A 130228-nucleotide genomic window follows, 5' to 3' on the forward strand; every position below is an offset into this window, starting at 1 on the left:
GCCAGGTATGAAGCCAGGAGGCAGCGAGTGTCGGCAGGGCTGGAGGGTGGGTCACAAGTATGCACAGGATAGGCCATGCTGCCCATCCTGTTCCTGGTCACGTGTGCGCTCATCTTCAGGGGCATGGAGGGACTAGTGGACCAAGCTCGACAGTGGGAGCAGGCTGGAGAGTACAGCCGTGCAGTCGACTGCTACCTCAAGGTGCGGGACTCAGGCAGCAGCAGCCTGGTGGAAAAGTGCTGGATGAAGGTGAGGCCTACTACACCCTTCCTGGCCCTCCACTTCCCGGACCGCCCTCACACCCAGCATTCCTCCTCAGACATTCCTTTTTCCTCCTGTGCCTCTCGTTTTCACTCAGGCAGCAGGTATCTGCTGAGTGCTTGCTAGATGCTAGAGCCAGAATCTCTGAAGGCTTTGATAAAAGGGGATCTAAGGCAGAACCCTAACAGCCAGAAATTGGAAGTTAGGCCAGTGTGGCTCAACTAATTGTGTATCTCAGTGAAAACTAAAGGATGTGATTTGAGGTGGAGTTCAGAGAAGGGTGAGATCTCTGTGGGCTGGAGGGGTCAGGGAGGCTTTGTGAAGGAGGAGGTAGACTTGGGACCAGAGCTGGATGGACAAATCCAGAGCCCACAGCTGGGGCCACATGGAGCCCATGAAGAAAGCAGAGGCTCCTCCTCTACGCAGGAGCTCCTAAAAAGAAGCATCTAGCAGATTAGCCAAGCCAGTGTTTCATCAGTTCCTTAACATACATATAATCACATTTTAGTATCTTAGAAATTGGGTTGCATGTAAAGTTTTAAATGATGTATCTGGGGCACCTGGGTGATGACGCAGTCGGTTAAACGTCTGACTCTTGATTTCGGCTCGGGTCCTGATCTCAAGGTCGTGAGATCAAGTTCCGCATTAGGCTCCGTGCTCGGCATGGAATCTGCTTGGGATTCTCTCCCCTTCTCCCTCTGCCCCTCCCAACTCGCGCTCTCTCTCTCTTTGAAAAAAATAATAATAATAAATAAATAAGGCATCTTTGATTCAGAGAAATACGGTATTAGGAGTTGTGAGGGGGAGGGAGATTGATCAGCTCCCTAAATAAAATGTTGGTGCAGTGATGCCCCTGCAGAATTCCCCTCGGGTTTCAGAGGCCTTGTAATTCAGTAGAGCCCTAGTAGCTGGGGGAAGGAAGCAGAAAGAAGGACTGATGGTTATGCAAATTTAGCAAATTTAATCAGCAAGTGTTTATGACGCATCTGCTGTGTTTTACTCTGGAGCATGGTTTATTGAGTCTGTCCAGGACTATACCTTCTTCAGATTAGTCAACTTCCCAGATGGGGCACTTTAAGCTGTGAAGGGTTTGGCAGGTCAAGAAAGTGAGGCAAGAATAGGTGGGGGAGAGACCAGGAGGATTTAGCATAGACTGTAGCTAAAATGGACCATGTATGTGGAAATTAAAATCCAGTGAGGATGTCAACATCACAGTGGAAAGAGTAAATTTGTAGAATGCTCAGGTTTGTAGAATTACTGAGTTTTAGGGTTGGAAGGTGTCTCCGAGGTCATCTAGACCAGCACTGTACAATAGAAATAGACTGCAAATCACAAAGTTAGGTCACACATGTAAGTTTAAAAATTTCCTGGTAACTGCATTCAAATAAGTAGAAAGAAACACAAGAAAATAATTATATTTTACCTAATCAAATATATCAAAACTCATTTCAACATGTAATCAACATTTTATTGGTTGATTTTTTTTAAAGATTTTATCTGAGCAAGAGTGAGAGAGCACACACATGCACTCACAAGTGGAGGGAGGGGAAGCACAGAGGAAGAGGGAGGAGCAGACTCCCCACTGAGCACTGACTGGGGAGGGGGGCTCAGGGCTGGATCCCAGGATCCTACGATCAGGACCTGAGCCAAAGGCAGATGCTTAACTGACTGAGCCACCCAGATGCCCCTTATTGATTGATTGTTATTGATACTACTTATTTCTCAATTTATTGAGATATTTTACATTCCTTCTTTTGTACTAAGTCTGTGAAACCCAGTGTGTATTTAAGCTGAGAGCACATCTCAGCTGGGACTAGCTGCATGTGATTGGTGGCTTCTGTTCTGGATGGTACAAATCTAGACCAAACGTCACTCTTACAGGTGAAGAAACAGGTGCAGAAACGCCCAACACAAATAGCTGCAGAATGCCTTCTTTCTCTACATCACACTACCAAGATTCTGTCTGTGACAAAGAACTTGAGCAACCAGTTTGTCCGAGGGGGGCAGGACCAAACACAATGACCTCAGACAGCAGAGCAAGTGTCTGACAGAAGAGCTGAGAGGAATGGATAGGCCCACCGATGGTCATTTCAAGGCTCTGAGGGACCACGAGGCAGGCCTTGCCCAGGAGGGTAGAAAGTGAAGGAGAGTGCAAGAGAGAAAGTTGGCAACTGAAGGGAAAAAACAGACAAGGCTGAGGACGTGCAGTGGTATGTGTGTCTCCTACCCATTGTCATCTTCTGTTCCGCCACTCAGGCAGCTGAACTCGCCATCAAGTTTCTGCCTCCCCAACGCAGTCTGGAAGTAGTTCGGGCTGTGGGACCCCAGCTGATTGGAATTGGAAAGCACAATGCAGTAAGTAGAGTGCTGGGACTGCAAAGAAATAGATTCCATGGAGAGGGGTGGAACAGTGCCATCTACACCCAGGAGGGCATGTGAGGTGGGCTTCCTGGCAGGTGTGACCAGGAGTTAGTTCTTTGGTAATAGGGGAGAGATGGTCTCCAGGCTCTGATTTCCCGCTGTGCAGGCTGCAGAGCTCTACCTGAACCTGGATCTAGTCAAGGAAGCCATCGATGCTTTCATTGAGGGTGAGGAGTGGAACAAGGCTAAGCGTGTGGCCAAGGAATTAGATCCCCGGTAAGCTCCTGACCCCTTCTCTCCAGGAAATTCTCTTACTTCCTTCTATAAAGAGAAGGAGGAAGTTCTCAGGAGAAAGTTGTGCATCCCGGGACAGTGCAGTGCTAAATCTCTGCACATCTTCACAGGTATGAAGACTACGTGGACCAGCATTATAAAGAGTTCCTCAAGAACCAGGGCAAAGTGGACTCGGTGAGACTTGCAGAGTTAGCAAGAGGCAGAACGCATGGAGCCTCAAGGGATTCTCCCTCCTCTCCCCGCTCATATCATCTCTGTCCTAACTCTGTCTTTTCCACTGACCCATAGCTGGTGGGTGTGGATGTGGTGGCTGCTTTGGACCTGTATGTGGAGCAGGGCCAGTGGGACAAGTGCATTGAAACGGCTACCAAGCAGGTACTGACTGCTCTCTTCCTCCCATCCTAGCTCCTTTGGACATTTTCCCTTGGCTCCCCTTTGCCCCAGAGCTGTATCTCTCTTACTTCCTCCAAAGCCCAATCCCAGAGATCCCTCACCAGCATAAGAGATCAGTTTTCCACCCTTTTGAAACTGGAGTCAGAGGCCTAGCTGGGCCTGACTTGCATTGGCCTTTGCCTCCTAAACAAATCCATGGCCTCAAGTTACCACCCCACCCTCACTGCCTGGTCTTACTGATCCCAACCTCCCCATGCTTTTCCTCCATCCCTGGGACAGAACTACAAGATTCTGCACAAGTATGTGGCTTTGTATGCGACTCACCTGATCCGAGAGGGTGGCTACGGCCAAGCACTAGCCCTGTATGTGCAGCACGGAGCCCCTGCTAACCCACAGGTACCCGCTTGCTCCTTGGGGTGACTGTTTCCCAAGGAAATTCTTACCTTCTACTCAAGAACCACCCATCCCCTCAGCAACTGTCTTCTCAAAAGATCCTTTTAGAGAGCGTCATGCCCAGAGACCCCCACCAGCGTCTTCTGAAATGTACAGCCTCTCAAGATTTACCATTTGAGGAAACATGCAGCAACCTCCCCCTGCTCTTAGCTAACACAGGGCACGGTCTTTCAGAGATGAATCCTGCTCACACTTCTAGGGCCTTACTAACCTTCTTCAGAGACTAAACACTATCTGAGCACCCCAGCTCCCTGGAGATCACCCATTAATGCTGTGACTGCATTTGCATTCGCACAGCTGTCCACACGCAGACCACCAACTGTAAGAAAGTTATTTTCTTACTCTTCTTTCTCTTCCTGAAAATGATCAACACTTTCTCCATCATTGTCCCCTAGCTCCTCCACACTCATGCTTACAGCCTGTTTCCTCTTTGGCCCCACATACACTCTCTCTTCTAGTTACCTCTTCTCACTCAGCTCTCCTTTCCCCACTACCCCTAGAACTTCAACATCTACAAAAGGATCTTCACGGACATGGTGAGCTCACCCGGGACCAATAGTGCTGAGGCCTATCACAACTGGGCTGATCTTCGGGACGTGCTCTTTAACTTGGTGAGGAAGTCGGGTCCATGACAGAGTGACAGGGCTACCCCACCTGTCCCTGTCCTCCTGTCTTCAGGCACATAAACATTTACCTTCAGACAGGTTGCACCTTTGTCCAGATGGCCATGAGCTCTCGGGCACTCCTCCAATCCCTGACCCACGCTGTGCTCTTTTCCTGCTCTAGTGTGAAAACCTGGTGAGGTCCAGTGAGGCAAACTCTCCAGCCCATGAGGAGTTTGAGACGATGCTGCTGATTGCTCATTACTATGCCACTCGCTCGGCCGCCCAGAGTGTCAAACAGCTGGTGAGATGTGGGGGAGGAGCATTCAGCCTTAGGACACGTCTTCCAATGTATGAAGTTGAATGAATTCAAGTTCGATTCTCAAGCTTGATCCACTTCTTTCCTAGCCTCTCTTCTATTAGACAAATCTTTAACCCTCCCTGAGGTGGTTTTCTTCCTGGACTCCTCCACTGACCTTCTTAGGGCCCTCTGCCCACATAGCTCCAGCCTCATTATACTTAAACATTCAAATCCCACAACTTCTGTATTCATCTCTTACAATATACACACCCCTTTGGCTTATTTGTGATTGCATATTGTAACTTTACTGTGTGTACTTGAATGATAGAAATAATCTAGGCCTCGTTCTCTTGTGCAAATGAAAAAGATTAGCTAAGACCTACAGCTGCTTGAGATCCAGAGTGACGTAATACGGATTACTGGTTTTCTGGTTCTGTGGCTGCCTGAGTTATAAAATCACTGGTCTGGTAGCTCAGTCGCTAGTGCCAGGATCATAATGCTTTGACTTTAACCTATAGGAAACTGTGGCTGCCAGGCTTTCTGTTTCGCTCTTACGCCACACCCAGCTCCTGCCTGCAGACAAGGCCTTCTATGAAGCAGGCACTGCTGCCAAGGTGAGCTGGGACAAGGAAGGGTGTGGCCAAGGACACAGGGAAATCAAAAGTTGGAAGGCAGAATATCCTGTCTGCTCAGGTGGAGCAAAGCCGAGTGGGGCTGATGTCATAGATACCGTTTCCACTGTCTTCCGGGGCTGATATTATGGAGGACACCATTTTCATGTGTCTTCCTGGATTCTTCCCCCTGCATCCTGGAAAAGCAGCATCCAAGCCCAGCTGCTCACTCCCACTTGCAACTTTTCTCTGTTGCAGGCAGTTGGCTGGGAGAACATGGCATTCATCTTCCTCAACCGCTTTTTGGATCTGACTGATGTAAGTAGAGAAGTTGTGCCCAGAGGGTGGGAGTTTTGCCTGTCACGAGCTGTGTCTATCTCATGGCTGCCCACTCTGCCGCAGGCAATTGAAGAAGGGACTCTGGATGCCCTTGACCACTCTGACTTTCAGGATACAGACATTCCCTTTGAGGTGCCACTCCCAGCCAAGCAGCACGTACCGGTAAGAGCACAAGATTGGAGAAGGGGGAAGGCCTCACCAGTGTGAGGGCGTTGTGAATGGAGAACACTTTATCACGGTCCTCCTAACCTTTGTAATGGGAATCAGCTGGCAACATCTTTGGAAGGGCCTCAGCCCTCACTATTCCTTCAGTGAAAGTAGAAGCAGAGAAAAAAGAAAACTAAGCTGGTGACCATGAACCCCACCCAAGGAAGATCACGTATGGGTAAAAGACGATGCACAGGATGACAGTTTAGTAAGCCTCCCAACTCACCACCTTCCACTCGCCCTGCCCTGCGTGAAGCTGTTGCTCCTTCTGTCCTTCCCAGGAGGCTCAGAGGGAAGAGGTTCGAGACTGGGTACTCACAGTCTCAATGGACCAGCGGCTGGAGCAAGTTCTGCCTCGGGATGAGCGCGGTGCCTACGAAGCTTCCCTGGTGGCAGCGAGCACTGGAGTTCGGGCACTGCCCTGCCTCATTACAGGTGCAGAACCCTACAGCACCCCACATTCTGTGGTGGGTGGAAAGGAAGGGAAAACAGCAGGATCAAGGGAGTATTTTACTCCGAAATTGCTCTCGGTTTTTCCCCTTCAAATGTTCATCTTTTTTTCTTCCCCCACAGGATACCCCATTCTGAGGAACAAAATTGAATTTAAGCGGCCAGGGAAGGCAGCTAATAAGGACAACTGGAATAAGTTCCTTATGGCTATCAAGGTTAGAGAGGGAGACTTGGAGGGTGGGGGCAGGGAGAGCAGCACTGAAGGGAAATAAGAAACCACTAGAAAGGTGGGTGGGATGTCAAGAAGGCAGGTGCAGGCCCTGAACTCTGCTCTCCCTACTAGGATGGGGTTGATTTTCTTTAGAGAAGGAATGCTTTTCCTTAGCACTGACTTCCTCTCTTGTTCTTCTGTTTGTCCACAGACTTCCCACAGTCCAGTGTGCCAGGATGTGCTGAAATTCATTAGTCAGTGGTGTGGAGGGCTACCTAGCACCAGCTTTTCCTTTCAGTAACTGGCAGGGCTCAGGGAAGAGTTACTGGATTCCCTCCCTCATTAAAGTCTTATAGGTAATGGAGACCAGTGTTCTTTTGATCAAAGTCATCCCCAACATCAGCCTAGTGCCCTTTTCCCCCCCAAAAGGAATCCTCATCAAGAAGAAGAAAGGAATTCTTTTATTACAACTGTTTATGTCATCTTGGGGTTTATGTCACCGCTGTGGACTGAGCCTCTGGATCAGCACCTGCTCCACAGAAGGGAGAACGTGGGTCAGAGGGCAAGCAGCACAGCAAACGACTTGACGCAGTCCTAAGAGTGGTTCCCTGCCTCCACCCTTTCCCAGGCCCCAGTCCTCACAGATTACCTGTCCTCAGCCCAGCTTTTCTGTGATGCGTGCATTTCTTGATTCTGATCCAGTAGCTGCTCGTTTTCCTGTCTTTTACACTTAGGAAGTTCAACCTCTGTCAGTTCCTCTAGCTGTAGGGGAGGATGGAGTTAGTACTCCTGCCCTGAATTATACAGTTCAGCCCCCTCTTCAACACAGCCAGCCCGTGCTGAATGAGCCCTTCCTATTCATCTTCCTTACCTGCTCCTGAAGCCCTTCCTTCCTGCAGGGCCCAACCCCACGCAGGCTGAGTGCAGCCACACAGCAGTAACCAGACAGAGCAGCCTCCGCTGCAGACATGAGCAAGGAAGGGATCCAGAGAGCCAAGGCTGTATCCTAAAAGGTGAAGAGGGAAGGTGGGGTAATGAGAGGGAGCAGGACAGGAGTGGCAAGTAGGGGTGGCTGAAAGGGCAGGGCCAAGGCCCTGTAGACTGCAAAAAGGCCGAGAAGTGCGCACACTCACATAGATTCTTGTGGGGTCAAACGGGCAGTCAACCCGTCCAGGCCCCTGGTCCAGCGGTAGTAAAGGATCTAGCAGTCCTGGATGGCAGTCAGCAATAAGGCGGCGGCCACCGTTGGCCACAGTGAGTGACACAGCAAGGAGGAGGCCCAGGGAGCAGGCGGCAGACAAGAGCAAGTTCACCAAAGCTACTGCCAGCAGGGCCCAGTGCTGGCGGGGACAGAAAGTCAGGGTGAGCAGCTGCGCGCGCGCGGCTGACTATCCCACTGATGAGACACCTTGGTTTCTCTAGTTGAGGCTCCTCNATTGGCCACGTGTCGCAAGACTGTGCCGTGCAGCACGGCCCCCAAGAGCAGGTTCACGTGGCCCACCAGGATCAGCGCGAGGCCCACACGCATAAGCCGCCGGGGGCCGCGGGCCGCGTCTGCAAAGCACGGGGGGGAGGGGCAGGCCTGAGCCGGGAAAGGAAGCCCAGGGCCCCTCGCGGCCGCCCCTGGTGAACCAGTGGCGGTGGGGCGGGCCACCTGAAGGCCCAGCCCCGCGCGCGTCCCGGGCGGGGCTCCGAGCCCGCGCCCCCTAGCGGGTAAGGCGGCCTTCCGCGCGCCCCGCCGCAGGGCAGCTCTACCTGGCCCCGACGCCGCCCGCGCTCTCTCGGCCGGTTCCGCCCGCCCGCCCGCTCGCCACCTGAAGGCCCAGCCCCGCGCGCGTCCCGGGCGGGGCTCCGAGCCCGCGCCCCCTAGCGGGTAAGGCGCACACACACACGACGCTTTTAGCAAAAAGTAGACTTTTATTACAGCAGCAACTGAGGCAAATCGAATGGCCCCCCAGGGCCACCACTGCAGCACCACCCTTCTCTCCCGCCCCGTCCGCCCCAGCGGGATTGTAGAATTCAGCTCCCCCAGTGCCCGTGGGCCTCCTTTCCACACAGGCTGGGCGGGAGCCGGCTGATCAGCTACTAGCCCCCAACTAGAAGGCGGCTGCTGAGAAGGCCCAGGCCCACGTCTGTGCAAAACAAGTAAACAAAGTGCAGAGGGGAGGAAGAGAAGGGGGAGGGTGATGCTCAGAACCAGGGAGCCCCAAAGCCCTCCTGAATAATAAAGGAGAGAAGGGGCTTCACAGGGTAATACTGACTGGGGGGAGAGGGCAGGAAGACTGTCGCGCGTCTAGTGACGGCCACAGCTCTGATTAGGGGCCTGGCCCAAGTGAGCTCTAAGAGGAAACGGTGACAGCGGCTGAGTTGAGGGTGCTGTTCCTGGCAAAATTGAACTTGTTCAGGGTCTCCTCTAGCAGAGAAGTCAGTCGGCTCTGGTCAGCCTGGGGGAGAAGAGCTGGGTGAGACAGGGCCAGAGCAGAACAGAGCGGCCAGGGCGGCTGAAGGCAGAAAGCTCACCTCGCTAATGAAGCCCAGCTGCACCAGCTCGGCTGCCAACTCGGGGATGTTCTCATCTAACAGAGAAAAGGGAGATGGTGAGCACAGTGTGGGAGGAAGGGGCCCAGAGCCCTTCCAACAGCCCCAGTCCAGTCGGCCCAGTTGGCAAAGAACGATACGAACAAAACTGTCAGGTCTACCCTCCAGTTTTAGGAACTAAGACATTTGTTCTGTGTGTGTCAATGTGTTGACGCCTTGTAACCTTCTTCCCCACCCCTAAGAATGTCCCTCACAGATAAGACTCAGACTCTCCTCCTCTGAGGGGAAGGAGAGACTCACTTGGCATCAGGTCACAGCTCAGGTGCCGGTTGAGTTTGTCCTCCAGCTTCAGAAGAAGCGTCAGCTGGAGAAGAGGACGGTCAGAAAATGAGGCGCCTCTTCTCCACCCCTACCACCCAGCCCTGTGCAGTCCTGGCCCCGAGCCTTACATGGTGTTTGACTCCCTCCTCCACTGACTCGATGTTGCACTGCATCAGCACCACCTAGGGAGAGGGCACGCAGAGGGTCACCACAGAGGGTCACCACAGTAGTACTGCCAGGCAACAAAAAGCCCCCAACAGCTGGAAGACTTTCCAGCCCACAGGACAAGCTTGTAGAAAGCAGAAACACATTCTTTTCTCTAAAGGACAAAGCCTTATTTGACGTGTCCTCCTTTTCCTTCCACCATGACCAGAGAGACCTCCACACGCACATAGCCCCACCTTGCGGGTCTCCACCTCAGCTGGTTCAGGTGTTGGAGTCTTGACAGAGGGGGGCACAACAGGTGACGTCACCTCCTCCTGCTGCGGCTGCTGGGGCCGAGGTAGCCCAAAGGCTGTCAAGGGGTAGATGCCATTCCTAGAGCAAGATCAAACAGGTCACATGGGCTCTGTGAATGCCTCAGGACACCCACCCCACTTCCTCAAGCAAGCCTTTCCTCTCACCCTTCTCTCACCTGACATCTTCAAGGAATTTATCCAATTCGAGAGCTGGTGACTGAGAGTACCTGCAAGAGAAAAGAAAGAAAGTGAAAGGAAGGAAATAAGCAAAACAGCAGATTCAACAATTCCCAAAGAATGGACAGTTGATAGAACCCTCGGTGGTAGTAACAAATCTGTCCTTTTCAGACCCTCTCAGTTACTCACAAAGTCTGAACTGGTTCCCTTCCTGGTCCTGCAGGGATTTCAGCCAGGACAGCACTGGTATCCATGTTTTTGGTGATCTCTTCCAGAGCATTCTCTGGGATCATGTCTGGAGGACATGATGGAATGGAAAGTTACAGAGGGATAGTCAGATTAATGTCATGGAAAGCCCAGGGGTTCTGGGGGGTAAAGAATTCTATGGAAGTGGAAAAGGAAAGAGAGCATTGTTAGTGACGCTCCAGAGAGGAAGATAATTCCTAGCAGGGCCAAGGGGACTCACGTTGGTGTCCCACAATGCAGTGGGCAGCAAGGAGTTTGAGCGAGGGCACTTCAAACAGTGCTGGGTGGAACAGAAGTTCTCTGGCTGTTGGTCTGCGAGCAGGCTCAGAATGCAGGCACTTTTGAATGAACTCCTAGAAAAGGGAATGAGGAAGTAGAGCGGGCATCTGGCAACCAGGCCACTGTGTTCATCATGATACTTCATCACTCATTATACTTAGCACAGGCTTCGTAAATACTAGGCAGTCTTCACTGGTTGACGGAGTAAACTGTCACATGTATTTGAAAGGGCTTTGAAGACTCTAAGGTATATAGAGAAGACTCTAAAGTATATGAAAGGTATACTTCACTGTTTTTCCGGTTTTAATTGTTTTTCTACTCACTCTTCAACCACGAGCTCTTTTTTTTTTTTTTTTTTTTACTATTCAAACTTCTGAATTTTTTTCCCCAATTTTCTACTTCTGTGCTTTAACAGCCCACCTTCACTGCCTACCTTCCTCTCTGACCCTCATCAAAGTTACCTTCTCTGTTCCCAAACCTACCTGTTGTGGTCAACAGTATAAGCCATCTTTTTATTTCCCAAGCCTACTACCACAATTTCCTTTGTCTCCTACAATCATTTATGAAGTTCACTGGCTTTCCCCAAGCTTCCTCCACACACACCCCCGCCCTTTCCCACCTCCCATAGGTCCCATGACAATTAACCTGCTTTTCTTTTAAAGCATTTTATTTATTTGACAGAGAGAGAGACAGCCAGCGAGAGAGGGAACATAAGCAGAGGGAGTGGGAGAGGAAGAAGCAGGCTCATAGCGAAGGAGCCTGATGTGGGGCTCGATCCCACAACGCCGGGATCACTCCCTGAGCCGAAGGCAGATGCTTAACGAATGCGCCACCCAGGCGCTCCTAACCTGCTTTTCTTTTCCTCCTTACAAACGTGAAGGCCAAGAACGTGATAAACCTAATCTGTCAGTTGAATGCCCCAACCTAACGGTGAACTAGAAATTTACTCCACACTAGCCTCAGGACATTGTCTAATGAGTTACAAACTATCCTTGTTGGACCTTCCTATAGTCTATTTACTATAATCTACTGATTCATAACCTTATACCCTTTAAATCCTAGCTCGTTATTTCAGGGCACTTTCCCTACTTAAAACTATATAAATATAAAACCCCAAATGACGGATTTAATTCCAACTGATCAATTTGTTAAAAATATCAAGATGGTTGTCTGAGAGCATATACCAGTTACCTGAGGTAACCATTAAATTAGTTTACCTCCAGGTAGACACACCTAAATTAACACACAACCTTTACCCCCAACCTGTGTGTGTATACAAAAAACAAGGTAGATGCCACCTAGGGAAATATTCAGGTATTCACTGCTTTTGCCTGTCCTTTCTGCTTTCTGTTTTCTTGCTCTTAGAAGAGAGCATATTCCAAGTAAAAAGGAAGAAAAACCCAAAGACATTTCAAAGTCTGTTGAGGGAGTGATCCAGAAGATTCTTACCCTCTGTAATGGGTCTTCTAGAAGCTGGATGGCACTGCTGATAGCTTCCTGTGGCACATATGAGGACTCTCCATTGCCTTGAATCTCCAGCACTGCCATCTGCAGGGGAACAGAAAAGACCAATAGAAACTTCAGAACTCAGTGCTCCAGAATCACCCCCTCAAGACCTTACTTGTCCTTCCTCCATTTCCCCCTTCCATCTTCTAACTTGACCCCTTTCCATCACCACAGCTTGTGGTTTCCTCACCTCCAGTGCACACATGCCAAAGGAGTAGATGTCCACTGCTGTTGTCACATTAGTGACTTCTAGGGAAAACAGAGGAGGCTTTGGTGAATCAGAGGATGGGGGCAGGGAGTGGCAGAAATGCCTTTTAAAAACTTTTTGTATGCCAGCAGAGAACTAGAAGTTTCAGTTCTATTATCTCTGGGCGTCAGGTTATAAGGTGGAAACCCGGGAACACGGAGAGGGCAGAGAAACTGGCGCCTCACCTCCATACTCTGGTGCAAAGAAGTGTAGATTCTTCTGCTCTTCCCGACAAGTCTTCACATGATTGTTGATAGTGTCAGGAGCCACTGGGAGTAGGGGAGATACCCACAATCTGACCACCATCAACAAAGCATAGTCTCACTCCAGAGAGAGGTCCCCAAAAGCCAAATTCTCTCCTAAAGACTCTAACCCTCAAGGCGCAAACCCGTCCTTTTCCCATCTTGAGCCACAACTAAACATGAACACCACCTACTTCCCCTTTCTTGGGTCTACTGCTTCTCATTTAAGGTCCCTAATTCAGTAGCAACAAACACTCCACACTCAACTAATAGGTATATAAGGGTCCTTGAGCTGGCCAAGAAGCAGTGGAGGCTAAGGAAAAACTTTTGCTTGTGATCTGCTCACCTTCCCCAAAGCTCAGGAATATCTAAATGTTTGGTCTAGTTCTTTCAGCCACCCTGCAAATAGCATAAAAACTTAGGCAGCTCTTCCTAATCTGGGACAATTAAAGATCTCAGAAACTTGGATAAAAAAAGGGTAAGAAGGATTAACAATACAACCAACTAGATAGCCTCCTTCTTACCCACCTTTGCCGACTGAAACTGAAAAACAACTCAAAGTTGAACCAATACCCTTGAATCAGTCTCACATTTAATCCATCAAAATTTTAGACTCCTGCTCTACTCCCTTATTCCTCACCATTGCTGCCACAGGCCTGAACGAGGAACCAGGGCCGGGCCCAGTTTGGACTCACTCAGATCGTAAACAATGACTACAAATCACAGAGAGTCTGGGAGCACAGTATGATTTAAGGAACCAGCCTGACGATGAAGGGAAATAAGAATCCAGGACATAAATGGCCAGCCAGGCAGAATCCATAGGAAACAAGCAAGTTATGGAAGGGCAAGCAGGTGGAGGGTTGTTAGGGAGAAGCCAAGCAGGGATAAGTAGGCAGGGGAGGTAGGGTAACAGGGCTCGCTCCCACGACTGCATGCACTGCGCAGCCGCAAAGGGGAGCAGAGGGAGCACAAACAGAGCCCCAAGTGGGGCAACAGGGAGCTCTCACCATTAGCAAAAATCCTATGAAAGACTGTTGGGAACAGAGCAGCCCGTAAGCGGGAGGGAGGAAAACAGAGAAAAGTTGTGAGCGATGGAGCAGCCAAGCCCCAGACAAATGGACACACAAACCACACACAGACACGGCACACAGAAATGTTATACACTGCACACAGATACACGGCAAATGAAAGCACTCACAGCAGGCACAGCCTGGAACCTCCTTTGATAGGGTCTGGCCCCAGGGGCTCAAGTCAGACCTTAGACCCATCTCTTGCCCTTTCCCAACCTCCTACCAAGATCTCTGGATTAACCTGCTTCCCTCCAAAAAAGGTATAAGATTAGACCCTACTCCTTAATTGACTGGCTTCTCCCTATGAATGACTGCTAGCAAAGTCCTATCTCTTACCACCAGCCCACACCTCAGAATTTTGCTCTACTCTCCCCACTCCTTTCATCTTACCCCCATGGTTCCCAAATTCCCGAGGCTCCCAGGCCCAGAACCTCTCCCTCCCCTCACCAGAGCCAATCTTGATGAGTCCGTTGTGCTGGATGAAGATGGTGTCACAGGTCAGGTTCCCATGGATGATGGGGGGGTCACAGGAGTGCAGGTAGCTGTGGGGGCACTGGGCTGTTAGAGGGGCCACTGGGAAATTAAGGGCAGGGGGAACCCAAGGGTTAAGAGGAGCAAGGGCCTGGTCTCCTGCTGGTCACCACAAAGATAATCCCCACACTCTGAATCTCCATTATGCCTGATGAGTTAAATAGCTGGATAAGCACTAGGAGAAAGAGGTGGGAGATAGTACCGTGGTTAGGGCATTAGAATGGACCCTTTAAAAGACCAAAATTAGGGACCTAATTTTGACAGTATAGGACTCAAAAAAAAGTGGGCAGTGGCAGAAAAGAACAGCAGCGAAGTACTCTAAAATCTGTTTGGGGAAAAACACTAACCAGATCCTACTTACCTAAGGGCAGACAGGATTTGCGTGCACCAGCGCTTCCAAGCCTGGAACAGTTTGATCAAAGGGTCAGCAATAATCCCCTCTCTTAACCCTCTAACTAGTTCCCCTCCATCCCTTCCTGATTAGCTTCCTGATTAATATAATTTTTTTAAAACCCCCAAACCAGCCTAAAGCCTCATCTGTTCTCCCTCCATACCTTTTCATTCATAGTCTTGTGGTTCTTTTTGGTCTTCTTCAGAAATTGCTTAAGACTCCCAGATGACATGTATTCTGTGATAAAAATGACCTGGAGAGGCAAAGCGCTCAAATAAGGCCTTAGAGTAGAAATGATCCCCTACCTGATGACATGCATACCAGATATATATTATATTTGGAAGGCTGGTGGTGATGGTTGTTTTAAGTTTCCCTCCTTTTGTTGTTAGCACCACTTCCTCAGATTTAAAAGGATGAAAAAAAAAAAAACTACTGAAGAATAAGAGCTATGGGAAGGAAACAGAAGTTTGCTCATTTCTGCCCTGTCCATCACCAGACAAAAGGCATAGGTCATAGGCAAAGCCCTACTCTCTTCTCTCCACAACAGCTGATTCCAGTTTTGTTTCAAAAGTACCTTATTTTCATCTCTGAATGTAAAAAGAACAATAAATGTAGCTAGTCTGTTTGGGGTAAGCTCAAGAAAAACTTCTTACCCTGGCCTTGTTCTCTTTAATGTCAGCCCAATACTTGTGAAACTTAACAATGTTGAGATGTTCCAACTGAATCAGATTATCAAACACAGCACGGACTTTTTCCTGAGAGCAGGGGAGAGAGTGGGATAACAGGGTTCAGAAATCACTGTAATCCTGAAAAGCCATTCCTTATCCCTCCCCAGAAATGATCTAACCCCAACACACTCTCCTCCTAATCAGCTTCTCAACACCAATTCCTCTTTAACACCTGCATGCTTTTTTTAAATATACATTCAATTAATTAACTTACAACGTATTATTTGTTTCAGGGGAACAGGTCTGTGATTCACCAATCTTACATAACACCCAGCGCTCACAACATATATCCTCCCCAATGTCCATCACCCAACCACCCCATCCCCCAACCCCCCTCCCCTCCAGCAACCCTCAGTTTGTTTCCTAAGATTAAGAGTCTCTTATGGTCTGTCTCCTTCTCTGGTTTCACCTTGTTTCATAACACCTGCAGTCTAACACCCCACAGGCTATATCCTTTCACCATTACCTACCTCCTGCAGCTTGTAGTTCTTGCGCTCAGAGAACTGGACCTCATTCCACACAACCTCTACACCCTCCTCTGTATCCATGGCCAGGTATGCACTGTCAATACCTGGTACATTCCGTTGATTCACCTAAAATGGAAAGGAATTATTAAAGCTACCTTATAAACCCTCCATTTTAATACTCCATATGTTCATTCTCTCCTAGGCTCTGATCTATCTGTTAAAGTTTGGTCTGCCCCTTTGAGACTTTCCCCTTCCACTCCGCACTTAGAATTCACTCCCCCAAGAGTGACACTACCACCACCTTACCTCTTCTCGCCTCTTCTGCCACCGCCCACATGGTGACTCTTCCAAGATCTCAGACTCATCTTCACTCTCTTCCTCTTCCTCTGGGGAAGCAGCTGAGGTCGTGGAGGTCACAGGAGGTGACACTGATGTCAGGCCAGGAGCTGAGGATGAGGATTCTACCTTTGGGTCTGAGCCACTGCTGACTACTGTCTGGGACTCCCCCTCCGACATGCTGGAATGAACACTCAGGCCTGCATTGGTGGAGAAAGGATGGAGGAAGAAGGCAGAAAGGGTCAGGATAGACCTATAAAGATTTAATTCTGGGGCACCTGGGTGGCTCGTCAGTTAAACATCCAGCTCTTGATCTCAACTGAGGTCTTGATCTCAGGGTCGTAAGTTCAAGCCCCACACTGGGCTTCACCATTAATCCTAATAACCTCATCTGGGGGCACCTGGGTGGCTCAGTCGTTAAGCGTCTGCCTTCGGCTCAGGGTGTGATCCTGGCATGCTGGGATCAAGCCCCACATCAGGCTCCTCCGCTGGGAGCCTGCTTCTTTCTCTCCCACTCCCCCTGCTTGTGTTCCCTCTCTCGCTGCCTCTCTCTCTCTCTCCCCGTCAAATAAATAAATAATCTTTAAAAAAAAAAAAAAAGGAAAGCAAGAAGATATTTGATTAAAAAAATATAACCTCATCTGCAGTTAAAAAGAAAAAAAAATACACCTCCCTTAATTCCTTTAAATTCAAAATCAAATTAGTCCAGTCTGAAAACTGAAACATTAACTACTTAGTCTACAGAAGGGAATTTATCTTGGTTGAAGATAACCCACCAGGAGTGGCAAACCTCCTAAGATTTATGACAATACAACCCCCATTAGTAAGGTCCAAATGAACAGCCAAATCAGGGACAGATATCACTCCTTCTCAGCAATACTCACCCAACAGCCTTCCCTTTGAATCCTCGCCTGCCTCTATTTTCACTGTGCTCAAGAACTAAGCTACATGGGCCCTGTTCAGAACAGATGACTCCAGACCCCAAAATGTTCCACTGATTCAGCCCTAAGGCTGGACCTATAGCACTCTCAGCAAATTTATCCGGCTGAAACCCTCAGCTAATTTATTCCACTAGAATTCTGGCATTCCCTAGCCAGCCCTCCTATACAGAGATCAAGTCTGTCAGCCCATGCTGAGGCTACCCTTGGGCCAGGTGACTGGCAGTGGTTAGTGACTTCATCCCTGATAACCTCACCTTGCCCGTGATGTGAGTGTGCAAGGGTATTGGTTAGCAACATTTTTTTTCATTCACTCATTCAACAAATGTTTATTAAGCACTCACTGTAGGCCAAGCACTGGGCTAGGTACTTGAGATACAATAGTGAATAAAATAAATGAGATGCCCACATTCGTGGAGCCACAAATTTAAACAGATCTACGACTTTCAGCTTCCAGCTCTCATTTCATTCACATAGCTCAAAGCTCCACCCTCTGGGATACTAGATCTGACAGAGATATTCCCTTAAACAAATAACTCAAGGGGCACCTGGGTGGCTCAGTCAGTTAAGCGTCCGTCTTGGATCAGGTCATGATCCTGGGGTCCTGGGATGAACCTGGAATCAGCTTCTCCCTCTGCCCCTCCACCCCCTCATGCACACAAGCTTGCTCTCCCTCTCTCAAATAAATGGATAAAATCTTAAAAAGAAAAAAAATTTTTAAAAAGAACAAATAACTCAAGACATAGCAGTTACAGGAAATAGTAGAATATTTTTTTCAAGGCACATGGCTACTTGGAAGAAAAAATTCTCAAAAGCTAAATGTCGCTAACTTGTCCAGTCTCAGGACAACCGCTGAATGGTATTCCAAATCTCTAAGAACAAAGGCTGTGAAGGAGTTAAAACCTGTTGTGTGCTGGGCTTGAAGGAGTGCTCCAGTATGAAAGTGACATTCTGGAAAGTAGATTTCCTCCTCTAAATTCAGAATACAGAAGCCTCTGATCAACACCAATCTTTCCAAAAGCCCTCATTTTAGCAGTCTTGGATACCCCTTCTGCCCATCTCCATCCTCAGCCCACACTGTGTTTAACCCAAATCAGGAGATTCTTACTAGATGACATTCTAGTAAATACCAGAGAACCACAACGCACTACAGAGAAAATCTGGCAAGATATTCTTCCCCTGTTTATTCGTAAAGTTTATTCAACCAGCCAAGAAAGCTACTACCTGTCTTAGTAATCTACCAGAAAACGAGTTGGAAATCATTTTCCTTTTTTCTTCCCCTGAAAAGTAACTAAGAAAATGGTAAGAAAGTTCAAATGATTACTTCCTAGAACAGCTATATTTATAGAATGCATCTTGAATCTGAACAGCTAAGTAAAATTTCCAGCGAGATTACAATAGGAAATACCAGTGGAGTTCTAATACAGGAAGCCTATAACCAATGGGCTCTAAGGAAACCTCTGGACTCAGGGCACAGACAATTAATCCACAAAACGCTACAAAAGCAGCCAAGCCTTTTCCAGTCGCAGACACATCCTTGGAATGTGCTCGTCTTCTCCCTCCCCAACCTTTCCCCTGCAGGCAAATGAAGGTACCGCCCAAGATCCCCCAGCACTTCCCCTCCTGATGAAGAAACCTTTGTAACGCTGGGATTTTCATCTCAGGGTCGTTCAGAGGTTTAAAAGATCACATACGGAAAAGATCATTTACGCCCCTACAAGGGATTCTCCTCGCCGCCTCCAGCAACCCCGAGAAAACTGTGTTCACTTCTGAGCACTGTAGGTAGATCGTCGCGCAAAGTTTTTCTCGGAGACTTTTATTTTTTGGGCTGCAGCCCCTCTGCATTTCAACTCCTCGGCAACAGCTCGCAGGCCCCGGGCCTCTGAGCTACCCTCACCCCGACCAGACCAAAGGGCCTCCGGGACCGACAGGACTGTCCGGTCAGACGCCAAGCAAGCGCAGGGGACCAATTCACGCTCCAACAGGTCGCTCTGCCCGCAGTCTGCAAGGGAGCGCCGGCAACCCCACAGGCCCGAGAGCCACCGGCCGCCACCTCATCAAAGGCCTGCCCCGCGGCGCCGTCAGGGGCGCAGGCCACGCCCCCGCGCAGTCGGGCGCGCCGGCCTCCGCCAGCAGGCGCGGCCCGACGCTACGCTTCCGCAGGCCGGGGCCCGCCACCACCGCCCCCGCCGCCGGCCCCGCCTCTCGTCAGCCCCAGTTCGACACGAACGCCAGGGCCTCGCGCCCCACACCGGCAGAATTCCGGGTCGCCGCCACTCAGGGAAGGCCGGGCGGGCCCGGCAGAGACTGTGGGGCCGGGGCTGCCCCTCGGCTCCGGCGGGCGGGGCCGGGCCTGAGCCGCCGAGCGAGCAGAGCCGCCACCAGACACCCGCCTGCCCGGGTCCCAGCGCCCCGGGCAGCGAAGACCGACCCTTACGTCCTCTCGCCGAACCCCTTCCTCCCGCTCTTTCCCCTCGGCGCTCACCTCCCGACTCCGCTCCCCGCAGCCTGCGCTTCAGCTCCAGCTCGGGTTCGGGGCCGCGGACCAGAGAGACTCCCTCACAGCTGCGCTCCGCAGCGCAACCGAACTGCGGGCCCCGCCCTCGCGGCGTCCCGACCAACAGATGGGCGGTGCCGCACTGCCGTTGGGTTTCCATTGGATAAGGCGGCCAAGATGGGCGGTGCCCTGGGAAGACGGTAGCTCGCTGGCATAGTCTTCAACCCGGTCTCCTCCCCTTGAGCCTGTCCGGCTGACACCTCTCGGAGGCTTCGGTGTCTTCGATCTCAACTGCGGCTGGTCTCTCTGTCCACCCCTCCGTCCAGCCCAGGTGCTCCCGATGATTCTGCTGGGTGAAAGGAAGGCCTTCCCTCTCTCTTGAAGGCGCCATGACAGTTCTGGTCCGACTAAAAGACAAAAGGAGCGAAAGACGTAGCCTCAATCCGGGAGGAGCGCCCACCCACTTTCATTATTGGGGGGGCGGGGGGTGAGACTGCGCAGGACACCAGTTCTTCAGAAAGCTTAAAGATTTTCCTGAATATATTCTGAAAATTGCATAGCACCGGTATTTGCCAAAACTTTGCAAGAGGTTTTCACAGATAACTCGTTTGATCCTCATGAGACATTGAAATTATCCTTCAGTGCTAATTGGCAAATGCAAAAAACTGAATCAGAGGCGTTAAGCTATTCACCAAAAGTTGATAGGAGCCAGATCTGACATCCAAACAGTAAGATTTATCAAAGTCTTCCTTGAGAAGATGTTTGGAAAGAATTTGGATTGACTTCGAAGAAGTAGAAAGAAAGGATTTTGGGTGAGCCCATTGATCTGTGAAAACTAAACGCGGAGCCCCATAGGTATAAATTCGTTCTGCCATTAGACGTATATTATATATGGAGGGAGGAAGATGAATCAACTGTCACAACTTGGGAATGTCATAATCACTAAATTTCACTGTCCTTAAAGGAAATCTCTAATCCTTCTTACCTAATACAAAGAAGGATACTGTATCTGGCAAAAGCCCTCCCATTTTCTCATCTCTTCGCCTCAAAATAGTTATTTTTTGCAACCCATCTTTCATCCTTTGATTCTTGACCTTTGAAAGAGAGGGCTTACACTTTTAGAAATCTGCTGGAAGTTATGGATCTTGTTTTGAATATTTAAAAAATGAATTTGTCCACCAAATTTAGCATATAATTTCAGAAGAGTTGAGGTTAAAAATCTTTGTTCTAATCTTCAAAGAAAGGTTGTACCTCCTCCTCTCCAGGTTAACTTTTTTTCCTTGGGGGCTCCAAAGCAATTGGAGCACCAGGTCCACTATAAACATTCCTTAAATATCAGTTGAATTATCATCATAGTTTCTCATTCTCTTCTGTCAGGTCCTTATCATTATCAACCTTTCCTTTTCAATTAGCTCCTTCTTTCAAATATGCGTAGAGAACCCATTGGCATCCTCCAGCTCTCATTTTATTTTTAACTTTTCATGTTTAAAAATATCAAACACTGGGGGCGCCTGGGTGGCACAGCGGTTAAGCGTCTGCCTTCGGCTCAGGGCGTGATCCCGGCGTTATGGGATCGAGCCCCACATCAGGCTCCTCCGCTATGAGCCTGCTTCTTCCTCTCCCACTCCACCTGCTTGTGTTCCCTCTCTCGCTGGCTGTTTCTATCTCTGTCGAATAAATAAATAAAATCTTTTAAAAAAATAAAAAAAAATATCAAACACTGCATTTTTGCCACCTCATTATTTTTCCTGCTTTAAAAAATAGTACCGGCACCTGGGTGGCGCGGTCGTTAAGCGTCTGCCTTCAGCTCAGGGCGTGATCCTGGCGTTCTGGGATCGAGCCCCACGTCAGGCTCCTCTCCTAGGAGCCTGCTTCTTCCTCTCCCACTCCCCCCGCTTGTGTTCCCTGTCTCACAGGCTTTCTCTCTGTCAAGTAAATAAATAAAATCTTTTAAAAAAATAAAAAATAATACATATCTGTTGTAAAAAAAATCAAAGTGTTTTTAAAATATTTAACATAGTGACAATATTTATATAATAGCTTCCATGTGCTGTGGTCCACTGTTTTAATTGCCTTATGACATATTAATTAATTTAATACAAGAATCCTATGGAATATTGTGAATTAACAATTGCTATTAGAATGTGAAAATCTCTTGTAATCCTACTTCACCAAAATAATTAAGACTTTGATGTATGTATCTCCATTTTTTCTGTGTATATTAATATATGTGTATATATTTTAAAATGAAAGCAAGCTGATACTACATAATCTCTTTCAATTTACTCTATTACTTTTTTCCATGGCAGCTCATATAGCATTACTTTAATTTTTAACCACTGTAGAGTATTCCGTTGTCCAACGTTTAATTAGTAACTACTGGGGGGCATCAGGGTTATTTCCAACATTTATTATTATAAAGCTGTAATAAAATCCTGCTGCACACATCTTTGTGAAAATTATTTTTATACATTCTTAAAAATGGAATTGCTAAGTCAAGAGCTAAGAACATTTTAACTTGAATGTATATTGCCAAGTTACTCTTTAAAAGGATATCAAATAATATAAAGAGTATATGCTAGGGTTTAGAGGTGCTCAGGTGGCTCAGTACGTTAAGCATCCAACTTTTGGTTCAGGTCATGATCTCAGGGTCATGGGATTGAGCTCTGTGTCAGGTTCCTTGCTGAGCACAGTATGTGCTTGGGAGTCTCTCCCTCTCCCTCTGCCCCTGCCCCCACCACCCCCCGCGCATGCACTCTCTTTCTCTCTCTCTCAAAAAAACAAAATCATTTAAAAAAAAAAAAGTAGTTTTAGGTTTACAACAAAATTGAGAAGATTCAGAGATTTCCCATGTATTTACTATACCCCAAATGCATAGCCTCTCCCCCATTATCAACATTGCTCACCAAAATGGTATACATTTTACTGAGGATGAATTTACATTGACCTATCATAATCACCCAAAATCCATAGTTTACCCTAATGTTCACTCTTGGTATTGTACATTCCATAGGTTTGGACAAACATATAGTGGCATATATCCATCATTATATTGTACAGAGCATTGTTACTGCCCTAAAAATCCTCTTGTGCTCTGCCTTCCTATCCCCAGCAACCACTAATACTAATATCTCCACAGTTTTGTCTTTTCCAGAACATTATGTAGTTGGAATCCTATAGTATGCAGCCTTTTCAAATTGGCATCTTTTGCTTAATGATATGCATTTAAGGATCCTTCATGTGTTTTCATGGCTTGATAGCTCATTTCTTTTTAGCACTGAATAATATGCAATGGTCTAGATGTACCACAGTTTATCCATTCACCTACTAAAGTACATCTTGGTTGCTTTTAACTTTTGGCAATTATGAATAAAGCTCCCATAAATATCTGTGTGCGGGTTTTTGTGCGAATATAAGTTCTCAATTCCTTTGGGTAAATACCAAGGAGTGAGATTTCTTTTTTTTTAATAGGTAATTTATGAAGTTTATTTAAATTCAATTAATTAAGTATAGTGTATAATTAGTTTCAGAGGTAGAGTTCAGTGATTCATCAGTTGTATATAACGCCCAGTGCTTATTATATCATGTGCCCTCCTCAGTGCCCATCACCCAGTTAACCCCCCCCCAGCAACCCTCAGTTTGTTTCCTATGATTAAGAGTCTCTTATGGTTTATCTCCCTCTCTGATTTCATCTTATTTTTCCCTCCCTTCTCCTATGCTCCTCTGTTTTGTTTCTTAAATTCCACATGAGTGAAATCATCTGATAATTGTCTTTCTCTGATTGAGTTATTTCACTTAGCATAATACCCTCTAGTTCCATCCACGTTGTTGTAAATGGCAAGATTTCATTTTTGATTGGTGAGTGATATTACGTTGTATATATACCACATCATATATATATATAATCTTATATATTAAATATATATTTATATTCTTATAATTCTTATAATCTTATATATACATATGTGTGTATGTATGTGTGTGTGTATATATACACACACACACATATATATATACATATATATATAATCTTGGAAAAAAAACCAAAACCACCCGGCTGTCTTTGAAATTGGTTGTACCGTTTTGCATTACCACCAGCAATGTATGAGAGTTTGTGTTGCTCCACACCCTCACCAGTATTTGGTGTTAGTGTTCTGGATTTGGGCCATTCTCATAGATGTATTATGGTATCTCTTTTTTTTTTTAAGATTTTATTTATTTGAGAGAGAGTGAGAGAGCACACAAGCAAGGAGAGGGGCAGAGGGAGAAGCAAGTTCCCTGTCAAGCAGAGAACCAATGTGGGGCTGGATCCCAGGACCCTGGGATCATGACCTGAACTGAAAGCGGACGCCTAATTGATTGAGCCACCCAGGTGCCCCGGTATCTCATTTTTTAAGTTTTCTTTTCCATGATGACAAATGATGTGGAGCACCTTTTCATATGCTTATTTACCACCTGTATATGTTCTTTGGTGGTGTCTGTTGGGGTCTTTGGCCCATTTTTTAATAGGGTTGTTTTCTTCTTGCTGAGTTTTAAGTGTTCTTTGTATATTCTGGATAACAGTCTTTTATCATGAGCCTTTTGCAAGTATTTTCTCTCAGTTTGTGGCTTGTCTTCTAATTCTCTCGACATTGTCTTTAGAGCAGAAGTTTTTAATTTTATTCAAGTCCAGCTTATCAGTTATTTCCTTCATGGATCGTGCCTTTGGTGTTTTATCTAAAAAGGCATCAGCATACCCAAGATCATCATGGTTTTTTCCTGTGTTCTCTTCTAGGAGTAGTAGAGGTTTGCATTTCATATTTAGGTCTATGATCCATATTGGGTTAATTTTTATGAGGTATGTAAGGTCTATGTCTAGGTTCATTTTTTTCCCAGTTGTTTCAGTACCATTGTTTTCATATGTTTATTGCTTGATTATATTTCCTCCTCAGTTTTTTGCCTGCTCATGTTCTTTGTGAATTTTTTTACTGGGTTGGTCATCTTTTTCTTATTGGCTTCTAAGAGCTCTTTGTATGTTAGAAAAAACCATTATCGGGGCGCCTGGGTGGCACAGCGGTTAAGCGTCTGCCTTCGGCTCAGGGCGTGATTCCGGCGTTGTGGGATCGAGCCCCCACATCAGGCTCCTCTGCTATGAGCCTGCTTCTTCCTCTCCCACTCCCCCTGCTTGTGCCCTCTCTCGCTGGCTGTCTCTCTCTGTCAAATGAAGAAATAAAATCTTTAAAAAAAAAAAAAAAAAGAAAAAACCATTATCTTCCTAATCTCTTACATGTGAATCCCATCCTATCTCTTTTCTCTGCTGAAGATTTCTCTCAGTTTATTATAAACTTCCACTCCCAAAGCCCTTTTTCATTCTTCATTCTTCATGACCTCTTCAGTATTTGGGATCACTGAACAGCTCTCTTACTTTTTTATAATACTGATTCATTTTATTTTTCTTTCAACTTCTTATCCTAATTTTTCTCTTACCTTTTTCTATCCTTCCGTCCTATTAAGGTGCTTGTTAACGTGCTCAAAGTTATATTCTTTGTTCTCTCTATACCATACTTTAGAAAATACATCATTGAGTGTATCACCTGAATAATATTTATATTTATCTCTAGGACTCTTTCTTCCCAAACTCCAACACAGTATTGGGTACTCTGTCACTTGAATGTAATTTACCTAAATATTCCTACTGAAGGTCAGTAATCCACATCAAGAATCAATTTATTGGGAATAGAAACCAGATGACTGGGTGACAGGGTGGGAGGCAAACTTCTTAAATACCCATTTATGCCTTTGAACTTTGTGCCTTACATAAGTAGCACATGTTTTTTCTTCAAAAAAGAAATAATATTTAACAAAGAAACAATTTATTAAATAATTATAGAATAAAGAAAAGCAGGGGCTCCTGGGTGGCTTAGTCGGTTCAGCGTCTGACTCTTGATTTTGACTCAGGACATGATCTCGGGGTCAGGGGACTAGTCCTGCACTGGGCTCTGCACTGGGCGTGGTGCCTGGTTGGGATTCTTTCTCTCCTCTCTCTCTGCCTTTCCCCACCTCTCATGTGTGCTCTCTATCTAAAAATAAAAAAATAAATTAAAAAAAAAAGAATAAAGAAAGGCGATGCTTTGAGACTACCCACATCTATTTGTCTAATTCTGAACTTGCCAAGTGACCTGCTGACCTCATCTTCCAGGTGCACTACAGCTTGCATTTTGACATGCTGGTTGCACAACTCTATAAATTTACTAAAAATCTTTGAATTCACAGTGAGTGAATCTTATGATACGAAAATCATACCTCAAAACTGTCCAGACTCTTTCAAGATCTTGGTTTCCATAGATCAGGGCAATTGGAAAATCTACTGGATTTCTGCTCCAAGCTTTTCTTCTTCAGTGTGAGACTCACTAGTCATGCCTCCAATCTCATCATTCCTCTAGGCACAAAATGTGGATCCTTTTTTCCAAAAGAGCCTCTTTTAAACTGAAGACAATCAAAAGAACAAAAATGTTCCTTTGCCTCAAGCTTGGCATTTACATTTCTTTAGGTCCTCAAATTAAGAGAAGCCTAGACTTCTTAATAATTATGAATTACCTGAGGCACTTTAAAACATACACATTTCCAGGACTTCCCAGGATCAGCTGGATCCAAATGGGGGGGGCGGACTTGGGTATCTGTATGTCTACTAATCTACCCGGGTGATTCTGATGCAAGTAGCCTGGCCTGTTATTAGGCTGAAGGGTAAAAACTATCACCCTAGCACACACCTTATCCCTGTCTAGGAATGATTCCTTGGGTCATTGACTCATAACTAAGGCCCCTGAGCTTCACTGTTTAATAGGAACATTTAATTCTATACCTCTATGTCATGTCATAAGAAATTGAATCATTCTAAGATAAACATAATGGATAAAAAATAGGGGCACTGGGGAATAAAAAACCAGACACCCCATGTAAATTAATAATTAACCTGAGATTATTTGATTTCCACAACTATATTCAATTATGCTTAAGTCAAATTCATCTATAATTTATTTTGCTCTATGTTTTACTGGCATAAAGTTTATTTCTGTCTTATCTCCCAGGAATGTTGTGAGTTTAAAATAATTATCAGGTCATTCCATAGCTTTTTCTGGGCCAAAACCGTGTATGTAAACCTTTTCTGTTTGTTTTCACCTTTGTTGTAATAATAAAGACAACTTTCCTAAATCTAAAATTATGTCCTGATAAAACATAGATTCAGACTATAAGGAAAGGCCTTTGGAGATTCCTTTAGCATGGGTAGTCTAAGACTCCATTATTTTACAGCTTACAGTTGTACTTCCAGGCTTGAATCAGAGAGCAAAATTCAATTTAATTAAACAAATATTTATTTAGTGGTTACTATGTGCCAGGCACCACACTAGGCAGTAGGGTAACCAATGAATAAGACAAAGTTTCTGTCTTCAAAGAGCTCCTATTTATTTGAGAAGATAGCAGTGTAAACAAAAAAGTTACAATACTTGGGGTGCCTGGATGATTCAGTCGGTTAGGCATCTGACTCTATTTCAGCTTGGGACATGATCTTGGGGTCCTGGAATTAACACTCAGAGGGGAATCGGCTTGAGGATTCTCTCTCTCCCTCTGCCCCTCTCCCCCACCCCCACTCCCCACTTGTGCACGCATTCTCTCTAATGGATAAATATTTTTAAAAATTTATTTATTTGACAGAGTGAGAGAGCACACAAGTCGGGGCAGCAGGAGAGGGAGAAGCAGGCTTCCTGCTGACCAGGGAGCCCAGTGCAGAGCTCCATCCCAGGACCCTGGGATGATGACCTGACCTGAAGGGGGACACCTAATCAACTGAGCCACCCGTGCGCCTAATAGATAAATAAATCTTAAAAAAAAAAAAAAGAAGAAGAAGAAGAAGAAGTTACAACACTTAACAGGAGCAACAACAGAAGTATGTATATAGTTCCATAGGCTGAATAAAGAAGGACAGGACTGACTTCATGGAAGAAAGATACCTGGGAAGATGTGGCAGGCTGAATAATGGCCCCCAAAGGTATCCACATTCTAATCCTTAGAATTTGCGAATGTTACCTCATAGAACAAAAGGGACTTTGCAGATATGATTATGGATTTTGAGACAGGGAGATGATCCTGGATTACCAGGATAGGCACTATCATGAGTGCTCATAAAAGAGGGAGGCAGAGGGAGTTGACTATGGAACTGAAAGAAATGGAACTACAGAAGCAAGAGGTTGGAATGATATCAAGGAATGCAGGCAGCCTCCTGAAGCTAGAAAAGGCAAGGAAATGGATTCTTCCCTAGAGTTCTCAGAAGGAACCAGGATTCCTTAACTTTACATCAGTGAAATTGATTTCAGATATCTGGTCTCCAGAACTGTAAGAAAATTAATTTGTGGTGTTTTAAGTCACCAAGTTTGCAGTAATTTGTTACAGCAGACATAGGAAACTAATACATACCATTTCCCAGAGAATAAGACTGACACCTGTCTAGCCTGGGTTTAAAAGAATGAATAGGAGTTCAACTGGCAAAGGAGGGAAGAACAGTCCAGAAAAGACTAAACTCTCCTTTTTTTTTTTTTTTAAGATTTTATTTATTTATTTGAAAGAGACAGAGTGAGTGAGAGAGAGAGCATGAGCAGGGGGAGGGGGAGAGGCAGACTCCCTTGCTGAGCAGGGAGCCTGATGTGGGGCTCGATCCCAGGACCCTGGGATCATGATCTGAGCCAAAGGCAGTCCCTTAACCAACTGAGCCACCCAGGCATCCCTGAACTCTCCCTTTCTCTGAGTCTCCAGACTCAGAAGATAGGAATTAGACCATAAAACATATGATTGTCCACTCCAACTTTTGGGACATATGCCTCAATTTCTAGCAGTAAGAGTTGAAGATTTCAAACGTAGGCATTATTTTTTTTTCCCCGTTTGCCTCACCTCTGGCTTTTCACTTTGAAATTTAACCTTTGTTGTTACAAAGTTTCTTACATCTGGGAAAGAAGAAAAACTCTCCAGGGAGAACATTCTTAAGAAAGTAAATGAGAAAACTACAGAGAGAATCTGATAAGGATACTTGTTTATTATTGGATCAAGCTTGGAACAGAGGGTGACAAAGCCCTCTCCAAAAGCAAGTAAAGGAACTCCTTGTTTTGGGGGACTGAGAGAAATAAAACAGTGAAAATAAAAAGTAAGAGCTCTAAACTAGGTATAATTGAAGAGAGAATAAGTTAATTCATACAGAACACCGTACAGACACACACACACACACACACACACACACACACACACACACGACAGAGGGAGGCTATATTGAAAGCCCTAACATGTATAATGAGAATTCTAGAAAAATATAGAAAGATATAAAGACAGTGATAGTGAAAGTGTCTGACAACATTAAGAATTTTAAAGACACATGCTGAGGCATATCATACGGATGTTTACAAAATATAGAGGATAAAGAGAAAATTGTAAAAGCTACCAGAGATGTGAGAAAGAAACGGATTACCTATGGAATGACAGTAAGACTGATAAAACACTTCCCTGTAAATGTAGAATTTTATCTCCAGACCTAATGTCATTAAAGAGTGAAGGCAAAATACATTTTGATATGCCAGAAACAATGAAGGGCTTAAAAAAACAAAAAAACACCCACACCCAATCTCACTGAAAGACCTATTTAAAACAAGAATTGATAAAACTGCTTGGGAAAAACTTCCACTTCTGGCCATGATTGTCTAACAGGATCCAAATTTACCCTCCTGCCTTTGCCATGTAGAACACTGGGTAAAATACATAAAGCAACAGTTTTCAGTTATTGGATAACAGGCAGCACACACAGGATATTGGCCCCTGAGAGAAGGGAAACAAATGAAGTAAATCCTCTGAGCACTCCAGCTTACTGCCTTGAGTTTTCAGGCCACTTTGTGGAGAGAGGAAACCCAAACAGAGCCTGACAATGTCACTGCATTGAGAATACAGAGTTGAGAGTTCAGAGAGACCAAAGTGGCTAACATTTCCAGGGCAGCGAGCCAGAAAGGATGGAGTGACACAGAGAAAGAACTATGGAACTTTGTAGAAGGATCTTCTCAAGATTTTGTCTGTGAACTGAGCTAAACATACACATGAGAAAATTATCAAGGTTGAGGAAAGAACCATTTGAGAGCAGTAGACAGAACAGTGGAAAGAAAACCATTTGGGTGGACAGAAGGATTCCAGCTGGCAGGTTTCCTACTACTGCTGTTTGTCCCTAGCAAACTGTAGGGTCGAGAGATTACAAATGTGAGGTCATTCATTGCCTTGTTTTATGGTGTTTTTTTTTTAAGATTTTTAAAAATTTATTTTGTTTGACAGAGAAAAAGAGCACAAGCTGGGGGAGCAGCAGGCAGACATGGGGCTGGATACCAGGACTCTGGGATCTTAACCTGAGCCGAGGGCAGACGCTTCACTGACTGAGCCACCCGGGAGCCTAGTCATTCATTACTTTGAATGTGCACCTCAGTTGAGAACGTTTGTCCTCATGACGAGCACAAGAAGCAGCAGGGTTTTTCTAAGTAACCTTGTGGTTTTCATGGGTCAATCTGTCAGACTCAACTTGTGCGTCCTCAATCCTCAACAGCCAATAGAGCGAAGGAGTTCTCTTACTAAAGGATTTTGAGGAATCCCTAAGGAATGGGTAAGTATGCCACAGATCCTCCCTGAAAATGACCGTTGCTTTTGCCAGCAGTCCCTGCTCCCAAACACTGCTGCTCTTGAACTTTGCCATCACCTCCTTTGAGCTCTCCACAGGGTCCCACCCACTGGACCTAAATCTCTTTACTTTATTCCCCAAAGCTTTAACTTTTTAACAAGACACCGAGGCACAGACATTAAAAACGAAGAGGAGCCCACAGCTGCCACTAGAAGTGGCTGTTCTTCGAATTCCTGATAAGGCAGAGCCAGCTCAGCGGGCCCACTTCTGCCCGCAGGAGCTCCAGGCTGGGCCACTTCTCGGAATCCTAACGCCAGCATTAGGCATGGGGCCAGAGAGCATCTTCCTTTTCCAGCTCAAGGGCTGTTTATTCCCACTCTAGAATATTTGACTGAGGAACTATCCTTTTCCTTAGGGGGAAAAACTCACCTCCACATTGGCCTACTTATTCACACAATCCCTGGAGTCACTGACGTTTTCCAGACTTTGGACAATTTGGCTGTGTGTAGCTGGTCTGTTCTCTCATATGAGATGCGGAGGTAAGATTCACACACTCTTCAGCGGGGCTCCAGTTTTGTGATCACCTGTGAACAAACACTCCAATAAAAACATGCATAGGTCTCCTAAGAACAAGTAAGGATTTTTTTGAGACATTCCAGTCTATATTCTTATTTGGGGGGGGGGGAATCTCTTTTTCTCTGCAAGGGCACAGTCCTGCAAAACATTTTATGTTACTAATAAATAAATAAACTCCAGAGGTGTCTGGGTGGCTCAGTCGATTAAACGGCTGCCTTCTGCTTGGGTCATGATCCCAGGGTTCTGCAGATTAAACCTGTGTCGGGCTCCCCGCTGAGCAGGGAGTCGGCTTCTCCCTCTGGCTCTCCTGCTCATGCCTGCTTACTCTCTCTTGCTCTCTCTCTCTCTCAATACATAAAATCTTAAAAAAAAAAAAAATTAAAAAAAAAAACCGCTCCAGCATCTCAGTGTGAAACATCTGAATTTTGGTTAATGTCATTTCAAAATTTTCTTTAGGATAAAGGTGGGATATTTCCTTTATGTATGTATAGAGGCTCATTCTGGTGATTTCCAGGAGTGAAGATGTATGGCTGTAAGATGAATTTATATCTGGCCTTCCAGAAATAGAAGACTGCAACTTTAATATTTTTTTCAAAGATTTATTTATTTTAGAGAAAGAGAGAGAGCACAGGGAGGGAGAGAGGGAAAGAATCCTCGAGCCAACTCTCTGCCTGAGCACAGAGCCAACCAGGGGCTTGATCGCACAACCCTGAGATCATTACCTGAGCCGAAACCAAGAATCGGACACTCACCAACTGAGTGCCCCAAAAGACTGCGACTTTAAAAAATAACACTTCTTGGGGCGCCTGGGTGGCACAGCGGTTAAGCGTCTGCCTTCGGCTCAGGGCGTGATCCCGGCGCTATGGGATCGAGCCCCACATCAGGCTCCTCCGCTATGAGCCTGCTTCTTCCTCTCCCACTCCCCCAGCTTGTGTTCCCTCTCTCGCTGGCTGTCTCTATCTCTGTCAAATAAATAAATAAATCTTTAAAAAAATAAAAATAAAAAAATAACACTTCTTCAACATTAAAAAAAAAGTTGCTTCTATTGGGGACCTTTTAAAACTTAGGAGTACAAAGAGGAGTATGGGTTGGCCCAGAACCTCAGAAATGGACTCTTTCCTCTCTTTTTCCTAATAACGTCAAAATATCGGCTTTCTTTCCTAGCTCTAAATCTTACCCAAGGTTTTTTTCCCTTCCCTGGGTCAATCTTTCACCTTTCATCACACACAGGAAAGAATATAGTATCAAAATTACTGAGCTTCTGGGGTGCCTGACTGGCTCAGTCGGTACAGCGTGCAACTCCTGATCTCAGGGTTTCGAGTCTCACATTGGGTGTAGAGATTACTTAAAAACAAAATCTTAAAAACACATACACAACTGCTGAGCTCCCAAAGATAATATCTTATGAATAGTATAATATCATCAGAAACAGGAAGTGAAGGAAGTCCATAAAGAGTCAAAAATAGAGTTAGGAGCTCTAGGGAAAGCCTGAGGAGGGCAGGGAAGCCTGGGAGGACGGACTTCCCAACTTCTGACCCTCCTCTCATTCTCTAACTTAACGTCTTTCGTCTTTCGTAAGCAGGTTGAGTTTCTCAATCCTGGCTGGCCACCCTCTGGGGGTCTTGTATTTTCAAGGCACTATGAATTTTTTATGAGCATTTTAAAACTTTGTGCTTTAAGTTTTATAAGTATGTTAGCTGGTTTTGGATCATCTGTGTTAACTATTTATATTTTGAGTGACCTTGAATTGAACTGGTGTCACATTACACTCTGAAGTTAACCTTTTAATTTCAAGGCAATGTTGCCTGGCCTGGGGGGGTGGTCCCTTGAATCCCTTGGGACCTGCAGAAAAATATATCTCAGAGGTTCACAGTTTCTAATGTTTGAAAAACACTGGCTTGAACTACCTTCTGCTGTTTTCTCCTTTCTCTCATGAGTGGTAACTGGAAAAGAGGCTTGTGAGAGACTAAGAGAAACAAAACTGTTTTAAAAATGACTAGCATTTGGGGGCGCCTGGGTGGCTCAGTCAGTTAAGCGTCTGCCTTCTGCTCAGGTCATGATCCAGGATCCTGCTGGGATCAAACCCCTTGTTGGGCTCCCTGCTGAGCAGGGAGTCTGCTTCCCCCTCTCCTTCTGCCTGACGCTCCCCTCGTTTGTGCTCTCCCTCTCTCTATCAAATAAATGAATAAATAAAATATTTTTTAAAAATGACTAGTATTTATCTTCAATGCTTGACCAATTTGGGAGCTAAGAAAATTCAAGCAATCTAGTGATTTTTTAAAATAAAGCAAAGGTGATACTGGGATACAGAATTGTGAATATATGTAGGGATTGCCAAATGCTTAGAGTCATTTTCTATGTACAACAAACCAATTCCATGCCTTTATCTCTTGTTGTTGAATAAACTTGGTACATATTTTTAAGGTTTTATCTATCTATCTATCTATCTATCTATCTATCTATCTATCTATCATCTATCTATCTATCTAGAGAGTAGGGCAAGCGCATCTATGTGAGCAGGGGAGAGGGGCCAAGGGAGAGAGAGAATTTCAAGCAAGCTTCCCACTGAGTAAGGAGCCTTACTCAGGCTCTCACGACCCTGAAATAATGACCCTGAGATCATGACCTGAGCCAAAGTCAAGAGGCAGACGCTTAACCTACTGAGCCACCCAGGCACCCCAGCTTGCAATATATTTTAGAGACCTTTTTATCATTGGGCCAGCCCCTAAAGCACATCTTCAGGAGCTGCTTCTGTGACTGTTTGATTAGTCACATTTTTGAAGGTCATAGCTTAAAGACTCAGGAAAATCAGTCTACTAATATAATGTTTTGGGTTTTTTTTTTTTTTAGTTAAAAAAATTTTTTTTGCTTCCTATCAAAGCATGAAATCTTTGTGTCCTTGGAAGCATATTTTATTGGTTTGGGGGAAATGGGAATGGATAAGGAGAGGGTAATCTTAATATTCTTTGTCTCTTTTCCCATGTCTTTCCATGAGCCCCCTTACAATCTCCATCTCCCCTCTCTGAGACATCGCCACCTTCCCCGTACCTTGCTTTTTCTTTCTTTCTCTTTCTTTCTTTCTTTCTTTCTTTCTTTCTTTCTTTCTTTCTTTCTTTCTTTCTCTTTCTTTTATATTTTAAGTATTTATTTAACTGCGAGAGAGCACACACAGGGGAGCAGCAGAGGGAGAGGCAGAAGCAGCAGGCTCCTTGATCCCAGGACCTCATTATCTGAGCCGAAGGCAGATGCTTAACTGACTGAGCCACCCAGGTGCCTCAACCTTGTTTTCTCTTGAGTCATATTTTTTCCACTTTTTTCCTTGTCTATTATTCATTTTGTTTCAGATCATCTATTTTTTGTAAAAATAATTTCAAAGAATTTAATGTCATTTGCATCCCATATTTAGCATGTGTACATAGATAATAAATGGTAGTATATTGTTGAATAATACAGCATTCATGCAAACTCAGCATTTTGTATTGAGCTCCTTTTATCCTTAAAGCAATTGGAAAAAGTAGATATTGTATGTCTATTTTCCATGAAGAACTGAGCCTGAGAGAGAATAACAACTTGTGAAAGACCACATTGGTTAATATATGTCAAAACTCATGTTTTTTCCACAATGTCACATTCCATTGTTAGGGGGAAATAAAAGAGGCTGAGTTATTTCATGTTCCTGTTACACTGCCCTAGAGATCTCATCTAGATTCATTAAGACGTACATCTCCTACAGCCTAATATCTTCTACCATCATAGCCTAACTTCAATCCGATGTTTTCAATGTTTAGATATCTGTCACCTTAAACGGAACCCACCATTTTCTACCCAAACTAGCAAATACACACCCACCCAGGCCACACCATTTTCTGTTAATTGCTCCACTAATTTTTGTCATTCAGGGTCAAAACCTCGGTGTTATTTTATTCATTAAATGAAGATATATATATATATTTTTTAAAGATTTTATTTATTTATTTGACAGAGATAGAGACAGCCAGTGAGAGAGGGAACACAAGCAGGGGGAGTTGAGAGGAAGAAGCAGGCTCATAGCGGAGGAGCCTGATGTGGGGCTCGATCCCAGAATGCCGGGATCACGCCCTGAGCTGAAGGCAGATCACGCCCTGAGCTGAAGGCAGATGCTTAACCGCTGTGCCACCCAGGCGCCCCCCTCATTAAATGAAGATATTGAGCACATACAAAGATTGTGCTAAGGATGCTGGTGTATACAATAGTTACGTTTGATAGAGTTTTTGCTTTGTAAAGGCTTTGGGAAAGACAAACAAATAGGGAAACCAAACTAGTATATGGATATTAGAGACTTCTTGGAAGATGACGAAGGTGGGTGGGTGTGGAGGTGTGTTTCATAGTAAAAGGCATAGGAGGAGAAACCATGGCTTTGGAGGAAACAAAGATGTACTGTTGAAGCATTGAGTTGTAGTGGAAATGGATAAAAAGTGGGAAAGGTATGTTAGAATTAGTCAAGGATGAAGGGTCTGGTAAACTACATTAAGGAATTTGGATTATCTGAATAGCAGGAGGAAGCATAATTAGTTTTGACTTTTAAAAGAATCAATCTGCTCATAGTTTGATTTCTCTTTTCTCTTCCATTCCCTGAATCCAATCTGTCACTAAATCCTGTTGATTTCTTATTGTCTCATTTGTTCATCTCTATTCCCACTGCCAGCACCTTAGTTCCAGCTCTTCCCGTCTCATGCTTAGATTAAAAGCCCTTTAGCCAGTTAGTCTCCACTTTCTTCCTCCAATATAAAGTACACACAAAGACTAGACCAACAGTCCTAAAATGCTACGCGGGGATAACAGTGAAGTCCAAGTCACCCACCTAGGCGCTTATGACAGCTCAACCCTATCTAATATTACTACTTAAAATCACTTTCCAACGATTTTGAGGAAGCCAGCCAGCTTCCTCAAAAATCTTCCCAAATGCAGTTTACATTCTTTTCTCACCCCTGCAACCTCGTAACATTATTCTCCTCTCCCAGGCATAATGCACTTCTAGGGCATACTGAGGACGTCCAGCAACAGCTTGTCCTTCTCTCCTTTGATTTCTTCTCACCCAGCAGAGACTGTGCCAAACATATCTGCATTGTATTAACTCGAATGATGTTACAGATTGAGGTTTTCATTTTCTTTTGTCAGAAAAGACTCTCATAAGGCCAGGCCAGGGACTTCGAGCGCTCCGAACAAATACTTGTTAACTTTAAGCCGAATCGGGCGGGTTTGCGGAGCCTGAGCGCGCAGTGGGGAGAGGGGGCTGATACACTGGAGGATGGATCGGGAGCGCCGGGTCCCACACAAAAGAGCTTCGACAAACACACGAGAGGCCGGAGAGAAGACCGAAGGCAGGGAGGGGTAGCGAGGGACAGCCGGGAGACAGATACGGGAGGCGATCCTCTCGCGGAACCGCGGGAGGCCAGCTGCGGCGGTTGATAGGCGTGACCGCGCCATTCTCGCGGGAGCGGCGGTTGGGCGGGCCGTTGTCCCCGCGGGCGGGGCGAGTTGCTAAGGAAATGACTCCCCACAGCGCCGCGCCGTGCCGCGCCGCGCCGGCCGGGCGGGGTCTGGAGCGGCGCCGTTTCCGCTTCCGCTCCCTCTCTGCTCCCGTCCCGTTACCGCCTCCTGGCCGGCCTCGCGCCTTTCACCGGCACCTTGTGTCGGCAGTGCAGCCGGGCCCGCTCCTGCCACGCGCGCGCCCCCGGGGCTCCGGCTCCGGCACGGGTCGCGCCCCGCTCGCCTGCCCCTGAGGCCGCCGGCCAGCCGCCGCCATGGGTGCCTACCTCTCCCAGCCCAACACGGTGAAGTGCTCCGGGGACGGGGTCGGCGCCTCGCGCCTGACGCTGCCCTACGGCTTCTCCGCCATGCAGGGTTGGCGCGTCTCCATGGAGGTGAGGCGGGAGAGGCCCAGAGGCGGGCCGCTGCAGGGCGGGAACCTGACGGAGAAAGGGAGCGGGGGGATGGGGTCATCCCCGGGGAAGGGTCCGTATCGGGAGCCTGCAGCTGCAGCTGCGGCGGCAGTTTGACGGGCGGCAGCGAGAGTGGGCCGGGCCCGAGAGGGAACTGCTGGTGGTTGGGGACCGTGTGCCGGTGGCCAGTTTGGCGGCGAGAGCTCGGCCATGTGGGGAGAGGCACCTTCCGCCCACTGACCGCCCTCTCCCCGTGTCTTCGCGCCATCCTCTCCTGCCAGCCCAGCCCTCCAGGCTCATAAACGGTGTGAGGTGTAGTGTGGGAGTGAAGATGAAAAGAGAGACTATTTATTCATTTACTTTTGCGAGGACGAGGAGAATAGACGGGCATGACTACTTTTTTTTTTTTTTTTCTTAAATATGTGCTGTGAGAGGCCTCTTTGTGGACGAGGAGTTTGACAGTGATAGGAAGCCTGGGCAAGTAGTCTGTTCAAATTCATAAACACCTAGTTGCTTGGCTCTGGGCACCGAATGTGAATTTCAGAGGCTCGACCTGACCTCCAGGAATTGTCAGTCGTTTGTATTCTCTCCAGGGCCTTTTACGACCTTTGGAAAACTTCAATTGTGTCGATCGGTATCATTCCTTTTTTATTATGCTTGATATTTTTTCCTCGGGATTTTTCTAAAACTTAATCCCTAATTGTCATTTGCCTGTGCTTGTTGTGGTTTATAGTTTCATTGATTTGTAGTCTATTCCATCATAACCTATAAAGAACCGATGTTTCTAGAAAATTTCTTCTGGATAAAAGGGAAAGATGGAAATTTTCTGGATAAAAAGAAGTAGAATTGGCCAAAATGGATGTTAAACTACAAGGGAGAACGGGAAAAACCATGCAGGAAGGAAAGGGAGAAAGACGTTTGTAAGACATGTCTTTGTGAAGTGTGAGATCTAGGCAGAAGGGCCAAGGAAATGCTCTAATTATTTATGGGATTAAGGATTTATCTACTTACTAGGTGGGCTTCAGGTAACATTCTAATACTGTCTCCCTTGGGAATTTCTTCAAATCCCTCGCTCCTCCCTGTGGTTAGCTCTGGAATGACAGTAAAAACTTAAATGGTTTGTTCTCAGACCCAAATTTTATCCCCACAGCTGATTTTAAACAGTTCTGTCATTAGGTATAACATTTCAAGAATGAGGGGAATCCTATAGTTCATCTCATCTAGTTTGGTTCCTGCATTTTATAGCTGGAAAATTGAGGCCCAGAAAGGTTAGGACACTTGTGCCTGGGTGGAAAGAGTCTGTGAGATGAAGTTGTTCGAGACACTTACTGAACACTATTATCATAGTGCGTCAACCTGAAGTATAGCATTCATATTTCAGTGGGCTGCTCAGTACTGAGCTTACTGGGTGCTTGGTAAATGTAATTGTCTGAGTGTTAGAAATATCTGGATTTAGCTTCAAAAGAAAAACCTTAATGTAAGGCTGGGGTTTGGGTTAGTTGCTAGTTTGGAGAGTCCATTTCTGTGGCATTTTCCATTAATATTGTAAGATTTGAGGTGACTCTTTCATCTCACAGTAAGTCTTTTCCTTCAGGTTTCTCATTCCTTATTTTCTATTTTCTCCTCTGCTGTGGTTTTTCCTAGGGTGTTTTTTGTTTTTGTTTTCGGGGTTTTTTTTTTGTTTGTTTGGTGTTTTTTGTTTTTTTTTTTTTTTTTTTTTGTACTCTTCTTTCTAGTTTTCTTTACTGAGTTGCTTGGATATTTAGTTTTCCAAGTTGTTTGCCCAGTGATTCTGTTCTGTTTGTTTCTCTGCAGGGTATTTCCCTTTATTTTTGGTTTCTTCTTTGGTAATTAGAAAATGACTTTTTTTCATCAGCAGCTGTTTAGTTTGTAGAGATCTTGTTAGACTATTCCTTAGATCCTAATCTTCCTCCTGAGAGAGTTTGGGTTTTAATATCTTCCTGTTATGCTGTTTCTCAATTTATCTTTGTTTGAATGGTTATCTTTAATCCTCTTGAAATCCTTCTTGGATTTTCTGCTGCATCAGTACTTTTCCTTCTGGCTTTGTTTACTTTCTCTCCGAAGTATAACAGAGTTTCTTTGCTATGGCAAGAAAATAACTGTGACCTGTAGGCTCTTGAGTGAATCTTACCTTTTCAGAAAGTGTACTCATCTGTTCCTCTTAACCTTTAGGGCTCAATCCCATGTATTTATTAATTCTGTTGACCTTATTTGCTTGGTCCTAATGGTTCCTCTGAGGTAAGTTTATGCCAATACACATTACAGAGGTTGCTAAAATCCTAATTGATGCATTCATTGATTCAGCCTTAGAGAGTACTATTTTACCCCTTCTCATGAGGCAAGGATGGCAACTATCAATAGCTGGCATTTTATACTTTCTGCCTCTCTCCAGCCCCTCTTGCTGTGGAACCAGGGTGTTATGAGGAGGGGTAAACAAAATACCACAGTTGATGTTCCCTTCCCTTCTTCCTTCTCCATGGTTTGGAGGGACCCTCAAGCTGGTTGAGGTATGTATTTTGTGGGTTAACAGGTAGGTTGTGGAAGGGTGCCTGAGAAATATATATGGAAAGGCTCTGAGTTTTTGGTGGCTAATGAGAAGTCCAATCTGAAAGTGGTTTTAGTTGATGTAGTCTTAAAGGGACACGGGTACTTTTAGTTTTGGGTTATGAGGTTCTCTGGAAGTGACAAAACTGCTTTCTTTGGGGAGTTAGGTTTTTTTTTTAATTATATGAATTATATTTGCCGCCTTTAAAAGGCAATATCAATACCAAGAATATACTTTTGAGTAGGCTAGCTGTTTACTGCTGTATAGAAGCTGGCTTATTAGTGGTCACAGAGGGTCATCTAGAATTGAATGTAGATAATGTTAAGCACAAAATTCTTAAGCTACCTACATGACAATTTTAATCATTATATTAATGGAGCAAAATATAAAATGGGATACTACAAGCATTGTGTGGGGTTCCACTTAAGAGAGGGTATCTGAAGGCTGAAGAGCATTTATTGTCCAATCCTCAGATTAATGCCGCATCTCTACATCTTAAAGCACTTTTTACTTACTGAACCAGATCAGAATTCCTTTGTCTAGGATGCAGTTAAGCAACTTCTATAAAAGGTCATTTTTCTCATTTGATTAGCATGCAGTACCTATTCCCAATTCAGAGATAGTATGAAATGATATCAAATGTATATACATGAATATGGAGAAGTTGTTTTCTATTATACTGTTCCTTTATAAGTTCTTTTTTTTTTTTTAAAGATTTTATTTATTTATTCAACAGAGATAGAGACAGCCAGCGAGAGAGGGAACACAAGCAGGGGGAGTGGGAGAGGAAGAAGCAGGCTCATAGCGGAGGAGCCTGACGTGGGGCTCGATCCCATAACGCTGGGATCACGCCCTGAGCTGAAGGCAGACGCTTAACCGCTGTGCCACCCAGGCGCCCCCCTTTATAAGTTCTTAAGCAACTGGAAGTTAGAATCAAAATTTATTCCTTAAGATTTCAAGACTATTTTGCATAAATTATTTCTATTGCCCAATCCTATAGCAGATGTTACTACTACTTCTCCACCCCGACCCTCTATTGGGTTATCATCTTCGAATTGTACTTTGAGAGGTAAGGTAAGGAACTGTACTTTGAATTTGAGTATAGAAGTTCAACAGATCTTATTAGTAATTCTTGCCATTGTAAGCTGTTTTTTAAAATTATGCTGTCTGAAAGCATAAATCTTTAGAACTGATCTTAGAGAGTCACTGATAAGTAATGACATGCTTTAAACTGAGTACTGATTTCAGTGGAATTGTTTTCTGTTTCCCTTTAGATCCTGTTCAAAGATGGAGTCTATCAACTTTTAATCATATATAGTACCTAAAAATGTATATACAGATTTCTTATTAAACAATTTTCTTGAGATATAGTTCGTATACTGTATCCATTTAAATCATACATTTTAGTGGGTAGTATATTGACAGAATTGTACAACGATCACCACTATTAATTTTAGAACAGTTTTATCACTCAAGAAGAAAACTTGTAACCATTACTGGTCACTTCCTATCTCCCCTCCCTTAACCCCCTGCAACCACTAATTTATATTATATCTCTGTGGATTTACCTACTTTTAACATTTAGTAAAAATGGAATTATAAAAATGTCACCTTTTTTTTTTTTTAAGATTTTATTTATTTATTTGACAGAGATAGAGACAGCCAGCGAGAGAGGGAACACAAGCAGGGGGAGCAGGAGAGGAAGAAGCAGACTCATAGCAGAGGAGCCTGATGTGGGGCTCGATCCCAGAACACAGGGATCACGCCCTGAGCCGAAGGCAGACGCTTAACCGCTGTGCACCCAGGCGCCCCTAAAAATGTCACCTTTTATGTCTGCCTTCTTTTTTTTTTTTTTTTAAAGATTTTATTTATTTATTGATAGAGATAGAGACAGCCAGCGAGAGAGGGAACACAAGCAGGGGGAGTGGGAGAGGAAGAAGCAGGCTTACAGCGGAGGAGCCTGATGTGGGGCTCAATCCCACAACGCCGGGACCACGCCCTGAGCCAAAGGCAGACGCTTAACCGCTGTGCCACCCAGGCGCCCCTGCCTTCTTTTACTAAACAATATTTCTTTTTTTAAGATTTTATTTATTTATTTGCGAGAGAGAGAGCGAGAGAGAGCGCGCGCGCAAGCACGACAGAAGGGGAGGGTAGGAGGAGAAGCAGATTCCCTGCTGAGCAGGGAGCCCAACATGAGGTTCAGTCCCAGGACCCCAAGATCATGACCTGTGCCAAAGGCAGAGGCTTAACTGACTGAGCCACCCAGGTGCCCCTCTAAATAATATTTCTAAGAGTCATTCATGTTGTATCATGAATTCTTTTTTATGGCTGAATAATACTCCGTTTTATGGATGTTTTGTTTATCCAAATGGATATTTAGGTTTCCACATTTTGGCCATGATGAATAATGGTGTTAAACATAACATTTATAAATTTTTATGTGGAAATAAGTTTTTATTTCTCTTGACTATATCATGGGAGTGGAATTGCTGGGTCATATAGTAACTCCATGTTTAACATTTTGAGGAGCTGCCTGTTTTCCAAAGTGGTCACACCATTTTGCATTCTTACCAGAAGTATATGAGGGTGTCAGTTTCTCTACAGCCTCCCTACACTTGTTATCTTTTTATTATAGCCATTTTAGTGGGTATGAAATGGTATCTAATTGTGGTTTTGATTGTATTTCCCTGGTAGCTTACGATGTTTGAGCATCTTTTCTTGTGTTAGTTGCCTCTTACAGATCTTTGGGGAAATGTCTGTTTAGATCTTTTGTCTGTTCGTATTGGGTTGTCTTTTTTCTTGTCTTTTTATTGAGATGTAAGAGTTCTTTATATATTTTGGCTACAAGTCCTTTATTAGATATGATTTGCAAATATTCCCCTATTCTGTGGGGTGCCTTTTTGCTTTCTTGTTAGTGTCCTTTGAAGCACAAAAATTTTTAATTTTGATGAAGTCCAGTTTCTCTATTAAAGAGTTTTATAGTTTTAGCTCTTATATCCATTGTGGGTTAATTTTTGTGAATGGTGTAAGGAAGAGATCCAATTTCATACTTTTGCATGTGGATATCTACTAGTCCCAGCACCACTTGTTATATCTACTAGTCCCAGCACCACTGAATTATCTTGGCATCCTTGTTAAGATCATTTGACTATAAATAATGAGGGTTTATTTCTGGACTCATTCCATTCCATTGATCTGTATACTTACGGCTATGCCAGTACCGCAGTGTCTTGGTTACCATTAACTTTGTGGTAAGTTTTGAAGTTAGGAAGTGCGAGTTTTCCAACTTTGTTCTTTTTCTTATTTCTTCTTTTCTGGGTCCCTTGCATTTCCATATGAATTTAGGATCAGCTTCTCAATTTCTGTGCAAAAGGCACTTGGAATTTTGGTAGGGATTGTGCTGAATCTGTGGATCCAGTTGAGTGTTGTGTTGCTATCTTTAACAATATTGAGTCTGTAGTTTTCTTGTGATGTCTGTGGTTTTGGTATCAGGGTAATATTGTTCTCAGAATCAGTTGGGAAATGTTACTTCCTCTTCTATACATTGGAAGGGTTTGTGAAGAATTGGTATTATTCTTTTAAAAATATTTGATAAAATTTACTAGTGAAACCCATCTGAGACTAGGCTTTCTTTGTGGGAGGTTTTGTGTGTGTGTGTGTGTGTGTGTATGTTTTAATTATTTTATGTTATGGTAAAATATATGTAACAATGTACAGTTCAGTACTGTTAAGTACATTCACACTGTTGGGTGACCAATTGCCAGAACTATTTTCATCTTGCAAAACTGAAATTCTATACCAGTTAAACAGCTCCGCATTCCGCCTGCCCCCTGTCCCCTGCCCCCAGCCCCTGGTAACCATTCTACTTCCTGTTTCTATGAATTTGTTTACCCTAGGTACCTCATAGAAAGACACATTTGTCATTTTGTGACTGGCTTCTTTCACTTAGCATAATATCCTTAAGGTTCATCCGTGTTATAGCATGTGTCAGAATGTCCTTCCTTTTTAAGGCTGAATAGTATCCATTGTATGAATATACCACATTTTGTTTACCCATTCATCTGTTGATGGACACTTAGGTTGTTTCTTCTTGTTGTGTATTGTAGATAAAGTTGCTGTGAAACTTGCAACTATGCAACATATAAAAATATATCTTCAAGACTCTACTGCTAACTCCGAGACTAAGGTGTCTGCTGAGGTCCCACTTTCTGGTTCATACATGTCTGCCTTCTTGCTCTATCTTCAAGGCAAGGGAGCTCTTTGGGGTCTCTTTTATAAGGGCATGATCTCATTCACGAGGGCTCCTCCTTCATGACCTAATTGCCTCCCAAACACCCACCTCCAAATAATATCATGTTGGGGATTACATTTCAACATATGAATTTTGGGAGACACAAAATATTCTGTAGCATTGAAATAATATATGCATATAATTTTAAAAGTCAGATAGTAATACATGACTTTTTAAAACCAAAAATATAGTTCCTTTCCCAACCACCTTTGAACTTGTTGTCTTGGTTTGTAAAAATTTGGATAAATTTATTTATGTAAATGTAAATGGTTGATCATCCGGTAACACAGGAACATTTGTGGATGTATTTATAACCTTAGGAGATGGACATCAGGCAGGATAACCAGGATTTTGTTAATACAGATCTGCTGGTTGCCTAGAAGATCAGAAGGTTCTGTATGATACGTGATTTTATGATACATAAGGCAAGGCCTTAGGGAGGGCCCTGACTCAGGTGACTTGTGTATTCTGAGTCATCTTCTTCAGACTATCAGCTGTTAGTGTGTTATGATACATCTCTAGGTTTAGGGTAGGAAATGACGGAGGAGGCATCCATAAGGTATTTGTCCTGAGGCAGCTGGGAACTCACCATCTTGAACAAACATGGAAGTCCTACTATGTTGCAGAACATAGTTTTAGGCCCCAAAGCTGTAAAGAAATTTAAGACAGTCTTGGCTTTTGAGCTGGTTTACAATGTAGTTTTGGACCTAAGACTCTCTCTTCCCCCATGGAATGCTGTATAGCAATACAAAATAGTATATGCTGAGTAAAGTATATGCTGAGTAACCATATTATTGAGAGACAGTAAATGTTAAAAGAGTTTAGAGAGAGGAATGATCATAGAGTATTGGTGTGATTGAGAAAGATCTCTTGGAGGTGGACCTTAAGGAGAGAGTATAAATGGGGACAAAAGGAGAGGAGGAAAGTGGAAGGAGAAGAACGAGAAGGAAAAGAAGAAGAATATTGGAGGGAGGGATAGGAGGAAAGACTCTGAGGCATGCTTACTACTTTGGGGTGGTCACTGTCAAGAGTGGAGTCGTTTCTTTTGGGGAATGATATGAAAATTAAGAGATTAGGTTATAGAGATGGGTAGGAATGACGATTGAGTGCCTATAAGTTGTACGGAATTAATCTTATAACCAGTAGAATCCATTGAAGCTTTTAGCAATAAAGTGTTATATTGGGAAGGATGATCTGGCATCTGAATGTATGTAGACTGGATTACAGGGGCACAGAGTAGAAGCAGGAAGGAGATAAAATGCTGTTAAGAGTAAAGTAATCCAGGAACAAAGTAATCAAGGAAAATTTAGTAGGACTTGGTGATTGGATGGTGGAAGAGAGCCAGGAAGTCAAGGTGGAGTGGTATTAAGTGTTGCCTGGGAAAGTTAAGATTCCATGAACAGAAATAAGACCTACAGGGGAAGTTCTGATTTTTTGAAGACTGCTGAGTTTCTATTTACATATTTTAAGTTTGAAGTGAAGGGACATCCTATAGAAACAGGCAATTGGAACTTCACAGAACCCAAGAGAACTTTCAAGAAAGCTGACATGGTTTTCACTATTTAATTATGTGTAGTATTTGGGAAAAAACGAAGCCTGCAAAAATGGCTATTTGGGTTGCCATTTGCTTATTGCCTACTCTGTGAAGTAAGATCTTGAAGGAAAAGGTTTTGAGATTAAAAGTTTAAGAGGAAATATAAATCTAAAAAGAGAGGAGATAATTTTAACCAGTTTCCAATAAATGGTTTAATACAGGCTTTGTTGAATGAAAAGAAGAAAAGAGGCGAAACAGTGCTTTGGAAGCAGAAGTGAAGGAGAGGTTAGGTAAAGCTGTAGAGAAATTTTGAGGTAGAATAGAGATGATGAGGTAGTTCTTGAAATCTGACCTTGATGTAAGTAAAGCAAGAGGTTAGCTCATCTGCTAAGAGTGAAAGAAGAGCATTGAGAACTTGAACAGTATGGGAAAGGTTTGTGACTGACTGTGGTTAATATATTTAAGCATCAATGCAGAACACGTGAAAAAAATGCTGAATGGAATTAGGGTGTACAATCAACACGATTTCATGACATTTTATGACTAGCAGTGCTTATTGGCTCTGATTCAGGGGTAAAGAAAGCAGTTGGTCGGGTTATACAAGGTTGGATGAGTTTTTCTAGATTGCTAAGAGACAGTGTTGAAATACTTGGCTCTGGCTCAGAAAGGTCAGAGAGAAAGAAAAGCAAGGGTAAAGGTAGGGAGGCTCTGAACAAAGATGCAAAGGGGGAAACTAAAGTGCTTAGAGAAGGTAGAACAGTTCCAAGTGATAAAATAGATCCAGAGCCTTACCAGGAAGTGGAAGAGAAGGTATGTGGAGTAGTTCTAGGAACTGAGGCCTCGAGATGTAAGGTGAATCTTTATGTTAGGCCTTCCTCTTTGAGAATAAGAATAGAGAAGAAAAGTGTGAGGTAGGTGCTGAATTTCAGAACAGAATATATATTTATTTGTTAAATTCCAGCTTAAAAGGAATTTTACAGTTTTTGCAGTTTGTTTAGTTCTGTAATGATAAGGTAAGTAAGGTAGCTATTCTTATTCCATATTATAGGAGAGAAAATGGAGGCACACCAAGAGATAGGTGGCCAGAAATCCTGCAGGATATCATAGCATGGCCACTTGAGGACAGTTCATAGATTTGTTTTGTCATCATTATCGTTCAAACTGGAACAGTATGGCATATTGTACAAAAATTTTTAAAGTAATAAAATAGAAAATAATTCTTACCCAAGTCTTAACTCTCCAGCCAGTTTGATATGTGTTGTGGTCTTCCAGACTTCTAGCATATACATATAGGTGCTTTTATTTTTTTCTTCTTTTATCACTTAATATATTATGAACCCATTTCCAAACGAACACATTCATTTAAAAAAATTTTTTTTTTTTAAAGATTTTGTTTTATTTATTTGACAGAGACAGCGAGAGAGGGAACACAAGCAGGGGGAGTGGGAGAGGAAGAAGCAGGTTCCTAGCACAGGAGCCTGATGTGGGGCTTGATCCCAGAACGCTGGGATCATGCCCTGAGCCAAAGGCAGACACTTAACGACTGTGCCACCCAGGCGCCCCTAAAAATATTTTTTTAAAGATTTTATTTATTTATTTGAGGGGGTGGAGCATGAACAGGGGGAGAGGGAGAAACAAATTCCCCACTGAGCAGGGAGCCTCGATCCCAGGACCCTGAGATCATGACCTGAGCTGAAGGCAGATGCTTAACTGACTGAGCCATCCAGGCACCCCCCACGTATTCATTTCTGATAGCTACATGCTATTGGAGGGACGTACCACTTGTAATCTAATTTCTTCATGGAAATGTGGATGTTCATAATTGTTTTTTATTATAAATAATGGTATAGTGAACATTCTTATACGTATCCTTGTACCCTTGTCTTAACTACTTCCATAAAATAAACTTTTGAAAGTCTAATACTAGATCAGAGGGCATGCACATTTGAAATTTTGATACATATTATCAAATTGTGCTCCAGGAAGGCTATACTAATTTATATTCTTGTTGGTCAGGATATGAGAATGTGTTTTTACTTCACTCTTACTACCATTGGTTACTGTTCATCTTTTTCATTATTCCACAAAAGCATATTTCCTTGTTTTTAATGTTCGTTCCTTTGCTATTTTTTCATATGTTCGTATGAAGCTAGATCTGCTTCAGCTTCACATGCTTTTGTGAGGACAGATGAGGAAGTCAAAAAAGATGATTTGAATAGAGGTGTGGGTTCAAAAGAGCTGGTACAGCTGTGATTTAGAGTGGCATTGCAGGACAGAGAATGATGGTCTTGTTCCACTGGGAAGGAGCGAACAAGAAGACTGCTCTTCCCTCCCCTATCAAGAAGTGGAATTAGTTGGACCGATTTCTCAAATTTTAGTGATACATTGAGTCTTTTAAAAATATTTAATTTACTTTTGAAATAACTAAACATTCCCATGGCTCATCTCTCTCCCATCCATCTGTACCCTCCTGCTCTCCACACAGTTAACTGCTTTTCTTTAGTTTTCTGTGTATCCATGTAGTATTTCAGTATGAAAAGACAAATATCTATTCCTATGCTCCCTCTTCTTACACAAAAGCAGCTTACTAAATATATCATTCTGTACTTTGCTTTCCTTCTGCACTTTGCTTTCCTTATTTAACAGAATATCTTGGAGCTCTTCCACGGATTTTCTTTTTTTTTTCAAGGAAAACAATACTTGTGGAACTCCAGAATTCACTAAAACAATTTTAATTTAATGTTACTTAAATGAGTACAAACATAGAATTGGGCATAAATTCCATGCCAACAAACCACGCTACAAAATCAACAGAATTAAAGTCAACATTAATATGACACAACTGTTTTGCTGATACTAATTAGATACAGCAAGACTTAGGTAGTGACTGCTGAGGTATAGTTTCTTAATGGCTTTAGCAAGCTTGTACCACACTGTATCCCAAGCCGATTCAGTTCTCCCACCACTTTTCTGTAATCCAGTTCAGTCCTCTGTTCTACCTTTCCTTTATTCCATAGCACTGTCATTTTTCTATAGGAGTTACATCATCATGCTATATGATTTAACTATTTACTGTGTTTATTGTGTATATCCCTCATGAGGATGTAAGTTTTTTATGAAGTGCAGGTCTTCATTTTATTCACTGATACATCCCAAACACCCAGAACTGATCCTGGAACATAATGGATACTCAGATATTTGGTGAAGGAATAACAAATGAATTCTTAGGCACATTAGAGTCTGAGAACCACTGGTGGAGGATGCTGAGGCAATAGATAGTCATAAAAGCAGGCATTTTGGTGCAGAGAGAGGAGAGGTAGGTCCGGTAGGGTCTAACTGACCCTGGCTTAGAGGGAAGGGAAGCCAGTGTGGCTGGTCGTGGAGTGATTGGAAGAGGAAGAAGATGACTTTTGGTCTGTGGTGGTGCTCTCCAGGTCCTGGGGATGAGGCTCAGAGGCGATTGTTGACAACTTTATTACATAGGCCATTGAGGGCCCTCCATAACAGCCCATTAGATTCTGGGACACTTTCTCCTGGAATCAACCAGAGGGAAATACAAAATAGTTATTTTTCCATTCTCTCATTCACTACCTTAAAATAGCTTTTATTTTCTAGATTGTATAATGAAGGCATAGTCTTACTACAGGGACAACAGAAGGACCACTGCACTGATTTCCTAAGTATTGATACAGCTAGACAAGTTTAAATGCCTGAAAGAGGAAGGAGAACCATTAACTTACACAAGGATAATCTATCAAAGTAAATAGCTGATCATATTCTTTTTGTTTGTAGAAAGTATCTGAAAGGGAGGTGGGGTTGTGTTCCAAGATGGGGCAGAGTAAGCTGCAGCACACTGTCACCTAGGTTCAGCACCGGAATAATGGCATAGCCTGGAATATTTGTTTGGGGTGGAAAAGTTTTATTATTAGAAGAATTGGATCAAGCCCAGCCTTCCAACCACAATGTTGCTGCAGCAGGACCATTGCAGACTTCTCTTCAGGTGTGCTAATGCCATGATCGGTGAATGATATCTTATTTCCAGCTGGGAGTAGGAGGTGGGAAGGCTGATTACATGGGGCATTGTAAATTCCAGTTAACAAATACTAAACACAGTGTAGCTTAATAACATTATTTGTTGGGAAGATTCTTTTGTAAATATATCCTCTCCCTACCTGAGGGTAACTTATTGAGTGAGTTAAACTTTGAGAGAAGAGGGGAATAATTTGTTTAGATGGTGCTTTGGGGAAGTGGCGGTATAAGGGTATATAGTTCTGCAAATTTTAGTGCTTTCACTTAGGCTGTTTTAGGACAGCCTAGTTTAGTTTCTCCTAGAAACTTGTCAGGTTGATAATGCCCTCAGGTCTCTTTTTGCTATCTTCCCTAACATTTTCTTCCTTGAAGTTCACTGATTTATAGAATGGGTCTGGAAGTGACTTTAAAGATCCTTTATTCTGGTTCTTCCCATAGTTGCCACAAATCCAAAAGGTCAGGTCTAGAGTTCCAACAGCTAAACATTCTGCCATCTGGACTGAGATCTCCTAGGCTGAGGCTGCTAGACTGCAGAGGTAGTGACCTGATTCATCTCTCTCCCTTCCACCCTCCCCCCTTCCTTTCCTCCCCTACTTCCCTCCCTTGGCCCCTTTCCTTTCTCCCTCCCCTGTACTTCTTTTCTTATTTTATCATCCCATTTTCCTTTCTTATTTCTAGGCCATATAGGTCAGCCAGGGAAGGGTTAGTGAGTTTAAGGCGTGAAGGCGGTCCTCACGACCTGAAGTGCACAAGGAGGAACATCCTTTGACATTGAGAAATGCTAATTATGCTTTCTTTTTCCTAGGATGCTCACAACTGTATTCCTGAGTTGGACAGTGAGACAGCCATGTTTTCTGTCTATGATGGACATGGAGGTAACTTTAGCAGATCATATTGGTGACATTCTTGAACTCCAGTTCCAGACTTTAGGGGGCAAGAACAGGTCCTTTGTACTTTTCCTTTCCAAGGTTCTGGTCCTAAGATATCATTTCCTTCCCAGTGCTGTTTTTCTCTATTTTGCCATTCTACCTTCCTAACAGGATATTGTATTGGTTTATAATCTCACCAGGCCTTGTTTTAATCCAAAAAGCCTCTTCCTATATTAGAATTTATTTTTTTTCCATTGAGAACTATGTATAAGGTGAGAAAAGACAAAAGGTATATTAATATAGCCCTGAGAGAGTTGATGGTGAAATCCATTTTCTGGATCAGAACTTCCTAAACAATTATCTTTCAGATAGGTTTTGGTTGTATAAGATAGTCATTTCCTCGACCCTTGGGGTTCACTCCAGTATGGCATGTAAATGTTATATCGCTTTATATGTGGGAAGCAGTGCTCTGGATGACCTTACCTTTCTTCTAGGGGAGGAAGTTGCCTTGTACTGTGCCAAATATCTTCCTGATATCATCAAAGATCAGAAGGCCTACAAAGAAGGCAAGCTACAAAAGGTCTGTCTTTTCGTAGTGCTCCTTCTCTACTTCTGTAGGCTTTCCCTTGTTTTCCAGTCCTTGGCTTTTCCTTTCTTGTTGCCAGTAAGCTGCAGCATATTGTATTTCTTCGAGAATTCTATTCCCACTTGGACCTTTTTAGAGCTGCTTCATTGTTCTCAGGTCTCTGAACTGTTTTTTATTTATATGTGAGCGTCTCCTTGTATGGTGGGTCACACTGTAATTTGCATGCCATCTTTGTACCCAGGTTGCATATAGGCAATTCACTTTGTACCCACTGTACTTTTTCCTACACTTGCCTCATACTACTTGGCTTATATACAGGCATTAGAAGATGCCTTCTTGGCTATCGATGCCAAACTGACCACTGAGGAAGTCATCAAGGAGCTGGCACAGATTGCAGGGCGACCCACTGAGGATGAGGATGAAAAAGAAAAAGTAGCTGATGAAGATGATGGTGAGTGTGGCATCCCTTGTTTGAGAGGAAATCAGCATTTTAAAGAATTCTTCTTTAATATTGTGTCAATTCTTAGGATGACTTTTTAGGGACTTGGGGAGTCCTCACATTAAAGAACCCTATGTCCTCCTATACTACATTTTGAGGTTATGAAAGGAGAAAGCATTAACCTTTGTACCTAATGTCCATAGTTGTAAGCATTTTTATATACCTTATCTTTTGTCATTGTGATGGGGTCTCTCTGGTTCCTGTTAATGTTTATGTGACCTTTTTTTAAAGACTTGGAACTGTCATTAGTGTCAGCAGCCAGACATTAAGCCTGGGCTATAGGCCTAAAACTAGCACTGTGGGCTTCCGTGGTCCTCAGCCATAATGAGGTTTCCAACTTATCAATCAAAAATGAGAGGTGATAAAAGAACTACAGTAACTAGTGTTCCTTTGACTAAGAATAGGGTGAAAGACAAAGACCAAAGGAAGTCTATGCAGGCAGATATTTCTTGAGAAGGAAGCAAAGGGGTGTTCTGAGACTTGATAGGAAACTTGATAGGAGCCTTCGGAGTGGGCGGTGGTGGGGAAGTTGAAACTCAGCCTGCAAGCATTGTGGAAGTGGGAATGGGGGCTGATCCCATGAAGAGTCTGGGGTGGGGGTGCTGATTCAGCCTCTTCCCTGCAGTGGACAATGAGGAGGCTGCACTGCTGCATGAAGAGGCCACCATGACTATTGAAGAGCTGCTGACACGCTACGGGCAGAACTGTCACAAGGGTGCTCCCCACAGCAAATCTGGAGCTGGGACAGGCGAGGAACCAGGGTCCCAGGGCCTCAACGGGGAGGCAGGACCTGAGGACCCATCTCGGGAAACTTCTTCAGAGGAAAATGGCCCCACAGCCAAGGCCCACACAGGCCTTTCCTCCAACTCAGAACGTGGGACTGAGGCAGGCCAAGGTGGTGAGCCTGGCACTCCCACTGGTGAGGCTGGGCCTTCCTGCTCTTCAGCCTCTGACAAGCTGCCTCGAGTTGCTAAGTCGAAGTTCTTTGAGGACAGTGAGGATGAGTCAGATGAGGCAGAGGAGGAAGAGGAAGACAGTGAGGTAAGGGCCTGTGGGAGCAGACAGCTGCTGAATCTACAGAGGGCTTGTTTGGTCATCACGCATAGCTGTTGGCTCTTTTCCTTCTATTTTTTTATTTTGAATTTTAAGTAATTTCTACACCCAACGTGGGGCTTAAACTCATGACTCTGAGATCAAGAGTCGCATGCTGAGGTGCCTGGGTGGCACAGCGGTTAAGCGTCTACCTTCGGCTCAGGGCGTGATCCCGGCATTATGGGATCGAGCCCCACATCAGGCTCTTCCGCTAGGAGCCTGCTTCTTCCTCTCCCACTCCCTCTGCTTGTGTTCCCTCTCTCGCTGGCTGTCTCTATTTCTGTCGAATAAATAAATAAATAAAATCTCAAAAAAAGAAAAAAAAAGAGTCGCATGCTGTCCCGACTGAGCCGGCCAGCTACCCCACCTTCTCCTATTCTTAGATCAGCCCCCAAGACTACTACATTCCAAGATTTTCTTGAATTCATTGTTTCCATCAACATAGGAACCATTACCTTTGAACCTCTTCCTTTGTTGGTATGAAAACAAATAGATCTAGTTCTGGCCTTTCAGAGTTTGTCTCCCAGAGAGAGAACAAGAAGGTGGTGGTTATTATTTTGGATATTTGGGTATTTCCTTCCCTGGCCCACTTATTTTCTGGCTGTGTTACCTGGAAGGTGCTTTTGGCTGAGAGCCCTGGCCTTTTGTAGGACTTCCTACTCATGTCTGTTGACCCCAACTCAGGATATTAGTTACACCCATCTAACCCTCTTCCCTCCCTAGATTTTTCTATCATGATCATATAGTTGTATCTTTCATTGCTCTCAGAATCTGTGTTCAGTCAGGACCTCTTGGTTCTGAGTATGAGTTGGGGGGAGGGGGGCAGGGGGTCATCCCAGTCTCAGCAGCCTGGGATCATCCCTCTGGCAGGAATGCAGTGAGGAAGAGGATGGCTACAGCAGCGAAGAGGCAGAGAATGAGGAAGACGAGGATGACACTGAGGAGGCTGAAGAGGATGAGGAAGAAGAAGAGATGATGGTGCCAGGCATGGAAGGCAAGGAGGAGGTATGTAGGGAAGGGGAGCAGCGAGTCTGGAAAAGCCAAGAGGCAGATGGGATTCCCTGACTGTGATTTGGGGATGGGGAATCTCCTTACTGCCTTAGTACTAAAGTCCTGGTTATGGGGGCATTTATGCTACAAGGGGAACTGGGTCTTTAGGGTACAGTTAGCTCAGAATAGAGAGCATGCTCTAGTCTTTGGAAAGATTAAATCCATGCCCCTCCTGTTTGTTAAAGCTCTCTTGGTGGTCCCAGCGAGAGGAGAAAACATAAGCAAATGGTCAGGGGAGCACCAGTGAGGAGCTTGTGTCCAGAAGCTCCCATGATGCTCCCTTTCTTCCTCTTAAGCCTGGCTCTGACAGCGGTACAACTGCGGTGGTGGCTCTGATACGAGGGAAGCAGTTGATTGTAGCCAATGCAGGAGACTCTCGTTGTGTGGTGTCCGAGGCTGGCAAAGCTTTGGACATGTCCTATGACCACAAACCGGAGGATGAAGTGGAGCTAGCACGCATCAAGAATGCTGGTGGCAAGGTCACCATGGATGGGCGAGTCAACGGGGGCCTCAACCTCTCCAGAGCCATTGGTAAGAGCCAGGAAAATGTGGGAAGACTTCTGGGGTCTTATCTTCTCTTCCAGACTACCTGGTAGCAGACTTTAATCTTAGTAGGGCCTCGTACCTTTTTCCAAGTCCTTTGGTATCTATGACCTTTGTTTGTAAAATGTCTCCATGAGATAGGTAAGATAGCTTTCATTTTTGGGTGATTAAAAAAGACAGGTTAGTGACCTACCTAAGGTTTAGCAACCTGAAAATAGGGCTGAAACAAGAAAAACTAGAACTCAGTTTTCCATTCACTTAGACTATGGAACTTTGTAAGGAAGCGAAATGAATGGCAAGGCTTGACCAGCCTCGAGCACAAGTCTTCGGGGAGTGCTTAAACTACTCATCAACGAACCATTCCTTTACTTCAGGAGACCACTTCTACAAGAGAAATAAGAACTTGCCACCTGAGGAACAGATGATTTCAGCCCTTCCTGACATCAAGGTGCTGACTCTCACTGACGACCACGAATTCATGGTTATTGCCTGTGATGGCATATGGTGAGCACCAGCAGAATTCCCTCTTTTATGCAGCATTACTTTTCTTGTAGGGCTTTGAGCTGGTTTGACTGTTGCGTCCCTCTAATGGCTGCATTTAGCACTTTCCTCAAACTGCTGTAGGATTAGAGCCTAGGCAGACATCTTGGAGTCAAAACCCCCAAGTCTAAGGCAGAGTGAAGGACAATCTCTGTAGGTGTTTACGTTGGCCCTGGGGGCTATCACCTCTCTCTACACTCCTCTGTTCTGCCTTGGTGGGACTAAAGAAGAGTGTATTGTTTTTGATCCCAGGAATGTGATGAGCAGCCAGGAAGTTATAGACTTTATTCAATCAAAAATCAGCCAGCGTGATGAAAATGGGGAGCTTCGGTTATTGTCATCCATTGTGGAAGAGGTGAGTGCCTGGGTAGAGGAGAGAGGGAGTCTGGTTTGCATAGCCAAGGTTTTGTCTTTTGACCTGAGCTAAGACCAGAGCTGGGAAGTATCATTAATTACTGACAGATGCCAAACCTGACTAGAAAGTTCCATCTTCCTTCATTTCCCTGACTTATTCTCATGCCTTATGCATTAGCAAGTGGCCTGTTCTGTGACGTCTGTTGCCTGTTCCCCTTCTTCTACCACCCTGGCTCAGCAGGGTCAGCCCTCTACCGGGAGTTTAGGTTCCTAAGGAGGTGTTCAAACCCTGAAGCTGAGCTACCTGCCTTGTCCCTTTTGTAGCTGCTGGATCAGTGCCTGGCACCAGACACTTCTGGGGACGGTACAGGGTGTGACAACATGACCTGCATCATCATTTGCTTCAAGCCCCGAAACACAGCAGAGCTTCAGCCAGAGAGTGGCAAGCGGAAACTGGAGGAGGTGCTCTCTTCTGAAGGGGCTGAAGAAAATGGCAACAGTGACAATAAGAAGAAGGCCAAGCGGGACTAATGGTTGTCCAGACCCCTGCTCACCTAGACTGTTTTCTGAGCCCTCTGGACCTGAGACTGAGTTTTGTCTTTTTCCTTTAGCCTTAGCAGTGGTTATGAGGTGTGCGGGGGGAGCTGGGTGGCTTTACTCAGCTCATTCCAAAGAGGGCTCTCCCTCCACACAGCAGCCTGGGAGCCTCTGCTGTCTTCCCCAGCCTCCTCCTTGCTCCTTGGGGCTCATCACCGGTTCTGTGCCTGTGCTCTGTTGTGTTGGAGGGAAGACTGGTGGTTCTGGTTTTTACTCTGTGAACTTTATTTAAGGACATTCTTTTTTATTGGCGGCTCCATGGCCCCCGGCCGCTTGCACCCGCTCTCTGTTGTACACTTTCAATCAACACTTTTTCAGACTAAAGGCCAAAACCTAATTGTGCCAATGGTGTCCTTTTTTCAATAATGCTATCCTGTCCGGCCCACCCAGAATTCCCCGGCCCCAGACTCGACCTCCTTGGTGGCGTCCGCCAAGCCCCTCAGCGCGCTTGAGTGCCTGTGGGGGGGGTCAGAGGGGGCAGAGGTATTGCAGTTCTCTGAGCTGCTGGGCAGGCTGGCCTAGCGTCGTGGCTCATCCTCACCCCCTTCTGGAATCAGGAATAGTTTCCTAGTTCTCCAGGTAGGGTAAGGACCAGCTGGGCGGCTCCTAAGACTGAAAGTGGGGCCACGGCTTCTCTGCCCTCCTTACCCACCTGGTTTTTACCTGATCTGTGATTGGCTCGCCCGCTTCCTTTCGTCATAATCACTTCCTGGTCACGCTGTGGACGTTTTCGCCGCTCTGCTTTCCACGGACTACGCGTCCCGTGTGGCTCTGCGGCAGCGGAAGCGGAAGCGAGGACGGAGGTACCAGCTGGTCTCCGTGGGGGGGGGAATAGGGGGCTCCATGAATGGACGCGGCGGCGGCGGCGGCGGGAGCGGCCTGAGCTGGGCGCCGGGGCCAGGGCCGGGGGCTGCCCGGGGCCCGCGCCGCTGCATGGAGGCGGCCCGCGGGCCCTGAGAGGAAGGGCGGGCGGGCAGGCCGGATTGGGAGGGGCGGGGCCGGGCGGCCGCAGGCCGGAGGCGCGTCGGGCTGGAGCCGGTCACGATGCCCCGAAGGAAGCAGCCACCCGCAGCCCGTGAAATGCGAGGGGGTCAAAGGTCAGGGGTCAGGGGCCGCGAGGGGGGAGGAGCGGGGGTGGGGTCAGAGGAGTGGGTTCAGGTCGGGGTGGAGGGGGACTCCTGAGGGATGGGGTGGGCGATCTGGACTCCTAGCTTCCTACCGAGGTACTAAGGGAACTCGAGAGGGTCTGTGAGTTCGGGAAGTACGGGCTGCGAGGGCTAGCTCCCGGCGTGCGGATGATGGGTACGGTTCCTGAGTTCGAATCTACAAGCCCCCTCCCCTCTTCAGTGGATACCGAAGACTCCCTCGACGAAGGACCCGGGGCCCTGGTTTTGGAGAGTGATTTGCTACTAGGCCAGGATCTGGAGTTTGAGGAGGAAGAGGAAGAGGAAGAGGAGGAAGGTGACGGCAACAGCGACCAGCTCATGGCCTTCGAGAGAGACTCTGAAGGTGGGTTTGAGGGACTTGACCTTATCAAGGATTAGTGGCCGCTGGAACCTTAGCCCTTCAGGAGGCGGGTTAGGCTTTAGTGCCAGTGAGCAAAACACAAAACAGTGCCACAACCTGGGGATGATTTAATTTAGATTTGAGCTAGATTTTTTCACTTGCCTAATGGTTCAATGAGCTCCATCACTTTGTTGAGATGAAGTTCTGGGTCCTGGTCCAGAGGTGGTATGAATAGGACAGTGGATGAATCACATGGAGCAACCGGTTAAAAGTTAATGCCCTTTCAGTAACCTTGTCCTCCTGCCTAGCATATTCCTTATGTGAAGTTTTGGGTTTGGGGAAACAGCTTCTTGTTCAAATTAAGTTATGCCTAATCTAACTCCCTTTCACCTGCAGCATAAACCCTTTCCTGTTGAGGTTTTGGTCTCTACCCCCAGGTATTCTTGCACATTCCTTTTCCCTGTCAATCTTAACATCACCCCATCCTAATCTGCTGCACCACCTACCCACTTATGCCACCTATGCGAAGAATGCTTTTGAAAATCATTGAAGGAATTCATGTAAAAGAAAATCCATCTTTTAGGCACATTGTTTCCACTTTAGTCCAGATTTTGCCTCACTCTTGACATAGTTTTTATTTTATAATCAGCTCTGTACAAAAAAGGACCTTACTAATATAGAGCTTAGAATAAGGTCTCAGGCCTTTGCCTTGTGTATTTTTACTTTACTTTCTTATCCCAAGAATCAGCAAATTATATTATTGATTCATTTCAGCCTGTGGTCCACTGTGAGCCTTTGATCTTTTTTTGTGCAGTGGAATTAGGTACAGCTGTCGTCACTAGATTAGTACAGGCTCAGAAGCAGGTAATTCATAATGAATTTTTTAGGATCACTGAAGTGAAGGGTGGGGCCAAACAAGGGGCCGGGAGTTTGGAGCCTGGTCCTACCCCATGCTGATGTCTCTTCTCATGTCTGTCTTACCAGGAGACTCTCTGGGGGCCAGGCCTGGGCTTCCCTACGGGCTGAGTGATGACGAGTCTGGGGGCGGCCGGCCACTAAGTGCCGAGAGTGAAGTTGAGGAACCAGCCAGGGGTCCAGGGGAGGCCAGGGGTGAGAGGCCAGGCCCAGCCTGCCAGCTTTGTGGGGGGCCGACAGGTGAGGGGCCGTGTTGTGGGGCAGGAGGGCCGGGTGGGGGGCCCCCGCTGCCCCCACGGCTACTATACTCATGCCGCCTCTGCGCCTTCGTGTCCCACTACTCGAGCCACCTGAAGCGGCACATGCAGACACACAGCGGGGAGAAGCCGTTCCGCTGTGGCCGCTGCCCCTACGCCTCAGCCCAGCTCGTCAACCTGACGCGACATACCCGCACCCACACTGGCGAGAAGCCCTACCGCTGTCCCCACTGCCCCTTTGCCTGCAGCAGCCTGGGCAACCTGAGGCGGCATCAGCGCACCCACACGGGGCCCCCCACTCCTCCCTGCCCGACCTGTGGCTTCCGCTGCTGTGCTCCACGTCCCACCCGGCCTCCCAGTCCCACAGAGCAGGAGGGGGCAGTGCCCCGGCGACCTGAAGGTAAAAAGCCAGAAACCAAAAGAACCTGGGACATGGGTGGGTGGCCCTAGGGATACTTGGATTCATAGCTCAGGTCTCATTGTCCCCACAGATGCTCTGCTGCTTCCAGATCTGAGCCTCCATGTGCCACCAGGTGGTGCCAGTTTCCTGCCAGACTGTGGGCAGCTGCGGGGTGAAGGGGAGGGCCTCTGTGGGACTGGATCAGAACCACTGCCAGAGCTGCTGTTCCCTTGGACCTGCCGGAACTGTGGACAAGAGCTGGAGGAGGGGGAGGGTAGTCGGCTGGGAGCTGCCATGTGTGGGCGCTGCATGCGAGGAGAGGCTGGAGGGGGTGCCAGTGGGGGGCCGCAGGGCCCCAGTGACAAAGGCTTTGCCTGTAGCCTCTGCCCCTTTGCCACGCACTATCCCAACCACCTGGCCCGGCATATGAAGACGCACAGTGGCGAGAAGCCCTTTCGTTGTGCCCGCTGTCCCTATGCCTCTGCTCATCTGGATAACCTGAAACGGCACCAGCGCGTCCACACAGGAGAGAAGCCCTACAAGTGCCCCCTCTGCCCCTATGCCTGTGGCAACCTGGCCAACCTCAAGCGTCACGGTCGCATCCACTCTGGGGACAAACCTTTTCGGTGTAGCCTTTGCAACTACAGCTGCAATCAGAGCATGAACCTCAAACGCCACATGCTGCGGCACACAGGCGAGAAGCCCTTCCGCTGTGCCACCTGCGCCTACACCACAGGCCACTGGGACAACTACAAACGCCACCAGAAGGTGCATGGCCATGGTGGGGCAGGAGGGCCTGGCCTTTCTGCCTCCGAGGGCTGGGCCCCACCTCACAGCCCCTCCTCTGTGTTGAGCTCTCGGGGTCCGACAGCTTTGAGTGCCGCTGGCAGCCGGGCTCTCCATACGGACTTGCCCTGAACTAGGTCCTCCTCCCTCAGGGCCCTATGGATTAGCCCTGCCTCTCCTGTACGTTTTATACAGATGGACCAGAAGCCACCTTCTACTTTCTCCCCCGCTGGCCAGGGGCTCCACAGACTAACCTAGGCACTATATGGACCAGCCCAAACCCCATGGGCGAGGGGCCCATATGGACCAGGGGCCTTGCCTTGACTGATGCACTTCATGAGCTCAGTGAAAAGGGCCCTGTATTCACCTCCACTGCTCCCGGGGGCAGTAGAGGAATCAGCTGGGGGACTGCCCAGCCTCCCACCTGTTTATTTAACTTATTTCAGTGCTTTATAATAAAGGAAACACTAACAAAGCCATGTTTGTGCTGAGTTGGCAGTGGCAAGCCCAGCTCCACCTCACCCTTAGCACAGCAGGCTGTGCCATGTTGGGGGGGGGGCAGCGGCAGTGAAAGGGAACCAGAGGTAGGCAGCAATCAGGCTGAGTTTAATGATGGGGAGCTGGGCCAGACCATACACAGACCTCTGCCCATCCCCTTGGCCCATGGCCCCGAAGAAGCCAGAAGCAGCCCCAGGGGAAGCTGTGGTTCCTCCCCAAGGCAGGTAGCCATGGTCCCTTGGACTTTGTGCAAAATACTAAATGCTAATTTGGCATTGAGGGCCAGCTCTGAAAAGAGAAAACAATCCTTTGTGCAGCCAGCCCAGGGGGTGGAAGGGAAGGCGGGTTAGGAAGCCCCTGGCCAAGAGAAGAAAAGGGGAAGGAAGGAAAGAAAAGACCCCCCTGGCTTGGGGGACACAGGCACAGGGCAAGTTTCTGAACATTCCTCCGGGGTAGAGGGCAGACATCTGAGCACTGGAGATCACAGATCCTCATCTCCAATGCCCTCGAAGGCAAAATTGCCGTGGACATCACTGGCACTGGCATCTGTGCTGGGACTGCCAATCCCCCGCAAGCTCACGGCGCTCAGCTTGCTCTGTAACAAAGGCAGGGTTGGGGTCAGAGGGCTCAAGCCTCCCTGAGATCCCCTACCAACACCAACCTCACCAACCCTCATCGGAAACTCACTGAGAGTTTGACCATGGACTCCCGGCTGGCATCGGGTGACTCCTGGGGCAGAGGAGGCAGAGGTGTCAGCTCACTGGGGGAGATAAGGCAAGGCTGGCGGGTGGGGTACTGATCAGAAAGTGATACTTACAAGCAGGGGTGGGGACTTCACTGCTTGCTGGCTGTCTGAGCGTCTCAGGGTGCCCCCCACTCGCCGGCGCAGCATCTAGGGATGGAGACATGAAGTGCTGATACGGGCAGAATCCCTCTGGAGTCCCCATCACTTCTCCTCCCTCTTGGGAGAAGCCTCACACCTAGGACAAGAGGCACGGAGAGCACAACCACTCAGCTGCTTGGTCCAGACCTGTCACTTACCTTCCTGATGCTGCCACCAGATTTCTTCACCATCAGTTCATCTACCATGGACTGCAAACAGATACTCATCATGATAGCCTGAGGGCAAGAAGAGAGCTCAGCCTGACTAGAGTGGTCATCCTGAGCCCAGCACCCCTAAGACAAGGGCTCCCACTCACATGGAGTCCTGGAAGCCCTAGACTTGGGTATCTAAGAGACGGTGCAATGGGCTCCAGAGGAGGCCTGAGGGTGGGCTCACACCTGTGGGCTGGTGATGGTGACCCACTGTAGCCGGTCCTTGCTCATGAGGTATTCAAAAGCCAGTTCCAGGCGCACCTCACCCCGGCCCCGGCCTGGGCCTGGGCTGCTTGTGCCTCCACTGGGCAGTGGCACCTGGGAGAGAAAGGAGAGTTAGGCTGAGATCGTTCTGGCCAATCTCCCTCCATCCTTGATCCATTGCAGCCCACTCCCGAAGCTCAACGCTTGCCAGGCAACCATCCCAAAGGCCTACCCCAACTCACAGAGGAGGTGACCCGCCAGCACCGCATGCGGGTGACCCGGAAGGAGCCTTCGCGGAGTTGCTGGCCAGGCAGGCGGAGCTGGAGGCTGAGCTCACTGTTGCCTGCGCTCACCACCACGGGACAGTCCTTCTCTGGGAAGTCAGCCACACAGGCATCAAAGCGCAAGTAGCCATAGTGCCGCAGTGTCTGCGCCAGCCGCAGGAACTGAAACCCAGTCACCATGCAGGGCGGGTCAGGAGGGGAAGTGGGGTGAGTCAGAAAACAACCCTTGGAAGGAGACAGGAAAGCAGGCTCACCTCCTTCTTGGAGACCTTCTCTTGCAGAGATTTGAGCTGTCGGTGCTGCTCCTTGGTGACCAGAATCCACCCACGCTCAATGTCTGATACCGTCTACAGTAGAGACAAGGGGTGGGTGGGGTTGGGGGTTCCAATCAGAGGTCCAAGGTAAGTGTCCAGTTATCTCTGTCCAGCCTGACCCTTAGCCCCACACTTGAGCGACCTCTTTGCAGTCAGTCCTTGACTATATCAGCTTACAAAGTAGGGAGAACAGACTGTGCCAGGTGCCCTGATAATACTCTAGGAACTTCATGTAAAGACATGAAGAATTCCCTTGGCAGAGCGGGACACCAGTATCTATTTCAGGGGAAGGGTTCTGAGGCAGCTCCAAGCTCACCTGAGCATAAAGCAGGTTCAGGCCAACCCGGTTCTCCATGACATCGTCATCATAGGCAGAGTCCCAATAACTGTGAGGCCAAGGGGTGGAAAGGGGTAATGGGGCTAAGCTGGGGTAAGGCAAGAGAGGTGGAATAGAAAATAGGAGCAATCTGGAACTACTGGACAAATATGATGGTATAGTGGGAGGAAGCTTGGGAGGCCTGGTAGAAACACCCAGCGCTACCCCCTTGTCCAGGTTATTCTGTCTCAGTACATGGCCCAGTAATCCAATCCAGCACCCTCCCCCTCCTCCAAGCCCAGCCCTGACCTCTTCCTTAGCACAATCTTATACTCTTGACTCCGAAGACTGGTAACAGACACATAAGGCAGCTCAAACTCTTGCAACTTCCGTACAACTATGGGTTTAAAAAAAAAAAAAGGAAATGTCATGAGACTCAAGGGAAGAAACATCAAGAGAGGAGCCCTGAGGAAATGTCAGATTTGGGATTTCACTACTAGAAGCACAGGGAAGCACTTAAGTCCATAGAAACTCACAAGAAAAGGTTCCATCGTCTTTCTCTCGAACCAGAAAGAGACTAAAGTATCCGATCAAGTCATCTGGAAGATCCAGCTTTGCAGCCACAGCCTGGGGATAGGGAAGCAAGTACGGCTCATCATACTGGCTGTTCCAATCACCCCCAAACCTGGGACCCTGGGGTGCAGGGGAGGTACAAGTGCCTCACCTCTAGAACATCTTCAGTCTGATCTGAAGTTAGCACATTGACCAGAACCTTCTGCCCATTGCTGAGCAGCACTTCCAAGGAAACCTCCTCAGTGGGGACCTGCTGTGTCTCCTGGTGTGAAAATAAACGAGAATGGAGGCACCGCCTTGTTAACACCTGCCCAATGTCTAGCTCTAACCCATCCCCAACTCTCTTATTTCTAGGTCCTTCTAGTGTCTTTATTCTCAGTTCCTTGATTTCGCTGGTACAGCAGAAGGCCCCTCCCATAAAAAAGGTACCAGGATGACTCTTCTGTAGCCACTGCCTTAAAAATGACATGGCCCTACAGGAAAGTCCTTCCTTTAAATCTCATTCCCACTCAGAGCCTTACCTGTTGTGCCCGACGCAGGAAGCTATTGAAGGTCTCACTGCTCCCAAGCAGCGGGTCTTGCCGAACTGTGGGGACAAGATAACACTATTCCAGTAACTTAGGACTCCCTCTTGACTCCCCCCCCCGTTATTTTCTTGGTAGGTTCCCCCCCATCCCATTTCCTGGGCTGTTGATGTCCTGTCATTTCACCCAGCTGGCCTCACCTCACTCACTATTTGCATATATTCTTCACCTGCCCCACCCCTGGTTGCCATCTAGTTGAGTCCAGTCTATAGAACTAGGGAAATAACACTGATGTTAATCTAAAGCACATCAGATGCAAATTAAGTTCTCCCCACCAATCTAAATTGCTTTAAGACTATATAGCGGTACCTTAGTATTTCCAAACTGTTATTAGTATATTGACCAAATTGCTTTGCTAATACCTAAAGCATTCTTGCATACTATTTACTTTTCCTAATTAAATAGATCAAACAAGAGGCTCCAAAGATGTAGAAATTAATTCAGGCCAGTCTATAGAACCAGCTGTTTTGAGTCTCTTCCCATAGCTCTCAACACAGTTAGCCTAAAGTTCCCTCCAACCACTCACCAGCTTGCATGTACTTCTCTAACTGCTCTCTCCTCTGTTCTACCTCAGCAGGTGTCAGAGAGAAAAGCTTTTTTGGGGGAAACGCAGGAAGAACATTGGCCCCATACTCCTTCCGAAGCTGTTTGGGAGAAAGATACAACTCTTCACACAAAACAGCTAATGAGAAGAGGCAATCCACACTCACAATGTTCTCTTGGGTTCCCCTTCCCTTCCCTCAGCCCACCCCCTCCACCCCCATCTACCCTGGTCATCCAAGGAATCATTCCTTTGGCAGAGGTAGCATCCCAGGGGAGCAGTTCCTCTGTCCTAAATATACATTCTTTCCTATCTTACTATGTACAAGTCAGCCCCTTCACAGTGTGGGTAGGGTTTGCATAGGGCCAGGGCCTAGGGAACCCTTTGATTATTTAGCAAGACTGTGTTCATCGAACCCTCACCAGAGGCAAAGAACTTTATAAGGAAAATTTATGTTCCCAGTTAAGTACAGCTAAATACATCCACAAAATGTGTTAAGACTTAAAGGGACTTTGCAGATCAACAAATACATTTTTTTGGTCTTAGGAACTAAGGCCCAAATAAATTAGGCAACTGCTCAGGGTTGCACAGCTAGTTGTCAGTAGAACCAGGACTCTGTACTGAGTTGGATAGAGCTTGCAATCTGCTGAGGAGAACTTAGAAACATTGCATCGGAGATACATAAGGATAACTGAACAGGTAGGCCCACTGAAATGAGCTAAAGAGCACAGAAGAATTGGTGAATGATTTCTATGAGAAGGGAAAAGAATTTCAAGTTGCAGCTCAGAGGACAAAGAAATGTGTTTGGTAGCAGAGGGGGTGGTCGGTTTTTCCATGCACAGGCAAAGGCTGAAATTAAGACTGGGGACAGGAAAGCAGAAAGGTGGATGTGAGTATAAAAAGGAGCAGTTAGAGCAGCAAGACAGTAAGCTTCTTAGGGAGTTCCCCGGAAATGTCAATCGTTAAGATAAAGCACCAGATCCTCCCCGGTGGCAGTGATTTAAGGGAAACTACACAATCTACGAGAGAGCCAAGAGGGGGAAAATGGAGACACTAATGCCCAGGTGTAGGAAAGGGCTTGAAAGCTGCCTCAAGGCAGGGGTGCTGGTCCCACCTGCTCATGCAGCCCCAGGAGCTGGCTGTAGCGCACCCGGCAATGCAGGACTCCATTCACGTGAATGTTATAGGCCTGAAGACACAAAAGCAGGCGGGCATTTTAGGGTCGCGGTCTGGGCGACCCCCTTGAAAACCCTGGCCAGAAGTCGTCTGGCACAAGCTCCGCCTGAGTAACGCACCGAGATCGTCCGAGGGTTTATTACTCTGTTTTCCCCAGGGCCAGCTCCTAAAGCAGAAGGACCAGCCTGGGGGCAACTCGGGTGCTCTTGCCGCAGTCTCCCTCCCCAAGAGGCCAGTGACGCCCACCAGAGCGGCCGCGGCCCAGCCAGAGGGAGACGACGCGGGCGAACAAAGGACCTGCGGGAGCTTGAGCGACCTTTGGACGAATCTGAGACGGGATATAAGCTCCCAGCAAGGCCGTCGGGAGTCAGCGTCCTGGGACCAGGCCCCAACAGTGGCGGCCAGGCCTCGGAGGCCGCTCGGAGAGGGCTCCGGCCCGTTATCCCCGCCCCTGCCCGGCCCGGCTCCGGCCGCTCCTCACCACGTAGGCGGAGCCGCCGCTGTCCCCGCTGCGGGACTCGGTTTCTGGAATGGAAAAGTGCATGTTCCCTGCGGCAGGGCCCAGCTGGGCTTCGGACTGACAGGGCCACAGCGGCTTTACACGCTCGCCTCCGCCGCTCAGCGCGTCCCCGCTGCCTCACTCGCCATTTTGGGGGGGCCTGGGATCGGAGGTGGGAAGGGTGGTGGGACGTCCGCTCTGGGCGCAGCTCCCCGGGCATGCTGGGAACTGTAGTCTAAAGGGCAAGAGCCGACTGCCACGCCTGGGAGCTCAAAGCTGAGAGGGCCCTCCTCGGTGCCCGTAGCCCGGGGCGGAGCCCCAGTGCACGTCGGTGATTGTAGTCCGCGGAGGGCTGCGCGCCGCAGGTGTCGGCCTAGGTGGCGCTGTAGGCCCAGGGAGTGCGGCGGGCGGAGCTTAGGACCGAGGGTGATGGCCGCCGTGGCTGTGGCTGTTCGCGAGGGTGAGTGAAGGGCGGGGGCGCACTAACAGGTACGCGGGGCGCCATACGGCTGTGGCCGAGCCCTGAGTCCCTCTGGGTCCTGTCGTTCCGTTCTGGCACCTCTCCGGACTCTGGGGTGCACTGCCTGGGACGCAACCCTGCGCCGCGTACCGGCTGGCTCCGGCCAGAAGGGTGGGGGCCCTGACCGGCTGCCTCCCCCGCCTTCCTTTTGATCCTGCCGCGCATTGCGTCCCCACGCGGATCCCTGGCTTGCGCTTGGCGGCGGAGCTGTGGTCATGCCGACCCAGCGGCCAGCCGCGCCGGGTACTAGCCCCTCCAAACCCTCCCGGAGCCTCTCTGGCTCACTTTGTGACCTGTTTTCTGGTGCAGACTCGGGGTCTGGAATGAAGGCGGAGCTTTCTACTCGGCCTGGGGTAAGTGAGGGTACCCTCCCAAAACGCCTGTCAAGCTCTACGCAGGAGGTTGTGTCAGCTTCGTTCCGCCCCAGCCTCCATCCCCGTTTCACTTTATTTATCAGGAAAGCCAGATTTTACAGAATTCTTTCAGTCCTAACAGTATGTGACTCTGATCCTGGAGGAGAAGCTTCGATCCCTATGGGATGTAAGCTTTTAACAGCTTGCAGGTTAGTTAGAGAGCATTAGAGGCTTTACCTTATAGGAATCTTGGAAGGCACCAGTAGTGTTTTTTTCCTCTGTGGAATTGTTGGGGAAGAGCAGTATTCTATGTCTGTGTCTCAGGCAGCAGGGAGGGAGATGACCCAAGAAGAGAAGCTGCAGCTTCGGAAGGAAAAGAAACAGCAGAAGAAGAAACGGAAGGAGGAAAAGGGAGCAGAACCAGAAACTGGCTCTATTGTACCTGCAGCCCAGTGTCAAGGTGTGGAGGCTTTTTTAAAGGGCTGGGGTGTGGATCTGGTAGAGGGATGTGTGGGAGAGAAGAGGAGGAGACAGGACAAACAGAGTTGGTTTGAACAAGTGAAAAGCGAAAAAGTTTGTTTATTTTAAGATTTTATGTATTTATTTGTCAGAGAGAGAGCGTGCACAAGCAGGGAAAGCTGCAGGCAGAGAGAGAAGCAGGCTCCCTGCTGAGCAAGAAACCAGATGCGGCTCTTAATCCCAGAACCCTAGATCGTGACCTGAGACGAAGTCAGGCGCCTAAGGGACTGAACCACCCAGGCGTCCTGCGAGGAAATTTAGAAAAGCAGAGAAGCTTTGGTTGGGGCAGAGGTAGATATTACCTGCCTGGGACTTGGGCACCTCTTCCTTCTACCTTTAGTTGGCCCAGCCAAAGAACTGCCAGGACCAGGCAGTCAGCTGGCTACTGCTGGGGAGAAAGCTCCAACTGGTCGAAGTAAAGCTGAACTTCGTGCTGAACGGCGAGCTAAGCAGGAGGCAGAGCGGGCCCTGAAACAGGCAAGGAAAGGGGAACAAGGAGGGCCACCTCCTCGGCCCTGCCCCAGCACAGCTGGAGAAACCCCTACAGGTACCTTCCCTTCATTTCAAGACCTCTGTTTTGATTTTAGTTCTTGTGTTAGCTCAGGCTCCCCATAGTAAAACAGCTCTCCCTTCCCATTCTTTGCCTTGGGACCAAGAGCTCAAAATTCTCCTCTCAATCTCATCCTGTCTCTATTTCTTCTACTCTTTTCTCCCCTGTTTTTCCCCTCCCCCTGTCCAGTTTTTCTTGATGTCCCTTATGCCTTAAAAGCAGATTTCTCATTAGTATCCACAGTGTCTTGAAAACACGGTCATTATCTTTTAGGAGTGAAGCGTCTTCCTGAGCACACTCAGGTTGATGACCTCACACTTTTGAGAAGGCTTGCTAAAAAACCGGAGCAACAACAGGTAGGAAGTGGTTTCAGTGTGTGGCCAGAAATTGCCTAAGGGAGATGGGATAGATGTGGTAGGAGTTGGGGGGAGGTGATCGAGGCAAAGTGAGATCCTGGAGAAGATTGGGTATTTGGGGCAAAGTAGCCTCACTGTTTACTTGCTTTCCATTGTTTCTCTTCCCCTGTTTTGTCAAGGTTCCTACACGAAACGATTATGGATCCAAAGTTAGTCTTTTCTCCCACCTGCCCCAGTACAGCAGACAAAACTCTCTGACTCAGTATATGAGGTAGGATCTTATGAAACTGTCATGATTTTTAATTTAAGTTCTAGGAGTTTCGGTGACTCAGTATTGAAAGTGACTGGAAATTTGAGATGGGGTCTGTGGGGAGATGCCTGCACGTAAGGCAAAACTCTAGAGGAAATGGGGGTGTCTGTGCTAGTGAAGGAAGTTCCTTTTCATCAGGGGCAGGTGGGCAGTAGGTGCTCAAGCTCCCTTGCAAAGTGTGTGACACCGCCATCCCATCAGCATCCCATCCTCTGTGATCCACCCAGCCATGGTGCGACTCGGCCTGCAGTACTCCCAGGGCCTGGTCAGTGGCTCCAACGCCCGGTGTATTGCCCTGCTTCGTGCCTTGCAGCAGGTATGCCCCGTCCTGTTCTCTCTATGACCCAATCCCACCTTCCACAACACTACCCCAGCTTCCTCTCAGAGTAATCTCTGGGGGACAAAGGGAATGACTACCCTCAGAACACTTTGCTCAGTAAAACTTGCCCTACCTTTCAGAGACCTTTATTAGGGACCGTTTTGCTGATCACTGTGTGTACCCTGTAGGTGATTCAGGATTACACAACACCTCCCAATGAAGAACTCTCACGGGACCTAGTGAATAAACTAAAGCCCTACTTCAGGTAAGGACAACCACTGCAAAGTCCGCTCCCACCTCCCCTCGTTCTCTTCTTAAACCCTTTCTCTTGCTTTTTTATCTCTTGTTTCATTTTTCTGTTCTCTGTCTTCTTTTTAAAGAAAACATTTTTAAGCACAATCGTAAGTTGTAGAGTTGCACAAACGCGAGGTATTGTCTTTGTAGCTTCCTGGCTCAGTGCCGTCCCCTGTCAGCAAGCATGTACAACGCCATCAAGTTCCTCAACAAGGAGATCACGGGTGTGAGCAGCTCCAAGCGGGAAGAGGAGGTGATGAATTTGAGGAATGAGCAAGGCATGCACCTGAGGGTACAGCCGAGAAACACATTCAGGACTCCCAGAAGAGACAGTGAGGCCGTTCTGACCTGGTCCAGGGTTAAGCTGTCTTGACTTGTGCCACCTTTGGGCCCCCATTAGGCCCCCTTTGAGCCTATCATTGTATACATACTCAAGCATCTGGCACGATAATCAGAGGAAGAAATGTGTCTATTTCTTGTTCCCTAAGCATTTTAATCCATTTAGGCCAAGTCAGAACTTGGAGCAGCCATTGATCGGTATGTGCAAGAGAAGATTGTGCTTGCAGCTCAGGCAATTTCCTGCTTTGCTTGTAAGAAGATCAATGATGGAGATGTGATCCTAGTATATGGATGGTATGGTCCAGACCCTATGACTGAGGAAATGGGGGGGGTGTGTGAAACAATGTGAAGAAGGGACTGCCCCTTTGCCCTTTAGTAATGAGCTGCCTGGCTATCAATGACATCTATAACTGAATCCTCCTCTCCATTCACTCCAGCTCATCTCTGGTATCACGAATTCTTCAGGAGGCTTGGGCTGAGGATCGGCGGTTTCGGGTGGTAGTGGTAGACAGCCGGCCACGGCTGGAGGGAAGGCACACACTACGTTCTCTGGTCCGTGCTGGGGTCCCTGCCTCCTACCTGCTGATTCCTGCAGCCTCCTATGTGCTCCCAGAGGTGAGGGCAGAGGAAGGGGTCTCCAAAGTTGGAGGTAAAAGGGTGTAGTGGTATAGACATAATCTCATCTTCCCAAGGGTATGATTATTTAAAAATACTAGAATCTTATAGCCTTGTTTGTATTAAATAGGAAAAAAACACCTATAGTATGTTCTAGCAGTGTCATTATTGTAAGGACAGTAAACTAGCAGCCACCAAGAGGAAACAGGACAAAAGTAACTTTGGAGTTTCATTTGTGGGAGGTGCAGTGGGTCAACAGGTGTTTTCCGAGAAGAACCATCATTAAGCTCTGTTATTGTCTTAATATTGCTATCTTGGGCGGGAGTGGGGAACCTTTATGTGCATTAATCACATGTCACATTTTCTCCCCCTCTCCACTGTTCAAAACAAATAGGTTTCTAAGGTGCTATTGGGAGCCCATGCACTCCTGGCCAACGGGTCCGTGATGTCACGGGTAGGGACAGCACAGCTGGCCCTGGTGGCACGAGCCCATAATGTGCCGGTGCTGGTCTGCTGTGAAACATACAAGTTCTGTGAGCGTGTGCAGACTGATGCCTTTGTCTCTAATGAGCTAGGTAAGGAGTCTAGGAGGGCAGAAGAGAAGTTTCCAAAGATCTGAGATTTGGGAGGGAGTGGGAAAGTTGAACTACAACTTGTTTTCTCAAAGGACATAAGTGGGTACATCTCCCGTTGCAGGTGACCCTGATGATCTGCTGTGTGAGCGAGGAGAACATGTGGCCCTGGCTAATTGGCAGAACCACCTGTCCCTACGGTTGTTGAATCTAGTCTATGACGTGACCCCTCCGGAACTGGTGGATCTGGTGATCACGGAGCTGGGGATGATTCCTTGCAGTTCTGTACCTGTTGTTCTACGAGTCAAGAGTAGCGACCAGTGAGTGGGGGAACACAGGGTCAATAAATGACATACTCCCTGCATTCAGCAACTCTGCTGCCTTTGTATCTCTTTCAGTATCGCCATCACGTAGGTTGCAAACACTGAGCTAGATATGAGGAGGAATATAGGGACAAATAAGAGAGATCTCTTAAATATTTTAGGATCGTTAACCTAAATATTTATATTGATACATTAAATTATTCCATATTAATAAGTAATATTTTTAGTGTTGAGTACTTATTGTGTGTCCGAAACTGCTATAATCCCTTTCTGTTTAGGAAGGTTAAGATAGCTTTATAAAAGGAAATTTTACAAATAAGAAAACAGACACTGAGGTTAAGTCACTTGCCAAAGCAACACAGCTAAGGCACAGAGAGGCTGAGTTACTTGTCCAGGGTAGTACAGTAACAAAAGCAGCTTGTGATCTCAGGCATTCTGGATTGAGAGACTGTGCCCCTAACTTTTATGCCATCTGCCATTGAGGAACACTCATCATGGTGGAAGTAGACAGTATCTGCAGTATGAGAGCAGTTCCACTAGTTGTATGAACAGAGTTCCTAGGAGGCAACCACAGATGATGCCGGGAAACCTAATAAGGTCGGAGAAGACTTCAAAGGCAGCATGTGACCTGGGAGGCTAGGGAGTTTCCCATTTGGAAAAGAATTGGAAGGTAGATCAGCAGTGGGAACAGCTTAAATGGGAAAACAGAGTGGCCAGTCCAAAGTGTCGAGTGGTGTGGTGAGGCTAGACCCGAGACTTATGTGGAGAGTGAGTGATAAAGAGGCAAAAGTAGGTTGGGCTGGAGCCAGATCGTGAGTCTTAAACATGTGGTTAGCCTAAAAAAATGGGGGACTCATCTGTGTGTATATGTGTGTGTGTGTTTTATTGAAAAGTTTCATGGGGCGCCTGGGTGGCTCAGTCGTTAAGTGTCTGCTTTCTGCTCAGGTCATGATCCCAGTGTCCTGGGATCGAGCCCTGCATAGGGCTCCCTGCTCGGCAGGAAGCCTGCTTCTCCCTCTCCCACTCCCCCTGCTTGTGTTCCCTCTCTCGTTGTCTCTCTCTCTGTCAAATAAATAAATAAAATCTTACAAGAAAGAAAAGAAAACTTTCAAACAGAAGTAGAGTGAACTATGCTAAGAATCCCCGTCCCAGATACAATAATTATCAAGATTGGCCACATTTGCTTCCTTTTTCCTTTTTTTTCCTTGTTGAAGTTACTTTAGATCAAATCCCAGATATTGTATCATTTCACTTCTACAAACCTCAGTATGTGTCTCCAAAAAATACAGAAGTTTACCCTGTTGTTACACCTATTAAATTCTTCGTATTCTCCAATCCATAATCCAATTTCCTTGATTGTCTCAAAAACTGGCTTTCTTGGAGTTGGTATTTTTGAATCAGGACCCAGGCAAATCTGTGCATTACATTTGGTTGGTAGGTCTTCAGTTTATCAGAAGCAGTCTCCTCAACCTCCCTTCTTTTCTCAGGACACTGACTTGTTCTAGAAGTCAGGTGATTTTATAAAATGTTCCCCACTCTGGATTTAACTATTGGCTTCCATGTGGTGTCATTTAACTCATTCCTCTAACTCCTCTGTTTCCATTCAACTTTTTGGGCAAGAATGCTTAGTAAGTAGTGCAGTGTTTCATATCGCCTCACATCAGGAGGCAAATAATAGCTGGTTGTCCCATGTTCAGTGATGAGTGCCTCCAGTTTTAAAGTTTGAAATTTTAAAGTTTCTCAAGTTTTCATTTAGTGGTTTCATAACCACTGGTGGTTATTGCCTGAGTTATTTCATTAGGGAATGCAAAATGATTTTTCCCCCTAATTCTGTGATTCTTTCCATATTTACTACCTGGTAATCTAAAAAGAATTCCTTCTCACTGTATATTCTGAATTAGAGTTCATACCGGAAAGACAGGATAAATGTTTCTTTCCTTTTATTTGCTAGTTTCCAGGAATTGATCATTACTTACTTCCAGTGGCGTACAATGAGTAGTTATGGATTAGTCGGCTTTCTTTTTTTTTTTTTTTAAAGGATTTTCAACTCATGGGTTTTTTTATGTATTGAGCATATTACTCAATTATTAAAATTAAGCAGAGGATCCACAGGGTCAGCTCTATGTTTTAGAAAGGTAACTGGTAGAGATTAGAGGCAGGGAAATAGAGCAGTTGAAAGATTGCCTGTCAATCAAAATTACAAATGCACCAAAACTTGGTCCAGCAATTCCGCCTCTAGGAATTTATGTTACCTACTCATAAGTTGCACATGTTTCAAGTAACAAGGTTATTTATAGCAGCATTGTTTATAATTGCAAAAGACTGGAAACCACCTAAATATCCATTAAAAACAAGGGACTAATTCAAATTACAGTTGACCCTTGAACAACATAGGTTTTAACTGTGGGTCCATTTATATATGGATTTTTTTTGTTACAATATAGTACTGTAAATGTATTTTCTCATGATTTTCTTAGCATTTTCCTTTCTCTAGCTTACTTTATTGTAAGACTATAGTATATAATACATATTGACATACAAAATATGTGTTGACAGTTTATACACAACAGCAGGCTACTTAGTACTAAGTTTTTGGGGACAAAAAGTTAACATGCAGATTTTCCACTGCACGGGGGTCGGCACCTCTAACCCTTGTGTTCAAGAGTCAACTATATCCTACATTTATATTATTACTAAGCAGTCATAATAAAGAATGAGGAAGGTTTTTATGTACCGAAATGGAATGATCTAAAGGGGAAAGATATATATGCATTTGCTTATGTGTATAAATATATAAAATATCTTGGATTTGTAACAAGGAACTGATCGTGTGGATGTGGAGACAGGTGGAAGGGAGTCTTCACTTTACACCCTATATATCCTTTGAATTTTGAGCCATGTGATTATCTTATTCCAAAAATGAACGCAATTAATATAAAAAATGTTTGCAGTTAAGTCAAAGATAGCCTAATGAGGCAACAGGAGTGGGAAGACATGTCCTCCTTACACAAGTGTTGAAGCTGAGAGCTGTCCATCACACAAGCACTTAAGATAGTACTGTTACAGCAACTGCAGCCTGAGTTGCACCCAATTCTGCGTTCTCACAAAGTTCGTCCTAAGCTACAGCACAGCCTTACTCTTGACTTCAGGCCTCTGAGAGAGTTGGGGATGGAGTCCCTTTACTCCCACTTTTAAGTCTTAGCTAGCTCCTCCCGCGTTTTTCTCAAATGTGTAACCAAGGGAATTTAATAGGTGAAATTCTTTGGGCAAAGACTGGTTTACTCCACCCCTTCCTGTCCCTATTTATATATCCTGAACTCTCCCAGTTAATATGCGGAGACCTGTAAAGTTTATATGGCTTTAAATGTCTCAGGAAAGGGCAGAAATTTGTTACGTTCTTTCTTTGTCCACCCGCATCCCATCTCCCAGGGAGGGAAGCAAGGCCTATGCCCACCAAGACCGGGGCCAAGCCTGAGGCTCATTACAGTGTAGTGTCCCCACGCCAGGCTTTTCTACTGGTTTCTCTTCCGTGTCCTTTTCCCAACCCCCTTTGTGTTTTTGTAGCGCCCATCCCTGGGTTCATGAGTGGCTGCCCATGGTGGAGGCCCGAGCCATCCTCTGGCAGCCGGCGGCAAGGCTTCCTCTGTCTCTCAGTCCGTTTCCTCAGCTCAGACCGCCGGAGTGCTTACTCCCACTCCAGCCTGGCCCTGCCCGCCACACGGCCGGTAGTCTTGACGGTTAGGCAGGCTCCAGGGCTCGGGAGCGGCGGCGAAGCCTGGGCGCGCCGTACACTCGAGGATCAATTACAGGCCCTGTGGGAACCCGCGGGGCGCGACGACCATCACCGCGCAGGCGTCAATCTTCCTTTCTTGACACTGCAATTCCCAGAAGGCCACGCAGCGTCCCTGGCGCGGCTAAAGCCCTGGAACCTCGCCGGCTCCGAAAGGGCGCGGGGCTCTCGCCGCACTGCATTATGGAATACATAGTCTGAGAAAACGTCCTCGGGCACAAAGTCCCCACCAAGCTCACGTGTTTACCTTGTGCATTGGCGGCCGGGGGTGGGGTGGGGGGAGGGGATCAATAAAGAGTAGCTACCAGATTTCGTCATAAAACCGCGACCAGACAGGCGGCGCCATCTTCGAACTTGGACTTCCGGAAGGACTTGGTGAGGGTAAGTGTACCGCAGCGGGGTGTGCGGGGGCCCCGCGATTACTCCTCCTCCTCCTTTTCCCATAGCACTAAGGTATTGGGAACCAACTCCCGAGTCGGCTGTTCCCTCTCTGCATAGCATCGCGACCTCCAGCCCCCGCGCTGCTACAGAAACTATCACACTCCCCACCTCCTTCCCCGTAGTACAACCGGACATCCCTCATCCCTGCTAATCACGGCTTTTGCCTTCTTCCCCGACGCGGTGCGGTAACACGACATCCTGTGTCCCGGCCGCGGCAATGCTGACATTGCATCCCGCGGGCTCAGCAAACCTACAGTAGTTCTGAACCTCAGAAAACTCAAGGCTCGCTCCCAGCGCAGGCTAGTGGTGGAAGCTGCCCCCACACGCATGACTGAAGAAGGGCAGGCGATCACTCCTCGAGTGGTCCCGGGTTAGTCTCCTCATTCAGCTGTGTCTCAGCTTCTGCCTTCATGAGGCTCTTCTAACCCCGGGGTTGTGCCCGGCGCGCTCCAACCCCATTGGCGCAGCCAAGGGCCAGTTATGTTTCCCTTCTGGTGCTTTTATCCCGCGGCAAGTAGGTTGTCTGCTGGGGAAGGCGGAGGAGGCGACTTCAGCCCCACCCGGTAACTCACTTTGTTAGAGAGGTGTAGTGTGTATGGCGAAGCCTCTTCGGCCTAGCGGCATATTGTTAGACAAACTTCAGCCATTCCTGTTCTTTGGTTATTTTTTGGCATCCTTTATCTAATGTACTATTATTTTCTTAATAGTTTTCTTTAAATTGGTTTGTTTTTCAGGTTTAAGTGCTTTCGTGTCAGTCTAAGCAAGACAGATGAAACCATGGGTTTCATGGGCTAGAGTTTTTTTGTTTTTGTTTTTGAGAGAGCGCGCGGGCGGGGGGGAGGGGCAGAGAGAGCAAGGAATCTTAAACTGGCTGCAAGCCCAGCGGGGAGCTGGATTCCAGAGCTAGGTCTCACGACCCTGACTGAGATCAGGACCTGAGCAGAAATCAAGAGTTCTTGGCTTAACCGACTGAGCCACCCAGGCGCCCCCGCGGGCCGGAGTTTTTCATACAAGTTAAAATAAATATAGTTAAGTAAAGTTCATTTTTGTGTGACTAAAATCATCTTGCATACCACCAGCTGCACCATAGGAACACTTTGGGAAACAGTGTATTAGACTAGTGTGTTTAAAGTAATTCCATACTTGAGGAACTGTGTTAACTAATTATTTTCCTTGGCTGGGAAAATCCTGGCAGCCTTGAAGCAGTATTCCAAACAAGTTGAGGTGCAAATGTAAACTTCTATAAACTCTAGCACAGATTTATTAAACATCCCTTCCTTTGCTTGTGTCTAGAAAATTTATTGTGAAATCATAAATGGAAATTAACCACCGTACCCTGCTGCTGCCTTCTACAGGAGCGAATCCTTAAAGGGATTTTTTTGCAGTTTGACAAGTTAGTCATTAAATCAACAAAGTTTAATTATTGCACTTACCATGTACCAGGTTCTGGATTCAATAGTCAGTGAAGCAAGATCCTAATGAAACTTTCAAGTGAGATAGATCTGAAGTAAATACCCATTTCCCTTATAAGAGAATTCCACATGGACTAAAGAGCTACATTTAAGGGCGCCTGAGTGGCTGAGTCAGTTAAGTGTCTGTCTTGGGTTCAAGTTATGATCCTTGGATCCTGGGATTGAGTCCCACGTCGGGCTCCCTGCTCAACAGGGAGCCTGCTGCTCCCCCTGCTTGTGCTTGCTTGCTCTCTCTCAAATGAATAAAATCTTTTTTAAAAAGCTACATTTAAGGGGCGCCTGGGTGGCACAGCGGTTAAGCGTCTGCCTTCGGCTCAGGGCATGATCCCGGCGTTGTGGGATGGAGCCCCCCACATCAGGCTCCTCTGCTATGAGCCTGCTTCTTCCTCTCCCAGTCCCCCTGCTTGTGTTCCCTCTCTCGCTGGCTGTCTCTATCTCCGTCGAATAAATAAATAAAATCTTTAAAAAAAAAACAAAACTACATTTAAGATTCAAACCAGAAAAAGCATTAGAAGAAAATAAAATAGGATATGTTTATATTACCAGGGTAGGAAATGGCCTTTTTAAGACACAAAGCAACTCATAAAGGAAAAGATTGAGAAATTTAACTCAGAAAATAGAACATCAGTTTAGAAGAAACATTAGAAACAGAGTTTTTTAAAAAGTAGAAATAGTGGGGCATCTGGGTGGCTCAGTCAGTTAAGCATCTGACTCTTGATTTCAGCTCAGGTGATGATCTCAGGGTATGGGATGGAGCCCCAGGTATGGCTCCAAGCTCAGTGAAGAGTCAGCTTGAGATTCTTTCTCTCCCCACCCCTTTTTCCGCCCCTCTAAAATAATAAATCTTTTTTAAAAGTAGAAAGTATTTGCAACATAAATAACAGCTCCACAGATCAATAAAAGATTGATTTGTTCTGTAGAGGTATGGGCAAATTATATGTTCAGGCAATTCATAAAAAAATATAGATGTCCCCTCTCTCTCTCTCTCTCTGACAAGTAAATAAAATATTTTTTAAAAATGGGGGTCCCTGGTGGCTCAGTAGGTTAAACATTTGCCTTCAACTCAGGTTATGATCAGAGTCCTGGGATCTAGTCTCACATGGGCTCCTTGCTCAGCGGGGAGCCTGCTTCTCCTTTTGCCTGCTTGAGCTCTCTCTCTCTCTCTCTGACAAATAAAATCTTTTTAAAATATATATATAGATAGATGTTCCAGGTGCCTGGGTGGCACAGTCAGTTAAGTGACTGATGTTTGGTTTCAGCTCAGGTCCTGATCTCAGTGTTGTGAGATCGAGCCCTGTGTGGGGCTCCATCTCAGTGCTGTGAGCTCGAGTGCCATGTGGGGCTCCGCACTGATCGAGGAGTCTGCTTGAGATTCTCTCTCCCTCTCCCCCTCACGATTGTGTGCTTGCTTGCACGTGCTCTCTCTTTCAAATAAACCAATCTTTTAAAAAAATTCATCTATATATAGATGTCCAACAGATAAAAAGTTGCTAACCTCAATCATTATCATTATCAGGACAACACAAATAAATACAATAGGGCGGAATTCTTTCATGCATCAGATTGGCAAAAATTAAAGATTGGCAAGGGCATGCTAAAATGGGTACAACTATAATTCTGTGGAACACTGGATAATAACTAAGAAGAATGAGATATATGTACGTGTGTACTGATGTGGAAAATCTTTAAGACATACATAGAAGTTCTCTTAACTGGTACCTAGGTAACTAGCTCCCTGTGTTAACTGACATCCCCCGTTTCTTCTGTAAAGTACAGATGCTCATGGCACACTGAATGCTTGAAGCCTATCAGCTTTTCTCCTATAGGCCTGGTCATTCTACTTATTTGAGAGAGAAAGAGAGAGCAAGCACAAGGAGGGAGTGTAGGGGCAGAAGGAGAGGGAGAAGCAGATAGCAGGGAGCCCAACATGGGGCTTGATCCTAGGACCTGAGATCAAGACCGGAATGGAAGGCAGATGCTTAACCAACTGAGCCACCCAGGTGCCCCAGGCCTGGTCATTCTATTCCCACTGATTGAGTTGAATGCTTGCCAAGGGTCATTGTGATGGTTCTCAACATTTTTTATGTCAGTTAATTTGTCATTATATTTATATAATTGTGAGATACGTTTAAATTTTAAAGAAATTTGAGTATAAAAGTTATTGTTGCTATTAAAACTAAGTTGAAATGTGACAGATAAATAGGTGCTTTATTGTTATTCTTTACATTCTGCACGTAATTACCAATATTTTGTGTCAATTAAAAGTTTCATAAAAATGATTCTAAATGAGAAAAGAGGAGCACCTGGGTGGTGCAGTCATTAAGCGTCTGCCTTCGGCTCAGGGCATGATCCCGGCATTATGGGATTGAGCCCCACATCAGGCTCCTCCACTATGAGCCTGCTTCTTCCTCTCCCACTCCCCCTGTTTGTGTTCCCTCTCTCGCTGGCTGTCTCTTCTCTGTCGAATAAATAAATAAAATCTTAAAAAAAAAAAAAAGTAAACTAAGTTGAATGCTTTAGAAAGAAAAAAGAGGTAATTTGTAAAGAAACAAAAGAGGCTGCCAGATAGGTGTGAGTGAGGCAGCTGTAAAAGATTGAGGAAAATTTGTAAAAATCTGAAACTTTATTGCGCTTGAATTGCTTCTTAAGAAAAGAGAATGTTTCAAGAAAGGTGTGGTCAGTAGCATCAGTGCTGCTGAGAGATCAAGTTAAACGAGACTGAGAAGTGTCCATTGCATTAGTTGACACAGCAGTTATTGATGACTTTAGCTTCAGTGATGAGTTGGAGGGCAATATCCTAGTCAGAATGAAGCAGGGTAATTAAAACATCAAGGGCAGACAACTTCAAAGTTTGACTGTGAGGGGCACCTGGGTGGCTCAGTCGCTAAGCGTCTGCCTTTGGCTCAGGGCCTGGTCCCAGGGTCCTGGGATCGAGCCACGCATCGGGCTCCCTGCTCTGCTGGGAGCCTGCTTCTTCCTCTCCCACTCCCCCTGCTTGTGTTCCCTCTCACTGGCTGTCTCTCTCTCTCTGTCAAATAAATAAATAAAATCTTTAAAAAAAAAAGTTTGTGAGAGGGAGGAGGAATATGGATTGAAGGATTGTTATATGTGTGTTAAGATGAAAATTAGAGACACTTAAATGCAGTTGGGAAACAGCCAGCGTAAAGGAAAAGGCTCAACCATTCCAGTATCCTTAGGAGGTAGGGGAATAGAGCTAGAACACGAGTGGAAGTTGGGTAGATGGGTAGATGAGGGATTCAGATTCAGGGAATGTTAGGCTACTTGACCAGACATTGAAATATGTCCCACATAATGGCTTTGGGTTTTGTTTTGGAAATCAGAGGCAAAATCACCTGCTGAGAACCAGGGGATCAGGTGTTGGGGGAGAGGGAGTGTGGGGGCTGAGTAGAGAGAAAGTGTGATTGCTAGCATCCTGGCAGCTTAGATGTGCACGTGGAGAAAAAGGATGGTTGGTTCATCCAGGGCTTAAATTTTGCCAGTCCTGTGGAACAAAAAGACAAGAAGCGAACTTTATACTATCAGCAAAAGTCTGATTAAAATAAAGGAATATAAGCTAGATAGGATGTGGCCAGCACAGGGAGGAATTGGAGAGATCAATGATGGGGACTTGATACAGTTGGAGAATAGATACAATGATAGTAGTTGAGCAATCTAGCTATAATGATGGGAGGTTGTGATCAGAGAGTGGGATGTCTGTGATTTTGGAGGTTAAAAGGTTTTGTGAGATGACAAGGTCCAGTGTATTACAGCAAGTGAGTAGCAATGGTTTACCTGAATGTTATGAGCTTCAAAGGAACAGTTTTTACAAGACAGGGAGGACTGTTGGTCTGCAAGTGGCATCAGAGAGGATCTGACAAGACACTGATCCCATTTTCTACCGTGGGGTCATTGGGATATGAGAGAAGGAAAAACCTCCACTTGAGAGCCTAGAAAGCTAGAAATTTCAATTCCTGGAATTTTTTTCTATCCAAGATTCTGAATATGATTTAGGTCTTGCCAATCAAATGTGCTTTTGAAGAACTCAAATCTGGACCCGAGTTTAGAGGGAGGAGAGAGGCAGGCCGGGAGGCCATACATTTTGCTGGTTCAGAGTGTGGCAGGGGTATGATTCTGGACCTGGGAGCCGAAGGAGGGTCTTCCCTGTTGAGTCAGGTCACTTTCTGATTAGTGCAGAGGCAGTTCATGGGCATCAGCTGTGGCAGGGGCTTCTTGGTTGCAGGTGCCTCCTCTTTGTGGTGTAGGAGAGGTCCTGTGGTTCTAGAACCAGCAGCTGCCAGACAACTTCCCATTTTGACAAGCACTTGTCCCCCACCCCCACCCCTCCCAATGATCCTGCATGCAGGTGGTTCTCAAGCTTGCACGTGCATCCAAATAATCTGAAGGGCTTTATGGAGACACAAAGTGCTGGCCCCATCCCAGAGTTTCTGATGCAGGAGGTCTGGGATGGGACTGGAAATTTGCATTTTAACAAATTTCCAAGTGATGCTGATGCTGCCAGGACCACGCTTTAGGAGCCACTGATGTGAACCATGTAATACCCTGTAATAAATCCCTTTTAGCTTAACTGGCTGGAGAGGATTCTGTTCTATGCAGCTGAACCTTGACCAATAGAGAGGTTAAATAATCATTTTATTCATGCCTTCCCTGTCCTTATCTACTTGATCTGTCAGTGGTTAAAAGAAGTAGTTCTTGTGGGGCGCCTGAGTGGCTCAGCTGTTAAGCGTCTGCCTTCAGTAAGTGTCTGCCTTCGGCTCAGGTCATGATCCCAGAGTCCTGGGATGGAGCCCCACATTGGGGTCCCTGCTCAGAGGGAAGCCTGCTTCTCCCTCTCCCACTCCCCCTGCTGGTGTTCCCTCTCTCACTGTATCTCTCTCTGTCCAATAAATAAATAAAATCTTAAAAAAAAAAAAAAGTAGTTCTTGTATTTCCTGAAGATTTTGCTTTGTTTTGTATTTATTATAAAGTATTCCCTTTTTGTCCCATTTAATACTTTCTCTCCTGAATTCAACTTTGCTATTACCAACAAAACTCCTGTTTTCTTTGTGCCTACATTTGCCCTATATATTTTTTATATCTTTTGACTTCTAGCTCTTTGGGTTCCTTTGTTTTTAGACATCTCTTTCAAAGCATATAGTTTGGCTTTTAAATCAATCCAAATCTTTATTCTTTTTTTCTTTTTCTTTTTTTTTTAGTGGGTGAATTGATCTTTGGTTATTGTTATACATCTTTATCTTATGTCATCTTGTAGGTTTTTTCCTTTTCTTTGTGTTTTTTTTTTATTTCCAGTCTCTTACTCTGTAGCCCTTAAAATAATTCCTTCTGGTTCCTGTGGCCTGCTAGGCATTTTGGAAGCAATGTAGTATACTGCCTTGGGTTCTTTTAAACATCCTTAAGGCATATGCAGACCTATGGGGGATTCCCTCCTGGGATGTGAGCTATTTCTCCTTCTTTGTCATAGATAGGTAGGTTATTTTGGCCAAAAACTGAGCCCTTGCAGAGTTCTGTGTTGCTCAGCTTTTTGGTTTGGTGGTCAATGTTTTGTTTATGTCTGTCAGTTTACTTTTGCCCATGGTTCCGCAATTGATATTCTGGGTTTGGAAAAAAATTGAAGAGGGGCGCTTGGGTGACTCATTCGATTAAGCGACTGACTCATGGTTTTGGCTCAGGTCATGATCTCAGGGTCATGGGATCGGGCTCTGCTCTGGGCTCTGCGCTCAGCGGGAGTCTGCTTGACTCTCCCTCTCCTTCTGCCCCTCCCCTGCTCTTGTGCATGTGTGAGTCCATTCTCTCTCTCTTTTTTTCAAAAAAAAAAAAAAAAAAAAAAAAAAAGATCCATGACAGTTTTTTAGTTCATTCTCCATGTGGGAAAGGTCTCTTAATGTAGTAGGATGTCCATTTATTTCATAGCCATCTACCTCCCCTATTCAGGTAAAAGATTAGTGGCAGGGCACTGGAGAACTCTTACTTACTATTAAATAAATCTCTTCTTTGACTAGTATTCACAAAGACGAATGTTAGCTCTAGGCATCCTCCTTCAATTTGGTCTAAATTTTATGTATCTGGCGGCTGTTCTTTGTAGCCTATTCCTGAAGGTTTAGGAAGTTTGGGAAGATTTTTTTCACTTTCTTTTTATTATTTGAGAGGAAGGGGGTAATCATTTCATTGGGTTTTAGGGAAAGAAGTTGAATAATTGTTCATTCACTGCATTATCCTTATGAGAAAACTTAAGAGCTTTAAACTGGCTGAAGAATATAATGCTTGGCACATAGTAAGCATTTAATAAATAAATGGTAGCTTTCTTATTACCGGTTTATTGCTAGCTCTGCTATTGCCTAAGTTCCATGAGGGCAGGGACCTTGTCTGTCTTGCTTATTGTCATATTACCAGTTCCTACTAGAACAGTGCCTGACATAGAAAATGCTTAGTAATTGTTATTAAATGAATGAGTGATCAGGGAACTTGGGTTTCTGGCTCGGGGGTGGGCAGTGGGTGGGATGGGAGGAGAAAAGACAGGAGAGGAGAAAACTCTGAGCCAGTGCAAATAGCTTTTGCCTTCCACTCATGTGTATGTCTCTGTGCAGGGGCAGCCATTTTAGGGGGTGCTGATGGATACCTGCGGGGTCGGCTGTGTTGCCCTGGGGGAGGCCGGCCCCGTGGGGAACATGACTGTGGTAGACTCTCCTGGACAAGAGGTGCTAAATCAGCTTGATGTCAAGGCCCCTTCAGAAACAACTAGTGCTGAGGCTTCCATAGAGATGTCTTTACCTACACCTTTGCCTGGATTTGAGGATTCTCTTGATGAGAGGAGGCTCCCGGCAGAACAAGAAAGCCTCTCCAGACTTGAACAGCAAGGTATGTACCTTGTCCTTTCCTTTTTTTTTTTTTTTTTTTTTTTTTTTTTTTTTTTTTAAGTCTCCCTGTGCTTAGCTTAAGATGAAAGAGAGCAGGGTGAGCTCACAGGATCTTACCAAGCCGGGTATGGTATAATCTATTCCAAAGAGGTTTGAGCTCTGGTCCCGTCTCACAGACCCATATTCTTCTCTACAGATCTTTCTTCAGAGATGTCAAAGGTCTCAAAGCCTAGGGCCTCAAAGCCTGGCCGGAAGAGAGGTGGTAGCACACGGAAAGGCCCCAAAAGGCCGCAGCAACCTAATCCTCCATCAGCCCCTCTGGTTCCTGGTCTCTTAGATCAATCCAACCCTCTGTCCACCCCCATGCCTAAGAAACGAGGTCGAAGGTCCAAGGCAGAGCTGCTACTGCTGAAGTTGTCCAAAGACCTAGATCAGCCAGAGTCTCCACCTCCAAAGAGGCCCCCTGAGGACTTTGAGACCCCTCCTGGGGAACGACCCCGCCGAAGGGCTGCCCAAGTGTAAGGACTGTGGGGTGCAGTTTGGTGGAGGGGGGTCGGGGTGAAGGGTTTGCGGGGGCAGACGTTGGAGAGCTGAGAGGCTGTGATGAGGTGTCAGGTAAGCAGGGGTAGCTTCTGGGTTCTGGGGGCTTGAGCCATCTTCTAGCTCTTATGACAGCAGCTTTTTTTTTTTTTTTTTTTTAATCTGTTGCTGAGTTTGTCTGTCTAGGAGGTTGCTTTTTGTGCCTTGTATCCTGTCATATTTTTCAGTTTCCTCCAGGTCTTTGTTGCAATTTTCCCACCCAGTATATATCGGTCTCTGTGTGCCCTTCCATTCTTCTCTGGGCTCTTACTGATCTCTGACTGCAGTAGAGTGGAAGTGCCTTGGACTTGGAGTTGGCAGACCTGGGTTCAGATTCCACATACGTGATCTGAGTCCTCTCTTGGCCAAGTCCCTTAACTTCCCTAGATTTCTGGTTCTTTGTCAAAGGGGAAGGGAAATTAATAGCTGCTTCCCAGGGTCACTGGGCGGATCCAGTGAGATGAGAATCGGCCGAGTGTCTGGAAGAGCGGGCTGTCTGTGAAGTGTGTGTGAGGGTGGCCGTGACTCTGCCCTGTCCTGCAGGGCACTTCTGTACCTTCAGGAACTGGCTGAAGAGCTCTCAACGGCCCTGCCTCCTCCGGTGTCCTGTCCCGAGAGCCCCAAGGTCAGCAGCCCCGCCAAACCGAAGAAAAGCCGGCAGCAGGCAGCCTGTCAAGGTGGAGAAGAAGAGGATGACACCGCACGGGACGAAGACTTTGTGCTCCAGGTTGAGGCGGAAGATGGAGATGAAAGCGAGGCCCCAAGCGAGAGCTCATCTGACCCCGAGCCTGTGGTGCCTCAAAGCACCCCACGAGGGTCCACCGCAGGGGTAACCTGAATGCATAAGAAAGTGAATGTGGAGCTGGAATTGTTAGCGAGGTCTGCAGGGCACCCCAGTGGAAAGCTTTGGCCTAGTAACTGATGGCCAAAATAAGTCATCGAAGAAAGGGACACCCTCCAAAAACAGTTGAGCAGGCGGGGGCAGGGGGTGGGAGCGCATGAGGGTACTCACTCAGAGATCAAGCATCTGCTGTGCACTAGGAAACACGTGACTAGGAGAGCCGCCGGCCCCACGGAGTCTGCAGTGTGATAAGGGCTGGAGGGAACCAAATGCTTTTGGCATGTTGAGGAGGGCAGTGAACTGCTGGGGCTTCACAGAGGAGCGATGGTTGGGCTAGGTCTTGAAAGGTGAATAGGAGTTTGCCAGAGAGATTGGTTTTCCCAGGAATTCCCCGGACAGGACAGCAAGCAGGCAGAGCTGTTGAGCGCTCTCAGCAGGTTCCCAAAGGTGTAGAAGTGCCCTGTAGGATCAGCAAAAAGTGGGGGGTGGGGGGGNTGAATAGGAGTTTGCCAGAGAGATTGGTTTTCCCAGGAATTCCCCGGACAGGACAGCAAGCAGGCAGAGCTGTTGAGCGCTCTCAGCAGGTTCCCAAAGGTGTAGAAGTGCCCTGTAGGATCAGCAAAAATTGAACTCGAGAGGATGGAAGGACAAAGGCTGGTAGGAGCCAACACAGGTGTTTGTATGTTTGTTGAATTGTGGTAAAATATACATAACAAAATTTGCCATTTAAAAATGTAAATTATTTTGGAGGTGCCTGGGTGGCTCAGTCAGTTAAGCGTCCAACTCTTGATTTTGCCTCAGGTCGTGATCTCAGTCAAGGTCGTGAGATTGATTTTGCCTCAGGTCGTGATCTCAGTCAAGGTCTTGAGATTGAGCACCGAGTCAGGCTCCATGCTGGGCGTGGAGCCTGCTTGAGATTCTCCCTCCCCTCTCCCTCTGCTCCTCCACCCCCCACCCCAAAAACATACAACTGAGTTGCGTTAGCACATTCTAGTGTTGTGCAGCCATCGCTGCTACCCGTTTCCAGAACGTTTTCATCATCCCAGAAAGTCTGTGCAACAGAGGTTTTTAAGTAGAAAAATTACGTGATCAGTTAGGACTGTAAGTCAGTCTGCCGTGGACAGTGAGGAGACAGCTGCAGTGATCCAGGTAGTGATAGGGAGGGCCTGGGTCAGGCTGTGAAGCAAGTGAAGGGGGGCAGGTGCAAGAGACATTTAAGAGAATTAACAGCACTTAGCAGTTGCTGGAAAGGAAGGAGTAGGAGTTTCTAGCTGAGATGGTGCTCTTAAGTATTGGACTTCAGGACAGGAACGGTGGGAGCAGGGGAGGGGTGAGGGTGAGCAGGGGAGGTGATGGGCTCGTCTTCCAACCCGCTGAGTTGGAGGGGCCTGTGTGCCAGGAGCCATCCTACTGGAGATGTCTGGTTGCCAGTCATGTGCATGGGACCAGCCTTCCTTGTCTTAAGCACAACATTTAAGGGAGCACCAAACTCCCCAGTAATCAAGATAAATATCTTGATGCAACATTTTAACAAATAAAAGTAATGCAGGGCACCTGGGTGGCTCAGTCGGTGAAGCATCTGCCTTCGGCTCAGGTCATGATCCCAGGATTTTGGGATCGAGCCCTATGTTCGGGGTCCCTACTCAGTGGGGAGCCTGCTTCTCCCTTTCCCTCTGCTCCTCCCTCCACTCTGCTGTCTTGCACACTTTATTTTTATAGTATATTTATATTTTAAGGTAAATAAAATCTTAAAAATAATGCAATAAATTTATGATGAATAAAATATCAGAGTTTTAAACAACGACAGGAACTGTATTACTGATTTTCCTTTTGCCTTAGGCTCTATAATATGGGTTGGCACCACACTGTAAAGGTCTAGAATTTGTAGAAAAGCTGAAACTGGGTAAAGTTTACATTTATTAAGATGTCAACAATGGTAGTCAAAGCCGTGGACATGGGATGAGAGGACCCGGACTACATGTATAGAGGGTCGAGGAGAAGACAGAGGAACTTTGGGAAATACTGTTATCACCCAAACCTGTCGGAGGAGGGAGCGCCTGATCAGAGAGGCAGGAAGAGTAAGGAGACGCTATCCCATGGGGACGGAGTTTCAGGAAGCAAATGTGAGTCCTCTGAACCAAATGCCATGGAGATGCCGAGGAAGGTGAACAGAAAATACATCACAGGTTTTCAGTTTTGATGGAGGAGTGGGAGCAGAAGGTGGAGAAGTCATTGTGATGGCGGAAACATCAGTCTTTTAAGATGCTGTTAAATCAGGCTAGAGAGGAAGCAGTGCCAAGAAAAGTAAAAGCTAGGAAAGCTGCCGTCTGGAGACTTCTCTAATCTGTAAAATTCTCTCCCTTGTTTTCATTTGCTCCTCAGAAGCAGAAGCCACACTGCCGGGGGATGGCTCCCAATGGCTTACCAAATCACATCATGGCTCCTGTTTGGAAGTGCCTCCATCTCACCAAGGACCTGTGAGACTTGAGGAAGGGGGCTGGGGATGAGCGGGTTGTGGCAGCATGCAAAGGACCATCGAGAAGTAGGGCCATGGGAAAGAGGGAAGGCACTCACAGGGTAGGACGCTGAAGACATTCATAACTAAAAGGCACTGCTGCAAAGGCAAGAGCTCCAGAGCTGTGCTGTCCAACACAGTAGCCACTAGCTGTGTGGCCATTTAACTGTAATGTAAAATGAATTAAAGTGAAAAGTCTACTTTCTCAGTTACACTAGCCACATTTCAAGTGCCCAGTAGCTACTTGCAGCTAGTGGCTAGTGTATCTGTCAGACAGCGTAGATGATAGATCACTTCCATCGTTGTAAAGGTTTACCAGACAGCACTGCTCTAGAATTTCTCTTCTCCTTCATTAATGCTTCTTGTGTTCCTCCAGCCGAGAAAAGAAGCATTCATACTGGGAGTTTGCAGAATGGATTCCGTTGGCCTGGAAGTGGCACTTGTTATCTGAACTGTAAGTGAAAGAGACATTCTGAAGCTGGGAGGGGGTGACACCCCTGGAGATAGGAGGGTGACGGAATCCTGGGATGGGTGAAACTTCCAAATTCACTCTGTTCCCTCCCCCGCCCCCAGTGAGGCAGCTCCCTACCTGCCCCAGGAGGAGAAGTCTCCGCTGTTCTCTGTCCAACGTGAAGGACTTCCTGAGGACGGCACACTGTACCGAATAAACAGGTGAAGATTGCATATCTGTTTCTGATTCTAGGAGATAGAAATAGGAAAAATGAGTATTGAGAGGGATGGCAGATCGGCCCTGTTCTTCCCCTGATGCTGTTCCAGGGGGTCCCAAGGTAGGAGTCTTGCTGGATCCGGCCAGCCCGCTCTAATTTTGCAGTGCTCATTGCTGCTGGGCAGACTAAGGGAAGCGAGGGAGATGACGGGCCAGTTTACCAGGTCACATCTACTCAGATAGACCCGACAGGCTGGCCCTGGAGAGAACACTGTAGTAGACCACAGTGCACAGCCTGTCATCTTTGAAGGTGAACTAGAGCTAGATAGGCTTTGGAAGGAAAGGAGGACGGTACAGGCGGTGGCTAAGGACTGTTTTCACCTGTAGACTGGTCTTGCTCTTCTGGCCCCCCGCTTAAGCCAGTTCATACCAGCGCCAGCTGGAGCTCCCATTCTGTCCGCGTTACCTTTTCTTTTTTTTAAAGACTTAATTTTTTTTTGGAGCAGTTTTAGGTTCATAGCAGAACTGAGAGGAAGGTGCAGAGATCTCCCGTATACCCCCTGCCCCCCTTCCACATGCACAGCTCCCCCGCTGTCAACATCCCCCACCAGAGGGCAGATGCGTTACAGTTGATGGACCTACACTGACACATCCTCACTCGAAGTCCATATGTTACATTAGGGTTCACTCTTGGTGTTGTACGTTCTGTAGATTTGGACAAATGTATAAGGACCTGTCTCCATCATTATGGTATCATACCTAGTAGTTTCACTGCCCTAAAAGTCCTCTGTGCACTAACCACTCATCCTGCCCGCCCCTCTAACCCGTCGCTATCACGGATCTTTTGATTGTCTTTATAGTTTTGCCTTACCCAAAATGTCCCATAGTTGGGGTTATACAGTGTGTAGGCTTTTCAGGTGGGCTGCTTTCATTTAGTGATATGCCTTTTCATGGTTTGATAGCTCATTTCTTTTTAGTGCCAAATAATATTCCATTGTTTGGATCTTACTTTATCCATTCACCTCTGAAAGCCTTATTACCTTTTGTTAATTCCTTTCTTCATCCCATCTTTGACTTTTCTCTAGATTTAGCTCGATCACAGCACACCCAGAGCGCTGGGATGTGTCCTTCTTCACGGGGGGACCCCTCTGGGCTCTGGACTGGTGTCCAGTGCCAGAGGGGGCAGCAGCTTCGCAGTATGTGGCCCTTTTCTCCAGCCCTGACATGAATGAGACACACCCACTGAGCCAGCTTCATTCAGGTCCTGGGCTGCTCCAAGTCTGGGGCCTTGGGACCTTGCAGCAAGAAAGCTGGTGAGGTGGGGCTAGGACGCTGCCATGGGAGGGTGGTTGAGGAGGAGAGAACCTGGGCAGGGGAGCTGGCGGGGAGCTGGGGAGGGGAGCTGGGAGGCCTGGATTGGGGCTGGGCTGGGGAGCAGGGGGCCTGGATTGGGTTGAGATGGGCTCTCCCTGCCCATTCTTCCCATATGCTTTCTCTCCTCAGTCCTGGCAACAGGGCTCACTTTGTCTATGGGATTGCTTGTGACCACGGCTGCATCTGGGACCTCAAGTTCTGCCCCAGTGGAGCATGGGAACTTCCAGGCACCCCGCGGAAGGTACCTCCCTGTTGGTTGTGGGATGCCCTAGGACTCACAGAAAGAACAGAGAGGCCCTATGAATTCCCAGAGTTGACAGAGAGTAGAGGATGGAGTTCTCCAGCAAATCCATGTCATTTCCAGGGACCAAAACCTCAGAAGTTTTCTAAGAGGCCCTGAAAGCAGCAAGCCTCAGCACAGATCTGGTCTCCCCCTCTAGGCTCCTCTCCTGCCCAGGTTGGGCCTCTTGGCTCTTGCCTGCTCCGACGGGAAGGTGCTGCTGTTCAGTCTGCCCCATCCAGAGGCCCTGCTGGCTCAGCAGCCCCCAGGTGAGGAGCACAGGAGGCAGGGGGCATGGGGCTGCTGTAGCGGGCCCCGTCCAGCTCTCCTGAAAGTCCTCCCGGCCCGGCCTCTGGGACAGAGCCTCACTCAGCACCACACCCACTCTGACTTCTCACCTTTGTCCTCCCCCTCTCTCTGTAGCAGCCTGCAAGGGGTACTCTGTCCTGCAGTCTTCTCAGCAGGATCTTTCAGCCCACTCCCCTTCCCCCCCTTTCCCTGCTGTGTGCTCTCAGGCCCTCCCCTCCTGCTGCCCCAGCTGAGTGGCTGTGTAAAGAGGTGCTAAGGCTGATCTCTCCTGCCACACTCTTCTCCTTCCCCCAGTCCCGTACTTGACCTGTCCTGTTCTCACTGCCATGTACACATAAACACAGTCTCTTTGCTGGGAAGTGGGAGAGAATGGAGAGCTGAAGATGAGCCAGAAGAGGAAGGGGTTAGCGAAAGGCATCTCCTGTTTGTCAAATTTGTTTTTCAACTGTATTTTGTATTTTAAGAAGAGGGCACCCAGGTTTGAGCCCCGAGAAATCCCATATTTGGTGGTCTGGCGGAGGAGTGAGCTGAGGAGCAAATAGGCGTGAGGAAGTGAAGACAGATGCGTGGACAGTTCTTTCCAGTAGACTGGCTGTGAAGGGGAACGCGAAGATCAGGGTGGTGCTGGAGGGGAATAAGGGGTAAAGGAGGGGTTTGTTTGTGTATTTGTTCCATTTAGTTAGAAGACTACAGTGCATGTTTACATCTGACTATGAGAATGACCCAGTAGGGAGAGAGAGAAAGTGGATCATTCAGGAGAAAGAAAGATAATCAAATGAGCAAAGTTCTGAAAAAGGTGAGAGAGGGTCGAGAGAGAGCAGAGTGGAGCAGTTAGCCATTATGATAGAACGAAGGACACACTCAGGTACGAAGAGGGGGAAAGAAGATGGGGGCAGGTAGAGGTAGAGTCGTCGGTGTGCTGGAGGAGAGATGGCTATCAGGGAAGGTCATTCTCCGGTCAGCGGTGCTGGTCTAAGAGCAGGGCAGGCCAGGACATCAGTCCTCTGTTCCCAGAGCATCAGTCACCGCTCTTCTTCCTTCACAGATGCGATGAAGCCTGCCATCTATAAGGTGAGTGAGGGCCCTGCTACCTTAGCCAAGGCTCCATCTTCTCGAGCCTCCCTTTCTAATTCCACAGTGAGTCTCCTGCCTCTCCCCCACCTCCACCCTGCGGGGTTAAACACTAATTTGAGCCTTTGTTGCAAATGGTAAGTATCCCTAACCCTAGTCCCGGCTCTTCTGTCCCTGCAGGTACAGTGTGTGGCAACCCTTCAGGTGGGGTCTATGCAAGCTTCAGACCCCTCTGAGTGCGGTCAGTGCCTTAGCCTGGCCTGGATGCCTACCCGGCCCCACCACCACCTGGCTGCTGGCTACTATAATGGTAAAAAACCAAAACAGCATAAGGGGCTATTGCTCTTTAAACTTCATATATGCTTGTTTTTTTGGTGGTGGTTTCCTTTTTGGTTCAGTGGTGGGCATTATGTTTAAGCAATATTAAAAAATACAAAGAAATAAAAGTCACTAGAATTTTTCTACTCAGAAAAACATAATTAAGAACAAATGAACAGGGGCGACTGGGTGACTAAGTAGGTTAAGCATCTGCCTTTGGCTCAGGTCATGATCTCGGGGTCCTAGGATCAAGCCCTGCGTCGGGCTCCCTACTCAATGGGGAGTCTGCTCCCTCTCCCTCTGCCCCTGTCTCCAGCTCAGCTCTCGCTTGCTCTCTCAAATAAGTGAAATCTTAAAAAAAAAAAAGAAGAAGAAGAAGAAGAAGGGCGCCTGGATGGCTCAGTTGGTTAAGCATCTGCCTTCAGCTCAGGTCATGATCCCAGAGTCCTGGAATTGAGCCCCGTGTTGGGCTCCCTGCTCAGCAGGGAGCCTGCTTCTCCCTCTCCCTCTGCCTGCCACTCCCCACTTGCTCTCGCTCTTGCTGTCTCTCTTTCTCTCTGTCTCTGTCAAATAAATAAAATCTTAAAAAAAAATAAACATCATTTCCTGAGTTCTCTATGCATATATAAAGATAAAAAGATCAGATGGCAAGAGAGAGACTTCTATAGCGATGGGATCATACTATATAAGCTATTTTAAAGATTTTATTTTTAAGTAATTATACCCAATGTGGGGCTTGAACTCAACCCCAGGGTCAAGAGTCGCAATGCTCCACGGACTGAGCCAGCCAGGCGCCCCTACATAAGATATTTTAAATGAAAATGTATGAAATTTAATTATCCTTTAATTTTATAAAAGTAAAAGACTGAATTAAAACTGAGAGCTAGGCTAATCTCCCCATAAATGTTCCTTCACCACAGAGACGTTATTTCCTTAAAGATACTCTTAAGGTTTAAAAGGGGACAGAAGAGGATCATAGATAAAGAGCCATTCCCATAGTTGGAGTCCACAGACGACAGTTTCATGGTTCGACCTCATCAGTGGTCTCGCCCCAGGAGGTCGGGACATTAACACTCTCACACCTCTCTTTCTGTCCCTCTCTGTCTTTTAAGCGTCTTTCTTTTGGTGCGGCGATTCTTCCATCGTCAGGGTACATCATTCTTGATGCTGTTTTGCTCTTAACTCCACGAGTTATAATTCCGCATTGAAATGATCACGCATGTCCCCCGGTCCGTCCCTCTCAGTCTGCCCTTGTTGCTGCATGACATGCGGCTCAGCTGGAGTTTGCTGCCAATAAGCTTTTCCAAGAAAAGCTCATAAGTGCTACATTTCCTGCGTTCTTAGCTACAAATAGTTTCCCCAGCTATTGTTTATTAAATTCTTACTGTTAGGACACCTGGGTGGCTCAGTCGGTTAAGCATCTGCCTTTGGCTCAGGTCATGGTCCTAGGGTCCTGGGATGGAGCCCTGTGTAGGGCTGCCTGCATCTCCCTCTCCCCCTCCCCAATCATGCTCTCTTTCTCTCTCTCTCAAATAAATAAAATCTTTTAAAAAATTCTTACTGTTCTTTAATTTGTCTTCTTTTTTATCAAAGTTATGCTTTTGATTCCGTCCTCCTCTGCCCGCCTGGTCAGGGGGCAGCTGGTTTTGGGTCATCAGAGTTAGTTTCTATTTGTTCATTTGTTTTCTGTTTCTCTGCATCTTGTCGCTTTTGACTCCTTGCCTGTCCTCTTTGTCTTAGAGCAGAGTTGGTAGACCTTTCTCTAAAGGTCCAGATAGTGAATATTTTATGCCTTGTGGGCTGTTTGACCATTGTTGGAACTACTCAGCTCTGCCATTGAGAAATGAAGGCAGCCTTACATTAGGTAAACGAATGGGTGTGACTGTTCTAGTCAGACTTTATTTACCAAAGCAGGCAGCAGGCTGTATTTGGCCCACGGGCTGTAGTTTGCCAACCCTTGTCCTAGAGGGTTTATGCTTTTTAAGAAATCCCTTCTATTTAGTAGGGAATAGAGGCTATTGGGTGTATTCAGTCTGTCTTTAAACCACAAGTCCCAGACCAAGCAATTTTTTATTGATGAGAGTTGGAGCTAAAATATCACAGAGGGAATGTTGGCAAGCTAATCATGATCCCTATATCCTTTCATAAGGGGGTCACATCTGAGGGTAAAAGGCAAAGGTCCTTGGAGCCCAGAGAAAGGCATTAGAGCAAAGAAGAGAGAACTTGCCTTTAATACGTACACATTCTATCCCTATCTCAGGCATGGTGGTTTTCTGGAACCTTCCCACTAACTCACCCCTGCAGCGGATACGGCTCTCTGACGGCTCCTTGAAGCTCTATCCCTTCCAGTGTTTCCTGGCCCATGACCAGGCTGTGCGTACCCTTCAGTGGTGCAAAGCTAACAGGTACAGGACAGGATTGCTGTGGGCTGGGAGATGAAGCCGGGGAAGGCTGGTACTCCCAGACTCGCTCAGATTTGATCTTCTCCCTCTTCTCCCCTCTTTCCACAGTCATTTCCTCGTCTCTGCGGGGAGTGACCGCAAAATCAAATTCTGGGACCTTCGACGACCTTATGAACCCATAAACTCTATCAAGCGCTTCTTGAGTACAGAGCTGGCTTGGCTGCTCCCCTACAATGGTGTCACTGTGGCTCAGGACAACTGCTACGCCTCGTATGGCAGGACGCAGATAGGAGGAGCTCTAGGGACAGGCCCTAAGGGTTGGGGTGCAAAGTGTGACAGATTGTTGTGGGGAGAGGAGGGTTGAGAGTTGTTTCATTGAGGTAATTTGAATTCTGGAAGGAATTGGGGAAGGGAAATGAATACAATCTTGGAAAAAGGAAAGTTTTATTTTGTGTTCCCCTTACAGTTATGGACTCTGTGGAATTCATTATATTGATGCTGGTTACCTTGGTTTCAAGGCCTATTTCACTGCTCCTCGCAAAGGCACTGTCTGGGTGAGCCCCTCTCTTCATTGCACAGAAAAACGATTCCTTTACTCACCTACAGGTGGTCAGGAAGAGGCAGTTTTGCATAGGAGAAGATAGATGTATGGTAACTGTATCATCAGGGATAAAGGTTATGATAAACTTCTTTTAAAATTTAAATTCGGTTAATTAACATATAGTGTATTATTAGTTTCAGAGGTAGGGTTCAGTGATTCGTCAGTCTTACATAACACCCAGTGCTCATTACACCACGTGCTCTTCTTAATGTCATCCTACAATTACCCCATCCCCCCACCCGTAAACTCATTTTTGTTTCTGTGCGTGTGTGTCTTCCAGTTCAGACTGTGCGATTGTTTCCAGTTCACAGAACTGAAACAATATGAGTGAGTAAATGATGAAAGAAATCTGTCTCTTCTTATTAGAGTCTTTCAGGGTCCGACTGGCTTGGGACAATAGCCGCAGGAGATATATCCGGGGAGCTCATTGCAGCTATACTGCCTGATATGGCACTGAACCCGATAAATGTCAAGCGACCTGTAGAGCGAAGATTCGTACGTATATGAATATTTAATGGTAGCACCATCTGTTGGGTCCTAATCCACATGACCTCCTAAATTAGAACTATAAAGTAGTAGGGTACAAATTTGGATGAGGTCTCCCAGACCTGATATTGTCCTTGGAAGTCTTAGCACAGAGTTGTACCTAATATTCCCTACCCTAGTGCATCTGTGCATGTGTTTAAACATACTACCTTCTTCCATCTTTACCTCTTCTCTGCCCCAAAACCAATTTTCTTTCTCTCTCTCTCTCTTGTTTTTTTAAGTAGGCTCCACGCCCAGCGTGGTGTCCAGTGCAGGGCTTGAACTCACGGCCCTGAGATCAAGACCTGAGCTGAGATCAAGAGTCAGACGCTTAACTGACTGAGCCGCCCAGGCGCCCCATCAGTTTTCTCTTTTATTCTGTCTCCAGTATTATAGGATCTAATCTCATGGTCTCCTTTCTAGCCTATATATAAAGCAGATCTGATGCCATATCAGGACAGCCCTGAAGGTCGAGACCATCCTTCTGCTTCATCTGAGGCCCCCAACCCTCCCAAAGCACGAACTTACGCTGAAACTGTCAACCATCACTATTTGCTCTTTCAAGACACGGATTTGGTAAATGGAGGCCAGGAGAATGGGCGTGGCGTTTTAAAAAGAACACTTAGCTCTGGTACAGTAGGGCATTGTGAGGAGTTGCAGCACAAAGGTGCAAGACTAAGAAGCTGCTGGCTCTCTCTCTCCTCTTCTCCCCTCCCCAGGGTTCCTTCCACGATCTGCTCCACAGGGAGCCAATGCTGCGCATGCAGGAAGGAGAGGGCCATTCGCAGCTCTGCCTGGACAGGCTGCAGCTAGAGGCTATTCACAAGGTACAAACCTTGTCTCTCCTCTTCTCCACCCTTCTTCACTCTCATGACCTGCCACTGGCCCTACGGTCAGTGAAATGAGGGATGAAAAGGTAGCAGGGGGAAGGAAGGAAGACAGCTCTGGGAACCTCATCCCCTAGAGTGTGACAGACATACTTCCTTCCTACCTCTCTCACCCCGTGACAGTCCTGTCCTTCCAGATTATCAACCTTTATTTCCCCCTCTTCAGCTCGGACTCACACTAAAGCACCAGCTGTGAACATCTCTCTTGTTTTCTATTCTCTTCACAGGTCCGGTTCAGCCCAAACCTGGATTCCTATGGATGGCTGGTGTCTGGGGGACAGTCCGGGCTGGTTCGGATCCATTTTGTCCGTGGACTCACCTCACCACTGGGCCACCGTATGCAGCTTGAAAGTCGAGCCCACTTCAGTGCTATGTTCCAGCCATCCTCCCCTATTAAAGGGCCTGGCTTCCCTCCCACCAGCCATCGCCTTCTGCCCGGTCCCTAGTCATGGTCCACACAGGACCTTTGGAATGAAGTCTGCCAGGAACAAATGGCCCCCCCCCATGCACAGAGCCATAGGAACGGGGGTCTTCATGGATAGTGATGCTGCCAGACCTGGACCTTTAGACCTGCCTTGCCAGGACTCCTTAGATACCTCTCCTTCCACAGACTTCTGTCATCACAGCCCCCTGCGGGCAGGGGGGCCAGCCCTCCACAAACTCTCCAGGCTCCTCAGCCTAAAACTGTGGCTCCTGAGTAACACTCAGGCCTGGCCTAGGCTTGGAAGTCAAATTGCTCATATTGAGCTTATTGCGAAGTGGGTAAAGCTAAGTAAAGGTAGTGGGTGTTTTTGAGACCACACGTGAGTGGGTGTTTGGAGAACCGGAAAGGGTATCCGCATGAAGGCTCCTGTGTGACTATATTCCAGGATCCAGTATTACTGCCTTCTCAACTTCCTCTTTAGAGTAACCAACACACAGGCCCAGGAGGGTGACAGTAATTTATTGGACTGAAGCTGCAGATAGTACTTCTTTAACTGAGGAACACCACAAACACCCTACCAGTAGAACAGTGGCTCAGATCTTACTTGCTCCTGTTTACGAAATATTCCCGATCGCTGGTCATCTGACCCTACTTGAACACTCCTGGGCAGTCATGTTTTAAAAAATCTTCCTTTATATCAAGTCAAAGAGTATACTTCTATAAATTTCACCATGGGTATTAGGAAATCTAGTCATTTTGCCCTGTGATTGCCTTTTTAAGTATATTTAAAAATAGCTATCATGTGTTTCCCAAGTCTTTCTTCTCTAGATTAAATATCTTCAGTTACTTTAACCATTCTTTACACGTCATGATTTTTGGTCCTTCATGATACTGTCACATTGTTGACTTATTAAACATGTCTAGCTACTGTATTTCAAATCTCTATATACGAGGTGTTTAAAACCCAAGAACAGTAATGTATTGTTATATCTCCTCTTGTTAAGAGTCCCCTTGTGGGGTGTTGGCAGACTCACAGGGACTCCAATACTGCCTCCTAACCAAAGACAGACCCCAGCAATGAGAAATAGACAAACGATAGTCTTGGAGTGTATGGGAGTACAATCAAGTTTGGGGGAAGTAGTCAGATGACCTCAGGAAAGGGAGAAAAATCTCTCCACTCCAACTGAGGAGTGGAGATTAATTTAGTGCCTACCTGGAACAAAACCCATTGGCACTGTAGACTGGTTGGCCAGATATCTGGGAACAGTTTTCTGCCTCTTGGGTGTAGGGAATTTATCCTATATCAAGAAGAAAGGTATCAAGCAGTTCAGTTTCCTTCCCGTACAGAAGAGGAAACAGAACCTGGAGGCAACCAGACTATTAGCAGCAGAGGGATCACAACCCAAAGGAGGCAAGTATTGTACCACCCTATTGTGATCAACCTCAGGTTATGCCAGTTTTGTTTTTGAGCTGACTGATAGGGAAGTGCCTTCCATTGCAGAGAAGCTTTGCTCCTCCACGGCAGCCCCCTGACATTGCATCATGGAATTCCACTTTCAGTGGCAGAAAAGATGGGACCTGGGGACCCATGCCGTTGAGGCTGTAGGTTGGTGCTAGCAGCCCTGCTCCTGCTGCTGTCTCTTAGCCTTGGTCTCTACGTCCAAAACAAAATCAGGAGAATGCTTTCAGCCCTTGCTCTCTTTCTCTACCATAAACCCTTTTCTCTGAAGGCCATTCTACTTCAACCTTCCCTCCCAATATAGCCACTTTATACCATAATCTATGGATTCCTGTACTTTTCTTCCTGTGCCTTTGCTCACACTATTCCCTCCATCATCTCCACATAAGCCCCATTCATCCTTCAAGGTCGCAGCTCAAATTTCACCTTTTACCAAGGCACTTCGCAGATTTCTCTAGCAAAAATTCTTCCATGTATTCTCAAGAGGGAAGGAGGAAAAGAGGATGAGTGTTTATTTAAACACTTGATCTATTTCAGGTATTTTGTATATGTTAATCATATGAGGTAGATAATTGCCACCAATTTGCATGTAAATATAAGACAGAGTTTGAGCAGTCTGAATAAGGTTACTAGTGGTGGTGCTGAGATTTGAACGTAGACAGTCTGACTTCAGAGAACAACTTTCCAACCTGCCAAATTTGGTCTCCTATTAAATTTACTAGTGTAAATTCACTCCTGGCACAGTGTTTTGCATATTGGAGCCTTGAGTTAAGTGTTTGTGACATTGAATTACCTGCTTCCTCATTGTGTTTCTCCAGTACCTGTGACAGGATTCTCCCTGTCTTAATCATAGAGGAATTGAGTAAATGGGGGCTAGAGCTAGCTAGGTGAGAACCTGAAAGAGTCCGGTATGGCTGCTTCCTGAAGTGTGGGTTCCCTGGATATAGTTAAGCAAAGACTGCCAGCCTGACAGATCTGCCAGGGATCTATCGCACCATATTCACCAAATTTTAGAATGTTAAAGCTGAAAAGGGACTAAGAAATCACCTAATCTAGTGATTTACAAACACTCTTAGTTGTGGACCCCTTTGTTTAAAAGTGGGCTGTTCTAGGAACATTTTTTTTTTAAGATTTTATTTATTAACACAAGCAGGGGGAGTGAGAGAGGAAGAAGCAGGCTTCCAGCGGAGGAGCCCGATGTGGGGCTCCATCCCAGAACGCCGGGATCACGCCCTGAGCTGAAGGCAGACGCTTAACGACTGCGCCACCCAGGCGCCCCTGTTCTAGGAACATTTTTTAAACTGAGGTAAAGAAAAACACTACAGGTTTTTAAAAAACCTCTTGTAAACCCCTAACATTGAGGAGCCATTTTGAAAAACAGCCCAACAGATGAGGAACCTTAAGTACAGGTCTAGTGATGACCAAAGCTGCAGAACCCACTAGTTACAAAGCCAGTACCAGGACGCTCTGAGGTCATGGAATCCTGTGCTTTCCATGGAGGAGTCCTTTTTACCAACATTTCTAAAGGCCATTGTGGACAAAGACTGAACTAGGTGCCAAGAGGATGACAAATACGAACAAGACCCAGTTTCACCCATTCGGGAGCTCACAATCAAGGCTAGTGAAGAACCCAGGGACACTGAAGAAATAACACAAGCACTTAACTATGGCTTATGGTTTCCAGATTTCCGAGACTGAGAAGGGCGTCAGCACCTTGGCCAGTTCCGGGGTGCGGGAGTAGTGAGGGTCTATCCAGGTTGAGAAGCCCAGGCTTCGGGGAGAGAAGGGGCCTGAGGGGGCAGAGGTCGGACCCAGGCGGGAACTGTGGCAGGCGGGGTCCTCACCAAGACCTGGTGCGGTCCACCTGGGAAAGGGGTTGCTCACAGACGGGCAGCTGAGAGGTTCTCCACGAGTATCACGCTCAGTCCACTTGCACTCCACCCTCGGCTTGCTGGGGGCAGAAGATTTTGGAGGGGAGCCGGACGGAAGGGGCGGGGCTTGCGGCGGAAGTCATTCCCCGGTCACGTGGGAGGGGCTGGATGCGAGCGTAGGTGAGTGCAGGGCGGTCCTCCTTTCCGGGCTCAAATCGTCGCGTTCTTGGAGCGCCCAAAACGCAAGTGACCGGTCCAAGCCCGGGGAATGACAGGCCCTATTTCCGGTGTGGAGTTGGACTCAGGAAGGATGCGGGCTGGTTCCAACTAAGAGTGAATCTGGGGACCGACAAGGCTGTGGGTGAAAGCCAGAGCAGACCTGCCCTTATGAGTGTCTCAGTACGGAAGGTGGCCCCCCAGGTGGCTCTGCTTCAGGGATGGGGTGGCGGGTGGCTGCCACCGAGATTCCGCAGCCGCCTACAGCCTTCCTCTATTACCTGATTGTCTAAGGCGATCCCTGTGGCAGGAAGCTGTCCAGGAAGCATCCCTCCTGAGGCCCCCTCTAGGACATATTGGCAGCGGGACAGGGAGAGGGGTGGGCACAAGGGAAAATCAAGCGTCTCTTTAATTGCGGGGAGGAGCAGTGGGGGTGACCCCCTTCTCCTCTTGGCTTGACAGGAATCATGGCACTCTGGCGGGCATACCAGCGAGCCCTGACGATTCACCCGTGGAAAGTACAGGTCCTGACAGCTGGTGAGTGAATAGACCTGAGTGGGACCAGAGCAGACTGATTGGGGAGGCATAAGCTCACCCCACCACATCTCCCTCATTTTTTGCTTCTATTGAGCCCCCTTGAAAAGTTGGCTGTCTCTCATCCGAAGTTGTCCCGAGTCTTTTGGAGGGTGGATCCCCAAGGCTGTTCTTAAAGAAGGGGTATACCCAGCTGTAAAGTAGGATCTGAAAGTCCTCAGAAAGCTGAGGAGTCATCCCTTCAGGTTAAAGGCATTGCCCCAGGAGGCCTTAACTTAGAAAGCTAACAATACCAAACGCTCCTCTAACATCTTTCAGTGTGCAAAACACTTTCAGCACATCTCATAGGGTCCCCACAAAGATCTGTGAGCTAGGATCCCTTGAGTTCACGTTAGATCACACACCTGATAAGTGCTGGGATCAGGACTCTTACCCCAGTTTATTTTTCTTTGTTTTTTTTTTATCATGAAATAATACCTTAACATACAAAAGAATGGTTAAGACATGTATATACGGGTTAAATAGTATTAAAACTGATTACTCTTGTATTAGGACCCAGTTTGAGAACCCTTGAGCACCTATCCCTAACTCACAAACCAAGAAATAACTACTTTCCTGAGTTTTGTTTATACCGCTCTTTTGCTTTTCTTACAGTTTTAGTATCCATGTATGTATCCCCAAATGATATACTAATCAAGGATTTATGTTTACTCCAAATCCAGTGATTGGGTAGCAACGTTGCAAAGGTAACCCAGTGACTTACCTGCATTTGTTACCACCTTTATTTTGCACATTAGCTAAGAAGTGCAGGGATGGCACAGAGATATATAAGTTTTATAGAGGGGAGGACTAGAAGGTCTGTGACTCTTGGGGCAATGCAAGAGTGATTGGGTTAAGATGGGATCTTGCCTATGTTTAGAGGAAGGGAAGAGGATTCTAGGGAGGACCATGGGCCTCTGAGAGGAGGACTGTTGGAAGAGTGGCAGGCTATGGAAGCCAGGGAGGCACAGCAGGCCTCTTACTGGAACAGCCCCTCTTCAGCACTAGAAACTTCACTGGGTGACCAGCCAAGGGATGGACAATTTTGCCCCTCCCTGGGCCCCTCTCCAACCTCCGTGCCAAACCACCCCATGTCCTGTCCTCAGAGTGTCCGTCAGCCTGCATGACTCACCTGGTTGCGTGTGTGGTGACTCATGCTGGACTGTGTGGCTGTGATGGGGACCAACACGCTGGGCCCTTTGCCAGCCTCAGATTCCCTCAGGGCCCTTCACTGCCGGAAGGAAGGTTCCCCCTGGTGGTCATCAAGAACAGAGAGGGAGGGGTAGTCCTCGTGTTTCCCTACCCAAGGGGTGTGCAGTCGACAGGGGGAGGAGCTGGCCTGCAGAGGGGCCCTCGTGCAGATGCGTGGCCGAGCTGGGGTGCTGGTCTGTCAGTGCTAGAGCCCGCATCATCTCCGTGCAGCCCTGAAGCACTTTCTAGGTAGCACTTTTCTCAGACCTCTTCCCTGCTGCTAGTGTATTTGGATCAAACTACAAAGAAGGGGAGGAGGTGGGTTTGGCTCACCAAGTTGTTTTTAGGTCCTAGCACAGTGCTTCCTAAAGCCCCCGGGATAGCTGCTCACACTGGAAGGCAGAACAGAGATTTCAGACTTGGAGTTCGAAGAGCAGGATTTGAATTTCAGAGTCATAGCCCTCAGTAGCTGCCCGAACAGAGACAAGTAAGTCAGGAAACCTCTTGGAGCCTCAGTTTCCTCGTTCAGGAGTTGAGTTTAGTTAGCTGACCTCACAGAGTCAGTGTAAGGGTTATCTCTGTGAAAAGGCTTTAGAAATAAAAAAATGCCTAATAGACATAAAGGCTCCTGGGCTTGGCCCTTTCCATGGGTGTTGTCAACCCACATAAAACAAGCTGCTGTTCTTTTTTTTTTTTTAGATTTATTTATTTCTTTTTTAGAGAGAGAGAGAGCGCAAAAGCGGGAGGGCCAGAGGGAGGAGAGAGAGTCTGAGAGGCTTGAGCAGACTCCACGCTCAGTGCAGAGTCCGATGCAGAGCTCGATCTCACGACCCTGAGATGAGGACCTGAGCAGAAACCAAGAGTTGGACGCTTAACCGACTGCGTCACCCAGGCACCTCCAAGCTGTTCTTTTTCTAGTGGTGTTTTGGCTGAGTTCGTTCCATTTGCCTTAAACTTGAACATGGGTGACTGTCTCAGCCTTGGTTCTCCAAGCGGCAGAGCCTGGGGCTTTTGTACTTTGGTACTTTGTGAGGGAGTGGGAAGGAATCCTGTGGGGGAAGCGGGGGAGTCAATATAAGGAAGATCAAATTGCATGCTGCGTAGGGCACGTGGCTGCTCCATCCCTTAAAACTGAGAAGCTCTTTGAAATGCCTCTTATGACTATAGGGGAGAATAGCCGTTTCTGGAGAAAAGAAGCCTTTACCCACCAGCTCTCATCCCACATTGGTCAAAGGTTCGCCACATGGGATGTCAACACCTGTGTGCAGTCCCCGGGTAAGCCATCAACGGCGCAGCCCCGAGTATGACCGACGCCTGAGGCAGGATCCGTCAGGTTGAGCTGCAGTAGTGGCCGGAGGAGGGATAAGTGAGTCAAGATCTGAAATGGTTCAAAAGCAGCGTCTGAGATGCCTAGTGTTGACCAAGCTAAAGTCAGGAACAGAGCAGCCTGGGAAGAGGTCCACTGTGTGTTCTGCAGAGCCTGAGTCAGCTTTTTCCCGTCCTTTCTGGAGGGCCCTTCCAGTCTCCAGTGGGCCCCAGGCCCAGCTCCATCCATTTTTGGCCCCTTTAGTCCTGCTGCGGGGGCAGGTGAGCTTCTGCAGACACTGGTTTCCTTGGAGTCCGAATTCTGCCAGGATGGGAGAGCTCAGGAGTGTCCAGTCCAGGCCCTAGTACCATAGAGCAGGAGACTACGGCAGGGGTGGGGGTGACGTGCACTGAGGTCCCCGTGGTCGGTGGTAGAGCCGGCCTTAGAACGGAGCGCACTTCCAAGTGCCCTGCCCTGCACTCGAGACTACTGGGCCTCGGAAAGCTGAGTGTAGCCCCCGTTGGTCTGGGCTTACATACCTGACAAGCTGCGGAACTCTCCATTTTCGTCTCATTTTCTAGCAGTAGGACAGCTTCGGTCCAGGAATTGGGAGAGCATTCAGACCTGTCCCAGAGAATGCACCCTCCCCTCTCGCTGCTAGGCTTCAGTTGCCTTGGGGGTCCGTCAGGGCCAGCTCCCAGCCCAGGCAGCTGCCGCGGAGGAGTGAGTCAGTCGGCAGCCCCGCTGGCCCCACTCCAGGAGCTGTACCTGTCACCCCAGGCCTCTGATACTCAAGGATACGCTTTCTGCTCCCCATTCCACCTTTCTGCCCCTCAACCTTTTCATCTTGCATTAGCACTTGATTTTCTGGCATCTAGGACCCCATACACAAAAGCCAGGAGAGGAATAAAATAGGGGAAGTCGGGAACTAGGAAGATGGTGTGGAAGTGGGGCTTCTCCACTAGTGGGCAGGGGTGGTCCCAAATAGATCGGTGCTCAGAGGCAGCCTGCCCCCCACCCCCTCACTCCGCTGAATCCGGTGGCGAGTGACGGCATGAGAACTGGCACCAACCCAAGGGCATGATGTCACACCTGCGCCAGCGTCTGCCTGCTGGGCTCCACGCCCAGCCTGGCATTGGGCATCACTGCCCGGCAGCCCCTCGCGCTGCCCCATCAGGGCTCGGGCATTACGTCTCCACGGGTCTCCGGCTCCAACCCCCTGGAAACAAGTCCGAGGCAAGGGGAGCCAGAGCACTGAAAGATCTAGACCAATCAAATATGTAGGGAGGACTCCCAGAACCTAGTTGGGGCTTGTTTGGGCTCTGGCAGTGGGGAAGGTGGAATGAGGAATGTGAATGTCAGCTCTGCTTGCTCAGACTCACTTGGGCCAGAGATGCAGGCCTGCTCTGTGCTCAGACCGAAGCCTTCACCCGCCCTGGAGTTGCTGCAGGCCCAGGGCCCTGAGGAACGGCTGGGCGGTTCTGTCTGAAATGGACGGGGCTGCAGGGGCTGCAGGGCTACAAGCCCGCTCCCTCTCACTGCTGCCCTTCCACTTGGCGAGCATGCTCTGGGGTCCTGGTATCCATCTTTCTCAAAGGCTGCGGGCTCCCTGCACTGGTGTTTTCATTCCTGCTCTGCCTTGGGCTGTTGGGTGACCGCTGGCAAGCCGCAGAGTGAGAACACATACCTCCCTCTCTTTGTGACTGCTGTGACCTAGGAATATTGTTGCTTGTCCTCCCCGCAAGGTGACAAGGAACAGAGAGGGTCACCTCCTGGGGAGTAAAAGACAGGATGTGCATTAGTCCAAGAAGTGTCTTTGATGTGTGGCCTTTAGGGCCCTGTTTGGGCAGGAGCCTCCTGTGAGTAGAAGCCACAGAGGCCTCTTGGCGCCACTGACCCCTGAGCCCAAGTCTCCCCCCCTGCTATGATTCCCTAGCTTCCGGTTCCTCCTTGAGAGAAGGCCTGGGTTCAGCCCCAACCCTGTTCCTTACCAGATAACCTCATCTCTCAAAGACATTAAATGGAGGTGTGACCTTGCCTCCCAGACCTTTCGTGAAGATTAAATGTTGAGAGCTGTTTGTAAACTGTAAACATTTTGCTAGAGTGAACGTCAGATGGTTGGTCTCTTTATTTAAGAAGTGACTGCCTTCTGTTCCACCTTCCCCGGGTACCCTTGCCTTTACGCATAGCCACAGCAGCAAGCCCTCCCTGGGGAAGTTGAGGCAGGGGGTGGGGAGATGAGTAGTAACTGCGTGGAGCAGGCAGCAAGCCTCCACTTCCACGGGTCCCCACACCTTGAGCCTGACCCGTGGGCCTGTGGGCTACTCATGCCCTTCCCGGAGTGGGCCTGTTGTTTGGGGCAGTACGTTTGACATCTTTCCTTGGTTTGTTTTCTGAGCACCTCCAGGCTTGGTTAGGTGTGACGAGGGATAAGAGAACAAAGATGTCTAGGATTCTCTCCTCGCCCTCTGGGAGGTCGTGGCTAGCACGTTCTGGGAAGAGCCCCCAGCACTTTGAGAGCTTCAGGGAGAGGAGAGGCAGGATTGCCTTGATGGGTGTATGGGGGTCCTAGCAGCTGAGGCCAGGAGTCCGACTCACCCGTGGGGGTCGCAGCCCCAGCCCCAGCTGCCTTGGAGGCTGCTCAGGGGCAGGGCTTTGTGGATGGTGCGGGGGAAGAGCAGCGAGTGTGCGGCCACCATGGACGTCAGAGCCAGCTGTGTACCAAGGACTAGGGTTAAAGGATGTGTTTGCCCAGTGCTAATTGAGGGCACAGAGACAGTGGTGGCTGTGGGACTAGAGGGGGGCTCTCATTACTCAGTGAGACGGACAGGCAAGCCGGAGATCATATGGTCACTCCCGAGTGACCCTGTGTGTGTGTGTTTGCTGGAAACCATCACACCACCATAACTGACGGGGGGCTCTGTAAATAGTGACAGTTTCTATCTTGGTTTCTGGGTGTGGGTGTCTGACTAGGGTTGCTTGGGATGGGGTGTCTGTGTGAGCGAGGGAAGGGGAGGCAGGTACAAAGGCCTGGGGCGGCGGGCAGGAAGTGGCTATAATATCTGTTGTCCATTCAATCTGAGGTTGTGAACGGGGGGAGTCTGGGTTTACCTGATTGTGCTAGGAGGTGACCAGGACTCCTCCTTGTGGGGACTCTTACCAGTTCAACCAGTCATCTTCCTGCTTGGGACTATGTTAGCACTCGTGTTTTAGAAAAAGAATTATTCTTGCTGTCCTCCACAAAGAGAGACCCCAAGACCAAGGTGAAGGACACTTTCCAGGGTCTTGCCTGGGACTGGGGGAAAAACCCCAGGGTTCCTTATCATTCTACACATGATCTATTCACGGTACGGGTCCTGGAAAAATCACTGTGTAGGAAATCAAGCCACCTGGTTCTTGCCTTCGTTCTGCCACTTACTGGTTATGTGAGGTCCCAGACCTTCATTTCTATACCTCGAAGATAAGGAGTTGGATGGAATTATCTGGAAGGCTTTTCTACTTCTGATAGTCCATGGTTCTCAGCCCCAAGCACCTTAGATTCGCCTTCCTCTGCAGTCTCTGTGACTTCCGTCTGTGACTCCGTGCAGAGTCTGCGGGCCCCGGCCTGATCAAGGCTGCTCATCCCAGTTTCCAACAGGACACTTCGAAGCAGCAGTAAAGGACTGGCCATTTGCCCCAGAACTAATCTCGTAGGCTCCGAGTGTCAGAGCCTCATTCAGGGACTTCCTTCCCTACCTGGAACAGCAGCCCATCTCCAGGAGGTGTCCTGACAACACCCGTGTACCCTGCGCAGGGTCCCTGATGGGCCTGGGTGACATTATCTCACAGCAGCTGGTGGAGAAGCGAGGTCTGCAGGGACACCAGACTGGCCGGACCCTGACCATGGTCTCCCTGGGCTGTGGCTTTGTGGTAAGTTCCGTCCACAGCTGGGCTGCTGGAGGACTGGACGGTGGTCTTAGTTCCTGTCACTCTTTAGTTTCGCCTGGCCTCTCTCATATCTAAGCCAACCTCAGAGTGGAAGAGTGTCTGCTTCCACGAGGATTTGGTTTCTAATCCTCCAGAGCGGAGCTTTGTGATGCAAACGCCAGGCCCTCCCCTCTGTCCCCCCCCCCCCCCCNCCCCCCCCCCCCCCCGGTTTACTTTCAGGGCCCCGTAGTAGGAGGCTGGTACAGGGTTCTGGACCGCCTCCTCCCCCACACCACCAAGGCAGACGCGCTAAAGAAGATGCTGTTGGACCAGGTGAGCAGAAGGAGGGGGGACTCGGGAAGCGGGAGCGTGCTGGGGGAGGTGCGGGGTTTAGGTGCTCACAGAACTTTCATTTCTCTCCCCTAGGGGTGCTTCGCCCCATGTTTTCTAGGCTGTTTCCTCCCACTGGTAGGAGCACTCAATGGACTGTCCGCTCAGGACAACTGGGCCAAGCTACGGCGGGGGAGCCGGGCGGGGGGGGGGCGGGCTTCAGGGCNCGTGGGGCCGAGCCCGGTGGGATGCGGGCGGAGTCCCGGGCCTGGAGAAGAGGAGCTGAGCCGTGTGGTCGGAGTGTGGTCTTTGAACAGAAGTCTGCGTGGGGCGCGCTCTGCAGACCGGGAGGCGGGGGCTGCGTGGAAGTAAGTGCACGAGTCAGTCTGTTCTTTTTGTCTCCTCAGGACTACCCCGATGCCCTTGTCACCAACTACTACGTAAGCACTGCCGCCACAGCCGCCTGTTCCGCTTTCTTGGGTCCAGAAGTGCCCAGGGCCGGGGGTCGTCCTGCCATAGACATCCCTCAGTTGGCATGATTCTCTCACCCCCAGTGTGGGCACCAGACTCAGGGAAGCGCTCACCCAGTCGTTCACCTTGTTCTTGTCTGCAGAAGCTGGAGTAAGACCAGGCAGTGCGCCTGGGGGCCGGGTGAGGGAGGCAGCCCCCCAACCTGCACCTTCTTTCTCTCGTAGCTCTGGCCTGCTGTGCAGTTAGCCAACTTCTACCTGGTCCCCCTTCATTACAGGTAAGACACATCCTCCCCCACCCTCCAAGGAAGACGCACATCACAAACAGCTGACACGAAGTGATTCTTTCAACCTTGAATCACTTTAGACCCTCCCAGAACACTGCCCCGATCAGAGTTCCTCAGACTCTCAACATTCTATTCAGAACTTCTTATCCTTCAGAGAACCTGCCCCAGAACCTGCCTGCTGACCTTTTTTCATCTTCCTGAAGAGGCTCCTGCTCACAGCCCCGTCTTCACCCCACCTGAGCTCTCACCTTTGACGGCAGAGCTGCAGGGACGGTGCCTGGGGGGCAACAGCCTAGGTTAGACTGGAAGGCGGACCGGAGAGCCAAGGAGGAGCCTGGGCTCGTTAGTCCGCTGCAGAGTACTAGTCTGCCTTAACCAAGGTAGTTGCTGAAACCACAGTAAAAAATGTAGTGAAATTCCAGATGAGTAGTTAAAATTGTTGGGGGTGAAGGGGCATTGGGAACAGGGAAAAATATGGAAGTCTTCAGAGGGGACAGAGTCAACATTCACGTGACCAGCATAGCTTAACGGAAGATCCTCACACTAGGGTCCCCGTGACACTTGTTGAAACTAGAGAAAGGTAAACTGACAATAAAGAGAAGGAGGTGCACTTTTCGTGGCAGGCAGTATGTTTTCAGAAGATAAAATCTCTTCAGCTGGGACAAAATGGACAGACGTATATCCGGAAGGAGCCCGGCCAGGAGTGAAAGACGCCCGCTCGGCGAGATGAGGGTGTTCCTCTCTGAGGCGCTTGTCCTGTGGTCTGAGCCACACGTCCCTTTCCTTGGCGCTGAAGGAAGGAGACCTCTTGTGGACATTCTCAGAGACAAGCCCTCCTTTCCTGGAACGCTTTAAAAGCTCCCCCCCCATGCTTGCTCCTCATTCCCCATCGTCCTCACGACGACGTCACCCCTGTTCCGTAGGTTGGCCGTTGTCCAGTGTGTCGCAGTCATCTGGAACTCCTACCTGTCCTGGAAGGCACACCGGCTCTAGGCCGGCCTCACCCCGGTGCCTGCGTGGGCAGTGCTGCAGCTTGACCCCAGAGCGGTCAGATGGCCTCCTCGACGTGGGCACATCGCTTTTCCTGGGGTTCTGTGGCCACTCAGAACTTAATGGGCTTTGCACCTGATTCCTTTTGAAATCATTACAACCTTTATAACGGTCTTATTCCCACCACATGGTAGACACTCCATAAATACGTATGGTCTCGTCAGCTGTCTCTTACACCCGTATCCCCCCCCCCCCCCCGCCCCCCCCGCCATTGTCCCCACTCTTCACAGACACATCTGCGCTCTAACCTTCCCAGCTCAACGGGAGCTCTGGCTCTTTGGGGACCCCAAGATGGTGCCTCTGCAGATCGGTTATTAAATATGTAGTCTGCAAGCTGCGGACGTGGTGCAGAGGACCCAGCAGAAACCTATGGGGCAGTCAGGATTTCTAGAGCTGGAAAGAAGTCTAGAGACCAGTCCCGATCTCCTACGGATGGGCATGCCGAGGTCCATGGAAGTGAGGTGACCTGTCCACACCACCAACCAGTGGCAGAGTGGAAACATGAACTCACATGCTACAGATGAATGTGTCCCCTCCAGAATTCATCTGTTGAAAACAGTGCCCACGGTGATGGCATTAGGCAGTGGGGCCTTTGGGAGGTGATGAGGTCATGAGGGATTCATGCCCTTTTGAAGCAGTCCCAGACAGATCCCCCACCCCTCCCAGCATGTGGGGACACAGCGAGAAGGTGCTCTCTATGAAAGTTAACAGGCAGCTTCTCCCCAATACCACATCTACCAGCGCCATGGGCTTGGACCTCCCAGCCTCTAGAACTGTGAATAATAAATGTTTGCTGTTATAAGATACTGAGTTGATAGTATTTTTGGTATAGCAGTGTGAAGAGACTAAGCAAGTTCCCTTCTTTCTACCAAATGATCTTAACTGAAGGCCAAAGTTACAGTAATACTGCTGCTGTGATTCCCAGAAGAAAAACTAACTTGGCGAAAATACCATTTTGGGGCAAACTCGGCAGCAGATGGACCCGCCTTTTGTAGTCTGAAAGCACCAGAGGCCTCAGTCAGACCGGCCTAGAATTTAGACCACAGGGCTGGAATAAGACCAAGCATCTGGGCAGTGGGGGGCTGCCTCTGGGGTCGTACCAGAGTGGGAGCTGGGAGCCAGCTGTGCCCTTGAGTGTCTTAGTTTGCCCAACTGATAGCCGGGACTAGGGACTAGGTCTGAGCAGCACAAATTTCTCCCAATGCCTCTGGCCTCTTCCAAAGGCCAACAGCAGGTGGGTGCCACCAACAGCCATGAGGTCCAGCCTCTCTTCTGTGTGCCACAGAAGACCAGCCACCTGACTGGTCTGATCTGGGGACCAGCCCTAGTCCCTGCTGACTGTTGTAAGCACGTAAGGGACTTTCTTGGTCCCAGAGCAATGGTTATGCCCCAGCGGCTTCTAGCTCTCTTAAGGCAGGGGCCACTTGCAGAGCTGGCCCCAGGACCCAGAGTCTAGGGTTCTGAGGTTGCCCCCTCTGGGTCTCGCAAGTGGCCCGGCTCAAGGCTGCGGCTGTCATTGCTTCTACAATCAGTGCATGTTCCTTGCTGACGTCAGTTGGAGCTGTCCTGGAGCTATATAAGGCTGGCGGCAGTCCCGGGACAGACCCCGTGTTCCCCGCGACGCCAGCAGCCCGCCCGAGGGACAGAGTCTGGAGCCTGGTCCTGCAGAGGGCAGACACTCTCCCGCAACCTGTGAGTGGCTCCGAGCTCCTGCCCGGACTCCCTCAGCACCAGGACTTGGTGCTCAGCTCACCCACCACGACTGGCCCAAAGGAAGAGAGGGAGGACAGGGTGGCACCGGGCTGGGCAGCGGCCGGGGCTGGAGGGAAGGCTGCGGGTACCAGGCGACAGCCGCAGGGGCCGGGCAGGGGAGCTGGATGCGCGCGGGAAGGGGAGTGCTGCCACCTGCGACTGCCCGGAGCGCACCTCACCCTGCGCTGCCCCTGTGTGTCCAGGGCCGGCGGCACCATGAAGCAGGGAGGACGCGCAGCGCTGCTGGTGGCGTTGCTGCTCCTGGCACAGCTGCACCCGGGCAGCGGCCAGTGGAGCCCGGAGACGGCGGCAGCCCGGGTCCGGGACCCGAGTCTGCGCTGGAGCCCGGGCGCGCTGAGCCAGGACGGCGGGGCCCGCGCGCTGCTCTTGCTGCTGGCCGAGCGCTTCCCACGCCGCGCGGGGCCCGGCCGGTGGGGTTCCCGGACCGCGGGCGAGCGGCCGAGACGGGACGACCCTCCGCTCTCCATTGATCTCACCTTCCACCTGCTGCGGACCCTGCTGGAGCTGGCGCGGACACAGAGCCAGCGGGAGCGCGCCGAGCAGAACCGCATCATATTCGAGTCGGTGGGCAAGTAATCGGCGGGGTCTGCAGCCACGAGAACCTCGACCCCCGTCCCCCAAACCCGGGCCGGGACGTGCGCGACTGGAACTGACCCAGTCCCGCCGGGCTAGAGCGGCCCAGGGATGCCCTGAGCACTCTGTGCGTCACCAATTTTTAATAAAAGTGCTGAAGAGACTTTGGCCTCGGTTGTGGGGCGCGGGGAACCACAGCAGGGTGGGAGCCCGTGGAGAAGTGCGACCTCCCAGGCCGGCGGGAGGGAAACAGATGCTGCACGAGGGCTCCGGCAGAACGGCTTTCAGCCGGGGTCCTGTGTCCCCATCGAACCCCAGGACCTCAGAGTCCTGGTGCCGCCCCACCTCCCCGACCCTCTTCCCTTGGCACTGGGCTCGCGAACCCGTGCTTGGTATCATCAAGAAGCCCCACAGGAGTCATTCTACTTCCGCCCCTCAAATGGTCCCGGATCCGGAGAAGGGCAGGATGGTGATGGGGTCGCCTCCGAAGCCGAGGCTGACAGTGAGCAGTGAAAGGAGCTGCGGGTCTGGACGCATTAGCCCTTTATTGAGCCCCACCCCGCGGCGAGGCGCCGAGCAGGGTGGCGCGGCGGTCTCTGCGCAGGTCCTCCGCGACCCCAGCGCCAGGCCCAGGTGCGCGGGCTCCCCAACAGGGGGCGGGTCAGTGCCCCCCTGTGCCTGGGAAGGAAAGCTCGGTGGGCGGGCGCTCCAGAGGAACAAGGCAGCTCCACCCCAACTCACCCCTTTCCCCGAGCCATTTGGCTTTCTCCTCTACCTCCCGACCCAACCCGGTCTCCCAGAGCCCCAGAGGAAAGGCTGGTAGGAGAGAGAATGTACTTCTGCACGAGCGCTAGGGGGCGCGCCCCTCCTGCCGGCGGCGGGGAGGCACTTCAGGAGCGGAGGCCACCGGCGATCCCTGGGGCCGCGGGAAGGCATCACGGAAGAGGGAACCGGAGCGTAGAGCCAGCCCCGCGAGGCCCCGCGGGCCGCACTCACCTTCCGGCCTATCCGGCCGCTCTTCCTCTGGCCCCGCGCTGCCCTCTTCCCCGTCCAATGCCACCTCCTCATCCTCTTCCTCCCCGGAAGCGCCTAGCCCCAAGGAACGCCCCGTGAGGTGGGGTGCCTGCTTCTCTGGCCTTGACGCCCGCCCCCCGGCGCCCCCTCCGGACGCCCAATCCCTGCGGCCCGCCGCCACCTCCCCTCCTCACTCCCTCACCCGGCTGGAAGTCGATGGTCCTCAGCATTTCGGCCACGTGCTCCACGCTCACGGTGAACTGCTCCATGCTTTCATAGCCCGGCTCTGGCCGGCCGGCCAGCTCCACTTTTGACATTGCCCCGACCCTGCGGAGCGGCAGCCGCTCAGCGGGAAGGGTCCCGGCACCCTCAACACCCTCCGCGCGGCGGCGGACCCGGGCAGCCCTTCCCTGCCCTTCCCGGCCCGCCTACTCACTTATTGATCAGCTCCTTGGCCTGCTGCGGGGAAGAAAGGAGGGGGAGCGTAAGCACCGTGCCAAGCGCTGGCAAAGTCCCATTTCTGGTGCCCACGGTCCTGCGGGGTTGGCTCGTTGAGGAGAAAACGGACTCAGACGGGGTGACTCGCGCAAGGCCGTGAGGCCAGTGGGTGCCAGAGAGGAGACCGGAGCCCAGCCCTCCCGGTGCCGAGGCCCCCGCGGCAGCCACTCCGCGGCCTGCCTTCCTCGGCCGGGGCCCACCTGGAGGTACAGCGCCATCTGTGGCTCCTCCATGGACTGGATGGCCGACTCCACGAGCTTGGACGAGGCTTCCAGGTGGTCTCCATACTGGCGGATGAGGCCCCGGACGCGCTGCAGCTTCTCCTCCTGCTCGCGGGCCAGCGCCTGCAGCAGCTCAGCCTTGCGCTCCTCCAGCACCGAGCACAGCGCCTCGAACCTCTGGTTAAGCAGCTGCTTCTGCCTCCGGCTGTTGTCCTGAACGAGGGGAGTCAGGATGAGACCTCTAGCTGGGAGAGCACTCACCCGCTTGTCCCACCCCCCACTAAATGGAAGCCACAGCCAGCCAAGAAGAGAAGTACCCCGCACACAGTGGCCCGGCCACAGCTGCAGTCGGGGGCTGCTGGGTCCCAGGTCTTTTCGGTAACAATTCCAAGATTTTTAAAAACTGAGCTCTACTTGACTTTTAACATTACACCAGGTTCAGGTGTACAATGTGGTGATTCCATATTTGTAGATGCTGTGGAATGATCACAAGTCTAGTTCCCATCTGTCCGTACATATAGTTACAAGTTTTTCTTGTGAAAACTTTTAAGATTTTCTCTCTTTAGCAAATACAGTATTTTAAAGTACTTCAGGGGCATCTCTGGTCCTAGTTTTTACTTGTATTATCTGATTTAATTCTCAAAAATATCCAGTGTTGTAGTCATCACATCAGTCTCATTATCACCAAAGCACAGAGAAGTGAAGTAACTGGACCCAAGTCACAGAGCTAGCCGTGGGGCACAGCTGGGACCCAAACCTAGCAGCTTGGCTAAACATATCCCGCTACTTGTGATTCACCCCAGGAACCCAGAAATTTCCCCTCCCTCCCACCCCAGGCTCACCTCGATGGTCTGGCACACTTCCTCCATCTGCGTGATCACTGCTTGCACACGGTCGTTGCCTGCCACCAGCATTGCGATGCCATCACTGAGCTCGCTCTGCCACACACACAGGCCAGCCCTTAGAGCTGGAGGACCCCATCTAGAGCTGTACCCCTCCCACCCCAGCCGGGGCCGCCTAGAATAGGACTGCCGCTCCAGCCCCCCACTAGAGCAGCCATTCCAGAGATCTAGATGGACTGGAAACATCCAAGAAGTGTGGAAGCACATTTATGAATTCTGGAAGGAGGTGGAAACCTCAAGGAGGGTCTTCACCACCAAATGAGAAGGGAACAGACATTTGTCAAATATCCACCAAATGCCAGGCCCTGGGCTAAATGCTTCATCTGCAGATTCATGCCTTCCATTGATTCGGGAAGATTCTTCATAATTATGTTAGGATGCTATGGCCTCTTCTCCATTCTCTGTGTTCTCATTCTGGGACCCTGAGGAGAGGTATGTGCTCATCCTTCTCTTCTCCTGCCTCCTAGGCTGCTTTTGCAGGCCCGCCTTCCTGCTCGCTCATTCTCTTTTCAGAGGAATCTGTCGTTTAATTCATCCTTTCAGTGTTTTGTTTCAACAACCACATTTTCATTTTTAAAAGCTCTATTTGGTTCTTTGTTAAATCTGCATGTTTGGTAATCTATTATGGCTGGGGTTTTATTCCATCTTTTTAAGAAAGCATTTTATACACAGTGACTCAATTCCTTAATAATTCCAATATCTGATTCCTCAGGGGTTTAATCTGTAATTTTTGTTTCCACCGACTTCACTCATGGCATACACTTCTTTCTCTATCTTCACTTTTGAATGGATATTTTGTTGCTCTCAGTCTAAGGAAAACCCAAGGGGCTAAATTGAGGGGGTTTTCCTTAGGCAGATTCTGCATTCGCTTTTGTCAAAAGCCAGGCAGCGTGCCTGACTGCCTTACTTCCTGAGATTCCAGCCTAACCTGGGATTTGTGGGGGTCTTCAGGTCGGGTGTCCACCTTTCAGGGGTCTGGAGGCATAGTCTCATCTCCCTAGCTTAGGAATACTGCCAACATTTGCCCTCTGATGTAATTTTTATTTTATTTTTTAAAAACATTTATTTTCTTTGTGAGAGAGAGAGAGAGAGAGTAAGAGCGTGAGCGGGGGGGGGGGCAGAGGGAGAGGATCTCAAGCAGACTCAGTGCTGACCGTGGACCCCACATGCGTCTCGCTCTCACAACTCTGAAATCATGACCTGAGCCAAAATCAAGAAGACATTCAACCAACTGAGCCACCCAGGTGCCCCACTGATATAATTTTTAAATTACATTTTATGTCAAATGTAGGTGCGTAGTAGTGAGAGGGCCTGGAGAGTATCTAGGCCACCAAACTGAAGTTGCTGGTATTCAATATCTAATCGTATCCTTAAAACAACTTTGGAAGTTGGCATTTTCATCCCCATTTTACAAGGGAGGAAAGTCAGGGCCAGAGAGATCAAGTGACTTACCTAAGGTCACACTGAGTCATGCACAGAGCTGGGACTGTAGCCCTGATCTGCCAGCCTTTAAAACCAAGTGGAGTGAGAGGCTGAAGTTGGAGACCCCGTCCACTGTCCCCAGCCCCACCACGCCTGCTCCCTCTGCTGCTTGATACCTTCTGGCGTTTGTAAATGGTGGGCAGTGGGGCCACCTCACAGTCCTTGTGGGCACCGAAGACCTTACAGAGCGAGCAGGTGGGCGCTTCACAGCTCAGACAGTAGATATTGATCTTCTCCTCTTCATGCTCCTCGCACATGAGGTGCTGCTCAGCCTTGGAGTGCAGTGGCCTGGAGGGGAGTGGGCCAGGTGGCAGAAGGGTCAGGGGCCAGGCTGAAGGGAAGTGTGGGGCCTCCCAGGGTCCAGTCCTCTAATCTCTAAACTAAAGAGGCAGGCTGATCCTTTCAGCCCTTCCCTTTGGGCTGATGGGCTCCCTGCTGTGTCCCAGGCCCTGCTCCTTACAGAAAAGAGGTCCTGACGGCTCACCGGGAAGACTCCTGCTTGTAAATGTCGATGATGTTCTCCACTAGCAGGTTTCGCTGCAGGCCATAGACACCATGTCTGTCCAGGACAACCTCATGCCTGCAAGATGGGCAGCGGAAACGGCCTCCTGAAGACACCGTGGTGGAGCCCCGGGATTGCCACAGAGGGTTCGAGGCCTGTAGGGACAAGTAATGTGGAGAACAGGCACAGTGAGAAATGGGGGACCAGGGAGGAGGCAGGGGGAAAGGTCATGAGGGTGTAGGAGAATGGCAGAAGGGGAGATATCAGCTCTTTCCGATGGTGGGCCCTCCTCCCCTGAGAGCAGCCAGGTGGGGGGCCATGAAGATCTTCTTTCCCACTTTTGCCTCATTACCCCTTAAGCATCCCTGCATCCAGAGCCTAAGTTTGGTCAAGGTCCAGTCAGGATGGGATTTCCCCAGAGGGGCCCAGCTTGCAGGTGTGGGGAGACATTGGTGTTGACAGGAAGGCTAAGGTTGGAAATGGACACTGTGTGGTGCGCCAATGTCCTCCTGGGGCTCTCATGGGCCACATCTCAGGGGAGATTCTCTGGAGCCCTTGGCAGGGAAACTGAGACAAGTGCTGAACAATGGGGCACACCAGCCACATCATGCTGGGTCACTCTAGGAAACCATGCTAGAGACTGGGAGTCCGGAGACCTGTGTTATTGTGCTGCCCCTAACATTGTCATTATGTAAATCTGAGCAAGTGTTCAATCTCTGTAAAATTAAGGACGAGATTGGATTATTCTTTCTACAACAAATATTGAGTGTGCCAGGTAATTGCAAGGCTCTGGGGATAAGATATGAATAAATGCATCCCTGCCCTATGGACAAGCAAACAGAGAAAAGCGACAACTACATCCCACAGGCTGGGGTTATACGAGGAAGCTCAGAAGGTGGGTTTACAAGGGATGTTCAGCACTTACACCTCTTAGAGAACTTGCTCCATCCCATCCTAAAAAGGAGAGCCCTGCCACGCCCAGGCCACAGATGATGGGCTCAGAGTCGAGGGGGTGATCACCTGACCCAAGCAGAACCAAATTTTCTCTCCAGGAATTTGGAATTGAGACACAGAGGTGGAGGTGGCTAGACAGTGTGCAGCTTTGAACCTGAAAAAACCTGTGGAGTTGGGCCAAGAGCTGACACTGTGGCCACCCTTAGTCTTGTGCAAGTGGGGGTGGAAAGGGGGAGGGGTCAGAAAGTGTGAACAGGAAGGCTGGTCTTCAGAGAAGACCGAAGAGTCAACTTGTGGACAGCAGGAGAGATAAGAGACTGGCAGAGATCGCTTGTTATTCTTTGATATTCACCTTGTCTTCTTCAATAATACAGCCTCTGAATTTTTAGCAAGACACATGGAATAAAGGTTGTGTGTCCGAGCCTCCCTTCCAGTGGGGTATGACCAGGCGACTGCATTCTGGCCACTGGGGTAGATAGCAATGTTTTGTGCCATTTCTAGGAAGTATCTTTAATGGGAGGGGCATGCCCTCCTCTCTTCTCCTTCCTGCTAGCTGGAATGAAGATGCAGTGGCTCAAGTCGAAGCAGCCGTGTTGAGCCATGGGGTAGTCACATGAAGAGAATAAGCAAGAGAAAAGGAGTGAGTCTCTGATGAGGCAGTCCTGGACTGCCTACCTATACTTCTACTTGAGAGAAAAAACACATTTTTACCTTCCTTAAGCCATTGCTATTTTGGGTTTTCTGTCACTTACGGCAGAACTTAGTCCTAACTGGCTGGAAGACCACGGACTTGTAGAGAGTAACGGGGAGAACAGTTACCTGTGACTTTGCAAATTTAGATGTATTTCCTGCAGTGGAGTTCGATGGAATTCTCCAAATCCTTATGCTGGACATCAGCTGGAGGGCCCCTTATATGTGCGACATACAAGAGTCCAAGCCCACAGTCTTTTTTTTTTTTTTAAGATTTTATTTATTTGATAGAGATAGAGACAGCCAGCAAGAGAGGGAACATAAGCAGGGGGAGTGGGAGAGGAAGATGCAGGCTCATAGCGGAGGAGCCTGATGTGGGGCTCGATCCCACAACGCCGGGATCACGCCCTGAGCCGAAGGCAGACACTTAACCGCTGTGCCACCCAGGCGCCCCCAAGCCCACAGTCTTGTTTGAACCTTTAAAAACAAGAGGTGTAGGCAAGGCAGGGAACATGGCCCCTGTGAAGTGGGCAAGCCTACCTTAGTGAGAGTGACTGACATGTCACAAATGTCACATTTTGGGGGCATTTCTTGTGAATCATAAGAAGTTAACACTTCAGGCCATCATAAAGCTGAATGGATTAGTTTGAGATTATCCAAGACTGTGTTTGTGCCTTTGTCCTTCTCAGTAGCTGGAATTGTATAAACACTGCTGAGTTTATTTTAGAGAATCAGTTAAAGCGTAACATCACTGGGCTTTTGCTTACTTAATACAATTACCTTTCATTATTTAGAATCCAAGTAAGAAGCTTTTGCGAGAACTCTAAGCCTGCAAGTTCCTGGAGGGATCTTACTTCTCTCTGATTTGCTGGTGGCCAGCATCTGAAGGTGCTCAGTGAATGTCTGAATGAGTGGGAAGGGGGCGATTTCCTAAAGTCTTAGCCCAGAGCCAAATTTCTGAAGAGCCTCTCTCCCCCTTCCTCTGCACGCCCCCCGCCTTCCTCTATACTCATTATTTAACATTCAACACATGTTTTGAGGGCCTATTCTGTGTCAAGCTCCATGCTATGGACTTCCCGGACATTACTGAATTTAGCCCTCAAGAATTTCTTGTAAATATGGTGGGGGGGATGAACATTTACCCCCCGCCCACTTAGGCTACAGGAAATACAGGGACAGTGACTCATTGGGCACATACTTCATGCCAGGTTTTGCTCTAAGTCCTTTTATTTGTATTAACTCATAAACCTCTTATTAACCTTATGAAATAGGTACTACTATTAGCCCCATTTCAAAGATAGGAAATTGTAGCCCAGAGATGTTAAATAAATTGTTCACGGTCATCAGATAATAGGTGGCAGAACCAATATTTGAACTCAGGCACTCTGACCCTGGAGTCCGTCCTAAAATCAATATACTACATTGTCAGATGCAATAAAATTGAGGCCACCTGAAGAATGATGCCTAGAGCTAATACTCGCCTCTCTGAGTCTCAGGTAAAACACATTTTAATAAGGCCCAGCATCAACCCTTCACAAAGGAAAGAGAAAACAATGTAAAAGTCAGCAGTGCAACTGCGGATTGCTATTTGAGCAGAGATGAACAAAATATGACCCATCAAAACCAAAACCCCATGAAGCAATGTAAGGCCCCAGCTTGCAACCAGAATGATGTGTTTGGGAAAAGGAAAGAAAGTAGCTCAAATCTTAGGGAGACTTCCTCCCATGGATCTCCACGAGCCTCCAGGAAAGATAATTCCTCAGATTCTGTGTGAAAAATATTCTGAGGCAACATAACCAAATTGAGACACTCAGTGGCCTACTAATACAGGTCATACCCCTCTAATTCACCAAAGAAGCCAAAGGACCAAACAGAGATTACAAACCAGTGATAACATCCAGCTAGCCAGTTTACATGTAGGTGGACAGTGGAAGAAAGCCAAGGTAAACAGAGGGTTGAGTAAAGAATTCACCCTCAGCCTCAGATAGAGCTACCCCTATTCAAAGAGGAGTGGTAAGCAGAAAGGATCCAACAGGAGATGCAAGCCAAGATAATTAAAAAAACAAAAAGAAAGCATGACAAGCAAAGGACAGATGAAGAAGGCGCTTTGGAAGAAGACTTGCTCTAAGAAACCATATTTCAATCTAACCTTTTTAAAGAAATAAAGAACACATAGTCTCTTTGATTAAAGAAGAGATATAAGTAAAGGGGCACCTCGGTGGCTCAGTCGGTTAAGTGGCCGACTCTTGATTTCGGCTCAGGTCATGATCTTAGTGTCATGAGCCAACCCGGGCGCCCCCCAAAAAAAGTTTTAAAAAAAGCAATCAGGACTTGTTGGGATGTCTGGGCCAAGGGAGGTGGACCAGGAAGCACGCTACCTCTTCACCACTTCCCCACCCCCCGGGTAAAAACATTTTAGCAGCTCATGCCATTGGTTAACCACTGCCATTCTGTTGGAACCCACGGGTCCAAGAGGCAATCGGTATCAGGCAGTCCAACCTAAATCCTTTGTTTGAAGAGCACGTTTCTGGGGAGCTGGGGAGCTGGAGAGCTCACTGGCAGGTGGTAGGAGGGGTCTTGCCTCTGCCGTTTTTTTGCAGTTTGGCTACAGGCCCAGGGCTGATCCCTGGGGCAGGTACCACAGCCCAGCACAGAATTCCCACCCATCCACTGGTTCCAGAGTTTCCTCCCTCTTCCAAGCTCAGTTCCTCCTGCCGTATCCTACCTAGGGTGGGCTGGCTGGCTCTCCTCTTACCCTCCAGGGCATTCGGTCCTTTCTGTGATTGCCTCGGCAATGTTTCCCCCGCCCAACCCCACACCCCACATCCTTTGCTCGTCAGTCCCTGGCATGCACATATAGGTATGCACCCTTTTGCACTAGGGCTAAACATGACTAGTAATGAAATGGTTAAGTTTATCTTTTGAGGGGCGCCTGGGTGGCACAGCGGTTAAGCATCTGCCTTCGGCTCAGGGCGTGATCCCGGTGTTGTGGGATCGAGCCCCACATCAGGCTCCTCCGCTATGAGCCTGCTTCTTCCTTTCCCACTCCCTCTGCTTGTGTTCCCTCTCTCGCTGGCTGTCTCTATCTCTGTCAAATAAATAAATAAAATCTTTAAAAAAAAGTTTATCTTTTGAATTTTCCAGGCTCTTTAACTCTTGGCACACTCCTGTTGCTTAGAGGTCCTCTCTGTGTTACCCTTGAGCTAGCTCAGTGTTTCCCCAAGCATGGTCTACTTACTGATGACAGGCATGAAGATTTTAGGTCATAGGAGAATGGACATTGAAAAATTTTATGTGTTTATTTTGTGGATATTAGAAAAAAATAACCAGCCTATATAGCTAGTGATTTTTCAAGGATTTTGTCATTTAGAATGAAAATAGGGTAAACATTTAAGCTTTAAAAGTGAGTCTTTAAAAAAAAAAGATGTTATTTATTTAATGGAGAGAGAGAGAGAGGGAGTGAGAGCACAAGAGGGGAGGGGCAGAGGCAGAGGGAGAAGCAGGCTCCCTGCTAAGCAAGGCGCCTGATGCAGAACCCTATCCCAGGACCCTGGGATCATGACCTGAGTCGAAGGCAGGCGCTTAACCAACTGAGCCACCCAGGGGCCCCTAAAAGCGAGTCCTTTTAAATAGAAAGAATCAACCATAGCACAGGTGGTACATAGCTATGGCAAAAATCAGGAAGGTGAAATGAGAATGAAGTTTGGGGAGTACTCTAACCCTTTCCTGACTCCCTCCTCAATTGAAACTTGTCTGTCTTACGTCCCAAATTTTTTGCAAACGCTGGGTGGTTATTTTGAGAAAGTCATCTGTACTGGATATGTGGATAAAATTGTTACCCCTTCTTGGTACCATTTCTATATTTTAACAGAAGGCATTTAAGGTGGCACAATATAGGGAAAGTAGCAATGATCTGAAGATCTGGTTTTGGATTTGCCATTTATGACCTTAGGAAAACAATTTCTCTCAGGGTCTCAATGTCCTCAGATCTGAAAACAGGGATCTGTACTTAGCACTTGCTCCTGATGTTCTGTGAGCAATGAGCCCTGACGGATGAAATAAGGTAAGAGTTTCAGATACCCTGACCAGTGTTTATTGGCCTTTGAGACGGGGAAGGGAGCTGGTGGTTTTTATAATAACCTCCCCCTCTCACACCACAGAGACCACCATCTCCCTCTCTTTAACTCCACGATCCAGGGTCTCACTTGTGTTTGTGTCTCCCCCAGCTGTCCCTGGAGCGCCCTCTTCCGGTCTCATAGAAGTAGTTCCTGAAATCCCATCTCTGAAAGAGTCCTAGTGCGTTTAGATGGATTTATACGTTCTATCACTTGTATTATCTATGAGGTTTGAATTCTATATAATACACCTGTATTATTTTGGTAGTCATAATAAACAATATTTTTTCATATAGGAAACATTCTGGTTATTTGACAGTAGGGGAGCAATTAAATGAGTTACAACAGAATTATTATGCAATTATCTTTAACAGAGTTCTTTGTAACACGGGATGATACTCATGATTTAGATGAAAAAAGCAGGATGTAAATATATATAGATTTACATCCTATATCCTATATAGTAGGATGCCAATTTAGAAATGGGTGATGGGATTCGCAGGTGATTTAAAAACTTTCTTCTTTTATTCATCTACATTTCCCAAATTTCCTTCTATAGACCCTGAATTACTTTTAAAATGCATCTTAAAAAAAGTTAAATATTTTTGCAATAATTGTCATCAAGTGACAGAATTGTGGGTTATCCCTTTTTTTTCTTTTTTTCTAATTTCCAAATTTTGAACAAAGACTTTGGGGTTTGAAAAAAAATTTTACTTTTTAAAAATGTGGGGCACCTGCTGGCTCAGTTGGTGGAGGATGTGACTCTTGATCTTGGGGTTGTGAGTCTGAGCCCCATGTCAGGTGTGGAGCCTACTTAAGAAAAAATAAAATACTTGGGGCGCCTGGGTGGCTCAGTCGTTGAGCATCTGCCTTTGGCTCAGGGCGTGACCTTGGGCGTTCTGGGATCGAGCCCCACATCGGGCTCCTCCGCTGGGAGCCTGTTTCTTCCCCTCCCACTCCCCCTGCTTGTCTCTCTCTCACTGGCTGTCTCTGTGTCAAATAAATAAATAAAATCTTTTAAAAAAATGCAATGCTCAGTCCTGACATGAATGGAAAGGGAGTGCTGGAGTGCCATAAAACCAAGAAGACAAACCACTAGAAGAACTGTAAACAACTATGTTGGTTCAAGGGAGGGGATGTTTAATAAGATACTATTTGAAGACAGGGTAGACAGGTGGCAGATGGTTAGGCAGGAAAGAGTTTTAGGAGACCAGAGAGACTATAGGATTTTAAGTTACAAACAGGGAGGGGGGAGCTAGAAAGGTGGGTTTTTAAATGAAGGGCTTTTGAATTTTACTAATTAATTAATTAATTACAGAAGATTTATTTATTTATTTTAGAGAGAGAGAGAGAGACTGGGGCGAAGGGCAGAGGGAAAGTTTCCTCAAGCAGACTCCCCACTGAGCCCAGAGCCCAATGCAGGGCTCAATCTCATGACCCATGAGATCATGACTGGAGCTGAAAGCAAAAGTTGGACGCTTAACCAACTGAGCCACCCAAGCACCCCTTTTAAATTTTATTTTTAAAAAAAATTGTGGCAAAGTCACAAAGGGCTTTGAATTCAAGGGTAAGGATCTGATCTTAATTTTGTAGACATGTTTTCTGAACTAGGAGAGAAAATAAGAGTGAATGCTAATCTAAGAGAGGTAATTTGGATAGATGGGGAGGGGAGAGAGAGGTTAAAGACACAGATAACCGTGAAGCAAATGCCATAGTCAAAGCAAGTCACGGGCCCACTCTCAGGTAGTGGCAGTGATCTTGGAAAGACTTGAGATGCCAGGGGCATCTGCCTTCAGCTTGGGTCATGATCCCAGAGTCCTGGGACGGATCCCTGGGTCGAGCTCTCTGCTCAGTGGGAAATCTGCTTCTCCCTCCGACCCTCCCCCGTCTTGTGCGTGTGCGCTCACGCTATCTCTCTCAAATAAATAAAAAAAAAAAAAAAAAAAAAGACTAGGGAGGCCAGAGGCAGAATCAGCAGGACTGACCATTCACTTGGACATGGTGGTTGTGGGCAGAGGAGAAAGTCAAGCCTGGATACTTGGGAAGATGCTGGTGCCTGTCATGCAGGAGAATTTAACCTGGGGACCGCAGCCCTGAAAGATCCTTGACTAAAATTCTGTGAACCCAGATGAGGAAAAAAAAATCATATCTTGATTTTCACTAACCTCTAGCAGAAATTGGGCATTTCCTTCAGTTATAAATGTAGGCAACAAACCACAATAGTTTTAGTGGTACTTTGTCACCCACAGAAATCACAGGCATTTTCACATTACATTGCTGTTGTTGCTCAAATATCCAAAATTAATGTATGCTTATCACTACTTCTAAACTACTTCAAGCCCACTGCTTGAGCTCGTGATTTAACGTGTTAACCCAGAAGCGCACACATTACTCTATCCAACATGTTCTAACTACTCTAGTAATTATATACCAGTGCTTCTGAAGTTTTTTTTTTTCATTACCACTTCTTCAGGGAAACTTTTAAGACATTTCCCCTCCTGGGGCGCCTGGGTGGCACAGCGGTTAAGCGTCTGCCTTCGGCTCAGGGCGTGATCCCGGCATTATGGGATCTAGCCCCATATCAGGCTCCTCCGCTATGAGCCTGCTTCTTCCTCTCCCACTCCCCCTGCCTGTGTTCCCTCTCTCGCTGGCTGTCTCTATCTCTGTCAAATAAATAAATAAAATCTTAAAAAAAAAAAAAGACATTTCCCCTCCTAATATCGACCTCTCCCCCATTACTTTAGTACCAAAAATCTACAAAAGTGAAACTCCTAGAAGCAGAGAGTAGAAAGGTGGTTCCCAGGAGATGGGGGTGAGGGGAGTGAAGAGATACTGGTCAAAGGGCATGAGTCTTCCCTTATGAGATGAATTAATTCTGGGGACCTGATGGACAGCATGGGGACTGGAGTTAGTCATCCTATGTTGTATACTGACCACACACACAGGGGTAACCATGTGAGGTGAGGGATGTGTTAACTCATTTGGTTGTGGTGACCATTTTGCCATCTCAAATCATCATGTTGCACACCTTAAATATGTATAATTTTTGTCAATTATATCTCAATACAGCTGGGTGGGGGGGGAGTTTTACCTGAAAGGAACAACTAAATAAAAATTTAAAAATAAAATCACAATAAAAAATTCTAATACGGCAGATACACTTGGGGCTATATCAGCCTCATTGAGAATGTATGAGAATGCACGCTGTGTTCTAATGGGATCCAGTTGCTTCATAATCATACGTATTATATTTTATGCATTTAAAAACATTTTTCTTACGTAAACCACAGACATCGCCCTTAGGGTCCACAGGCTTTACAAACTGACAAAGGGGGTCCATGGTCCAAAAAGAAATTACTTCCTGCCCTGATTGTAAGTCCTACATAGTCTCACCACAGACAGCAGTTTCACACTAAGGTGTAGACGGCAACCTGCTTACTGTATCTCCAGAGCTGACCGTCTCTACATTGGACTAAAGATCTCTCAGCTGACTAATATCCAGTTAGCAAAATCCCATCTTCTGCTTCTGTTTATCTTTCTATTTCAAGACTAAGAAATAACACTGTATGTTAACTAAGTGGAATTAAAATAAAAACCTAAAATAAAAAACACTAAAAAAAAATGCAAGTTTTTGTAGACGATTGTGGAGAAGGCACAAGGAATAGACCTGCTCCTAACTGGATGAACCCACGCTGTATATAATGCATCTTTGGATTACTATCTTCTTGAAGGTATAAGTTTTTATAAACAATTGTGTAGAGGCATATGGCAACAGACCTGTACTTAAAAAAAAACTAATTAAAAAATAACTGATGGGCTCTACTGTATACAGAAATATCTTTGCTCTTTCCTGAGATCTTACATTTTCATAAGAAAGCCAGCCCCATAGAACAAAATTTCATGTGCCAATGAGATGATGCATAAAGGAAATTCCAGCACTGTAGGAAACAGAAGACCTAGATTTATGTCCCTGCTCTGTCCCTTTGTGTGTATGTCTATAGCCCGTGTCCTGTTCTCCCTGTAAAACAGAAATCACATCCATCCTATCTAACTCAAATGGAATCATGCATGTGAAGGTACTTTGTGAATGAGAAAGCATTGCACGAAGGGTTGTTAACAATCCTAAGGGGTGCCTGGATGGCTCAGTCAGTTAAGCATCTGCCTTTGGCTAGGCCACGATCCCAGGGTCCTGGGATTAAGGCCCGCCTTGGGCTCTCTGCTCAGTGGGGAGCCCGCTTCTCCCTCTCCCGCTCCCCCTGCTTGTGCTCTCTCTCTGTCAAAAAACAAACAAACAAACAAAACCAATTCTAAAAGTATACAACCACACAGAACCACAGAACATGAAATAACTGATCTTTGTTCATTGTGGAGGATAAAATGGAATGGAGAAAATAAATGGAATTTAACTCTAAGCTATGTTCAAGGCTTCTGTGTGGCTTACATGCCATGAGCGGTCTTTTAGGTTGTATGGTGCTTCCTTTTTTTTTTTTTTCTTTCTTTTTTTGGTAATATTCCATAGCATCTAATAGAAATGTTCCATCTAGAAAGATGCTCTATGAGTTCAACGGGGAGATTTTGGAGGCTATCTCCCCCAAAATGATGACCTGGCCAATGATGAATAGTGGACCATGTAGGTCTTCTGAGCCAGACCTTCAGAATATACTGGAGAAACCATGGGAAAACGGTAGCAGAAGACCAGACATTTGGAGAAATGTTGAAGAGCCCTGGAAGAATTCAGATGTTGGCAAAAGCTGAATTGTGGGTGGAAGAGGGATTCTGAGTAGAGGGCTGGCTCTGCCTGACAGAATGGAGCAAAGAGCCTGGCACAAGGGGTCTGTGACAGGAGACTGGCTGGAAGGAAGATCAAAAAGCAGAATGAGTCAAGTCAGGACACTGGTAACAGAATAGAAATCACTTAAAAAATGGAAATCCAGGGGCACCTGGCTGGCTCAGTCGGAAGAACATGCAACTCTTGATCTCAGGGTTGTGAGTTCGAGCCCCACATTGGGAGTAGAGATTATGAAAAAAAAATAAATAATTTTAAAAAAAAGGAAATTCATAGTAAGGTTTCTTGTATTTGTGAAATCAGATCATTAGAATTACAAGGATATTAAAGGTCAGTTTAAAGCATCCTTTTAAACTATATATGCATAAACAGGCTTGAAGAGGTGAAACAGCCTAACTGACGTCACATGGCAAGAAAGGAAAAAGCTGGTGGGATAGAACCCAGGAGCTAGACTCGGTCTAGGTTTTTTGTTCTCCACTAACCAAGTTTCTTCCGTCAAGTAACCAAGATCCCTAGCCCTGCTACAAGGTAAATGTCATTCACAAACTTGCAGTGAACCAATTTCTCATAAAGGAGACCTCCATGGTTGGGCTGGGGAGGTCCAGGTGCCCTCAGGAGCAGCGGAAGCAGTGAAGGAGGCCTCTCCTGATGACTGCAGGTCCTCACAATGAACCCATGAGGAACTGGATTTCAGGATGGACTGAAACAGAGCTCATCTCTTTCCCAGGCCACCCTTTAGTAGAGAAGGTGGCCCCTTTCTTCATAATTCTATATCTGCAAATCTCCCCCTAGATGGACACCTTCCAGAAAAGCTGTTCCTCAACGACCTTCTTACGAGGCCTCCTGGTTGTCTGTTAAATTACAACACATTGCAGCTCATAAGCACGTGCCCACAGTGACGTGGGGGCAGGTATAAAAATAAACTGAAGGCTTGCTTAAGGGAGTTTAGGACTGAATAGAGTTTACAAATACAGAAATGCAGGGGAAGATGTTTGTATCAAATTCCCACACCAACAGCTTTCCTCTAGTCAAAGTGCTTGGTTGCCGAGTGGGTGCAAGTGTGGAGAAAGACGGAGGGAGAAATTAGAGGGGGTTAATGTGGTATTTCGGTGTCTTTTCTCTTTAAATTCAGAGTGAGAGAGAGAGGGATTACAGTTCTAAAGAAAACTAGTTAAATTGTGATGGCAACTATGTAAAGATATGTGTGGCCACTGGGGCTTGAAAATAATTAACAAAGGTGAAAATGTTGGGGGAGGTAGGATTCTGGATGACATTCTCCCAAACCCTTAATACTGTTAAATATTTCCAATTAAATGTTCAACATTTTCAATTAAATGTTCAATTAAACATTTTCAAATTTGCTTTCTGGCTCTCTCGTTAACCTGATGCTATAAAATCACAATTCTCTAAAATTCTTTTATTCGAAATAATTTTTTTTAAATTTTTCAATAATCTCTACACCCAAAGTGGAGCTTGAACTCAACACTGAGATCAAGAGTCACATTCTCTACTGACTGAGCCAGCCAGGTGCCCCACAATTCCCTAAAATTCTTCCTTGTTGTCCATCACAGCAGTTTTTAGGACAGCAAAACACTGGACACCATCTAAATGTTTCAGAGGACTGATTTAAATAGACTGCGGTCAGGTCATAACAATGGAACACTATACAGCCATTTTATTTATTTATTTAGAGCGAGGGTGGGGGAGGGGTGGGGAGAGGCAGAGGGAGAGGGAAAATCTCAAGCAGGCTCCAGGCTCAGCCCCACATGGGGTTTTGATCTCACGACCCTGAGATCATGACTGGAGCCAAAATCAAGAGTCGGACACTTCACGGACTGAGTCACCCAGGCGCCCCTATGCAGCCATTTTTAAATGAAGACGCAGATCTGAATGTGTGGAGATGGGACAACTGCCAAGAGAGAGTAAGTGAACAAAGGCAGATGTAGGACAATGAGTGTAGTTTACACACACACACACACACACACACACACACACACACACACAGATGTACCTATCCAGGGAAAATCTCTAGAAGGATACCCAAGAAAGTTGGAAATGGCTACCTCCATTTGGAGAAGAGAAATGAGGGCCTGAGGTGGTCACTTTTCATGATATAAACTCCTATACTATTTTTAAAAAAGTGTGTGTGTGTGTGTGTGTGTGTGTGTGTGTGACACGGGTATAAGTTTTATAAGTTCTATTAACTTTCTAGGCAATGTTCTCAGGGTATTCTTCCTAAGTGGTTTTAAGATAGAGTTACCAAAAGTCCTATTCTTGTTCCCATACTTAGAAAACAGACAATCTGATTATGCCTACAGTTGTCAAAATGTGGAGGCAATGTGTGAAAAAACTAAATATGCTCATCTTTCAGAGGGAGATCTACTGAGATGTATATACATAAGTGCCGCCAAAGAACTGGGTCAGCCTCCCACCAGGCTGCCCCAAATAAAGCAGAGCAAGGAAATGAGCTGTTCACTCTTCTCCTTGGGGGGGCCCAGGGGTGCTCTGCACTTTAAAAGAGACACATCAGTCCAGATCCACAGAACCATCCCAAAGCTCTGGGAATCATGTTGTTTCCTAAACATTATGCACAGGGTTTGGCCCAGTCCCGGTTCTCTCTGGGTGCAATCAGTATTTCAGAGCTTCAAGGAACCAAAATGGTGTTCCTGGATACAGAGAATTGACTTGAACAAGGGAGGCCACTTAAACATCCTCTAGCTTACATACAGAGAGCCTGTCCCTGGGACCCTCTCTGCCTAATGACACTATGTGCCTTGTACTTTAATATCCTGGCCACTTTTTTTTTTTATAGGACAGATTACCTTCACTTTCAAAACTTCTCTTTGCTTTCATGTATTTCAAGATCTAATGGAAGAATGCTTTGCTGCAAATTCATCAGAAGGGATGGCAAAATCTTGTTGCCATTCCCTCCTGGGCCTCTCAGCCGGAAGGATGTTCAGAAAGGTACTTAGCCCAAGGGGAAACTAAGATGGTGGGCAAGGTGGAGCCTCTGGCACATGACTTGTCCAGGATGCGCAGACAGCCTTTCCCAGAGAGGGAAAATCACTGGCTCCGAGATATTCTGGAGCCAAACAATGTAATGGCCGGTTTAGACACACAGAAGAAGGGGAGAGAGAGGGGCGCCTGGGTGGCTCAGTCGGTTAAGCATCTGGCTTTGGCTCAAGTCATGATCCCAGGGTCTTGGGACTGAGTCCCAGGTGGGGCTCCCTGCTCAGCAGGGAGTCTGCTTCTTCCTCTCCCTCTATTGCCCCCCCCATTTGTGCTCTTTCACTTGCACTCTCACTCTCTCAAAAAATTCATAAAATCTTTTTAAAAATGTTTAAAAAAACAGGAGATGGGAATGGGCCTCAACAGGAAGATGGCAGACAGCAAAGGGAGGTCACAGAGCACAGCTATGGGACAGCCTGACTTAGCCAGTGCATTGATTTTTTCCCAAACATGCTGCCCCAAAGAACCAAAAAAAAAAAAGAGAGAGAGAGAGAGAGAGAGAGCATTTTCTTGGTTAAGTTAAAAATCATTTGTGTTCAACACATTTCCTCCTGAATTCTGATACAGTTGAAGAGTATGTGTTCATGATGTTCCTTATCACTGCCATGCCTACTAAGCTAGCCAGCTTCGGTCTATTCAGAGATTTTACTTCATTTGCAAGGTGCGTACGTTCCCGTGCACACACACGTGAACATGCTTTTTCCCCCTTACTCTCTCTGATCTTCGTTCCAGTGGCACAGGACAAGAAAGAAAACCCATTTATAAACCATTCTCTTATATGCTGCATTTCTTTCTGAAACCAGCAGCTAAATGGCATCTGTGAATTTGATCAGCTATGCTTTGCCTCCTGACCTCAAATAAACCAAAGCTGGTTGCATTTCTGTGCATTCTCTTTACTTAAGTGACCACAATCCTTTTTAACCAGCAGGCCCCTCAATTGACCAATGTGGAGTGGGCACAGGAGCGAACTTCAGTTGGGGAGAATTTCCAATCTCCCGCCCGTCTAACTCTGCCCCCAAAGATGAACGCGCTGAGCTTTGCCTCAAATACAAATCGCTTCATCATGGACTTTTCTTACAGGGCTTATTTTGTAATGTTTATCTTATTGCTATTTTCTCCAAATCTTCCATATCATCCTCAAAATCTGAAACCCCAAACTGGAATGCCAAGTCCGGCACAGACTGCCGCAGAGCCCGGTACAGCATCACCTCCCTCCCAGGTTCTAGTTTCCCTGGGGGTCCGCTTCCCTGTGCAGACACCAGCATTCCAGCTGCTGTCCATGCACATGTCGCTGTCCTTGCCAGCCTGCAGAGCAGCTGCTGACTCATGCTGACTGTGGGATCTCCCAGGACCCCAGATCTTCTGCTCTTCCACCAGGACAGCCACCGCCCACCTCATAGAGCACTCTGCCCGTGGCCTGGAGTCTCGGCCCAGACCCGAGGGGCTGACTCCCACAAAGGTGCAGGCTCTCCCTGGCCCCACCCCCCGCC

The 130228-nt window shown here is 47.4% G+C and overlaps 11 protein-coding genes across 26 annotated transcripts in view; 7 read left to right on the plus strand and 4 right to left on the minus strand.

Annotated features, from left to right (window-relative positions):
* IFT172 (intraflagellar transport 172) overlaps positions 1–6847 on the plus strand; it is a 33173-nt gene extending 26326 nt beyond the window's left edge. The window contains exons 34-48 of the mRNA XM_011234734.3: positions 1–5; positions 120–249; positions 2518–2616; positions 2789–2898; positions 3027–3090; positions 3205–3291; positions 3589–3705; positions 4263–4373; positions 4549–4668; positions 5184–5279; positions 5535–5594; positions 5679–5777; positions 6104–6257; positions 6396–6487; positions 6695–6847. The exon at positions 1–5 is cut by the window's left edge and continues 105 nt beyond it. Coding sequence (XP_011233036.1) covers positions 1–5; positions 120–249; positions 2518–2616; positions 2789–2898; positions 3027–3090; positions 3205–3291; positions 3589–3705; positions 4263–4373; positions 4549–4668; positions 5184–5279; positions 5535–5594; positions 5679–5777; positions 6104–6257; positions 6396–6487; positions 6695–6784 — 1434 coding nt within the window. The 3' untranslated portion in view covers positions 6785–6847. The remainder of the gene's footprint in view (positions 6–119; positions 250–2517; positions 2617–2788; positions 2899–3026; positions 3091–3204; positions 3292–3588; positions 3706–4262; positions 4374–4548; positions 4669–5183; positions 5280–5534; positions 5595–5678; positions 5778–6103; positions 6258–6395; positions 6488–6694) is intronic.
* Positions 6848–6926: 79 nt separating this feature from the next.
* Positions 6927–8176, minus strand: KRTCAP3 (keratinocyte associated protein 3; the record flags this gene model as incomplete). The annotated part of the gene is given in 5 exon segments (XM_034657300.1): positions 6927–7012; positions 7133–7245; positions 7355–7489; positions 7617–7885; positions 7888–8176. Coding segments are annotated over 5 exon segments (813 nt in total), but the record flags the coding sequence as incomplete, so codon positions are not given.
* A 204-nt stretch (positions 8177–8380) lies between these two features.
* NRBP1 (nuclear receptor binding protein 1) lies at positions 8381–19595 on the minus strand. Of its 3 annotated transcripts, none has more exons than XM_002913763.4 (18): positions 19444–19595; positions 15991–16220; positions 15688–15810; positions 15143–15244; positions 14653–14742; positions 14460–14500; positions 14015–14109; positions 12441–12524; positions 12199–12257; positions 11952–12050; positions 10444–10576; positions 10167–10272; positions 9977–10027; positions 9744–9879; positions 9471–9524; positions 9322–9385; positions 9004–9059; positions 8381–8927 (listed from the first exon to the last, which is right to left on the minus strand). In XM_002913763.4, the coding sequence occupies exons 2-18, from the start codon at positions 16198–16200 to the stop codon at positions 8823–8825; spliced, it is 1608 nt and encodes a 535-aa protein (XP_002913809.1). In that variant the 5' UTR covers positions 16201–16220; positions 19444–19595; the 3' UTR covers positions 8381–8822. The 3 variants fall into 3 exon arrangements, with proteins under 3 accessions (XP_002913809.1, XP_034515622.1, XP_034515624.1); XM_034659731.1 differs by lacking the exon at positions 19444–19595 and adding an exon at positions 18653–18990; XM_034659733.1 differs by lacking the exon at positions 9322–9385.
* A 16681-nt stretch (positions 19596–36276) lies between these two features.
* Positions 36277–55511, plus strand: PPM1G (protein phosphatase, Mg2+/Mn2+ dependent 1G). The gene is made up of 10 exons (XM_002913764.3): positions 36277–36606; positions 49850–49919; positions 50408–50493; positions 50818–50950; positions 51624–52039; positions 52961–53095; positions 53437–53671; positions 54058–54187; positions 54476–54578; positions 54902–55511. The coding sequence occupies exons 1-10, from the start codon at positions 36487–36489 to the stop codon at positions 55106–55108; spliced, it is 1635 nt and encodes a 544-aa protein (XP_002913810.1). The 5' UTR covers positions 36277–36486; the 3' UTR covers positions 55109–55511.
* A 482-nt stretch (positions 55512–55993) lies between these two features.
* ZNF513 (zinc finger protein 513) lies at positions 55994–59513 on the plus strand. The gene is given in 5 exon segments (XM_034659735.1): positions 55994–56235; positions 56237–56271; positions 56522–56683; positions 57665–58252; positions 58344–59513. Coding segments are annotated over 5 exon segments (1629 nt in total). The 5' UTR covers positions 55994–56218; the 3' UTR covers positions 59171–59513.
* A 110-nt stretch (positions 59514–59623) lies between these two features.
* Positions 59624–65322, minus strand: SNX17 (sorting nexin 17). Of its 3 annotated transcripts, XM_011234769.3 has the most exons (15): positions 65105–65321; positions 64562–64636; positions 63433–63550; positions 62844–62908; positions 62474–62584; positions 62286–62376; positions 62059–62146; positions 61750–61819; positions 61374–61466; positions 61078–61281; positions 60818–60949; positions 60578–60655; positions 60354–60428; positions 60224–60265; positions 59624–60131 (listed from the first exon to the last, which is right to left on the minus strand). In XM_011234769.3, the coding sequence occupies exons 1-15, from the start codon at positions 65165–65167 to the stop codon at positions 60018–60020; spliced, it is 1419 nt and encodes a 472-aa protein (XP_011233071.1). In that variant the 5' UTR covers positions 65168–65321; the 3' UTR covers positions 59624–60017. The 3 variants fall into 3 exon arrangements, with proteins under 3 accessions (XP_011233071.1, XP_034515628.1, XP_019663757.1); XM_034659737.1 differs by lacking the exon at positions 64562–64636 and having other exon boundaries at positions 65105–65322; XM_019808198.2 differs by lacking the exon at positions 61078–61281 and having other exon boundaries at positions 65105–65322.
* Positions 65323–65453: 131 nt separating this feature from the next.
* EIF2B4 (eukaryotic translation initiation factor 2B subunit delta) lies at positions 65454–70241 on the plus strand. Of its 5 annotated transcripts, XM_034659734.1 has the most exons (14): positions 65543–65582; positions 65952–65995; positions 66100–66204; positions 66320–66455; positions 66855–67061; positions 67338–67420; positions 67600–67691; positions 67932–68046; positions 68238–68314; positions 68494–68596; positions 68849–68976; positions 69120–69297; positions 69692–69872; positions 69994–70241. In XM_034659734.1, the coding sequence occupies exons 4-14, from the start codon at positions 66335–66337 to the stop codon at positions 70191–70193; spliced, it is 1485 nt and encodes a 494-aa protein (XP_034515625.1). In that variant the 5' UTR covers positions 65543–65582; positions 65952–65995; positions 66100–66204; positions 66320–66334; the 3' UTR covers positions 70194–70241. The 5 variants fall into 5 exon arrangements, with proteins under 5 accessions (XP_002913812.1, XP_019663768.1, XP_034515625.1 ...); XM_002913766.4 differs by lacking the exon at positions 66100–66204 and having other exon boundaries at positions 65454–65582; XM_019808209.2 differs by lacking the exon at positions 66100–66204 and having other exon boundaries at positions 65535–65582; positions 66324–66455.
* A 3979-nt stretch (positions 70242–74220) lies between these two features.
* GTF3C2 (general transcription factor IIIC subunit 2) lies at positions 74221–96417 on the plus strand. 2 transcript variants are annotated; one of them, XM_002913767.4, is made up of 19 exons: positions 74221–74363; positions 82498–82768; positions 82964–83285; positions 83890–84175; positions 86570–86664; positions 87079–87156; positions 87276–87374; positions 88455–88682; positions 88873–88984; positions 89184–89292; positions 90378–90403; positions 90584–90713; positions 92982–93126; positions 93232–93393; positions 93590–93677; positions 94091–94219; positions 94673–94825; positions 94969–95076; positions 95364–96417. In XM_002913767.4, the coding sequence occupies exons 2-19, from the start codon at positions 82522–82524 to the stop codon at positions 95580–95582; spliced, it is 2736 nt and encodes a 911-aa protein (XP_002913813.1). In that variant the 5' UTR covers positions 74221–74363; positions 82498–82521; the 3' UTR covers positions 95583–96417. The 2 variants fall into 2 exon arrangements, with proteins under 2 accessions (XP_002913813.1, XP_034515630.1); XM_034659739.1 differs by lacking the exon at positions 94969–95076.
* Positions 96418–99034: 2617 nt separating this feature from the next.
* Positions 99035–109025, plus strand: MPV17 (mitochondrial inner membrane protein MPV17). Of its 7 annotated transcripts, XM_034659742.1 has the most exons (9): positions 99044–99070; positions 99569–99643; positions 102038–102145; positions 105921–106085; positions 106323–106415; positions 106509–106604; positions 106820–106852; positions 107108–107160; positions 108093–109025. In XM_034659742.1, the coding sequence occupies exons 3-9, from the start codon at positions 102119–102121 to the stop codon at positions 108160–108162; spliced, it is 537 nt and encodes a 178-aa protein (XP_034515633.1). In that variant the 5' UTR covers positions 99044–99070; positions 99569–99643; positions 102038–102118; the 3' UTR covers positions 108163–109025. The 7 variants fall into 7 exon arrangements, with proteins under 7 accessions (XP_034515634.1, XP_034515633.1, XP_034515636.1 ...); XM_034659743.1 differs by lacking the exon at positions 102038–102145 and having other exon boundaries at positions 99035–99070; positions 105970–106085; XM_034659745.1 differs by lacking the exon at positions 102038–102145 and having other exon boundaries at positions 99066–99132; positions 105970–106085.
* Positions 109026–109570: 545 nt separating this feature from the next.
* On the plus strand, positions 109571–110618 carry UCN (urocortin). The gene is made up of 2 exons (XM_019808233.2): positions 109571–109911; positions 110175–110618. Exon 2 carries the CDS (start codon positions 110188–110190, stop codon positions 110566–110568), a length of 381 nt encoding a protein of 126 aa, XP_019663792.2. The 5' UTR covers positions 109571–109911; positions 110175–110187; the 3' UTR covers positions 110569–110618.
* A 358-nt stretch (positions 110619–110976) lies between these two features.
* On the minus strand, positions 110977–117389 carry TRIM54 (tripartite motif containing 54). The gene is made up of 9 exons (XM_034657301.1): positions 117369–117389; positions 115167–115339; positions 114799–114970; positions 113141–113236; positions 112278–112511; positions 112016–112038; positions 111782–111906; positions 111562–111654; positions 110977–111243 (listed from the first exon to the last, which is right to left on the minus strand). Exons 1-9 carry the CDS (start codon positions 117387–117389, stop codon positions 111227–111229), a joined length of 954 nt encoding a protein of 317 aa, XP_034513192.1. The 3' UTR covers positions 110977–111226.
* Positions 117390–130228: the final 12839 nt, after the last annotated feature.

The sequence above is a fragment of the Ailuropoda melanoleuca genome, chromosome 4, assembly GCF_002007445.2.
Source record: "Ailuropoda melanoleuca isolate Jingjing chromosome 4, ASM200744v2, whole genome shotgun sequence".
Lineage (NCBI taxonomy): Eukaryota > Metazoa > Chordata > Mammalia > Carnivora > Ursidae > Ailuropoda > Ailuropoda melanoleuca.

Excerpts from the sequence above, each read along its gene's own strand:
- NRBP1 (XM_034659731.1), bottom strand. The coding sequence starts at position 18,803 with ATGCAGAGGGGCTGCAGCCCAAAAAATAAAAGTCTCCGAGAAAAACTT. Across the intron at positions 14,743-15,142 it reads TTAAAGAGAACAAGGCCAGG|GTCATTTTTATCACAGAATA; the intron begins GTAAGAAGTTTT and ends TTGCCTCTCCAG. Across the intron at positions 10,577-11,951 it reads TAGAAGACCCATTACAGAGG|GAGTTCATTCAAAAGTGCCT; the intron begins GTAAGAATCTTC and ends TCCCTTTTCTAG.
- PPM1G (XM_002913764.3), top strand. The coding sequence starts at position 36,487 with ATGGGTGCCTACCTCTCCCAGCCCAACACGGTGAAGTGCTCCGGGGAC. Across the intron at positions 36,607-49,849 it reads GTTGGCGCGTCTCCATGGAG|GATGCTCACAACTGTATTCC; the intron begins GTGAGGCGGGAG and ends TCTTTTTCCTAG. Across the intron at positions 54,188-54,475 it reads ATTGCCTGTGATGGCATATG|GAATGTGATGAGCAGCCAGG; the intron begins GTGAGCACCAGC and ends TTTTGATCCCAG.
- SNX17 (XM_011234769.3), bottom strand. The coding sequence starts at position 65,167 with ATGCACTTTTCCATTCCAGAAACCGAGTCCCGCAGCGGGGACAGCGGC. Across the intron at positions 60,656-60,817 it reads TCACCATCACCAGCCCACAG|GCTATCATGATGAGTATCTG; the intron begins GTGTGAGCCCAC and ends TCTTGCCCTCAG. Across the intron at positions 60,132-60,223 it reads AGTCCATGGTCAAACTCTCA|AGCAAGCTGAGCGCCGTGAG; the intron begins GTGAGTTTCCGA and ends CCTTTGTTACAG.
- EIF2B4 (XM_011234783.3), top strand. The coding sequence starts at position 65,858 with ATGCCGACCCAGCGGCCAGCCGCGCCGGGTACTAGCCCCTCCAAACCC. Across the intron at positions 67,421-67,599 it reads AAAAACCGGAGCAACAACAG|GTTCCTACACGAAACGATTA; the intron begins GTAGGAAGTGGT and ends TGTTTTGTCAAG. Across the intron at positions 68,315-68,493 it reads AAACTAAAGCCCTACTTCAG|CTTCCTGGCTCAGTGCCGTC; the intron begins GTAAGGACAACC and ends TTGTCTTTGTAG.
- GTF3C2 (XM_002913767.4), top strand. The coding sequence starts at position 82,522 with ATGGATACCTGCGGGGTCGGCTGTGTTGCCCTGGGGGAGGCCGGCCCC. Across the intron at positions 90,714-92,981 it reads GGCTGCTGGCTACTATAATG|GCATGGTGGTTTTCTGGAAC; the intron begins GTAAAAAACCAA and ends TCCCTATCTCAG. Across the intron at positions 95,077-95,363 it reads AGCTAGAGGCTATTCACAAG|GTCCGGTTCAGCCCAAACCT; the intron begins GTACAAACCTTG and ends TTCTCTTCACAG.
- MPV17 (XM_034659740.1), top strand. Across the intron at positions 106,605-106,819 it reads ACTGGGCCAAGCTACGGCGG|GACTACCCCGATGCCCTTGT; the intron begins GGGAGCCGGGCG and ends TTGTCTCCTCAG. Across the intron at positions 107,161-108,092 it reads CTGGTCCCCCTTCATTACAG|GTTGGCCGTTGTCCAGTGTG; the intron begins GTAAGACACATC and ends CCTGTTCCGTAG.
- UCN (XM_019808233.2), top strand. The coding sequence starts at position 110,188 with ATGAAGCAGGGAGGACGCGCAGCGCTGCTGGTGGCGTTGCTGCTCCTG.
- TRIM54 (XM_034657301.1), bottom strand. The coding sequence starts at position 117,389 with ATGTCAGTCACTCTCACTAAG. Across the intron at positions 112,039-112,277 it reads AGATGGCGCTGTACCTCCAG|CAGGCCAAGGAGCTGATCAA; the intron begins GTGGGCCCCGGC and ends TCTTCCCCGCAG. Across the intron at positions 111,655-111,781 it reads GACCATCGACTTCCAGCCGG|GCGCTTCCGGGGAGGAAGAG; the intron begins GTGAGGGAGTGA and ends CCTTGGGGCTAG.